Source organism: Oculina patagonica, chromosome 13 (genome assembly GCF_052425735.1).
Source record: "Oculina patagonica isolate OP01 chromosome 13, crgOcupat, whole genome shotgun sequence".
NCBI lineage: Eukaryota > Metazoa > Cnidaria > Anthozoa > Scleractinia > Oculinidae > Oculina > Oculina patagonica.
This window is the reverse complement of record NC_135770.1, coordinates 27,821,992-27,930,388: the sequence shown is the minus strand read 5'-3', so window position 1 is coordinate 27,930,388 and position 108,397 is coordinate 27,821,992. Positions and strand designations below refer to the sequence as shown.

General features: G+C 40.2%; 9 protein-coding genes, 1 long non-coding RNA gene and 3 pseudogenes across 14 annotated transcripts in view; 10 read left to right on the top strand and 3 right to left on the bottom strand.

Moving 5' to 3' along the window:
- The window catches only part of LOC144636624 (uncharacterized), a 121,065-nt gene extending 93,349 nt beyond the window's left edge, over positions 1-27,716 (bottom strand). The window contains exons 1-2 of the long non-coding RNA XR_013567577.1: positions 27,602-27,716; positions 27,337-27,542 (exon numbers count right to left, since the gene is read on the bottom strand). This is a non-coding gene — a long non-coding RNA (uncharacterized LOC144636624). The remainder of the gene's footprint in view (positions 1-27,336; positions 27,543-27,601) is intronic.
- Positions 6,635-9,500, top strand: LOC144636559 (uncharacterized). Its single transcript, XM_078495795.1, has 2 exons — positions 6,635-6,751; positions 8,636-9,500. Exons 1-2 carry the CDS (start codon positions 6,700-6,702, stop codon positions 8,962-8,964), a joined length of 381 nt encoding a protein of 126 aa, XP_078351921.1. The 5' UTR covers positions 6,635-6,699; the 3' UTR covers positions 8,965-9,500.
- On the top strand, positions 12,126-17,432 carry LOC144634862 (monocarboxylate transporter 10-like). The gene is made up of 4 exons (XM_078493907.1): positions 12,126-12,303; positions 15,059-15,672; positions 16,349-16,715; positions 17,263-17,432. The coding sequence occupies exons 1-4, from the start codon at positions 12,126-12,128 to the stop codon at positions 17,430-17,432; spliced, it is 1,329 nt and encodes a 442-aa protein (XP_078350033.1).
- Positions 22,860-31,747, top strand: LOC144636604 (monocarboxylate transporter 10-like). The gene is made up of 4 exons (XM_078495817.1): positions 22,860-23,037; positions 25,906-26,546; positions 28,235-28,604; positions 31,182-31,747. The coding sequence occupies exons 1-4, from the start codon at positions 22,860-22,862 to the stop codon at positions 31,472-31,474; spliced, it is 1,482 nt and encodes a 493-aa protein (XP_078351943.1). The 3' UTR covers positions 31,475-31,747.
- Positions 31,748-32,482: 735 nt separating this feature from the next.
- LOC144635593 (monocarboxylate transporter 3-like) lies at positions 32,483-36,102 on the bottom strand. The gene is made up of 4 exons (XM_078494683.1): positions 35,856-36,102; positions 34,349-34,971; positions 33,610-33,979; positions 32,483-32,812 (listed from the first exon to the last, which is right to left on the bottom strand). The coding sequence occupies exons 1-4, from the start codon at positions 36,052-36,054 to the stop codon at positions 32,616-32,618; spliced, it is 1,389 nt and encodes a 462-aa protein (XP_078350809.1). The 5' UTR covers positions 36,055-36,102; the 3' UTR covers positions 32,483-32,615.
- Positions 36,103-37,315: 1,213 nt separating this feature from the next.
- LOC144635765 (ectoderm-neural cortex protein 1-like) lies at positions 37,316-39,485 on the top strand. 4 transcript variants are annotated; one of them, XR_013567416.1, is made up of 3 exons: positions 37,316-38,165; positions 38,954-38,996; positions 39,028-39,485. XR_013567416.1 is itself a non-coding variant. In XM_078494848.1 (2 exons), the coding sequence occupies exon 1, from the start codon at positions 37,331-37,333 to the stop codon at positions 38,147-38,149; it is 819 nt and encodes a 272-aa protein (XP_078350974.1). In that variant the 5' UTR covers positions 37,316-37,330; the 3' UTR covers positions 38,150-38,165; positions 38,954-39,485. The 4 variants fall into 4 exon arrangements, 2 of the variants coding, with proteins under 2 accessions (XP_078350974.1, XP_078350973.1); XR_013567415.1 differs by having other exon boundaries at positions 37,316-38,181; XM_078494848.1 differs by having other exon boundaries at positions 38,954-39,485.
- Positions 39,486-47,532: 8,047 nt separating this feature from the next.
- LOC144635331 (chondroitin sulfate synthase 1-like) lies at positions 47,533-51,909 on the top strand (annotated as a pseudogene). Its single transcript, XR_013567349.1, has 2 exons — positions 47,533-48,271; positions 50,241-51,909. The product of XR_013567349.1 is annotated as a chondroitin sulfate synthase 1-like (transcript).
- A 4,296-nt stretch (positions 51,910-56,205) lies between these two features.
- LOC144637100 (chondroitin sulfate synthase 1-like) lies at positions 56,206-61,410 on the top strand (annotated as a pseudogene).
- Positions 61,411-66,096: 4,686 nt separating this feature from the next.
- Positions 66,097-74,003, top strand: LOC144637098 (chondroitin sulfate synthase 1-like). Its single transcript, XM_078496256.1, has 2 exons — positions 66,097-66,831; positions 72,552-74,003. Exons 1-2 carry the CDS (start codon positions 66,097-66,099, stop codon positions 74,001-74,003), a joined length of 2,187 nt encoding a protein of 728 aa, XP_078352382.1.
- Positions 74,004-78,422: 4,419 nt separating this feature from the next.
- On the top strand, positions 78,423-82,840 carry LOC144634162 (chondroitin sulfate synthase 1-like; annotated as a pseudogene).
- A 6,712-nt stretch (positions 82,841-89,552) lies between these two features.
- On the bottom strand, positions 89,553-92,121 carry LOC144636010 (uncharacterized). Its single transcript, XM_078495145.1, has 2 exons — positions 91,778-92,121; positions 89,553-90,170 (listed from the first exon to the last, which is right to left on the bottom strand). Exons 1-2 carry the CDS (start codon positions 91,901-91,903, stop codon positions 89,664-89,666), a joined length of 633 nt encoding a protein of 210 aa, XP_078351271.1. The 5' UTR covers positions 91,904-92,121; the 3' UTR covers positions 89,553-89,663.
- Positions 92,122-94,107: 1,986 nt separating this feature from the next.
- On the top strand, positions 94,108-99,301 carry LOC144637097 (chondroitin sulfate synthase 1-like). The gene is made up of 2 exons (XM_078496255.1): positions 94,108-94,842; positions 97,850-99,301. The coding sequence occupies exons 1-2, from the start codon at positions 94,108-94,110 to the stop codon at positions 99,299-99,301; spliced, it is 2,187 nt and encodes a 728-aa protein (XP_078352381.1).
- A 4,294-nt stretch (positions 99,302-103,595) lies between these two features.
- On the top strand, positions 103,596-107,626 carry LOC144637096 (chondroitin sulfate synthase 1-like). Its single transcript, XM_078496254.1, has 2 exons — positions 103,596-104,315; positions 106,172-107,626. The coding sequence occupies exons 1-2, from the start codon at positions 103,596-103,598 to the stop codon at positions 107,624-107,626; spliced, it is 2,175 nt and encodes a 724-aa protein (XP_078352380.1).
- Positions 107,627-108,397: the final 771 nt, after the last annotated feature.

Here is a 108,397-nt window from a genome sequence, read left to right as displayed (position 1 = left end):
GTCTTCTGCTTGCAAACTTAGGCCCAGTTTTAACGTCGCATGTTACACGCGTAGAATCTAATACTAACTTGGGCTGACTAGAATTGAAATACTGAGTTTAACATCTAATTTAATTGTCGAATTTAACCGAATTTATTTTTAGTCGGAATTAACTTCAGTCGAGTATTCGACTGCTTCAGTCGAATACTCGACCAAGTCGCATTTTATACAAATCTGTGGAATTTAATTTTAAAAAAAGTCACATTTTACGTGCAATTAATTTACTAGCAATAAGATTTGGCGCTTGTAAATGTGACGTTTAAACCAGTAAGTTTATTCGGCAGAGTTCAATGGGAGAGTGCCTAAATCCTGGGGGCTTATAACCGGAATATTTTTTTTTAGTTACAGACAGACGGGCCTATAACTGCCGGGGGTATATAAACGGGTGGGGGGGGGGACTTAAAACCGGCTTTTTACAGAACCTAAAGTTTAGGAGAATAATGTCCATGTTGTTGAACGTGGTACACAAGTTTGTAATCATCTTTTTACAAGTTGTACTGCTTTTTTGGTCAGAGTGAGACGTTTTACGCCTCTTCTGGGTTAAAAGAAAAACTATTGTTTCAGTTCGCCGATATATAAACGATTCAAATCGTTAGAGTTTTTTTTTTCAACTACTTTCGGTCCGATCCGCTCTTTTTTGAGTTTCCATTCTGGGCCGTTGTTTAAGGAGGCTCGATGTAGTTTTTTAGCCCTAAAAAGGGTTTTTTAAAAATGGAAATTATCTAGGAAGCCAATCTTCGATGTTTTCCAAAATACACCGTAATGATCAATATGACCAAAGTTTAATTTTTTTACGGGCCACTTAGTCACAAAAGTTACCATAGCAACGATTGTCGTTTTCTTTTGTTTTCAAACAAGCCTGAGTTTCTCGAAATCTAGGTTGACTCTTGGTGTTCATCTTTTGATATGTTAAAGTAGAGTAGATGGACTAGCTGTTGACGAGATTTTAGAAACATCTGTAAGAGCGTTTTCAATTTTCAGTTCGCCTTATTTATCATTACTCAATCGACTGACTGATTTTTCTTTTGTTCCCCTTCAGCTATGGCGTTGATTTGTTACAAATGTGAATCTACAGTGTCGTGGCCCCGATGCAAAACAACAACTTTAACCTGCCATGCCGATCGCAACAGATGCGGCAAGGTGCACTTCAAAAACGGCGACAGCGAAACATTTATTAAAAGATGTTTTCCCGAAGATCAATGCGTTAAGGAAGGCAACTTTTATTGTCAAAGGGCCGATGAATGTGACGTCACGTGCTGTGATACATACGAATGCAATGCTGGCTCAGCCTTTCCCATCAGCGGTGTTCTGTTGATGACATGCGTCCTGGCATCTCTGATGACTCTTGTCAAAGCTTGACATTGAGACTGTTGGTACAACAAGAGCATTGTTGCAAATTGAGTTTTAGAGTGTAGCTAAAAGAAGGATCGGAAGTATGCAGTGAATTTATAATTTGTTTTCAGACATGATTTGCTGATCTTAAAGGAGAAGTTCACTCCAGAATGGCCATTTGTTTTCTTTACGCTAATAAAAAGTTTAAACAAAGATATGTTATTCACCAAAATTTCATCCTCCAACGTTCGCAATAACCCTACGAAATCTTTCCCAAAACTCGACAACTGAACGCCGCCATCTTGGAGCTGGTAATGTATGCGTGACGTCAAAGAGCTCAGCCTAAAGTTTGGCGGGAAAATTTTTATTGTCAAAACTCCTTGTTTTTTGAATTTTTTGGAGTGCTGTTTGAGCAAAATGGAGCAGCACAAACAGGCATTTTGACAGACAAAAGCCACTACGAAGAAACAAGGAGTTTCGAGTATTTAAACTTCCCCGCCAAACTTCAGGCTGAGCTCTTTGACGTCACGCATACATTACCAGCTCCAAGATGGCGGCGTTCAGTTGTCGAGTTTTGGGAAAGATTTCGTAGGGTTAAAACGCACGTTGCAGGCTGCAATTTTGGTGAATAACATATCTTTGTGTAAACTTTTTATTGGCGTAAAGAAAATAAATGGCCATTCTGGAGTGAACTTCTCCTTTAAGGTGGCTCCATAGGGTTTTGAGATATTACGGCGCGCGCACAAGTGATACCCATCAAGAGATCATTTTCGCGTTATTTTTTAAACTAGTCAAATAAAAGCTGCCGAAATATTAAAAACAAGGACTAAAATATGTTGTGCATTATTCTTTTTTAAAATAACGGCCTTTGTTTTTGAGCTACATCTACTCAAAAAGTCCTATTTTTTGGTGTTTTTATGGCTTTAATCTTAAATTTCTTTAATTTTCTTCGGTGAAAATTTTTGAAATTCTCCCAACGGATTGAATCTGATGAGAAATAACTTTTAAAAACAAAAAAAGTAGGGGTTGTCCAGGTCGTTTTTACGTTTTTGGTTATTTTGTGTTTTTTTGACTAAGCAAAAAAACTGGCTTACAAATTTTTTTAAAAGAACGGCAAAAAGGGCAGTTAAAAAGGTATCACATCTATGCCAAATTTTAAGGAATTTCACCGAAGGAAACTCTAGTAAATACAAGGGGAAAATTTCTATTTTCGCCCGAATAACAATTACGTCATCAGAATAGAAATTGTCCAAGATCGCTATTTGAGCATGCGCGAACTTTCGAACCATACGAGTTGATGTGTAAAGACGAGCGTTCCCCGTTGTTGTCGGTTTTTGTGCGAATATCTGTTAACCCCAAGGTTAGTTAGAGACATACCTTAATCCTTTATGTAGCAGAATCTCTGAAATTCTGCTCGAAGTATCTCACAATCGCGGAGACTATTCTTTATTTTCTCTTTTGCTTTCGATCGTACGAACTTCACAAAAGCGGTCAGAAGCACCGCGGACGTTGTAAACACCTTTTTAGGGTGTTGTAAACTCTTTTATCTGCTCAACACAGGAAAGCACGGGTGTTGTTTCATTGGCAGGAAGCAAGTCTCGCGTTTTCTCGCCGAAAATTTCACGCTCGCGTGAAGCCGCCATGTTTGTTTTGATTTGCCGGCATTTCAAGCTCGCCCTTTCGTACCCATTCTTCGCGCGGTCAAGAAACCCTATGGAGCCACCTTAAAGGAGCTTTGCATGGTATCTTGAAGCTTCTTGAGTATTATCCCGGAGGGGGGAGGGGAGGGGGGTACGTTAAAATTTTTATACGGGGAGGCTCTACCCCGAGGTCCAACCCCTTACCCCTTCATATACCAATTTTGACAGAAAAGGTACCCCTTCGATAGAAAATGGCATCCCTTTCATACGGATAGTTACCTACAGAAGGGTTACTACATCAGTCTCTTTTTAACTTCTTACTTAAAAAATCTCTTGAAATACTTTTACATTATAAATGAATCGACTGTTTAGTGGGTCTGTTCTTGGTATTTTTAAATAAAGAGCCTTTGAAAAAAAGGCTCTTTTAAATAACTAAATGACAGTTTCTCTACCCTTTTATATACCTAGAGCCTAAAAAGGTACCCCTTTCGAGCGGAGCCTCCCCGTATAGGTCACTATAGGGAGTTCCCCCCGGCGGGAGGGTGAAGGGGGAATTTTTTTTCTGAAGTGCAAAGTTATCTTCAAATTGAGACAAACGTCTCAATAGGGTGTCGGTAAAACGCCGACTCGAGGTCGGGGCCGGGGTCAGGGTCGGGGTCGGGGTCAATTTTTAAATTTTTTTAAAAAAATTTCACCGATTCAAAAAAAAAAATATTACAAAGTTTATATTAGCGTGTGGGAAATTTCGAGTCGGAAAAAGAATTTCCTTCACAAAATAGACGGGAATTTTGATCCTTATAAGTTCAAAGGCATAAAAGAAGAAATTTGTGGTCTAACAGGCGACAGGTGAAATTCTCTAACAGCTTGGCGGATAGAATTTGCTGCCGACTTCTTTCTGAGCGTTATCTCCTCGCCAACATAGCAGGAACACATGCGTTTGTGTAGCAAGAGAAAATTAATTCAGGTTTATATCGTTAAAATAAAGCCGCCTTTCGTATCCAAAAAATATTTTTAAGGAAGCAGAATTGTATTGTTTAGACAGCGAAGCTCGCATTAACATGTCTCGCAATCTTTAAGTTTCTAAATTGCGTTATTGTTTTAAATATAAGTGGAGGTATCTAGGCATTTTTCCAATTTGCGTGACCGAAATGCGGAAAGACATTTTAATTAAAATTGATCCTAGTACACATCGTTTTCGACGCAAATGGTGAGTTGTAGCCTGCCCACCTTTCGTCGCTCCCGCTTACTACACACACCATAAAATCTTCGCTTACTGTTCAAATTCGATCCAGTTCACAAATGAAGCAATTCACGTCTGTGCAAAATTTTAAAAAGCTGGCTGTATGTTTCGATTGTCGAGGAATTTTCCTGACTGAAACATGTTGCGACAAACTGCCCGACATGCTAGTTCCTCTGTCGAAACAAACCGCTCAAAACTTCTTTTAATATGAAGGGTAGCTTTACTTTTACTGCTCAAAAACATATACAATTCAATTTACACCTGAAACAGTTCATGTCCATCAAATTCTACTACAAAAATCTGCCGCGCATGTTTAAAAGTAAACAGATTTAGAATATTTGCGAGACAACGTCTACGCGAGTTTATACCTAATTTGTTTCAGTGGGACTGAAAACAGAAGAGCCTCTAAAAAAATCTATTTTTTTAAGTTCTTATGAATCACAAGGTGGTTCTTTTTTATTGGTCAGCAAAATGCGAAATGAGCAAAGAACGGCTAAAATTGAGGTTATGCTGACGAGAATTACACCCGCTCTTGGTGTTAGGTGCATAGCGGTTTTTTGAAACAAACAACACGGATCGAAATCCGCCAATCACAGCCCGCCAGAATGACTTTTTGACCTTTTGGGTGAAACCAACAAGGGTATCCATCGGTTTTGATTGGCTCATTTCAAAAAGCACGTCGAAAGATGCTGTCGAAAGATGATGTCAAAAGACGGACGTGGAAAGATATCTATGCACGTAACATTAAAAGCGGGTGTAACTTATTCGATTACAGAGAAGTAGACAACATCTTACCGCTATATTCTATGTAACAGTTAAATTTCACCTCTCGACTGTTAGACCTTAACTGAAATTCTTCTCTTATACTTTTGAACTTATAAGGATCAACATTTGTGGCGAATTGTGAAGGAAATGCCTTTTTTCGACTCGAAATGATCCACACGCTAATATAAACTTTGTAATTATTTTTTTTCAGTGAATTAAAAAAAAGAAAGAAATGACCCCGACCCCGACCCCGACCCCGACCCCGGCCCCGACCCCGAGTCGGCGTTTTACCGACACCCGTCTCAATACTCAAACAGAAACATGAATTGTTAAGAAGGACAAGCTTGAAAAATGTAGGCTAAATTTTTCAAGATGCTCTATCATGACATAACTCCTTTAAAAATTACATGTTATTTCCTAGTGCCAGGCTACAACTCCTCGATATTACTCAGGTAATTGTAAGCTCAGTATTGTAATTAGTTAAGCTCTGAATATGTAATCCATTTGTTCTATATTTGGCTTTAGAGAATTAAAGAGTTGAGTGAAATATGTTCTTCTGTGGGTAAACTTAGTATTATTTTGCAGTAATCTTATTTTACATCAGTCGAGCTTAAATTGCATCTCGTAATTACTAACACCAAATCCTGGCCAATTATCGTAAAATCCGCCCACCTTGGTTTTCCTTGAGTTGATCCTTCTTTAGTATACAATATATGACATTTTAAAAATATTAACTATGCATTAATATTTATGTTTAAAAAGAGCCTTCAAACATTAAGAAGGGCTCGCAAGTTGTTTAAAACAAATGAAAGAGCGATTATGAAAATAAGTAAATCTGTAAATGCTCAGGCCCCTGCGGAGGAGAGAAGGGAAGGGTTTTGAAAGTTTTTAGTTTTTACATGAACATTATTCTCATTCATAATTATAACGCGGAATTCAAGAGTGCGTGGATTGCATAACCCTCCCTGTTTGTTTATAGAAAATTGCGTTATATAATTGTGAATCACCGCATACATTATCTCCTTATTTAAAGATCCCTTTACTTGGATTCGGGACATTTCAAAAGCGTTACGCAAGCCGGGAGGTCCGGGTAAATTTTTGACCCTCCAACCTCCCCTTTGACGACGTAACACACGGCTACATTGCTTTCGCACCCAGCCCCTCATTGCCTCGGCCACAATCTTCTCCCATATCTTATCGACGCTGGACAATAAGCGGCATAATTAATGAGTGAGAATGGTATACTATTCATTAACTACGACCCTCATAAATGACAACTCAGTTAAGAGGCTCCTGCAGACCTTTCTTTACTCCAGATGGTGAGGTGAGATCACTACAATTTTGAATATCCACTGCGGGGAACTCTTTTCTCTACAGTTTTCAAAGCAAATCAATTTTTGGCGTCTTGCAGAGTTTAGAACAATTGTTATGTGCGATATCTAAAATGAATTTCCCTGCATCAAGAACTATTAGAGTTGCCTTTACCTTTATTGCATGTTTATATGGCAATTGGCTACTTTTTGCTTCTGTTCATTGGCTGTTGATTTGAGGAGCTACTTGACATCAGTAAATGACTTCGATCTGCTCGGCCATCTGTTCACCTTGAGTTCATCTCGTGTCAGTATATCACTAACATCGAAGTCGCTCGCTCAGTGATTCTGAATCAGAGCACAGTAAATCAAGATGAATCTGCGACTAGTTGGCGTTTGTCTGCTCTGCTTTTTGTTTCCAGTAGGTAAGTGAACAAATATACCTACGTACAGGCCATTTTCAATAAATAACGGCATCGGTAATTCCTTTGACGATAAAATAGAAAATGTTAAAACCATCTTGGTTGAAAAGTTTTCAACCAAGATGGTTTAAACATTTTCTATTTTATCGCAATGTTTTATAGCCAAATTGTTCAACAAATCTCTTCTTCCTCTGTATGATCTTTGAAAGTCTAAGGTAAGATGGCCCTTAAAGCTCAATATTGACTAAAGTGCATGTTAGAAGATTCCGCTTCAGCACTTCTTTAATCCTGCGTCCAGGATCTTGTCAATATGATAAAACGCTTCTTACGATTCTTAAGATTGCTACCGATCTTTACTACTGCCTTTATTAGTTTTTTTGTAAGTACTTACATCAGGGCAACCTTTTTACATGTAAGTATAGCGTGTTGTTTCTGCCAAATTTCTCAATAAGAGAACCTAAAGTTAAAGCCAGAAAAATAGTCGAAAGATGCTCCATACGAATAGAATAGGACAGGAACTTTTATTTATGTGGCGTTTTTAGGCGAGTGGGCTAATTTGGGACACTGAACAAGAAATCAAATGAACTTACAATATATTTTAAAACGCTAAAAACTAAAAATACTTTAAAAATGGTAAACTTACAATACTTACAATACTTAGAATACTGAACAAGAAATCAAATAAACTTACAATACTTTACAGTGACCCTTAACTAATATTTACTTTTAGTATAATTTCCAGAGGTGAATTCAATTTTGATTGGTTGAGAAGCTCGGACTATCGTCTCGGGGATTATTCAACAATAATCACTTCGCCTTCGGCGAATAATTGTAAATATTTATTTATATTTTAGAATAATCAAACCGGAGGTTTGTTCTCGTTATAATTTTGTTATTTTCCATTCTAAGTTTACTGTTTCCATTAGAGCAGTTTTCAATTGAGTGCCGTAAAACCAATACCAAAGTAATCCATCTAGCCAATGACAAAGGACACAGGCAATCCAGTAAACCAATCAAAACTCGAAGCAAATACACTAGCCGGCACGAAGCGCGGGAAAACGTGCGCGAGCGAGTCACGATTGGTTTTACTTTTTCTTCTGATTGGCTGAGAAAGTGACGCGAGAGTTTTAAACCAATCACTGAGCGTAGTAATGCAAAACCAATGCAAACGCGAATTACTTTCGACACTCAAGTGAAAACCGCTCTATAAGGTTGTATTGTTTTGTTCTAGAAGTATTATCCCACACATACCCGATAGATTTCCCCCTGATACGAAATGCAAACACACGTTAACGTTACCTGTTCCAAACTGATCTAAATGGGTACGGTCCGAAAATAGGCCTTCTGTTTACACAGCACCGTTCTGGAACCGTTTCAGAACGTAACGGATCCAAGCAGTTCCAAATCTGGACCTGCTGTTGCAGGTCCAGTTTTGGATCCGTACTGGACCGGTTCCATAAACAACCAATGAAGTACCAGGTGTTCACATGGAACCAGACCAGATAGGTTCCCGAAACGGTTGCATGTATACAGAAGCCGATCAGGTCCGGTTCGGTTCGGAACAGTTCCGTCCAGTTCCGTGTAAACGTAGCTTAGAGTAAAGGGTTTGCCTTTAATTTTATTTAATTATATTCATTCTCCCTTTCTTTCGATGGTTCTTAGGTCGGCTGCTAATTCATTTATCTATCTGTTCATTCTTTCATTCATTCATTCATTCATTCATTCATTCATTCATTCATTCATTCATTCATTCATTCATTCATTCATTCATTCATTCATTCATTCATTCATTCATTCATTCATTCATTCATTCATTCATTCATTCCTTGGTTCTTTCGTTCGTTCGTTTATTCAGCCGTTCACTCGTTTTTTTGTAATTTACTTCAGTGATGAGTTTGGTGTGCTATACCTGTTCCACCACAATCTCCTGGAATGCCTGCGCAACAACAAGTCAAACATGTCATCCCGCATTTGACAGATGCGGCAAGGTGTACACTAAAGTCGGTGACGTCGAAACGTTTGCCAAGAAATGTCTCCTAAAAAAGCAATGTGTTAAAGAAGCCAACACTACATGCAAAGCTGCCACTAAAACGATGGAGTGTGAGGTCCACTGTTGTGATACAGATGGCTGCAATGATGGCTCAACCTTCCACATCAGCGGTATCCTGTTGCTGACATGCGCACTGGCATATCTGATGATTGTTACCAAGGCGTGACATTCAAGAGTCATTTCGCGACCGTAAACCAAAGTATGGTCGAGCGGTGCTGCAATTAAATTTTAAATAGAGTTGCAATTTTTTACTGTAAACTCAGAATAGTCTAAGGGCCTCAGATTACAGGTCTATACACCTTATTCGATACATTTATAGATAACACGCGTGGAAATTTAATAGTTTCGTAACTTTTTTTCCCAACCCCACATTATCGTTTTGTAACACCATCGAAAAAGGTACAGACTGTATTTCTTATTCCACCACATTTAGTTCCAAAATGGGGTACTTTAGTGTAATGCTATCGTAGCCCATATTTGTTCTCCTGGCCCTGTAGTCAAATGATGCACACACTCTTTTTTTTACAAAACAACCTTTTTAAAAAGTACGTTGAGGCTGAGATTGACCAAACTTTTAGAACTTGCTAAGAACATATTCCTGGGAGGCACGGTGGCTTAATGGTTAGCTCGCCGGACTCCGGATTGAGCGATCTGGGTTCGAGCCCTGGCTAGGGTCGCTGTGTTGTGTTCTTGGGCAAGACACTTTACCCTCAAAGTGCCTCTCTCCACCCAAGTATATAAATGGGTACCGGCGAAAAAATGCTGGGGGGGAGGGGGGTACCCTGCGATGGACTAGCATCCCATCCAGGGGGAGTAGAAATATTCCTAGCCGCTTAAAGTTATCGAATTAAATTCTAATTTAATTCTAATTCTAATTCTTAAAGTTATCGAATGAAGTTCTAATTTTGCTAATATTGAAATGCGCAGGTGAAAATTGTTGATTGATACTTGCGCAATATAAGGTTATTAATTATCGGTTATTATTATCGAAACCGGGATAAGCTCCGGAAGTATGAGCCACTTGGCTCGAGGCTTCCCTTTCTTTCTTTTTAAGAAGAAACCCCATGCTGAGAGTCTGTGGTCTAACAGTCCAATTAACATACCTTAACATTAACAATGTGGTTTTCTTATTTCTCGACACTGTGTAGAACATCTCAGTTTGTAGTCCAACAGGCTCTACTTCTTTATTTTTGTGCAGGACTATCCTCATTGATTTATCGAAACATCTTAAGAACGTTTTCAGCCTCAAATCGCAAAGAAAATTAAAACTCTCAGCCTCGGCCCCAAAATTAGACGTTCTTATATAAAAAAGAGTACAGTGGAAATGTTATGTATTGTCAATTGTATTTACTACGGATTCTTGTAACTTGTAAGTTGATTTATTACTAATAAACGCACTTTGCAATCGATTTGAATCACCAATGAATTTCAGTCTAGACTTTTTTTTTATTTTCCTCACACTTTTTTACAGAACATTAAAGAAAAAACAATTACAAACAAACTGTTCACCGCCGGCCCTGTTTTCAACTAGGCTTTGGTGGATTTTGCTAGCATAATTTTTGGCATAATTGGAGCAAAAAAGCATAATTTGTGAAACGAGCACTGCCACGGCATAATTAGCAATTTTTAGCACTTTTTGGAGCATAAATTCATAAAATTTAGTAAATATGGTGTATTTTCTGCAGAAATAAATTAAATTTAGGCCGTTTGTTCTTACAATGCGTGTTTTAGCTAAACAAGTGTGATTGTTAAGTCGTTGGAGGCATTTTACAAACGGTTCAGAGATGCGAGCAGCTAATTTGGACAGCTGACGGCCGAGACAAACTGCCATAAAACACAACTAAATTTACAACAACAGTTTATTTGAAAAACATCATAACTTGGTGTCGTTATTGTGCGCCTCTATGTACAGAATCCACGTCATTTTGTGAGCATAATTTCGGAAATCAGAAGCATAATTTGGGAATTCTGGCATAATTTTGGCATAATTTGGCAAAATTTTGAGCACTGCTAGTGGCATAATATGCCACTTTTTGGAGCACAATCTACCAAAGCCTATTTTCAACGCGATAGAACGGCGACAGAATGCTCAGAGCGACTAAAGGACTTGTTTAAGGTTTCATATCTTTTTATTTAGAGAGTTTTACTATGTGGCATATTTGTATGCACCAAAAAATTTCAGTCACAGTATCGTCAGTATCCCGTCTAAATAAAAATCAAAAGATTTCCCTGAAAGGGACATGCAATAGTATACCGATGAATTCCGGTTATAAGCCCTGGGCTTATACAACTTCGTAATGGGGTTTTGGGTGGGCTTATAAGCGGAGGGGCTTATATCCGGGAGGGCCTATAAGCGGAATGAAAAAAACGTTTCGAAAAGAGCGACGGGAGTGTTGATCGAAATACGTTTTGAAGTTAAAAACGCATAATAAAGCAACATTTAGCCTTGTTCAGTACTGTCATCTGGCAGAGGGGGGGGGGGGGGCTTATATCCAGGGGGGGCTTATAATCGGATGTATTTTTTTCCAGGTAGATGGGCCTATAACCGGATAACTCGCGCGTCCGGCCAAAACAAAAGTGCAGAAACGAAATACACATTACAAACAATTTCACCATAAAGTGTAATAATAAAGAACGGAAATCAGGAATGGGCTCCTGCGAAAATATATATCAATTATTTTGAGTACTCAGTACTAAAAAACGACAATCCACATTTTCCCAAACATTACCTCACGGGTTGTTTATGGTGAACGCTCTCTAGGTCTCTGTCTTATAAAATTTTTGCATGGCGACCATGTTACATGGCAAAAACAATAAAAATGTTTTACATTAGAATGAACATTTTGTCCCATAGAATTTAAAATATTCTATTGTTCCTGCCATGCAACATGGCCGCCATGCAAAACCTCTATAGAGGTGTCAACCTCGTTCACCTGGGAACGAGGTTATAGAGGTGTCCGTCTTAACGAGAGTTTAGTGTACAAACAAACGTGAAATTTGCCCCCCCCCCTCCACGTGGGGAAAACGAATCCTATCCGGCTTTTCATGATAGAAGTGTCCGTCTTGAGAGAGTTAACTGTATGGTGAAACTTGATTTGAGGGTTTCTCTTTGAGAGTACCGATTACAAAGGAAGCGACAAAAGCGAACTAGTAAAACATTAACAAATTTAAATAACAGATTAACTGGACCAGAACATTCGCCAGGCTATTGTGTTCAATTTACCACGCCACTTGCTTCGAAACCTACACTTTAGATCGCGTTTCTTCAGCTGTGAATGTGTAATATTTTGATACTATAGGAAGAACTGGGCGATATAAGCTAATGAGATGGCAATTCTTCAGCTATTCTCGTCCAGCCAGCCAAGAAAGCGAGATGGTATCTGGTCATGGCTTGTTTGTGCTTGCGCTATGTTGACCTGGGTCGCTTCGTTGGGTTTCCTTTTCAGTTTTGGTATTTTCCTCCCTGTGTTCATGAATTATTTCAACGAATCCAGAGAAACCACAGGTTAGTGAAAAGTAATAGACCACATAGCATATCGGTTGTTTTTTATTCCAAGCGATGGAGATCTTTAAAATACAGGAAGGAAGACATTTGCTTTGTTTGTCTCGTCGGCAGGGTGCCATACGGGGCCCGGCGTATCTATAAATTTGTTTCCACAAGAACGATTTCACTGCAATGGAATCAACTGTAAAAGAACAGTGAGGTGATCCTGCCTTCCGCTCAAACATGTGAATTTGATGACTATCATTTTTATGCCGATTTAAACTTTAGACCCGGTGTATCACATCAATCGAACCCAATCGAACCATATCGAACGATTAAATTCGATGTTGTCCGGTCATCGAACGAAATCGAACTCACAAAAAATAAATGCAAATCGAACCAATTCGAACGTTCGATAAAGTACGATGAGGTTCGATTTAGTTCTATCGCTGAACGATACCTAAGCGAGCTGACCTTGTATCACAATATAATCTGAATCGACAAAATCGAATGGAAATTACGAAATTATGTTGGATGTCTTTCGAATTCATTCGATTGAGTTCGATGACAAATTCGTTTGGTTTTGTTCGATTTGATCCCCCGGGTTTAGAGTGTAGACTATTTAGTAAATAAATAAAAAATTAATTTAACGGGTGCTTACTGGGAGGGCAGTTGACCGTCGTCTGTTGCAAATTATTTAACATATGCGTAAAAATTGATATTTTTAGAAGAAAACCTCCTATTTTCCAGGAAGAAAGGGGCTCTTGATCCAATAATAAGCTCATGATTTTATTTATACTCATCGACTACGGACGGACACCAAGAGGACATGCCAAAGTGTCCGTATTAAGTGGGCTCTCAGACAAAAAGTCACAGACACATGTTTTATCGACACAGAGACGAAGGTAGACATTTTTAATTACGACAACAAAAGATCACAAAACGTTGTTCAATTGTAGTGTAACTGTAACAAGTTTAAACTATGGAAACCTTATGGTAATTTATCATACTCTCTGAATAAAACTAATTTTATAGTAACGTTCTCTAGAAATAAGTTGAAAAGGTCCGTGACTTTTCTTTATTCAAGGAATAAAGCAGACATTATAACAGCAACAAAACGTTGTTTAGTTTCTTCTGTTACTGTAACTGTAACAAGTGCAGGAACGAGGGAAACCTTACGCTCACCTTCTCATACTTTCGGACAAAAATTACTTTCCTGTTCTTGAAACTCGACAGTGGAATCATTTGAAAAGGTTCTCGACTTTACTTTATTATATGAACAAAGCAGGCATTTTAACAGCAACAAAACGTTGTCTAGTGTCTTCTGTAACTGTAACTCTGACAAGTTAAAACTAGGGAACCCTTACGCTCATTCACTTCTGCTCTCGAGCTAAAATTATATGTTCTTGAAACTTGACAACGTGCACAGATAAACAGCGTCCGTAAAGCGGGGTTAACGATGAGTTAACGATGAGTTTGTCACTCGGGACACAGAAAAGTGTCCGTTGTCCGTATTAACGGGTGTCCGTAATAAGCGGGTAAACTTTAGAGAAAATATATGAGCTATTTGTCGGGACAACGAAACTGTCCGTGATATCGGGGTGTCCGTATTAAGCGGGTGTCCGTAAAGCGGGGTTCCACTGTACTGATACGGACGGTTAAAGGAGAAATTACATATTGGTAACTTCTTGGAATAAAATTAAAGGGTTAGGGACGGACCATTATTTTTCTGGAGGTGGGGGGGGGGGGGTATGAAAAAAATTTCCTTTGCAAACTTTTTTTTTAAATTTATGCACCTCTTCAAACACTTTTTCGAAAAAAAACAAACAAACTATTTTTTGATGCATGTCGTGTTTGCAAGAAATTTATGTTGTCTTTTTAGGCCCTGTAAACAATTGTTTCAATATTTTTCACACCCCCCTCCAGAAACATAATGGTCCGTCCCTTAGTATGGGAGATGAGGTACGACGGTTACACGGTGGCCTAATGGTTATCTCACTGAACTACGGCTCGAGAGATCCGGGTTCGAGCCCTGGCCGGGGGGGGGGGGCACTATGCTATGTTCTTGGCTAAGACACTTTTATACCCTTGCATCGTCTCTCTCCACCCAGGAATATCAGTGGGTTCTGGCGAACTATAAGGCAACCTTTAGAGACCTTTAGATTCAAACTGTAGTTTGAGGTTTGGCGTTTGGAGTTAGAGGTTGTGACAGTTTCTGCATTTAGATTGAAGCAAATAAAAACAAAGGAGCCCTGGGGAATATTTTCCACTGTAGATTGAGGTTTGGCGTTTGGAGTTAGAGGTTGTGACAGTGTCTGCATTTAGATTGAAGCAAATAAAAACAAAGGAACCCTGGGGAATATTTTCCAGTACGGCCGTCGCTGAATTTAGAAGACAAAAAATATATAATTATATTATTTTTTTAAATTTTTGTTCTTTAAATTCGACAAACATGAAAGATGCAGGATTGTTTTGTATATCAAAAGCATTCATACGTGGGATAACGCAAATTTTAGCAGTTCTAGCCCATGAAAAGCTGAGGTGAATGACTTACGTAAAAACCTACCTTCTGCTATCGAAAACGTCAACAATTAACCTCAAACGTGACAGCAAACTAGTCACGTGACTGCCAGCGGTTCGCCGTTCGCGGTAAACGTAGATCTCTACGCGCCACCCTGTCGAGCGACTAGGTCCGGAAATTCTTTTACTTTACCATGGGGGGATTCTCTTGAGCGACAGGGTTCTCATAAAAGATTGTGTTTATTTGATTTTTCAGCATGGGTGGGCTCTGTAGCCATCTCGTTGTCCTTCCTCTTTGGTCATCTGTCTACAGCTTTGATCAATCGGTTCGGCTGCCGGATCACCACTCTGATCGGAGGCGTATTCTGTGTGGTGAGCCTGGTAACCAGCTCCTTTGTGGAGAACATGATGGTGCTGTTTTTCACGTACAGCCTTCTGTTCGGCTTAGGATCAAGCTGTACGTTCTCTTCGGGACTTGTTGTTATAAGCCAGTACTTTAAGAAGAGAAAATCACTGGCCACTGGGGTACTAACAGCAGGGCACGGCGGAGGAGTCCTCATTATGGGTCCCACATTAGAGGCCCTTGTGAGAACCACTGGTAGCTGGCAAACCACTTATCGTATTATGGCTGGGGTCGCGTTCGTCTTGTGTTCACTTGCCGTGACCTTTGACCCCAACGTAGAGAGTGATGACGAGGACATCAACAAAGAACAAGATAAAGGTACCAGTGGAGAAGATGGAAAGGATGAAAAGGTTGCCACGAAGAAGCAGCTAATTGATTTTTCTGTGTGGAAAGAGCCACCTGTAATTGCCATTATAGTCGGTGCATGCGTGGTGGAGTTTGGTCATTTTGTCCCGCAGATTCATTTGGTAAGTTAGTCGAGGGCACATAGAGGAAGACCGGGGGTAGGGGGGGGGGTGTTTTCTAAGGGTGCAACAGGCTGGAAATTCAGTGAAATGTCGGTCATAAGCCGCCCTTTCCCGCCTGTAAGCCCGTGATTATCGGCCATCAGTCTGCTAACGAGAAACCGTTCTGGTTATAAGCCCCCACGGATACAAACCCTCCAACGTTTCCAAATTAACGTAATAACATCCTCACATAAATTTATACTCCATATAGAGGTAAACAGTGAATAGATTTTCATTGAAAGCGCAGATCAAAAGGTTTAATCAAAGTGGCTTTTTTTTACAATCCCTCGCTGATCAGAAATTTCATGACTTTTCTTTTCAGCTAATTTCCAAACAGATTCTTTTAAGCCGCTCCGGCTGTAAGCTCCCTAGTTATAAGCCCATCCAAAACCTCTAACGAAGTTGAATAAGCCAAGAACAACAGAACAAGCAACAGGAACAATGTTCCTATCCCCAAAGCAATAGCAACTGCTACACTAAATGACCGGTAGAATTACTAGCTTGTAGGAGCTGCTCCACTACTGAGCTTGAAGCGATCTTGCAGCTTCTTTTTGTAAACCGTAACTTTGCCAATGGTTGTCGGAGTTGCCTGCTGCTTGTCAAAACATGCTAACTTGTGATGTCTCCTTTACTTCAGATTCGCTACTGCGAAGATTTGGGCATTTCGGCTGAGAAAGGTTCCAGGCTGTTTATCTACTACGGGCTGTGTTCCGCCATTGGTCGGCTTCTGGCTGGCATTCTATGTAACAATAAGAAGGTCAACACATTTTACGTTTTCCAGGCTGCAGAATTTGTAGCCGGCCTGAGCATAATTCTGGTGACTCTCACCACCACATACATCCCTCTGGTCATCTTTATTGTAGTTTATGGTGTCGCCGATGGATTCTTCTTCACAAGCTTGTGTGCCATCCTATTGACCGCCAGCCCGTTGAAAACTGCTGCAGTGATTGGCTGGGAGATGACGTTGGTGTCAGTTTTCTTGGCAAGTGGCCCTCCACTAGCAGGTAAGAGCTTGCTTTTGTTTAGACAAACAGAGACATAATGGAGATTTCATATGAAGGGCTTCTGTAAAAACTTTCAAACTTAAAATCGCAGATTTGCGTGAATATTTTATGGAAATAAAGTCAGTGGTGGATTCAGACGTGCTAAGAAAAGCGGGGGGGGGGGAGGGGCTCTTTTGTTGGAAGAAAGTGGGGTGGGGATAGGGGGCACATTTAAGGTGAGCTCTTTTTTGCTTCAATAAGGGGGGGAGATTTTTTCTTCAAGAAAGGGGAGTTGCCCCTATATCTGTCTTAAGTAACTAGTTGTTCGATCAAAAATGAAATGGGGGAAAGGCTGAGAAATCTTTGGTAGATCTTGTTAAATTGTGCTGGATAATCAATCGGTTTGGGAGCAAATATTTGTGTTACCTAGGAACGGTAACCGTGATGAGGACATTTCGACATTCAAGTGAAACCGCTCTAAACAGTTTCGTTTATTGAAAAATTCCCTCCAGAATGTAATGTTATGAGCGGATTTGTTCACAAATATTATTTTTCTTTTCCATTTTAGGTCTCTTAGCAGACAAGTTGGGTTCCTACGTTCTCCCTTTCCAGATTGCTGGTGGAATTACTCTCGCTGGGGCATTTGTTCCTTTTATGCTCCTTTGCACCAATCGGCGGGACCGCACCGAGTCCATTCTAGACGAAACGGAAGGCGAGAATCTTAAAGCAGTCGCTTAATTAAAAATGTTGATATTACTTCTGTGAAACTTTCTTGAATGCATGATATTTTTTTTAATTGATCAATGAGAGAAGGTTGCTATGCTGAATGTAATAAATGAACAGATGACACAAGTCCATTCCAGGCTAGAGGAAGAGACATGCGAGAAACATTACAGAAATATATCTTGTAAATAGTGGCTCGATTTTTTGATATGTCGTGTTCAAAATGTTGACAATATTACTGTGAATGTTTTGTTACTTGTTCGATTAACTACTGAGAGGGGAGGGCTTTCCCTTTTAAATAAGCTAGATAGCTGCAAAATAGAAATCAATATTTAAAATTTGTGTAATATATTTGTTCCACACAAGTTTTTACGCATTTTTCTCTTCATCGTCTGAATGGTTTCTTAGTATTCCCTTTGTAGCTCTGATGGCTTTACTAGATCTCGTTTTAGCTAGACTTGTATATTTTTTAATGTATTAATTGACAGATGGATCTGAGTAAAAAAGGGGGGCTGGGTATTCAGCCTATTTTATTTCGAATGACGAATCAAGTTATTTTTTTCGACAATTTTACGAATCACGTTTATCACCATTAAAAAGCCTAGTAGCAAGACATGTTCTTTTAGGCGGCCCACACTCTGTGAGACAGATCCTAAAACGCATCATTTCGGTTCATTAACGTAAATTGATTTATGACTACGTAATTTATTTTCAGTTTTCACGAACATTTTCAGTCGGAATCGCGAATCACGATCTCCAAAATAACCTGATCACGCCAGGCTAGACCTGTAATTCAGGGATCAATGCTAGATTTGAGCTGTTTTGACATGTCACGCGATAATTTTTGCTCAAATCACGCGTCGCGCCACCACCCAGACCATGATCAGCTGATTTTGCACTGCTATACTAGACTAGACACTAAAAATCCCTACCCTACCCCAGACTTGCATTTTTAGAACTGCATCCCTATCAGTGTTATCAGTTCCTACTCTGACCTTAATTCGTCATACCACTGATCAGTTTCCCGGCAACATCACCCTTTTCTAGACCAAACTCTCTGATTTTTATACCCTATCCCAGACTAAACTGCTCAGTTTAAAACCATAATACCCTTCACATGCAGCGGCACATACCTATATATATGGGGATGCCCCCAAGGCCACTGCACCATCGCCCAAGATTTGCAAAGATCTTGAGATTTTCACTAGCACTGAGGAGACTGAGGCTGAAATAAGTTCTTTTTTCGACTTTTTTTGCTTAAAGAAGTAGAATAGCGTTTACCTGGGCTAAAATCTGAACCGGAAGGGATTGCATTCTTGTTAACTCTCAAGGGACTGTTTTAATTTCTCAAGGGAATACTTTCCGCTGTGGATGATCAAAGCGCGTGACTTGTAAAGTGTCACTCTATAGTTGTGCTTCAGCACTTCCGTTCTTGTAGAAAAAACGTGACTTGTCAAATTTACAAACATTATATAAGAATAAAAAACGTGAGTAGCCCAAATCTTACGTCACATAACCAATTAAGAATGTAAGGGGTTCAGCGCTCGAAGGCAGCGAAGTTTAAAACGATTAAGAACGCAATTTTTACTAGTACAAGTCTTTAGGCGCTAATATTTATTTAACCTAAAATCACATAGCGAAAACAAAGACCGCTTGGACATGTCCAAGCTATGTAAAACTACCACTACGTCAGACCCATGTCACGCGATCTCTCGCTTGTAGCTATAAATAATCATTCACCTATTTTCAGTTTGAATACTCTGATCTGCGCTCTGTTTGTGTGAAATATTTATTGTTGTGTTACTCAAGCGTTTGGCTCGAAGCGAGTACAAGTCGTACAATTTACCCGGAACGTGTTAAATATTGCAAAACAACGACTTATTTTCTGGATATCCCAATTTTTGTTTTGAGTTTACGGTATTTTGAGAATCGAAACGTTATCGAAACGTAAGTTGCAAGCTCAGCAAGAATGTGTCAAAGCACGGGATACACGTCATCGCGCCAGGGGAATTACCAAAAGCTTGTCGGAAGACGCTAAACGGAGAAACACAATGGGATAGCCTTTATAGTCTACTCTTTATTTTGGCGTGATTTGGCTTTCTTTTAAATGAACTGGTTTGGGTTATTTTATTGAACATTCGGAACAAAATAAATATTTGCATGCGTAAGCAGGCATTTTTCCGGCTAGGCATGTGGTTTTAAAAAGCAAAAGATGACGTGGTAAAGGAAATTCATGTCACGTTCACTCCGTGACTAACGCAAACACGACTTGTGTGTTTCTCAAGTGACTGCTTTTCTAAAGATTTTACTGTGCGGCGCCGTGCCTTTAATTTAGCCAAAGCACTGAAAGAGGTCAGGAGGTCAAACATTACCCGCACGAACACACTAAAACGTTGCTAATAGTTAACCAAAGGGAACTCATTTCGTGACAATTGATTATTTCTGCTGAGTTGCACAATTTAGAATTGCAACATCATCTAGCAAAGCGCACTATTACTAAAAATAGATTTCGCCACATGATACCCCCCCCCCCCCCCTGCGTGAGTCGGACAACAATTTTAGTTTTGGCAAAGGCTTTGTATGGAGGGGACGCATACAAGGGCGAGAAAGGCACAATTTGAGGCCGAGATTCTCGAAAGACTCGAAAAATGATAGATTTCAAACATTTTTGCTTTAGTAAGTGAAAAACAGATGGAAGGTATCCAAAAAATGGCCCAAAATTGAATTTATTAGTCGAAGATCCGGTAATGACACCTTGATTTCCACTGCAAAATTATTCAGGCTGCCGAGAAATTTAAGCGGCGGATAGCGAATTACTATCGAATTATATAATTGCGAAGGATAGCACTTGTATGTTTGCTTCATTTAGGCACCGGAAAGATCGTCGGTTGCAAGAAGTTCAGAATTCTTCCCGAATTTGACGGCACTGGTCGCCGGCCATCCGATCTGTTTCGACACATGATAGATAGAGGGCGAAAATATTATGCTATTCAAACGCCTTTCTAATGGAATTGACGGCGGGTTTGATTTAAATAAAGCTATTATTTATCCCCATTACTATTACAGACTGCAGCTACAGTTGCCGAGCTCGAACAGTGTATATTAAATAGTATTTGCCGCGACAATTGTGCCCGGGGGGGGGGGGACTCCCATATGAGAGTGACGGGGATGCTCGTCGTCTCGCTTAGGGGTATAAATGTCGGACTTTGGGTCTCGCTTAGGGTGTTCTGGGGAAAATGCAAGAAAATGACAATATTTTTAGCCGTCAGGGTCTCGTTTAGGGTTACACACGAAGAAATATACCAATATAAGTTTTTTTCTCAGAATTTTGGTATCTTTTAGGGGTTTAAAATAGCTTGAGCCACGCCCAGATTGGTCTCTTTTAGGGGTTCTTTTCAAAATTTCCGACGAGCATCCCTGTCCCTTTAATATGGGAGTCCCCCCCCGGGCAATTGTGTAACGAAATTGACCTCTTTAAATATTCGGGTCAGGCAAGGGGACCGATCGGACGAGCGTTTCTTTGTGTAATTTTGTGGTGGCATAAATCTGAGGTTAGCTCTGTTGTGTTGCAAAATGTGCCACTAAGAACAGTGTAAACGTTTTGCATTTCTCATAAAAATAAATGTTTTCTTTCAGCAAATCCCGGCAGCAAATCGGGCCTTTATAATCCATTCAATAACTGAGAGTAAAACATTTTACACATTTATTGAATAATCGCTCTGTTTGACAAACCTTTTGTTTCAAACCACGGTTTGAGCTTTCTACGTTGCACAGGTAAGGCTTTCCGAAGTCCGAGCCAATCTGGCCATGGTTTTGTGAAACAATCGCTAAATATGCCTCCAAAGTGCACGCCAACCATACATTGCTCTTACAGAGCGGTTTGTTTGTCCGAATTTTGACTCACACCGGGGGTCAAATTCTGTGACGTCATTAGTGCGCTTCGCTAATTGCAACATTATAAGTGTTTTTGTAGCCTGTTGTGAAATTACTTCCGGTGGAAGCAGTAAACGTTAAACGTTTCTTCCGTTCAGAAGTTAATGCATCGCCATAAGAAAAATAAACAGCAACTGTTTTGCTGGAAATGTAGTCGTTAGAAATGGGATGTGTAGCCGTAAGGTAAAGAATAACGAGGAGAAGCGGCTTTTGGTAATATCCAAACGAAAATTTACTTCTCAATGTGGGGTTAAGATTGCGTGACGAGACAAAAGGTAACTCTGTCGTGCGTAACCTAACCTGCGATCAGGCGTTATTTTTCTGCATTAAGCCGAGTAGAAATCTTTCTAACTCGAAAGGAAACAACTATTTCGATTAAACATGTTAAAGGCAAACGTCAAAGTTTACCTTTTTTAACCAAGCCAAAGTATATGAGTCGCAAAGCACCCAGCCGTCGCAACTGACAAGTACAGCATTTACTCCGCGAAAATAAAAAAATGCTTGAACTGAAAGACGTTTGAATTCTTCCATGATATGTTCGAACAACAATGCCCAGGATAAACCTTCTACTCATAGTAACTTTATGCAAAAAAAGTCGATATCTCGAAGAGATCTTTGATTTTCTTGCCGGGTCTGGGTCAAGGAAGGAATATTCACCGAAAAGAGCCCAGTTGAATTGGGAGAACAAGATTCTTTTTTGTTCTCCGCTCTTGAGCTGTTTTTGAGCGATTTTTTTACTGAATGAGAAATACCGGTAAAGAAGAAAGAGTACTCTCGACCGGGGTGATGTTGCCTGGAGGATTTCGCGTTCGCGGCAAAACCTTCCGGGGCCGGCCATCAGAGCCTCCCCCTTTCCATTCCCCCTCCGCAAACTTCAAAACGAGTCGATACTTTTGAAAGACCCTGGGAACGAGTCATTGCGTAATCTCTTGGAGGCAATTTTATAATTTTACCTTCTTTTCAGAATATTTTGAAAAATCTTAATTATGTGCCCATGCCAGCGTGAAGATAACAGCGAGGTAGCTATACACAAGGAATAAGGCAGGTAAATAATCACGAAAGAGGAGGATTTTGTTTTTTATTTTGATTGGAAACAGGTTGCATAATAACGGAGGCCCAGCGAGGTCCAGCTAGACAGGTAAACTGAACAGAACGATAAATTATCAACCGGTGATTAAGTCTTACTATCAACCGATAAATTATCTTCCTTTTTGGGAAATCATACCAAATTGAAAAGAGTGAAAGTCTAGAGTATAGGTGCTGTCAACTCGGGTTGGATCCCAGAGCAATGTAGTCAAATGAACACAAATAACAGTCCTTAACCCGACTCTAGAGTCGCTTTGTCCCCAATCAGAAGATAATGAAACATGTTATATGTGCATAGATTTCCTGCAGGAACCTTTGTTGTATATAATTGTCTTGGAAATAAAACTTTCTGTTGTGTTCTTCTATTTTTCCAAATTTACAATTTCTTTGTGAAATGATATATTGTAGGTTCACATCAAAGATATGTTGAACATATTTCACTGTTGTGTCAGAGCGACACATCAGCAGGACTCGCGATGGTCGTTAGTTGTCTGCATTTGTGGAACTCTTTGCCAAGTGCTGGTCATGGGAATCCTGCGCAGCTTTGGAGTCCTGTTTCCTGTATTAATGGCAGAGTTTGGGACAAGCAGAGAGAGGACAGGCAAGTACAATTGAATCCCGATAACTTGAACCTTCAGGGGAAGTTGAAAAACAATAGAGTTATCCAGCATTAGGACATCAAGACGATGAAAATGTGTAATTCATTACGAATTCAGTTATTAATTCACGCATGCCCAACGAAGCGGTAGATGTCCCAGGGGGACTAAGTGACTTAGCAACCGAATGCAGTTTAATCGATCACAAAAAACCGGTTTGTGACTCCGCGTAGATCAAACGAGTAAACGAACTAGCGAACAAATGCTTTGAACATGAAAACTTCGATAAATTCACTTCAGACAAGCAAACACTCGCTTTAAATATCTGACCTTTAAATATGTGACCTCTTTTTTGGCGTCATTACAAGCCGAGTTTCGTAAACAATTAAAGAACGGCGCTTCAAAAAGCCTGAAAAGCTTCGAAGAACTTTCGATCATCCACAACAGCGTGCTTTGTTTTTCGGTGATTTAAATGGTGAAATGATCTTTATAGGTAGAAACAATGTTCTATGAAAGTTCATATATGATGTGCCGTAAAGATTTTTTTTTTCAAGAAAGTTTCGTACACGCGTTGGCGAGACTTGTTTGCTAATTGATTGTCAATTGTAGCGTCACGGCAAGTAGAGAAAAAATTATATCTCTGGTTCTATTTGGTGTAAATCGGTGATTTAAACGGTGAAATGATCTTAATAAATAGAAACAATGCTCCACGAAAGTTTTTGTGATGCTTCGTTAAAATTTATTAACTTTTGCGGCGAGATAAATTTTCCGTCTTTCGGCACATGCCGGCGAGACTTGTTTGTGGAATGAATAATTGTCGACTCATTATTGTCTGTTGAAGCGTCACGGCAAGTAGCAGAAAGAATGATTGATTTAAACGGTGAAATGATATCAATGAGTAAAATTGATGTTCTATGAAAGTTTATATGATGCGTTGTAGATATTTTTTAAAAGATAAAAGTTTCGGTCTGTCAATCGACCCGCGCCGACGAGACTTGACTAGTCGCAACAATATTATTGACTTGTCGCAAGTGTTTATTCAACAGATCAAACAAACCTTTCGCTCGCAGAAATATCGTAAGCTTGCAACAATTTAATCTAAATCAGGAATGGTTTCTTTTACTTAAGAATTCTTTGCTGTTATAAACACCTTCGTAAGCTTGTTGAAGTGGTGATTTAACTCTTGTGGGACGCGTACGCTCCAAAGGAAAAAAATTATTTGTCGGCGCGTAGGGAATATTCACGTAAAGTGAGACCAAACTCTTTGTAGTATTCACGCACGCTTTAAATATGAGAACCGATCGTATTTTTTTTTCAGATAGGTGAACACACGTTTTGAACATGAAAACTTTGCAAAGTTTTATTGTGACAAGTAAACACACGCCCTCCGAAAGAGCCACTTCAGTCAGGCGAGATCACGCTTTGAAAATCGACAACAACATCGCTTTGAATTCGAAAAGTTTTCTTTTAGACCGGGTGAACCACGCTTTGAACATGCAAACTTCGATGAGTTTTTATTAAGAGAAGTGAACACACGCTTTAATTTGAACATGAAAACTTCAGCAAGTTTCCTTCAAACAAGCGAACGTACACACGCTTTGAACATAAACATTTCGATCAGTTTCCCTTAGATAAGCGAGCACAGGCGTTGAACATGAACCGATAAACATTATACTATCGGAATAATATGCTTTGCTTTCAAAACCGGTTTTGACGTCAGTACAAACTTGGACTCGAACATCGTTTTCATAGCCCGCTTTGAGACTCCCAAGACGACTCCTGATTGGACGTGAGGGTTTCTGAATATTAAGTAACCCGACCTGACTCGGGTACGCTGAATTACACATTTTCATCGCCGTGATGTCCTCATGAGGGTAGGGTTATCCATTTTTGTAACTGATGTTTTTACTGTGTCTAAATAAAGTATATGTGTGTATTAACTTAGTAAGAAAATGACCTGCAGGGTTTGAGTTGAAGCCCCAAGGGGGGGGGGGGGGTACTCAGGTGTGCTGTGGGTATGTGCTGCCTGGGTCTCCAAAAAAGCACCCCGTTTTAAAAAGAATTTACATCGAAAATGATACCCTGTTCTGAAGACAGGTCAATTTTTTAACACCCAGTTTTGACTGCTGATAGTGTGAAACTTTCGTGCATTCGAAATATCATACCACGTTAAAATTGTCTCTAAAATGGATACCCCATTCTAGATCGGAAGCCCAAAATCACGACCTCGTTGGGCGGTTCTTACCTGTATAGGTAATTTGGGAGAGTACCCCCTCCGGGGTTGAAGCTGGCTAGCCTTTCTAATTTACAAACTGTAGAGCTCTGGATTTATTTCACAGGCTAGAACAGGACTCCCCCATGCCTCCCGTATCTCTAACTGTGAAGTGCATTGAGCTTTGTAAATGCACTATACAAGAACCATTACAATAAACAATAGCCTGCTACATAGATGCTCTTTAAAGGGTCATCGAATGGTCCCTTAAAATTTTGCAGTGCTGGCAACGTTGGGCGTCTGCTAATTTTAGTGGGTGTTCGTTTGCTCATGCTTGCATATTTTTTACAAGTGCTCGCGTGCTCAGGTTTAATTTTAGTGGAGGTAGCCTTTTAAAAATTGTCTGTTACTTGAAGGGCTAACTTTTGTAAATGCTTTTGTTTGAAAAGAAAATCGCTGTGCTTAAATGCTTGCAAAGACCATTTGATACCCCTTCTTTAGGCTTGTGCAATCTTGGGGGAACAATTTTAAGATTATGTGGTGAGTCCAAAGAGCAGTTTCCACAGAAGCTGGTAGGCTGGCCATGCCAGCTTTGTGGGCCAGGGGAACAACTTACCGTATATTTCTTTAATAACTAGTTTGTTCAAATTATTTTTTTTAGCTTGGATAGGTTCCCTTGCCATAGCACTCACACTATTTCCAGCACCTTTGGTGGGACGTCTTTCTCAGAAGTTCAACTGTCGCCTTGTATTCATCGTTGGAGGACTTTTGTATGTAGTGGGACTTACAGCAACGTCATTTGTGCATGATATGGAGGTCATGTTCTTTACTTTTAGTGTTCTCACTGGACTAGGATCATGTTGTTGTCGTACTTCATGCTTTCTGATGGTGGCGAAGTACTTCAACAAGAGGCGTTCCTTTGCTACGGGGAGCATAACCATGGGTCCTGCATTAGGGATGTTCATGTGGGGCCCTGTGACCCAAGTTCTCCTGGATTCTGTTGGCTGGAGGAACACATTTAGAGTCATGGCGCTTTCTTGCAGCCTGATCTTCCTTTTCGCCATCACATTTAATCCTAATATAGAGGAGAAAGATAAGATCTTGGAAGAGAACCCTAACCAGCAAAACACTGAGCAAAATAATCAGGATGATGATGATGACAGTGAAAGTACAAAGGTTCAAATTAGGAAAGAAAAGTTGAAGATTCTTGATTTTTCAGTGTGGAGGATTCCACAGTACTGCATACTTGTTGTTTCCTTTACTATGATGTTTATGTGCCGCTTTATTCCCAATGTTCACCTGGTAAGTGAAAACATTACAGGTCGGCTCTCCAATCCTGGCCAAAAGCACTTATAATACATGTAGAAACTCGATCTACACCACGTAGAGGGGTACTCAAGAACTTTTTAAAGGGGGAGGCTCTGCCCCAAGGCCAAAACCCTAACTCCTCCATATAATTTCCTTTGCTACGGGGAGCATAACCATGGGTCCTGCATTAGGGATGTTCATGTGGGGCCCTGTGACCCAAGTTCTCCTGGATTCTGTTGGCTGGAGGAACACATTTAGAGTCATGGCGCTTTCTTGCAGCCTGATCTTCCTTTTCGCCATCACATTTAATCCTAATATAGAGGAGAAAGATAAGATCTCGGAAGAGAACCCTAACCAGCAAAACACTGAGCAAAATAATCAGGATGATGATGATGACAGTGAAAGTACAAAGGTTCAAATTAGGAAAGAAAAGTTGAAGATTCTTGATTTTTCAGTGTGGAGGATTCCACAGTACTGCATACTTGTTGTTTCCTTTACTATGATGTTTATGTGCCGCTTTATTCCCAATGTTCACCTGGTAAGTGAAAACATTACAGGTCGGCTCTCCAATCCTGGCCAAGAGCACTTATAATACATGTAGAAACTCGATCTACACCATGTAGAGGGGTACTCAAGAACTTTTTAAAGGGGGAGGCTCTGCCCCAAGGCCAAAACCCTAACTCCTCCATATAATTTTAATAATTACTTTTGACAGAAAAGGCAACACTTTTGTAAACCTCTGATTGAAAATGGCACCACTTTCATATCCCTACATAAGGGTTACTGCATTTTTTTCTAAATTTTTAATGAATCACTAATTGAGCAAATAACAGTTTTCCTTTCCCTATTGTGTACTTCAACTCTTGAAATCCCTACCCTTTTATATACCTACAGCTTGAAAAAGGTACGTCCTTTTGGGCAGAGCCTCCACTGGCACGTTAAGTCCACTATAGGGAGTATCCCCCCCACAGGGACTCTACTTGTATAAATCTGTGCATGGTTATTAATGGAGGAAAGAAAGCCCTTGGGGACTTGTCAGGAAAGCAGACCAATCTGTGCATGTCTCGAAAAGTTACCAATTTCAAGCTCGATTGGGCTTGACCACCGACACAGCATGACACTGTTTTTCTTTATTTTGTGTGCAACCATAAACAAGACCTTAATTGGTGTTCTGTTATCAACACCTTAAGTTAGATCAAAATCCGTAATTTACACCCCTAAGCAAGGCAAACATCCCTGTTTGTTTCATATGGGAGTTCCCCCCCCCCCCCCAGGGAAAGAAAGCAGTATTATATCATGGGCACTGTGTGCTACTGGACTACCAGGGATGTCGCTAAGGGCCGGCTACTGGCTAATTTCACCAGCTGAAAGAGAACTCAGTAAATCTGGCTGAAATTTCACATGCTGAAAACAAAGACTTAGGTAAACTTCTAAAGCTCTCAAGGCCAGAACAGCCTGCTGGGCTTGTTAATGGGCTGGCTAAGTTTTTTCTTAGATATCCCTGGACTGCTGACTAATAGCCATGTACATGTACCCAGCCCCTCTTCTTTGCAGTGCTCACCTGTGGCCTTCACCTGTGACATACAGTATAAGTAGATTCATTCACATTGACAGTGACAACTACAACGACAACAATATTGAAATTAACAATAACATCTGCTGCTGTTTTCTTTATTGCCCAGGTTAAGTACAGTGAAGAGCTCAACATTTCTGCGGATAGAGCTTCCCACTTTATCATGTTCCTGGGAATCTCATCAGGTGGAGCCAGACTCTTGATTGGTAGACTGTGTGACATGAAAGCAGTCAACATACGCTACATAAATCAGCTGGGAATTGCTGTCGCTGGCCTGGCTACATTGCTTCTACCGTTGGCTAAAAGTTATGTCTCTGTAGCATTTTATACCGCTGTGTTTGGGTTTGCTGACGGAGCTTTTATAACTTCACAAAATGTGATTCTTCTTAGTATCGTCGGGCCTGAAAGACGGGATGCTGCATTTGGCTTTGGATGCATGTTGTGCTCTTTTGCTCTGGCTAGCGGCCCACCCTTAGCAGGTGAGTGTTGAGTGATGCCGGTTTCTTCCCACAAGAAAAAAAAAATCACAGATTACAAGAAATTTAAAGTTCAGGGAGAGAGCCTTAGTAACTCTAGGAGTAAGTCAGATATTTACGACCTTAATTGTTTAGTGCTCTTCACCAGTGTGATAGCAAACATTCTGTGATGGCAAAAATGATACAATCTTCGATGGCAAACATTTCATTTGTAGCTTTGCTACTTATTTTCAATGTGTGAGAAGTACTTGCTACATGTATAAGCAGTAAACGCTATTTAACAGTTAGTCTTAATTAGAGCCTGAGTTTTCTATGAGCGAATAGTCAACAAGGCGCAGCGGAGTTGACTATCACTCATAGAAAATGAGGGCAAGTAGTTTAATTGTTTTAGTAGAAACTCTTAAAGGACTGTAGTTCAAAACCTACAATACTTATAACCCAAAAATGAAGAAAGGTCAATCTTTAAATGAGCAACGAGCGTGTGATCGTGTTCTGATCAGCTTATAGAAAACAATGGTAGAACCAATCAGATTCCCAGATTTCGGCCATTAGAAGATGACTGATCATGAGTTTCTACTACAGTTTACTTGCTATTAGCACAGTAAGTGGCTCTGCCATTTACTGTTAATAGCATCATGACTCAAAGTTACACATAAAAGCAACTTAGATTTCACATTTTATTAGCAAAAAAATATTTAAAAAACATGATCGCATCCTCCTAGATGCAGATGCAGCTAGTCTCGGCAAAATCAGCTGATGAAAGTTTGCAAGAATTTTTTATTGTCTGCCTTGGCTAACTCACCAGTGCTTCTGGGTTTCTGGGCATGCAAAAACCAGTACCACATGACTGTACTGCTCAGTCTCTTAGTGCACCTGTATAGTCAGTACCCTGCAGCTGAGGGCTGTCATCAAGGGCTTAGTTAGCTCAATGTCATGGGTGAAGGTGTTAATTGGCATTATGCTGCACTTGCATATAGAGTGAAATCCTACAGGGTGTCAACGTTAATGTAATGGGTGCTTATTGCGGTTTTCAGTGAAATGCAAACTCTGAAATTCAAAATCCAACTAACGATTGCGTTTTTCACTGCCTCAATTATAATTATTATAATTATTATGGTGACAGCAAATAAACCATGAAAAACAGAAACAAACAAAATGGATCGAAATCTACCGATCACAACTGAGAGATGTGACCTTTTAACCTGGTTGACGACTGAACTTCTGTTTCCTGAGAATTCCGCTAAGTTGATTGACGGCAGCAAAAAGTGTAAACCGTTGGTTGAGGATTGAATGTCAGGGTTCGCATTTCAGCAAAAACCACAATAAAAACTCAAAGACAGCCCTGAGTACACACTAGGATTTTGTCCTCTGAATTCCATGTAATATTTATTAAAATGTAATATAGAGGATATTACACTATGTACATGGCAGCGCGAAGATATGAATTTTATTTTTGAGTGGTTAAAACAGGCGTAGCTTCATATGAATTTTGCGAGTGGTGTATTTATTAAATTTTTGCTGTTAAACATTTGTTGCGGGCCCAAGAGAGGCCCGCAACCCTAATCTTGACAGTGACCAGCGGATTGCGTTTTACGCGTGCGCGCCACGTTAATAATAGGCGAACAGAAACCGGAAGTTGAAAATTTTGTTCTTCCACTAAGAACGATCGGAATGCGAAAAATGTGTCAATCACGATAGTTTGTCGTAATACCGGAAGAGAAAAATCTCTTCTCCAAGAACGATAAGAATGCGAAAAATGAGTCAATCTCTCAACAGTTTGTCACATAAGATCTACGCTTCTGTCACATGGAAGATTGCAAACATTACAATTTGTAGACGTTGTTTTATAGGTGCTGCTTTTGAGAAAATTTGCTGTGATTATATCACAGATAAAACAACGGTAAAGCGAATGATTCCAGCAACGGTTATTCTCGAGGAATTCGTTATAACACTGACAACATAGCGAGTTTATCAACCGAGGAAAATCACATCTCAATTCACACCACGTGCTCGACTACACTTCACCATCAACTGTCAATCAAAAAACAACTCTGACTGGTTCGCGGCCGGTTCGCGGCAGTTATTAAAGCGTGACGCGTTGCTCGGAATAATTGTCTTTAATTTTGTCCAGTGATTTTTCATTAATCGCGCCACGTTAACATAAGGCAAGCACAACATAGCGAGTTTACCGACTGAGAAAAAACACATCTCAGTTCACAACGAGTGCTCGATTACACTTCACACAACTGTGTAATCAACAACATAGATTGGTTCGCTGCAATAGGAAATGATAAAAACATGCATTCCTTGCGTGACGCGTTACTCGGAATACCATTGTCTTTTGTCCATTTTATCATTTATTTATCGACACTGCCATCTAACATTACGCACTCTCGTACCAGTCAGTGCCTTTCAGTTCTAAGTGTGTCAAGGCCCGCACTTTCTAACCTGTGGTTACCACTAGTATCTATATAAATAAAGCATTTAATAAACACTGAGTACCACATAAAAGTACCCCTTAGTCAGTAGCTTTCACTGCAAGATTTTTGATGCAGTAAAATGGTTTTAATTTTTTCCCAGGTCTAATTGCTGACAAACTTGCCTCATATGAGTACGCGTTCTACACAGCTGGCTCCATGATGCTTTTCAGTGGAGCTGTTCAATTTCTTTTAATCTGCTTCAAGTCGACAGCAAATGAAACAAAAAGAGAAGAAATCAATGCACCAATGGTTTTAGATTCAGAGGAAACAAGTGAACAAAGTCACAACAAGGAAAATGATCATAAAGAATATCTTGCAGGACTTTATGTTGAATCTACTTTGAGAAAGAACTGTAAAATGAGTGCTTCTGTTGAAAGTATGCAATTGCTTTAGAAGGCGATTTTTATTGATAAAAGTTTTGTACTGATTATAGACAGATTTATACAGGGTTCGCACGGGTCCTGGAAAACCTGAAAACTTCTGGAATTTTATTGTGCCATTCTCCAGGACTGCTGGAAAGTCCTGGAAAGTTCTGGAAATCTGTTAAACTGAAGTAACAACTGAATTCTCAGAACTAACATTATAAGAAATGTACAGACAGAAAGAAGAAGTAATATATTTGAGATCTTGGGAGTGCAAGGGTTAATGTGAATTTTGGAGTCCTGGAAAAGTACTACAAAATTGTTTTTGAAAAAGTCTACAAACCCTGTAAAATTATATATATATATATATATTTTCTGCTTCATTAATTATGTAAATTTTATAGTATATAAACGACGGTTGAGAATATTCTTGTCATTAAAATCCCCTGAAGAGTGAGCAATCACGAAACAGGCTTGTAGGGATGAAAGAGTAGTTTTTTTCTATTTTCAATGTTTATATATATATATATTTATTTAGACAACAAATACATGTATTATATGGTGTGTGGCATTGCTGTAAATTTTTACATGTTGTACTGTCTTAGGGGTGGACCATTAGATTTTTGATGGGGGGTTGTGCAAATCCCCCCAAAAATATAGAGCATGTGCTTCTGGTTTAAAAAAAAATTGTGCAGAATTGTTAAGAAGCAAAAAAATATCGAGCAAGATTAAAAAAGATCCTGCTAGGCTGGAAGAATAAAAAAATATCTAGCAGCCTAAAAATCCTGCAACCCCCCTATCAAAAATCAAATGGTCCACCCCTTAGGATGGTGTAAGCGTCTTCCAACTGGGGACATAATCTGAAAATTCATGTTCTAAGACAAAAATATATAATTATTATTAATTACATAAACTGTTAACAGAACAAAAAATCAGCCCAGTGACCACATAAATAAAACACAAAGACATTTGATAATTAATAAGCATAATTTTATTCATGAAATTAATAATCTTTTGTATTTATCTGTATTACATTTATTTCAAAAATTCATATATTACAGGTAATAGCAGATTGCTTTTTTCCAAAATTCATACCTATATATTGAAAACAGCCTCTGTATGCTGTCCACAAGCTGGACCCGTCCTTGCATAATTTTAGTATCTTTATTATTCTATACATTTGTTTCCCACGTGCATACTTCCTTAAAGTTGCGATGCTCTAGCTGATCTCCACACACTAAAGCTTCATGATTCTGTGACTGCTTTTTACCACAGAGAAGAATTAGAAGTAGTAATGCTGCTATGTATTCTGTAACTGCAGCCAGGATAAATGATGGAATGTAAGTATGGAGACGATCTGTCATAAAACCTGTGAAGGAAAAAGGGACATTATCAAAAATATCCTATATCTAGGAACTTCACCTGACAGTGTAAGGAGAGGTTTAATATTTTTAAAATTCTTGTGTAATTATTATAGTCCATAAGCCATGTGGTCATTCTTGCTCCCAGAGCCCCTTGTCCCTCTTATCCATAAAAAAACAGCCAAACAAATGAACTGATTTTAAATCCCTTTGTTATACGAGAGTTTAAAACAGATGATTTGATTGGCTAGGTTTAAAACTCCCTTTGTTAACATCCAGCCAATCAAATCATGTGTCTCTCCACTTGTTTCTCATGCACAGGCTCAGCTGGCCAAGAAGGACTAGGCAGGCTAAGGGGGAGGGGGAAGGAAGGGGAAGAAAAAATGGAAGGAGGAGGTGAGGGGAGTGGGGGGGGGGTTGATTTTGATCCATTTGTTTTTTTCTGTTTTTGAAGGTTTGTTGGCTGTCATCAACATGATCGACAGGCAGTGAAAAACAAAATATCATTAGTTGGGTTTTGAACTTAAGTTCAGAGTTCGCATGTTAATGTGTAGTTCCAAAAATTATCCATACCTCGAGCTCCCTCACGGAAGGGATTTTTCCTAAGACCCCCCACCCCTCTGGAAATTCCAATTAAGCTTGATACATTCCCTTAAAGTTTTTGGCCTTAATGAGACCCCTCCCACCCCCAGGAATTTCTAATCCCTTCTGTGGGGGAGTATGGACATTTTCTGGAACTACACAATTGAAAGGCACTGATGCACAACTTTTTTTTTTTTTACTTTTAATAATGACATGTACGTACCAGCTAGAGGAGGCCCAGTGGCAATTGTTGAACCATAGAAAAGGGCAGATAAACCAAATGCCGAAGCCCTCTTACTAGGCCCCACACTGTTAAGCATGGTTATGTGAAAAGTGCCTAGTATGAGACCATCTGCCAAGCCAAAGAGAAAGGAAAATACAATAAGCTGACCATAGGTCTGTAGTTGAGAAAGGAAGATGCTTGCTGAGCCATCAAGAACATAACCAAACATGAGAACATAGATGGGATTTACACAGCGCATGTTACACAGGAATCCACTGAGTAGTCGACCAATGAATGTTGTGATACCAATGTATATGAAAAGCTGCGAGGCTGCATCAGCTGAAACTTGGAGATCTTCTGAGAATCTCACCTACAGGAAGAATATTGCCGCTAATTAGATCTACATATTTACATGTGTATAATAATAATATTGTGTTGTTGCAAAAAATATCCATGAACCCCACCATGGAGTCCAATAAATGTGTAGATATTTTTTGGGTAGGGAGATGGGAGGGGGCATGCCCCCACCCTCTTTTCCATGGATTTGTTACAATCAGGGTTTTATTCTGGGTATGATGTGCAAGGTTGGAAACTAGTAGGTTGTGCTTTTGCAAAATTCCCCCCCCCCCCCATGAATATTCGGTATGTGCCCCTGTAATGCACTTACCACTAGACATTTACAATGGTCACAAATTGACAATAATATTAATATAATAATTGACTTCATACCCAATCTTACCAAGTGTAACCTTGGAGTATTGTGTCCTAGGCTGGCCACTGTCATACATAGTGTCAACACAACAAACACCTTCTCCTTGAATACAGAAAAGTCAAACCACTTTTTCCTCTTGTCTTCTATTATTTCTACATCTTGCTCATCTGACATTTCCAATTCTTCATTGTCCCTACCATCAACACCTCTTTCTCCCCTTTGCTTTGCTACCGTTGGATCAAATGTCAAGCAGAGAACACAAACAATGGAAAAGATGCCAGCAGTTATGCGATAAGTCTTCCTCCAATCAAACAAGTCCAGCAAGGCTTGTAGGATTGGTGCGATGGAAAGAACTCCAAGTCCACTTCCCGATGATGTAATACCAGTTGCTATAGAACGATTTTTGTCAAAGTACAGTGATGTTATCACATAGGATGAAACGTAAAGGCAGCTGCTGCCAAATCCAAACAAAACACTGTAAGTTACATACATAATAAAGATACTTGATGCAAGAGATGAGAGTAGCAGGCCACTGACAGATAGCAATCCACCAATGATGGCAGTTAAGCGGCAGCCAAGTCGATTCACCAATGCACTGGTCAACGGGCCGAGGGCAAATATAAATGCTATTTGCACTGAACCTACCCAAGCTAAAGGACAGAAAAATATGGTGGTTAAATTTGATTTACATATCCCTTGTTACTAACACAGTAGAAGCATAGTGGGGGAGGGGGGTAAACAAGGTTCCTCAAACCAATGGATTTTAGGATAGGAAACAATTAAGGGAACATGGCCATTAACTATTCGGGAACATGCATGAGAACAAAGAGAAAATAAATCTGGGCCGGAAACACGTCAACTAAAGCATATTTTGGGAAACAGGGAACACCAAAATCACAAAAATACTTTTGGGGAACAGTAGCTGTGTACACAGGCTAGGAAACAGTAGCACACAGGCACTGCGGAGGGGGGGAAGGGCTGGTAGGGCTGCGGCCCCACCACTTTTTGCGCTAAAAAGAAAAATAATTAAAAATTAAAATAAAAACAAAGACTTGAAACAAGTTTTTCAATTGTCAGGCCCCCCACTTTTCAACATGCTCCGCGGTCCCTGGCACAAGGAAAATGTGTTGGGAACAAGGGTACATGGAACCCCCTGGGAGGCCCTCCACATTGCCGTGTCTCGGCCTAGGGGGAAGCTGGGGTAAAAACTTGTGAAACATTCCTTTGTTTTGGGGCTATTGTTTTCTTGTTCTATATTGTTCGAGGTTCTTTGTTGTCTTGGTCGTTCTTTGTTTTACGTCACTGGTGAGTTTCACAAAATTTTGCACCGAGGATGAACCGAAACTGTTTCGTAATCAGACCTAATCAGACCCTGGTCAGTCAATTTTATTTTAAAAGTGCACTGCCTCGCTGTTCTGTTGCCCATGATTTCATGCATACTCTAAAATCATTTTCCTCGTGTTCATTTTATTTTTTCAATCGAATCTAGCAAAACTTGTCAAATCGATAGAAGATGAACTGAAATCTGACTTGCCTGTACGTTCCCGTGACTCTTGAAAATAGTCCATCAACACTGGAAACAGAACGCCAAAATTGAGCGAAATACCCATCGTCAGAACGATAATAAAAGTGGCACAAAAACAAACTAGCCACGACCAAGGGCTGTCAAGCTCTTTCCTGTACCTGCATCTTATAATTGTACTTGCAGAGCATAATTTACACCACGCCATCATTGCATGCAAGCGGAAACAAATCTGACGTTGCGTGATGGATGGTGAAAGTCGTCACGCAACGCCAAGCGAACCGTGCACGACCAAGGAGGAGGACGCCTGGGGTCGGTTTACGTTTACTTCGAAAATGGCGGCAAAAATGACTCGAAGAAATTATGGACGAATGTCACGTGGGGGCACTGAACGTGTCTTCTGCAGTCTGGTTGGGAAAGCGTTAGCCTGAAGGCAAATGCGTTTTTCTCTCGAAAGCTAGCAAGCGGAACAAAATTATGAATGTTGTGTGACAGATGGCAAAGGTCGTCACGCAACGTTCGCACAGCCTCTGTCCCAAAAGAGAAATTATTTCGTTTTTCCAATAAATGGGTAGATTTGGCACTATATCCCAGATAATATAGGACAGGAATAGCGAATTTTGCACACGAAATATTAATTTAAAGTAATTGCAGTTCGTGAATTAAAGTTGAGAAGAAAAAGTTAGGAGCATATTGCGACCCAGGGAGGGGGAATCGGGTGGTGCTCGACGGAAAAAAAGAAAATTTCACCCCTATAAATAGGTACCAATTCTAAAACAAATCATCTCTGGTAGGGCTTTCCACAAGTTTCTCGAGATTTCCCAAAAAGTTGCCCGTAATTTCTCAAAAAGTTGCTCAAAAGTTGCTTAAAAAATCCAAAAAAGTTGCTTCTGATAATAAAAGTTGCTCCAAAAAATCCAAAACGCTGCTTCTAATCAAGAGAATTTCTCTAAATATATGCTAATTTCCCTTTGAGGGTAAGATTTCTAATTTGACAGCAAAACAAGTATCTAGATAACATATTAAGGGGCAAATTTGTTAAATTTTAAACAAGGATTTCTTTAACTGAGAAAAATTGTGAAGATATCGATGACGTCATGTTTGCTGACGAGTTTTGTAACGCTTTAATGCATGAGCCGAAAGTTGAAACGTCTTCAGATGTTCCTCGAAAGTCTTCGGCAAACTTCGTAAATCTTCGGAAACGTTCGTATTATCTTTAAACAACACTCGGAACACCTTCGGAGATCTTCGGTCTGAAAATTGCTTGAAATGTAACAAGTTGCTCGAAGGGGAAAAAGTTGCTCGAATCATGAAAAGTTGCCGAAAAGTTGCCGTGGAAAGCCCTAATCTCTGGCGGTGGTTGGTTTACGTTTTAGCACCGTACCCCCGTCATTTTTATATGGGAGTTAGACTAAGTCCCCCCTCGGGGTCGGACTTAGAAACGAACAAGGGCTCTGGGGACGAGTGTTCGACCTGTTTACTTGGAAATGGCGGCAAGACGAAACACCCGAAACATCGTTCCTCCTGCACCGATAAAGTCTTCGACAGATAGTTCGTCTTCTGAGACTGAAACCGATCTCAGTATAACTCCAACAAAGGATAGCACACCAGATTGTATCGAACTGGTTGCTCAGCCAGAGATAAAATTGGATTTCTCCAAACCTTGGAAGATGAGCGACCTCGTGCTGTCGGTACAGGGAAAAAAACTCCACGTGCACCGAGCCATTTTAGCAATTTCTTCTCCTGTCTTTGAGACAATGCTGTCGTCTAACTTCAAAGAGAAGAACGCGAAGGAAATTCCACTTCCAGGCAAGAAAGTGGGAGAGATAGAAAACCTGCTTCAAGCCATTTACCCTTCTTGTAAGAACGCCATTACTCGTCAAAATTGCTGCTCGTTGCTGGAATTGTCTTGCGAATATCAAATGGACGAACTCAAGGATCGCTGCGAGAAATTCGTGCTCGACAATTACAGACCACGGACTTCACGTTCGTCTGCGGTGAAAACGTTACGCGAGGAAGCTTTGCAGTTTGTGTTGATGTCACAGCGACACCAACTGAGCGAGCAAGTCGTTCAGCGTTGCATGGCGACGTTTGTGTCGCAGGGTTCTCGTTGGGAAAGTCTGAAGACAAATGCGTTTTTCTCTCAGCTTGAGCCGCAGAACAGCCAGAGGATAATGGAGGAAAGAATGAAATTCTTGGAGAATCGCTTGGACACGTGCAGATGTGGGGCAAAGTTGTCATGTCCTGCAGTATCGTTGCCACCGGCAATAGAAACAACCACTAACAAGAAGAGAAGGATTCGTTGAGTCACAGGCAGCCAAGGTTCTCTAAGTTACCGGTACATTCTACTATGGCTGGTTGTATATAGCAGTGATAACAAAATTATTTGCATGAAATATGTGGGCCGTTCCATTCTATTTCCACCCCTCCACCCCCCTCTCCCCGATCAAAGTGCCGACATGATTCCCCCTTCAGCTTCTTATTGCGGTTTTCAGTGAAATGCGAACTCTGAAATTCAAAATCCAACTAACGATCGCGTTTTTTGCTGCTGTCAATCATAATTATGGCGACAGCTAACGACCATGAAAAACAGAAACAAACAAAATGGATTGAAATCAACCATACACAATCGAGAGACGTGACCTTTTGACCCAATTGAAGTGAACGTCTGTTTCCTGAGAGGTCCGCTAAGATGATTGACGGCAGCGAAAAGCGTAAATATTTGGTTGAGCATTGAATTTCAGAGTTCGCATTTCACTGAAAACCGAAATATTAACCCAAATATATCAGAAAAAAGAAAATCAAAGAATGGTGATTGGGGCTACCCCCAGAAAAGACTTTCGAAGTACCTTCAGAAATACTTGTCAAAAAGGGAGGAGGAGGAGGAGGGGGGGGGGGGGTGGATACAAAATGGAATGGCCCTGCTCTGAGTGCTACATACAGTTCTAGACTGTGGACAGCCTCCCTATTTCCTTTTATTATATTTTTTATTTTTCCATTTTCTTTTATTTCTATTTCAGCTCAGATAGGCTGAGAACAGCCTCCCTATTTTCTTGTTTTGAATTTTTTATATTTTCTTTTATTCTATTCTTTATCACATTTTCTTGCAGGAGTCATCACACAACACAGTGCAAAAATGATGATGGATACCTAGTAACTTAAATTACTACAAACCATATAGAAGGTTATCCAAGCACTGTTTCTTGACTGAGTGATTGTCAGTTCAATGGCCAAGTCAGATCCAAGCTTTTGTGAACTCTGAGTCCAAATCAATTTCCAAGCCACATTGTTTACTTTTAAGTAAAATAAGTTCATGTTGTTTATCAGTGTTGATCATTGTTGTTTTTATCACTGTTTATCATGTTGTGTTTATAAAATTTGCCACATTGTTCATTATGTTGTTTACCAGACCAACCAAAGGGCTATTAAGTTAGACAGCTATTAACAGTTGCGCTGGTTTTTCTAATCAAAGTGATACTTGGTTCGGATCAATTCCTGTATTTACAAATGCAGTTGCTCATTTCTTATCCACCATCCACCACATTCAAATCATGAGGAGTTTGGATATACCACTGACCAATCGGCAATAACCAAGCATAGTGTCGGATTTGGCTCTAGAACGATTTACTCTTTCTTGGCTCTCTTTAAGGTGGCTCAACTGGATTTTTTAGGGGTAACACCGCTCAAGTTTGAGAATTAACTACGTCGCCATTAACAATGCTATCGAAAAACTATCACCACAGTTGTATTACATAAAGATGAAATTTTTTTATGACCAGTGTTATATTGACATCGGAGTTGCCATAGCGACGAAATGACGTCATTACGTTTTTTACTTTCGCTGGTATTCCTTGGCACCAGGAGATTTTTTCAAAAATCGTTCAAGGGAGCTTGTGCCACACATAGCTGCCTCAATGTTGCCAAAGTTTGAACAAATTCTATGAGAGCGTTTTCGAAATATTTGGGGATGAAGTTTTCCGGGCTATAAATACAGTCAAAAACATACTCTAACGAGAAAATGGGGTAATATCTAAAGAAAACGACGTGCCTGTGAACTGCAATTTCATCTTATAGTAGTTTGATTCCATTTAAAATCGCTGTAAAACAGTGGTGGGGATTGCTTTGGTCGATTGCGAGAAAAAAGAATTTGATGAGCGTGCGTTCCGGTGCTCTTGTTGCCATTTTTGTATATAATTTGGTCTATGCCTGCAAAAGTGATAATAAATTAAAAACCGCTCGATGATTTTTTTTTAAAAATTGTTAAACTCGAGGATTGTCATCAATTGATATAGCTTGCAAGTTTCAAGCTCATTGAAAACATTTAAGACAATAAAATTGGGCCTCCAATAAACTGATTTTTTTGCGCAGATTTCGTGTTTACAAGCCAGTGTCCTCATTATTCACGGGTATTGTTTTCAAGTGTCATATCTACGTGCACCACTCCCGTAAAAAAATTTATTTGCATTAAACAGGACGCTCGATTGCTTTCCAACAATTTTTCCGAAGCTTGCTTATCTGCCTTGGGTTGAGAATAGCAATGACAATATATGCAGAATAATAGCTTTCGTTTTCTGGACAGAGGCCCTTGACATCAAGAGCTCGACAAATGCTGTTACAATTTTTTAAGCAATATAGCCATGTTTCAGAAAATTGTTCGGAAAGCAGTCGAGCATCCTATTTAATGCAAATGAATTTTTTGCTGAAGTCGTGCACGTGGATATGAAACTTGAAAACAATACTCGTGAATAATGAGGACACTCGCTTGTAAACACGAAATCTGCGAGGAAAAAACAGTACATTGGAGGCCCGATTTTATCGCCTTTAATGTTTTCAATGAGCTTGAAACTTGCAAGCTATATCAATTGATGACAATCCTCGAGTTTGTCAAATTTTAAAAAAAAATCATCGAGCGGTTTTAATTTATTATCCCTTTTGCAGGCATAGACCAAATTATAAACAAAAACGGCAACAAGAGCACCGGAACGCACGCTCATCAAATTCTTTTTTCTCGCAATCGACCAAAGCAATCCCCACCACTGTTTTACACACGATTTTATATGGAATCAAACTACTATAAGATGAAATTGCAATTCACAGGCGCGTCGTTTTCTTTAGATATTACCCCATTTTCTCGTTAGTATGTTTTTGACTGTATTTATAGCCCCAAAAATTTCATCTCCAAATATTTCGAAAACGCTCTCATAGAATTTGTTCAAACTTTGACAACATTGAGGCAGCTATGTGTGGTACAAGCTCCTTTGAGCGATTTTCGAAAAAATCTCCTGGTGCCGAGGAATACCAGCGAAAGTAAAAAACGTAATGACGTCATTTCGTCGCTATGGCAACTCCGATGTCAATATAACACTGGTCATAAAAAAATTTCATCTTTATCTAATACAACTGTGGTGATCGTTTTTCGATAGCATTGTTAATGGCGACGTAGTTAATTCTCAAACTTGAGCGGTGTTACCCCTTGAAAATCCAGTTGAGCCACCTTAAAATAGAATTAAATGCAATGGTTAGAAATATTAGAACCAGTAGGCTCATGATAGTAACAAAATAACAAATGGACAAAAATATATGTGGTTAACAATATTTAGGCTTTAATTCTTATCTTTTTGTTCATATTTTTTATTATTTTCTGCCTATTATTACTGATGTGTGATCCAATCCTTACATTTTGTCTTTTTAGTCCCACCTGATTTTTTATCTCATAAATAAACATTGGAAATAAGTATAAACCATAAACAATACAGCTTTACAGAAGTATAGCAAGGCTAAATTAGTGCATGCATCACAAAGATTGTGTTTCCTTTAGGACAGACTCGTACACAGTTGCTATTTACATGTTTTATTGGGGAGAGAGAAAACTGACTATGAGGGTAGATTGAGGCTGGTGGCCGGGGGTGAATTGAGTGGAGCATGTGGGGAGTTGTGGGAAGGGTCGAAGGAAAAATAGCTATCTTTCCTTTCACCCTTCCCATGACACCTTGCACACCTCAATCTACCCTTGTATTGGCCCCAACTGTCCGTCTTAGAGAGGTGTCCGCCTTATAGAGAGTCGAGGTAACGTGACCAGAAATTTTGAGAAGATAAAGCTAAACGGCTATGCACAACGAATACACGTCTGTTTTGAGTCGCTTACTTTAGCAAAACCTATAAAGTGGAACAAAAATAATATCAGAAATTCGACTTGTTTGTTCATTACAAACGGTAATACTGTAAGTAGAAAACTACCTCTTTGGTGCCATATACTTAAGCAGAGAAGAAATACGTTATAGCGGATTGTTTTTGGTAAGTTTGGTATTCTACAGGCGCTGACCTACTATGCTATATGTTGATACCAAGTTTCGAAGTATTCACTAAAAAAATAACTTTTTGTGCGTGGCCGTTGGCGGTTTCAATGTGTCCGTTGTCCGTCTTAGAGAGGTGTCCGTCTTACAGAGAGTTTTGTTACAGTAAAATGACTGAAAAACGGCAGGGACCATCACCAGGTGTCCGTCTTATGGAGGTGTCCGTCTTATAGAGGTGTCCGTTAAGAGAGAGTTGACTGTAAAGCACTCGCATATATTTAAGGCGAGAACGTTTCCTTTTCTTGTTGGCGCGCGCTGATTGGCTACTCAAACATGGGATATCCTTTGCTATTCACCTCCGAGCAACTCGCGTGCGAAAACTGTAATCGTTGACAGGAATAATTCTAAAACTAAAGTTGTCCGACGTTTCGATGTAGCTAACATCATTATCAAGGTAAGATGTTAGCTACATCGAAACGTCGGACAACTTTAGTTTTAATATTTCTATTGAAGTTTTTCAGTAAAAGTAATCCTTTTTGGGTTATATTATCTCACTGTTTTAGTATATACTAAAACAACTATTCACCTCAGTGTCGGTGGCTAGTGGTGCGGGATATTTACCTCGCGTATCGCGGCGGGGTAAATATCCCGCACCACTAGCCACCGACACCGAGGTGAATAGCGGTTAAATGAAGGAGCCACCGCGGGTATGCGCGTAATTTTCTGATCTTTCTTTTCGATTCCCAAAATTCCCCAAACTCTGAAAGTGAATTCCAAATGTTTTTCTTCCAACGAATATAAATATACTTCTTTCCCTAAGTAACATTGTTACTCCTCTTTATTTGCTTTGTAGAATTACGGGACGGTGTAAACAATACCAGATTAAAAGAAGAAAACAAGGAAAACCCTTCCTTTTTTATAATATATTCAGGAGATTTCTGTCAATTCTGATCGGTCTTTCAGACTGTCCGTGGCCATTCAGATTTTCTGATTGGTTTGTTTTAATGTGTTTGCCATAAAATTTACATTTGCATATTGTACCTGTAAAATGGCAGAGAACATATTAAGAATCAAGTGTAGGGTGTGAAACTTGCCTTCAGTACAAAATGCATTGACACATTCTATAAAACTTTACTTTCATCGCCGCCCCTCTTCGAGAATTTATTATACCTATTGCTAGCGGCTACTAATTTTAGCGAGTTGCGCGAAAATCGCTAAATTAAGTACTCGCTAAAATTTGTCTTGGTCAAATTAAATACTCGTTAAATTTAAGTACCTTCCTCTCCCACTCCAAAGGAAAACAAAATTATACTAAGTCGACTTGAAAAATTCTTTAAAAAATGGATGCCGGTAACTTTGTTCTTTCTGGAAATGCAAACTTACATTCAATTTCAAGTGAGTTTGTTCTTTTATTGAACATTTATTTCCATTTTTTTTTAATTTTTGAAAAATCGCTAAATTAAATAGCCGCTAAATCTTGCTCAGAAAAAAATCGCTAAAATTAGTAGCCGCTAATAATGGTAACCTTTAGGTATACGTAAAATAACGGAAAAATTATCAATCGCATAAGATTTAACCAAATTGAAAACCAAAAACTAGATTCCCTTGTGAACGCAGGGCAAATCTGCTAAAGTTTCTACATTCATTTCGATGATCAACGGCATTTGTTGAATTAGAAAAGAAAGAGCATTTTTTGTCCGTGAGATAATTTCTTTAATTTCTTGCAATAAATTATGAAGTATATATAGAGAGATAAGATGCATTACATATATGAGTAACGGACATGAAATCTCAAGAAATGTAACATTGCTTTGTGACGCCAGAAAATTTGAAAGTATCTCGGTGGCGGCTGTGTCAGACATTAGCTAAATAAAAATAGGAAATTGTTCGGATACTTTTTGCCCTTGTTTCAAACTGACGACTCCTAAGGCGAAGCTATTCATATGGAAATAGTAGTTTGTTTTGCATAAAAAATAACGTGTGAGTTCAGTACTTCCAAAGAACATAATAATTACTATTGACAAAGTGAGAGAATACTTTTTCTTTTCCGTTCACAGAAGCTTTTTTTCTTTCTCTTAATCAGATCAATCATGTATGTACATCACATTTTCACTAGAGCAGTATCGTTTGGTCATTTAATTTAGTGAAGACGGTCCTCAACGATTCAGACTTTCTTCAAACTGAAAGTGATTGTTTATCTTCATGTGATTGCAATGAAATTTACCTTCACCTTTAACAATCAAGTCTAGGGTGTGAAACTTGCCTTGAGTACAAATTTATACAGTGACACGTACTACGAAACTTTTCTTTGATCTCCGTCCCCTCTCCGAGATTTTTTTCATTTAAGAGAAAAAAGACTTTACAAATTTGAAAAAAAGGCGTACAAAAAAAAAACTTAACAATTGATAATACAGAGAATAAATTAAGCCATTTCGCTGCATATAAGTACAAAGTTTGTATACAATAGATTATCCGAGATTTACTTTTCACGAAAGGTAACGGAAAAAATGTCAATTAACCGAATGAAAAAAAGGCAACAAGAAAACAACTTAAATTGTTCCTTAGTAAATGCAGGACAAATCTGCTTTAGTTTCGCTTTCATTAAGATGATTAACGGCTTTTAATGTATTTGAATAAGAAAAAAAGCTCTCTGACAGTGTGATAATTTCTCTAAATTCTTGCATTAACTCAAAGGTAACTTAACAACACAATCATCAAAAGAATATTTGATTGTTTACGCGTGAGCTGGATTCAATATAAGAAGCCTGTTTGGGTAAAACATTTGTGAAGACGTTGGTTAGTCCTGAGGGGCGAGACGTGGACGTTGACCGAAAAGTCTTAGAAGGCACTACACAATATAGGTGAGCAAACTGATATGAAATCAGAACTTTATATATTTTCTGACATGTAGCAATACAGATCTTAAAAATTAACATCTTGAACTTGAAGACCAATGCAATTTGGGAGCAGTGATCCTCTGAGCAAGGGACTAAAACATCTATCAGTGGAAAGGTTCGTTTAAGTCTTTTATTTTAGATTGTCCTTGACGATTTAGGTTTGATTCATTCTGAAAATGACGAGTTCTCTTCAAGTGATGATAGTTTCTTAGAACTTCGTTTGTAAAGTTCAAAGCAGATTGTGAAGAAAATGAGAGCAGGTCTAGGAAATTTAACTAGCCTTCAGTTCAAATATAGTGGCCTAAACTAATAGGAAACTCCTCCCTTATTCCCGCCCGTCCGGTAGCGGTAGAAACAAATCTGGCAATACCAAATTGAAAAAAAAAACCGTTCCATATTATTGACTTTTCCAATAGAATTGCATTTTCCGCCAGCTCCAAATATTGGCAAAACAACATAAAAGGATAATTTCGTGCTCGAGTAGAAATAGGCAAGGAACAACTACCCGTTGAGTGTTGAAGAAAATAGTGAATTCATGCAGCATATTTGCTTTTTGCACTGTTTCGTATTGTTGCAAAAATGGCTTTTCATTTGACAGCGAAGGTAACGACGGCGTGGAGCGTATTTTTTGTTTCCGAAAAGACGCATTACATAAAGTCCCCCAATTGAAACTTTAACATCAAATGTGCATGCGGAGCCTTTACTTAATTTTTAATGCTGTGCTTGAGAAAAGTACGTATTAAAGATTAACCCATTACTTTGGAATTAAAAAAAATGAAGCTTTATGAAGTCTGTCGCGGAGTGCCTTTTCAGGTTACAAATATCTGATTTAAAACATCTTGACGTTCATACCAGAATTCGCTATCAGATATATAGGAAAACTAACGAATACTTGTGATTGCTCTGTGTTCTTTTTTCTGATTTGGCAATCAGAATTAAGGATACGAACCGATATTTGAACAAGTTACCAAATATCGAATTCTTTTCCACTTTTATTTTTTGTGGGTGCAAGAAAAGTGCCTGCCACATTAAACTATAAAGAATATAAGGAGAGATAAGATACATTACATGGCTAAATAGCGAAAATGATTTTTTGAAGAAAAATAACATTGTTTGCGAATTAAAGATTATTTAGGCCCGTTACAATTTAGAAATTATTCGTTAGCGGCCGTATCAGAGATTAACTAATTAAAAACAGCAAATTTAATAATAAAATGCTTTTTGCCCATGTTTCAAGCTGACGACCTCTGGTGCGAAGCCATTCATATGAAAAGAGTTTGATTTGCATGAAATGAACTTGTGAGTTCAGTCCTTCCAAGAAACTGCTAATTACTATTATATTGATAAGGCGAGAGAATATTCTTTTTTTTTCGTTCAAAGAAACTTAATTAAGTGAATTGAAAGCAATACTTTTTTAGTCGCAATATAAAATAGATCATCGCGCTTTGCGCTCTTTCTCGTCTCGCGCTTCGCTCTTGAACTCCGCTTCGAACGCCGGCCACGTAGGCTAGTCATAACATGGAAGATGTGATTTTAGAGCTGTATTAATTGGTCTTTCAGTGAAGATCGTCCGTGACGATTCAGCTTTTCTTCAAACTGAAAGTGATTGTTTGTCTTCATGTTTTATGTTTTCGTATTTTTCGATCGATAAGCGCGCGGTGAGAGAACTCGGCTGGACGCCAGCGCCAAACGGGAGGAGGGAGGCGGTGGGGGGCGGGGAGCGAAAAAATAGAGGACCAAAGAGGGCCTCTTTAATTTTCTTTCGGTTGCTTCGCTCGCTTCCCGCCTCCTCATGCTCTTTATGCGTTGAAAAATATAGAGGCTGTGGACAGTCTGATGTGATTGCACTGAACATTCGTGTATAACTATTGTATCAGTGGTTAAATTTTGTCGATTAACCAAATGGAAAGCAAAAACTGAAAGAAAAGAAGTTAAAAGAAACGACAACAACAACTGAAACCGGCCCTTAGTAAATGCAGGAAAAATCTGCTTTAGTTTTGCTTTTTCTCGAAATCTTGTCTTGTTTCAGTACATGTTGATGAATTTGAATTTGAAGGCATATTTTAGTTCTTAGGACCATTCTGGGACGATGAAATGATCTAGTCTTTTTTATATATATTTAAGGTGGATTTCCACTGACGCGTAATTTGTCACGTGCGTTAACGTGCGTGAAAAAAATTAGAGACAATGTATGAACGACTTGCGTAAACGTGCACGCAAGTCGTTCATACGTTGTCTCTAAATTGTTTCACGTACGTAAAAAAATACGCGTCAGTGGAAATCCACCTTAACTGACCGATTTTTTACGTTAAACACATTCTACGACTAACGGCTAAATTTTTTGGCCATTTTAACGGTTAACCCCATTGAAACCCTCATAGCCATGAATGGGGTAAAAAACAACCGATTTAATATGGCAACTTGTTATACACATAACGCTTATCGTTTAATACCTCTATTAATTTCTTTACGCTTTTTCTTTCCCGCCCTTTTAGAGCAAAGACAGCGTTTTCTTCAGATGGAGCAAGTTCTTCAAACATTTCTATTATTTCTGTTCGGATTGATTATAGGCTTCCAGATTACCACGTTTGTCCAGCATAATCGATGTAATTTGATTTATAAAAGCAAATTTGGACCAAGACTGACACGGAACCTTGAAAACCGTCAATTTATCTTTGTTGGTGTGATGACAGCTGAGCAGTTTCTGGAGACTCGAGCTAAAGCAGTGTTTGATACATGGGGCAGGAACGTTTCCGGAAAACTGACGTTTTTTTCAAGCTCCCGCGAAACTTCGTTAAAAGCGGCGCCAGTGATCAGTTTACCCGGCGTAGATGACTCGCAGTATCCACCTCTGAAAAAGTCGCTAATGATGGTCAAATACATGTTCGATCATCACATCGACGGGTATGAATGGTTCATGCGAGCGGACGACGATGTTTACGTTCGAAATGACAAGTTATTACGCTTCCTACGTTCGTTAAACAGTTCCGATGATATCTACCTCGGGCATGCAGGATTCGGCAAGAAGGAAGAAAGAGAAATGCTGAACCTGTCACCCGGAGAGAACTATTGCATGGGGGGACCAGGGATGATACTGAGCCAAAGTGTTTTGAGAAAGGTTGGTCCACATCTTGAACATTGTCTTCAAACAGCACCAAAGGCACACATGCATGAAGACATTGAGCTTGCCAAATGTATACGACGTTATGCTGGAGTTTCCTGCACTTGGTCTTACGAGGTAAGCTTTTAAATAGATTTAGCCAAGCCTAAAAGCGGAGCTCCCCGGTGATTTACTTTGCCCTTTTTGCAAATCCGAATTTACTGACCGTTGAGGGAAAAAATATAAAGAACTTGAGCCCGCGATGAATTGCAAACCATTATTTGGTCAGCGGTAAACTTGAAAAAAACCATTCGACCTGGATGAGTTTTATATCTGAGCCCGCGATATGGTTATGTGATATTAGTCAGCGAATACCTTGTTTTGACAGCAGACAGGCGCACGTGCCCGTGAACCAGGCCGCAAGCCATGATGACCATGAAAAACCAAATGCATGGTTCTGTAAATTTTTTATGGGTATGGGGCTCTGCTCCACGGCCCTTCGGGCCGCTGAGAGCTCCGCTACTAATTATCACAAGGTGAAGGTACCTTCAACGCACTGCCTGAGCTTTATTTGAGTGTCGGTAATATTTGAAAATTTATAAAAACCCGTCTGAACACTGAAACGTTCCATCAATTTCTTATCTGATAAATCTTTATTAAAGTTACGTCGATACGTATATTGGTTAACATATAAATCTACGTGCGTAAATCGTCTGAAAAATATTAACAAATGCAAGTTTGTGGTCTATCACACAATTGTTTACGTCTGTCCACACCAAAACGATTAACAGATATGAGAAACGCACAAATATCTTTCAAACGAGGACGGCTGGGTACAAAACTGTCACTGAGCATGCGTAAATTAATTGATGTGACATCAGCGTTAACAATTGTATTCGTTTATGTCTGTCCACTAGAATATACCAGAATACACAAGAGATAGTGCTTTGTTTCCGAATTTGACCACACCATGTTGGTTAAAGGAGAAGTTCACTCCAGAATGGCCGTTTATTTTCTTTACGCCAATAAAAAGTTTATACAAAGATATGTTATTCACAAATTCCTCCAACGTGCGCATAACCCTACGAAATCTTTCCCAAAACTCGACAACTAACGCCGCCATCTTGGAGCTGGTAATGTATGCGTGCGTCAAGAGCCAGCCTGAAGTTTGGCGGGAAAATATAAACACTCGAAACTCATTGTTTCTTCGTAGTGGCATTTGTTTGTCAAAATGCCTGTTTGTGCAGCTCCATTTTGCTCAAACAGAGCTCCAAAAAATACAAAAAACAAGGAGTTTCGACTATTAAAATTTTCCCGCCAAACTTCAGGCTGAGCTCTTTGACGTCACGCATACATTACCAGCTCCAAGATGGCGGCGTTCAGTTGTCGGTTTTGGGAAAGATTCGTAGGGTTATAGCGAACGTTGGAGGCTGAAATTTTGGTGAATAACATATCTTTGTGTAGACTTTTTATTGGCGTAAAGAAAATAAACGGCCATTCTGGAGTGAACTTCTCCTTTAATGTAAACGAAAAACATGATTACATAATCAAAACATAAACGTTTAACTGCCGTTTTTAATTGTGGACGAAAGGCAAAAAGGTATAAAAAGTATTTGTTTACAGTCGTACCATGGGCACAAGGGGGGGATATATAAGGACGGGGGTGACCGGCGTCTTGCTCGCTAAGGGGAGTTAATTACGGATTCTTGTCTGACTGAAAGTGTTTAGGGCACAAAGCCAAACTTCTTCAAGGTCTTGGTTAGCTTTGCAGGTGAAGAACTGAAAATTAACCGCCGAAAGCTGTGTTGAATATGAATGAAATTACAGTAACATCTTTTAGGAGTCAAAAAGAAGCTTAAGCCATGTCTAGATTGGTCTCCTGGAGGGATTCTGTTCAAATATTTCGACGAGCATTCCGGCCCTTTTCTTATAGGAGTCATTTTATTTCTAGCCTGCGAGCAGGCAACGTGAATCTCAAGATAATACATCAATCAACAGAAAACGGTTTGAACAAAAACTGTCAGTTCTATTTCGAAGTAATGACCTTAAATAGGCTTAAAAGAACAAAAATATTGTGATTAAGTATTTGGCTTGTTATTTCTTTCAGATGAATAATCTTTTCTTTCACCAATACACTGGTAATGGATCAATGTTTAAAGGTGACCTGAACACAAAGACCATTAGTGAAGCCATTACTCTTCACCCTATTAAACAACCTGCCTACATGTACCGCCTTCACTCGCACTTTATGAACGAACGCATTCAAGATCTTCAACATAAAGCAGTAAAGCTCCAACGGGTTTTAAGGAACATGGATCGACTGCTTCAAGCAAATGGCGACGAACTCTCTCTTCAAGAGAAACGAAGCCTTCAGGATGAAAGAGATTTCCATCATCAGTTGGCCATAAATAACATTGAAAAATGGAACATGTTTACGACAAAATCGATTTCCACTGATACTGGTTTAGAACCACCCCACAGAGCATTGAAGAATGAAGTAAACAATTTACTGGAGAAAACAAAGGAACTTGTAGATGAAGAAGCTAGGAAAAATCAAAATATTAAAAAGCTGAAGGTCCAGAAATTAAGTCATGGCTATAGGCGTATTCACCCACTATACGGCTTACAACAAATCGTAGAAGTAACAGTCAACGGAAAGATACAAAGCAATAACCCAAGAGGTGCAACGAAGATTACTTACGTATTCACAAAGAAGACGCTTTTATACCCAACAGTCACTTGGAAACTTGTTATACAAAACTGAATCCCTTGACGACATGCCCCCTTATGTACACTTTATTGTCCCCTTGGCAGAGCGTCTGGAAACGTTTCGCCGCTTCATGAAGAATTTTGAATTGGTCTGCCTTAAAACACTTCAGAAAGTTAAGCTGGTAGTCGCATATTCTTCTTTCGTGTCTTCCCCTCATGAACACAAAGTTATAATGAAGGAATATCAAGATAAATACCCCCAAGCAGAGCTAATATGGCTTGACGTTGCGGGTAACTTTTCCCGCGGGATAGCCCTTTCTCTCGCAGCCGATAAATTTGATCAAACAGCTCTGTTGTTCTTGTGTGATGTTGACTTGATCTTTAACTCGGAGTTTATTGATCGCTGCCGAATGAATACGGCGCTCGGAAAGCGAGTTTACTTTCCAATGGTATTTAGTCAGTTTGATCCTGAGTTAACATACATCAACAAAACCAACCCTTACACGCACTTTACCATTAACAAAGATGCAGGATTTTGGAGGGCATACGCGTACGGAATTGCATGCATTTATCATCAAGATTTGGATGCTGTTGGAGGGTTTGACACAAGTATTAAAGGCTGGGGATTGGAAGACGTGGATCTGTATGAGAGATTTGTAAACCACACAGAGATTGAGGTGTTTCGCGCAGCGGATCCTGGTCTAATACATGTTTATCATCATGTAAACTGTGATCCAAACCTTCCAGCTCGAAAACTGTTTATGTGCCAAGGTTCAAAAGCCTCTGGACGAGCCTCTCAAAAGTCACTTATCAGAGCTATGCCCTCCTTTCAGAATGTAACCCACAACTAAAAAAGAAACCGGCTATTATGACATGATCATAATGGGATTTTATGACAAGGCATCCTTGAAGGCAGTCGCCCCCAGGCTAAGGCGTTTGACGTATAAAGAGTATTGAGTTTCCAACCAATCACGATCAACCGATTTCGGGATGTCACAGTTCTTAAGCGTGCTCTACATTGCACTCGCCTCTTTTAGATGCACACCATCTCACTGGTCGCATCGCTTCGCTGTCAGTGAATTTTTTTAATTTTCCACCTCCTCCCCTTCCGCCTGCCTGTGGATTACTGCCGTAGTTTACCTATATATTTTGTGCTTTAGTGTTTTATTTACATTTTTAGTAGGTGGCGGTTTTCCCCCCACCTTTGCTGAGTAGATATTTGTTTAGTGTATAGAGCAGTTTTCAATTGAGTGTCGTAAAACCAAAACCAAAGTAATTACTCTGGCCAATCACAGACACAGACAATCCAGTAACCAATCAAACTCGAAGCAAACATGTAGCTGGCACGCGCGGGAAAACGTGCGCGGCGGTCATGATTGATTTTGGTTTACTCCTGATTGGCTGGGTGGCGCGGATTTTGCCAATCACTAAGCGTAGTAATGCAAAACCAAAGCAAATGCAATTTACTTTCGACACTCAAGTGAAAACCGCTCTATCGGCAGATCTTGAAAATAAACTTCGTCACCTTAGGTGGCCAAATTTACTCCAACCAAAGCCTCTGTATTTCATTAAGTAGCCCTCAGCAAACGAGTGCGACGCCATGCAGAGCTCTTAATCGCGCATAGTTTATCCTTTTTCCTATATTGTTATAAAATGTCTTGTTATAAAAAGGAATGAAGCTGTATTTTAGTTCAAGCCGCTAAAAGGAGCCAATCGAACATAACCGTTGATGGATAGTTCTAAAATCAAGTAGGTAGCTTTCAGGCCATCTCGGCACAGAAATGACGTTTTTCAGTAAATGTTCTCTTCATGGTTCAATTTCTTAGGTATAGAATTTTCGTACTACAGTGACAAACACCAGGCCGGTACGCATGCGCATTACGCGCCTTGTACCTCTAAGGGAGAGAAAACGACCATTCTCGACCCCAGACTTTCTCTTTCTAGATTGAGCAAGACGCGAGTCAGTCATGCACAAGTGAGGAGTTCTGGGGTGTAGAATGATTAAGCGACCCAAGTTTCAGAAAAATGCAGAAAAATAGCCGTGTGTGTCGCGTCGTTTGATCTACTAAAAGTCAGCGGAAGAAGATTTGTTACTGCTCATTTATATACAAGAACCAGGAATTCTTAAAAGTGCTAGCTTTTGCCAATCCAAGCAAAGGGAAAATGAAAATAAGTCAGTGACGTTTTTGAGTATACAAGGACTAAAATGAGCTTGTAAGGAAAAAGCGAGGAAAGCAATAAATATATTTTGTAATGGTTTAGTTTGTTTACTTCACAAGCAGTATATACAAGCCGGAATGCCCTGTTCTGTGTCAACAAGTATTTTAGGCGTGTATGTATGAAATGCGTGAGATACCCTCAAAGATTAGTGATAGCAGGAACTCATGGTGATAGGAGTTTTTAAGTTGTTCAAGAATCATGGAAAGGTATCTCTTTCTTTTTATTAATGTGTTTTGTGCATATATTTCATAATAATAAAAACGGTACTTAGTTTTTTTTTAGATCTGTAATGCTTTGGTTAAATGGTATCTATGAGTCAAGATTTGTACGTGAGGCAAAATTACCCTGTGGGAGCTGAGGCCAGTGTACATTTGTAAGGCAGAGCACCCTCGACGGTCTCGTTTGTCTCACCTCACCTGCGGGAAAAAGTGTCGTCGCCTTGACAACTATCACCCAATCATAGAGTGAGGCTGCATGGGAAAGGCGAGACTAATAAAAAATGCGTCCACTCTATCGGAGGCAAGGCGTTGGAGAAAGCCAAGAATTTGCAAACCATGGTTATTTTTTCCGTATTCTTAAATTGCAGAGAGGAGCAGTCGGATCAAAAGTTTGGTGTTCTGTAAGTTTGGTCTTCGAACTATGCACATGCGAAGATTTGGAGTAAGATGATCTAATTAAAAACAATTTTGGATTGGTAGTCAAACAGTAGTGTTTATCGAGCGTCGCAAGTGTTCACCCTTGCATTAATTTAGGTAAGAGTAAACTAAAATCATTTTAGTTTACTCTTACCCGTTAAATAGGTTTGAATTAAACATCATGCAGAATCGGCCACGACATACATCCAAGTTACGCCGATTCTTGAGGGGCAGCAGAACAAAAGACTGTTTCTGGGTCTTTACTCTTTCCTCGCCACTACGGGCGCCCTTCCCGGGTACGCATCGCTGTTGCTCCCCGGGGGGCACGAACAATAACGTCAATGCAACTTATTACATTCTGCGTACCTTGCAAAATCCATCATTCTCTGAGAAGACCGCAGAAGGCGATCGAAAATTTAGAGTATCCTTTTATATTTTTAGATCTGTTTAAACCATTTATATTTTATGCTTTATAACAGTCAAGAAACATCACATGGACAACATATGATGTAAAATTTGAACTTTACTAGCTGTTTGTTATATTTTATTTCGATATAAATTTTTGCTATAAAGTTTCATACAAATTTTTATAATTTTTACGCCGCCATTTTGACCAAATTGTCAAAGCGTGATCCTGAGCCCCCCTGGGAGTCTCCTCGCAAAGTAGTCGGCTGACTTCATCGAAAGCAGTAATTTTCGCGGGAATTAAAGGCTTAGCTAAAAATACTTTTACTTGTACGTGAAAACGCCGTTGCACAAATATACGAAAGTTGCACGCTCCGGGTAATTGGCTCCTGGTTACGTACAAAGCTTTATTAGTCAGTGACTGTCTTCAGTGAAGGATTCAATCTCATTCCCAGAGCCTGCGCGTTTTCGGCCAGCGGTGATTGAACGCGCTGGTGCTGACCAAAAGGATCGCAGTCAATTGCATTTGCTTGTGTGTAGCGCGGTTAATACCGAAACAGGTAGACTGTTAAACCGTAAAATTAAAAAATTCCCCGGGGGAAATTTTTTTTTGTCCCATGCTCGAGTCATGTTGAAACTTCATCTTCATTAGGTAGACTGTTTTTTCGGAGACGCGCGTAACAGTTGATTTCGGCGCCAACCGTCAGCGATTTTGATCAAGTGGCTTTGCTTGTCAAACCAAAAAGGTGATCACACGTCATCACAACTTGTTTGGACTGGGACAGATTTTGTCAAAACGGGCAAAACTTCAAAGGAGCCATTGTCTGACCTTGTCCAGCCTGCGTCACGTTTGCAGACGAACTAAACCCCGTCTGTACCGCAGGCTACCATTGTCCTGCCCGAACGCGGGAAAAATATCAGGAAAATCCACAGTTCCATGTCCCTTGAAAAGATGCAACTAGTCCAAAACTTTGCAGCGAGGACCTGCTGCGGCGTGAGAAAATTCGACCATATCACCCCAGCACTCAAGAACTTGCGCTGGATGCCATTCAAGCAACAGCTGTACCTGCGCGGGGCCACATTAACTTTTAAGTGTATGGCGGGCTGTGCCCCGAATATCTTACTAAACTTTTCACAACTTGGGAACAGGCAACAGGGCGATCCACACGCAACTGCCAAAAGCTGCAGATCCCACTATTCAAAACTAGCACAGGGAAAAAATCTTTTGCTTTTCGGGCAATTACCATTTGCAAAGTCTAAAACTATCAATGAATTTTAACGACTTCGAGAGGATAGTAGAATTATAAATAGATTATTCGATTTTTAATTTATTTTTATTTTTATTTATGTTGTACATATCACTGAAAAGCCCCATTGGGGGAGTTTTTTAAAAAGCTATTATTATTATTGTGACTCCCGGAAACAATACGTTATTGATTGGCCATTGTGTGTGTTTTTTTTCTGAGAATTTATGCGCGACCTCAAGTTTCAAGAACAAATTAACGCATTGATGTTTACATCACCTTTTTTTTTTTCTCTTTGCGGAAAATGTTATGAGAAAAAAACTGAATTGTTTTACAGTATTCCGTTGTTTTGCGATCTAAATTGCCACAAGTTAAGCCTTCATAATTCCCAACCCTTCAAATTTATGTGGCTGTGTAATGCTGAGTAAGACAAACAAATTTATCCCAAAAGACAGAATTTGTTAATTTCGCGTTTTTGCTTTGCATAAAGCGACTGAGAAATAAACCAAGATGTCAGTAGCACGTGCAAAGCTATTGTACTAGTCATTTCACCTTTTGTTCCGGCTTCAAGATGTATCTGACAACTTGTTGCAACATTTTTTTTCTCAAAATGCCAGGACATTTCAACACTTGTCCCCGATCAGTGCGAATCGGCTCTTTGAACGAAAATAATTCTCAAGGGTAACATGCGTAGTCTGAATGGGGACAAAAATGAAGCTTAAGGTATCAAGAAAGTATTGAATATGGCATAATCCCGGGGCATAAATGTCCATAACACATATCACTTTTTTATAACACATTTCGCTTTTTACACTATTTGTTCCCCGCCCTTTTAGAGCAAAAACAGCCTTTCCTTCAGATGGAGCGAGTGCTTCGAAAATGCATTTTATTTCTGTCCGGACTGATTGTTGGTTTCCTGATTACGTCGTTTGTGCGGAATAATCGATGTCATTTGATTTATACAAGAATATTTGGACCAAGAACACTGACAAAGCCGCATGAGATTAATCTTGAAAACCGTCAATTTATCTTTGTTGGTGTAATGACAGCTGAGAAATTTCTGGAGACTCGAGCTAAAGCAGTGTTTGATACATGGGGCAGGAACGTTGCGGGTAAATTGAGTTTTTTCCCAAGCTCCGGCGCGACTCCTAAAACGTTTCAAGCGCCAGTGGTCAGTTTACCCGATGTAGATGACTCGTTTCCACCGCTCAAAAAGTCGCTAATGATGGTGAAACACATGTACGATCATCACATCGACGAATACGAATGGTTCATGCGAGCGGACGACGATGTTTACGTTCGAAATGACAAGTTAGTACGCTTCCTACGTTCGTTAAACAGTTCCGATGATATCTACCTGGGGCATGCAGGAATCGGCAAGAAGGAAGAAAGAGAAATGCTTAACCTGTCGCCCGGAGAAAACTATTGCATGGGGGGACTGGGTGTGATATTGAGCAGCAGTGTTTTGAGAAAAGTTGGTCCACATCTTGAACATTGTCTTCAAACAGCACCAAAGGCACACATGCATGAAGATATTGAGCTTGGCAATTGTATACGACGTTATGCTGGAGTTTCCTGCACTCGGGCTTTTGAGGTAAGCTGCTAATTATGACTGAGTTTAAAGGCGCGTTTACACGAGCAATTTTTATATGAAAATTTTTATTTGACAATTTTTATTTTCTCCTGTAGATGAGAAAAATTGGTCGATTTTTATGTGACAAATACATTTGTTGACAAGCTGGCATGTTAGCTTTTATGTCCGGGACCGCGGAGACCATTTTGAAGTGGTAGGGCTAAAAAGCTGGCTAAGACAAACAAGCATTAGGTGTCATTTTCCCGCTATTTATCATGCGAAAATTCATAGCGGGGTTCCCGCGCGCGCCAAAGGCGCGCGCGAGCGGAGCATCCATAAGCAAATGGTTATTCATCGAGCCGAGAAATTTTGGGGGTCGCCGCCACCCCCTTACGTACGCACGGATTAGGAACGAGGAGGTTTCCCGCCCGTGGCTAAAGAAAAGAAAGGAAATTATAAAAAGCAAATAAAGCTCGCAGGGCAAGACAAAATGTGGACAACGGGTAAAATTACTCAGCGACACTACACAGCAAAAGATCTGAGAGGTTTATTATCCAACTGCTCTATTTTGTTTGTCTTTTTTCAAGTGTGAGGGAGTCGAAACCTCGATGCGCCTTTACGCAAAAAAATTGTGGCTCTCGTTCAATCGCTACACGGTTAAATTTTAATTTTATTGGTCTCTGGTCGCATATTTCTTAACCGTACAACGAGTGATTGACGTTATTTTCTATCGACTGGGTGATGTGGACGTTAATATAAATAGCTTTTAATATTTTTTAAATCCTGTAATATATATAGTTTTTATACATTTTTATAAAATTGTAATAATACACGTAATTTAGTCCAAGGACTGTTAAGTGTAATAGTTTTTTAATAAACGATACTTCGCTCTTCGGTTAGGTTAGGTCACAACGAAGTTATGATATGAAAACGCAGGAAAATTTGTTGTACGGTGTTTGTCGTGTAGGCTGAATGAGACCGCGAATAAAAAGAGCGACAGAGAACATTCTTTCTCCCAAGATGTCCTCAAAAGTAATCTATATCAGTCCGTGAAATTGTGGAAAACGAAAATTGTTTACGAGGAGACCGAAATAATTGCGAATGATATTCCTTGTGTAAGTCCAGTTTGCTTGTATCTGTTGTTTGCTGTTGAATCTGCGGCTGTCATCATCGAGAATATAATAACTTTAGCAAATGATTGTGTTAAAACGAAGCCAAGCACTACATAGATCAAGTCCGCTGAAGAAAGATACAGGACCCTGATGCAAGATAACCACCTCCTACTGAATTGCTGGGACTGATTTTATGACAGAAAATTTCATGATGTTTTTATTTTCTGAACGCAGTTTCGATAGATTCCGCATGGGCAAGGTTTAGTTTTTTTCCATTAAGGTCTTTTTTAAATAAATGTGGAGCTCCGCTTTTAGGCTTGCCTATAGCTATATATTACATCATCCTTTTCATGAGCCCTAAAATATCAACCCAACCAATAAAGTGGTAGGGCTATAGCCCTACCAGCCCCTCCCCCTCTCCGCGGTTCCTGTATGTGTATCTCTGCTGTCCAAGGTCACTAATGGCGCACTAAACTTTGAGCTGCTGACAAATAACTGTTGTTTCATCTACACCATCAAATATATTTGTCACATAATAATTGCCCGTGTAAACCCGGGTTCACTTGAGTGCTGGTAAAATGATAGGCGTACCACAGGCTTACCATCCTTGGTTTGTGAGGTCACAGAATGCCCTCCTGAATATTCAAATTTCTTCACTTATTGCTATTGTTAATATTTAAGCTTCCTAAAAATCTGCTTTTTACGGCTGTGTATTTGTAATAAAATGAAGTTGAAATATTTTCGCATTGTTTCAGTTTTTAAATGACGTTTTCTTGGCGATTTGAAGCGTGCGAGAGCAGGTCCATATGCAAAGTTTTCGACTCGTGTACAGAATTCAATTATTTACACAAGGCGTGCAACTTTGACCTCAAAGAAGCGGGTACCGCCTCTGAAATATAGCTGAAAAAACATACTTTCTTGACTCGCTTTCATCGGAGAACTCGTCCCTTGCAAGAACAGCCTTTGCACTATAGTCTGGCCTAATTTGAGTGCAATCAGTTCGCGCTGTTGTTCCTTTTAAACTAGCTGGAATATTAAATAAGATCGTGAATTTGCCGATCTTCTATGATTTGTACCACCAGCTGGGACTATTTATGCAATTTTCACTGAGTCAAAAGTACTGTCTACGCTCTCCACAGAAAGCAATACATGTTCCACTACTGGGAGTCACGATACCTCATAGTGTCGATGCAGTACTGAGATCATTTGTCATATTTCACGTTTTGCTTTCTCCCATTTTTTCGGCTCCCATGAAACTTATAGTGAACAAAAAAATATTTGTAGAAGCTGATATTTTCTGGAATCTGATGGGGTATAAAAAGGGATCCCTGTCCCTTAACGAATACCAGGATCTTCCATTTTTTATTTCAAAATTTAAGTTTGCAAAAAAACTAAACAGCTTTGATACTCATGCTGAAATAAAGTTTTAGTGTTTTTTATTACATTTTAAGGTTACCAACCAATAGACAAAGTTTGAACGAAAATCTATTGTAAATTCCATTTCGATGAAATGACCTTAAAGCAAGAGAATATTCTCTTGTTAAAAGTAAAATAATCGCAAATAAAGGGGCTATGTCACGCAATTTTAGGCAACTTTGGCACTGACCAACTTGTCGAAGAATTGATTGAAATATCACAATAACGGCTTAAAACTGTTGAAGAACTCAAAAGAAACACAGAAAGGCCAAAAAGGGGCATGGGTGGGCAAAATTCGAGAAGATTAAAACGGATTGCGTTCGGGTAAACTTGAAAAACTTCGGCCCGACTTTTTTCAAGTTTATCTCAAATTGTGTGAAAGTGTCATTTAAAATGCACGAAAATCATCCTTGTTTGTTATGTTGCTGTGATTTTGTCAATAAAAAACTTTTGCTCTGCCAATTTGAGGCTTAGAGCTCCTAATTAATTAATTATCTGGCCTATTGCTTCTTTCAGATGAGTACTCTTTTCGTTCACCATAACACTGGTAATGGATCAATGTTTAAAGGTGACCTGAACACAAAGATCATTAATGAAGCCATTACTCTTCACCCTGTTAAACAACCTGCCTACATGTACCGACTCCACTCGCACTTTATGAACGAACGCATTCAAGATCTTCAACACAAAGCAGTTAAGCTCCAACGGGTTTTAAGGAACATGGATCGACTGCTTCAAGCAAATGGCAACGAACTCTCTCTTCAAGAGAAACGAAGCCTTCAGGATGAAAGAGATTTCCATCATCAGTTGGCCATAAATAACATTGAAAAATGGGACATGTTTACGACAAAATCGTTTTCCACTGAAACTAGTTTAAAATCACCCAACAGAGCATTCAAGATTGAAGTAAACAATTTACTGGAGAACACAAAGGAACTTGTAGATGAAGAAGCTAGGAAGAATCAAAATATTAAAAAGCTGAAGGTTCAGAAATTAAATCATGGCTATAGGCGTATTCATCCGCTATACGGCTTACAACAAATCGTAGAAGTAACAGTCAACGGAAAGATACAACTCAATAACCCAATTGGTGGCAGGAGATTTACTTATCCCTCACAAAGAAGACGCTTTTTTACCCAACAGCCGTTTGGAAACTTGGTATACAAAACTGAGCCCGTTGACGACATGCCCTCTTATGTACACTTTATTGTCCCCTTGGCTGAGCGTCTGGAAACGTTTCGACGTTTCATGAAGAATTTTGAATTGGTCTGCCTCAAAATACTTCAGAGAGTTAAGCTGGTAGTCGCATATTCTTCCTTTGTGTCTTCTCCTCATGAACACAAAGTTATAATGAAGGAATATCAAGATAAATACCCCCAAGCAGAGCTTATATGGCTTGATGTTTCGGGTAACTTTTCCCGCGGGACAGCCCTTTCTCTCGCAGCCGATAAATTTGATCAAACAGCTCTGTTATTCTTGTGTGATGTTGACTTGATCTTTAACTCGGAGTTTATTGATCGCTGCCGAATGAACACGGCGCTCGGTAAACGAGTTTACTTTCCAATAATGTTCAGTCAGTTTGATCCTGATTTAACATACAAAAACAAAGCCAGACACGCACTTTACCATTAACAAAGATGCAGGAATTTGGAGGTCGTACTCTTACGGACCCGCATGTATTTACCATCAAGATTTGGATGCTGTTGGAGGGTTTGACACAAGTATTAAAGGCTGGGGATTGGAAGATTTGGATCTGTTTGAGAGATTTGTAAACCACATAGATATTGAGGTGTTTCGTTCAGCGGATCCTGGTCTAATACATGTTTATCATCGCGTAAACTGTGATCCAAACCTTCCTGCTCGACAACTGTTTATGTGCCAAGGTTCAAAAGCTTCTGGACGAGCCTCTCAAAAGTCATTGGTCAAAGCTATGCTTTCTTTTCAGAATGTTACACATGGCTAAAGTGTATAAACTGTTAGCTACTGTTATTTTGTCTAACTTGCTTTAGAGCCAATAGAACACTTTTTCAGTAGACGTTCTATACACTCTCTATAGTTTAATCTGTTCAGATATAGGATCAAAGTTATGTCGGTAGTGCATTCTCGGCTCCAGAGCACTTCTCTTTTGTGCATGACTGTCACTATCAGTCACGTGGAAAAGACAGGAGCCCTGGGGTCGAAAATAAACGTAGTTTTTATCATCAGGATGGCACGCATGCGTATTAAGCACCTGGTAATTCTGAGCCAGTCTCGACTCCAGACATTCGCTTTCTGGACTGAGCAAGACTCGATTGGGTCATCATGGTCATGTGCTAAAGTGGACTGGTGTCCGAAATTAGGCCAAAGCGACCCTTTTTTCGTTTACAGTCCGCTCTCGTTACAACGGACACACTCGGGGCGTCGTTTAGTGTCCGTTATAGCCAGAGTCCGTAATAGCGGAAGCCATTTCCTGTTCAACCTCTTTCGCCGGGGATCTGGATTTTGTCCGCAATAGCGAGTGTCTGCAATAGCAGGGTGTCCGCAAGGTGAGAGTTGACTGTAATGTAGAAAAATATCAATGGGTGCCACGTCCTTTGAATGTACTACAAGTCAGCAGAATCGAGTCAAAAAGATAAAACTAATTTGTTCTTGCGCATTAGAGCAGTTTTCAATTGAGTGTCGTAAAACCAAAACCAAAGTAATTACTCTGGCCAATCACAAAGGACACAGACAATCCAGTAAACCAATCAAAACTCGAAGCAAATACATGTGGCTGGCACAAAGCGCGGGAAAACGTGCGCGAGCGAGTCATGATTGGTTTTGGTTTTACTCCTGATTGGCTGAGAAAGTGGCGCGAGATTTTTAAGCCAATCACTAAGCGTAGTAATGCAAAACCAAAGCAAATGCAATTTACTTTCGACACTCAAGTGAAAACCGCTCTATCGGCAGATCTTGAAAATAAACTTCGTCACCTTAGGTGGCCTAGCCTGCGAGCAGGCTCTCTATTCGGGGGCAACGTGAATATTGAACTCTTCGAGCGCCGAAGGCGCGAGTCGGCGAGCGAAGCGAGCCCGCGATCAATGGCTTGCGTGCAGGCTCTCCCTCTGCGAGCTCGCTTCGCCCACGCACTCGCGCCTTCGGCACTCGCGGGATCGCGCCTTCGGTGCTCGAATAGTTCAATATTCACGTTGCCCCCGAATAGAGAGCCTGCTCGCAGGCTATAGGTGGCCAAATTTACTCCAACCAAAGCCTCTGTATTTCATTAAGTAGCCCTCAGCAAACGAGTGCGACGCCATGCAGAGCTCTTGATCGCGCATAGTTTATCCTTTTTCCTATATTGTTATAAAATGTCTTGTTATAAAAAGGAATGAAGCTGTATTTTAGTTCAAGCCGCTAAAAGGAGCCAATCGAACATAACCGTTGATGGATAGTTCTAAAATCAATTGCAAGTAGGTAGCTTTCAGGCCATCTCGGCACATAAATGACGTTTTTCAGTAAATGTTCTCTTCATGGTTTAATTTCTTAGGTATAGAATTTTCGTACTACAGTGACAAACACCAGGCCGGTACGCATGCGCATTACGCGCCTTGTACCTCTGAGGGAGAGAAAACGACCATTCTCGACCCCAGACTTTCTCTTTCTAGATTGAGCAAGACGCGACTCGCAGTCATGCACAAGTGAGGAGTTCTGGGGTGTAGAATGGTTAAGCGACCCAAGTTTCAGAAAAATGCAGAAAAATAGCCGTGTGTCGCGTCGTGTCAGCGGAAGAAGATTTGTTACTGCTCATTTATATAACAAGAACCAGGAATTCTTAAAAGTGCTAGCTTTTGCCAATCCAAGCAAAGGGAAAATGAAAATAAGTCAGTGACGTTTTTGAGTATACAAGGACTAAAATGAGCTTGTAAGGAAAACGCGAGGAAAGCAATAAATATATTTTGTAATGGTTTAATTTGTTTACTTCACAAGCAGTATATATACAAGCCGGAATGCCCTGTTCTGTGTCAACAAGTATTTTAGGCGTGTATGTATGAAATGCGTGAGATACCCTCAAAGATTAGCGATAGCAGGAGCCCATGGTGATAGGAGTTTTTAAGTTGTTCAAGAATCATGGGAAGGTATCTCTTTCTTTTTATTAATGTGTTTTGTGCATATATTTCATAATAATAAAAACGGTACTTGGTTTTTTTTCAGATCTGTAATGCTTTGGTTAAATGGTATCTATGAGTCTAGATTTGTACGTGAGGCAAAATTACCCTGTGGGAGCTGAGGCCAGTGTACATTTGTAAGGCAGGGCACCCTCGACGGTCTCGTTTGCCTCACGTCACCTGCGGGAGAAAAGTGTCGTCACCTTGACAACTACCACCCAATCATAGCGTGAGGCTGCATGGGAAAGGCGAGACTAATCAAAAATGCGTCCACTCTATCGGAGGCAAGGTGCTGGAGAAAGCCAAGAATTTGCAAACCATGGTTATTTTTTCCGTATTCTTAAATCGCAGAGAGGAGCAGTCGGATCCATAGTTTGGTGTTCTGTAAGTTTGGTCTTCGAACTATGCACATGCGAAGATTTGGAGTAAGATGATCCAATTAAAAACAATTTTGGATTGGTTGTCAAACAGTGGTGTTTATCGAGCGTCGCAAGTGTTTACCCTTGCATTAATTTAGGTAAGAGTAAACTAAAATCATTTTAGTTTACTCTTACCAGTTAAATAGGTTTGAATGCTTTATAACAGTCAAGAAACATCACATGGATAACATATGATGTAAAATGTGAACTTTACTAGCTGTTTGTTATATTTTCTTTCGATATAAATTTTTGCTATAAAGCTTCATACAAATCTTTATAATTTTGACGCCGCCATTTTGACCAAATTGTCAAAGCGTGATCCTGAGCCCCCTGGGAGTCTCCTCGCAAAGTAGTCGGCTGACTTCATGGAAAGCAGTAATTTTCGCGGGGATTAAAGGCTTAGCTAAAAATAACTTTACTTGTACGTGAAAACGCCGTTGCACAAATATACGAAAGTTGCACGCTCCAGGTAATGGGCTCCTGGTTACGTACAAAGCTATATTTGTCAGTGACTGCCTTCAGTGAAGGATTCAATCTCATTCCCAGAGCCTGCGCGTTTTCGGCCAGCGGTGATTGAACGCGCTGGTGCTGACCAAAAGGATCGCAGTCAATTGCATTTGCTTGTGTGTAGCGCGGTTAATACCGAAACAGGTAGACTGTTTTTTCGGAGACGCGCGTAACAGTTGATTTCGGCGCCAACCGTCAGCGATTTTGATCACGTGGCTTTGCTTGTCAAACCAAAAAGGTGATCACACGTCATCACAACTTGTTTGGACTGGGGCAGATTTTGTCAAAACGGGCAAAACTTCAAAGGAGCCATTGTCTGACCTTGTCTAGCCCGTGCGTCACGTTTGCAGACGAACTAAACCCCGTCTGTACCGCAGGCTACCATTGTCCTGCCCGAACGCGGGAAAAATATCAGGAAAATCCGCATTCCCATGTCCCTTGAAAAGATGCTACTAGTCCAAAACTTTGCAGCGAGAACCTGCTGCGGCGTGAGAAAATTCGACCATATCACCCCAGCACTCAAAAACTTGCGCTGGATGCCATTCAAGCAACAGCTGTACCTGCGCGGAGCCACATTAACTTTTAAGTGTATGGCAGGCTGTGCCCCCGAATATCTTACTAAACTTTTCACAACTTGGGAACAGGCAACAGGGCGATCCACACGCAACTGCCAAAAGCTGCAGATCCTACTATTTAAAACTAGCACAGGGAAAAAATCTTTTGCTTTTCGGGCAATTACCATTTGCAAAGTCTAAAACTATCAATGAATTTTAACGATTTCAAGAGGATAGTAGAATTATAAATAGAATTATATATCGATTTTTAATTTATTTTTATTTTTATTCATGTTGTACATATCACTGAAAAGCCCCATTGGGGGAGTTTTAAAAAAAGCTATTATTATTATTGTGACTCCCGGAAACAATACGTTATTGATTGGCCATTGTGTGTTTTTTTTTTCTGAGAATTTATGCGCGACATCAAGTTTCAAGAACAAATTAACGCATTGATGTTTACATCACCGATGTTTTTTTTCTCTTTGCGGAAAATGTTATGAGAAAAAACTGAATTGTTTTACAGTATTCCGTTGTTTTGCGATCTAAATTGCCACAAGTTAAGCCTTCAAAATGCCCAACCCTTCAAATTTATGTGGCTGTGTAATGCTGAGTAAGACAAACAAATTTATCCCAAAAGACAGAACTTGTTAATTTCGCGTTTTTGCTTTGCATAAAGCGACTGAGAAATAAACCAAGATGTCCGCAGCAGGTGCAAAGCTATTGTACTAGTCATTTCACCTTTTGTTCCGGCATCAAGATGTATCTGACAACTTGTTGCACCATTTTTTTTCTCAAAATGCCAGGACATTTCAACACTTGTCCCCGAGTGCGAATCAGCCCTTTGAGCGAGAGTAATCCTCAAGGGTAACATGCGTAGTCTGAATTGGGACAAAAATGAAGCTTAAGGTATCAAGAAAGTATTGAATATGGCATAATCCCGGGGCATAAATGTCCATAACACATATCACTTTTTTATAACACATTTCGCTTTTTACACTATTTGTTCCCCGCCCTTTTAGAGCAAAAACAGCCTTTCCTTCAGATGGAGCGAGTGCTTCGAAAATGCATTTTATTTCTGTCCGGACTGATTGTTGGTTTCCTGATTACGTCGTTTGTGCGGAATAATCGATGTCATTTGATTTATACAAGAATATTTGGACCAAGAACACTGACAAAGCCACAGGAGATTAATCTTGGAAACCGTCAATTTATCTTTGTTGGTGTGATGACAGCTGAGAAATTTCTGGAGACTCGAGCTAAAGCAGTGTTTGATACATGGGGCAGGAACGTTGCCGGTAAATTGAGTTTTTTCCCAAGCTCCGGCGCGACTCCTAAAACGTTTCAAGCGCCAGTGGTCAGTTTACCCGATGTAGATGACTCGTTTCCACCGCTAAAAAAGTCGCTAATGATGGTGAAACACATGTACGATCATCACATCGACGAATACGAATGGTTCATGCGAGCGGACGACGATGTTTACGTTCGAAATGACAAGTTAGTACGCTTCCTACGTTCGTTAAACAGTTCCGATGATATCTACCTCGGGCATGCAGGAATCGGCAAGAAGGAAGAAAGAGAAATGCTTAACCTGTCGCCCGGAGAAAACTATTGCATGGGGGGACTGGGTGTGATATTGAGCCGCAGTGTTTTGAGAAAAGTTGGTCCACATCTTGAACATTGTCTTCAAACAGCACCAAAGGCACACATGCATGAAGATATTGAGCTTGGCAATTGTATACGACGTTATGCTGGAGTTTCCTGCACTCGGGCTTTTGAGGTAAGCTGCTAATTATGACTGAGTTTAAAGGCGCGTTTACACGAGCAATTTTTATATGAAAATTTTTATTTGACAATTTTTATTTTCTCCTGTAGATGAGAAAAATTGGTCGATTTTTATGTGACAAATACATTTGTTGACAAGCTGGCATGTTAGCTTTTATGTTCGGGACCGCGGAGACCATTTTGAAGTGGTAGGGCTAAAAAGCTGGCTAAGACAAGCAAGCATTAGGGGTCACTTTTCCGCTATTTATCATGTGAAAATTCATAGCGGGTTCCCGCCCGTGCCGAAGGCGCGCGCGAGCGGAGCATCCATAAGCAAATGGTTATTCATCGAGCCGAGAAATTTTGGGGGTCGCCGCCACCCCCGTACGTACGCATGGATTAGGAACGAGGAGGTTTCCCGCCCGTGGCTAAATAAAAGAAAGGAAATTATAAAAAGCAAATAAAGCTCGCAGGGCAAGACAAAATGTGGACAACGGGTAAAATTACTCAGCGACACTTCACAGCAAAAGATCTGAGAGGTTTATTATCCAACTGCTCTATTTTATTTGTCTTTTTTCAAGTGTGAGGGAGTCGAAACCTCTATGCGCCTTTACGCAAAAATCGCTACACGGTTAAATTTTAATTTTATTGGTCTCTGGTCGCATATTTCGTCAGGCCCGTAGGAACGAATTTTAGAGTGAGGGGGCCCAAAGGTGAGAAGTTAGGGACGGACCATTAGAAAAGTGATAGGGGGGGTGGGGAATTTTCGGCTTGCACGAATTTTTTTTCTGTCCATTTCTTGTGCAGGAATTTTTTTTTCGGGTGAAACCCTCTGCTCGAATTTTTTTTTTTGACAAATGTTTTTTTCTTCACACAAATGCCATGTTTTGTTACTTTATACCATGTTTTTGGACAAATGTTGCTTTGTTCATTATTTTTTAAATATTTTAAAACTGCTGTTGTTCATTGACTTCATCCTTTAGGGACTGGCAATAGGTACCGAGGGGGGGGGGGGGGGGTCAAAGGGCGGTGCAATTGGAAAAGTGGAAACCCACCCCTTCCTTCTAGCTCAAAACACAAACCCTGGTCGAGGGTTGGAAATTACATGATCCACCCCTTTCTACAAAAAATAGTTAATAAGGAAAAAGCCTTTTTAAGTTCTTACCACAGGAAAATGTAAATACGTATAACTTAAGAAGTCAACGTCATTTTAAAGCATATAAGGCTCGAACCAATCGTTTTAAACATAGTTTTTTTCCCTCCATGGCAAATTTTTAATATAGTTTTAATAGATTTTAATAGTTGTATCATATATATATATATATTTTAATAATTTATCTCTTTGTAAATTTTTACGCAATTCAGTTTTAGACTGTCATGTAAAAATATCAATAAACTATCTATCTATCTATCTATCTATCTATCTATCTATCTATCTATCTATCTATCTATCTATCTATCTATCTATCTATCTATCTATCTATCTATCTATCTATCTATCTATCTATCTATCTATCTATCTATCTATCTATCTATCTTGTCTGTAATGGATTAGAGGTTTCTGAAGTGATATCAGCTTTTAATGTGCGATCCTAACACTGTAATTCTATATGTAGTTTCTTACACACCTTCTTTCGCTTCTTAACACACCAAAGCAGGATGAATTTCTCGATCATTTCGTAAAATAGATTTGTGTTTTTCATATATTTCTGTGTAAAGTCCGTGGGAAAACTAAGGGCGCGTTCGTTTGGGATCAATCCAGAATAAGAATAATTGGAATAATGCGACTTAGTGTTCGTTTGGCTGCTCTTCCTATTCTGGAATACGTGTATTTGCATTTCGGCTATTCTGCTCCTAGGAGCAGAATAGCCGGAACATATTCCGGAATACATTTTTATTCCGGAATATTCCCAAACGAATGCGCCCTTAGACATAAACATATGCAAAACTGAAACAATACGTAATAGAAATTCATAAATAATTACTGCAGAAATCCTATTTGACCGGAATTGACAACAGAAACTAAGACTACTGTAGATCGTACCATTCATGTTTGCAATCTGTTTGAGAAATGAGTTAACTGGTAAGCAATCTACGCAGGCTAGAGAGAGACGAGCAAAAGGAATGTTATGATCACAATCCATCTAGGGGGGTGTGGGGGCATGCTCCCCCAGAAAATTTTAAAATTTCTAGGCTCGGAAATGCTATTTTCAGCGTTCTCCACCATATATTTCGTCGAAAAATAGATCTCAACAAGTGTTAAATGATGACAGGTATTTTCAGGTATTAATAGGACCTTTCCTTCTGCACGAAATTTTTTTTCTTTGCCTTACCCTTTGCACGATTTTTTTTTCTTGCCATTTTGGCTTGCATGAATTTTTTTTTGGTTTTTTCCCCACCCCCCCCCCCATCACTTTTCTAATGGTCCGTCCCTTAGGGGGGTTATTAGGATGGGCCGAAGGCCCATCCTATGTAGGGGGGTCCGGGGGCATTCTCCCCCGTAAAATTTTGAAAATTTAGACACGCTCTAGTGCAATTTGGTGCATTTTGGAACACTTTCAGAGAAGCAGTTTGATGTCACTTTCAAGCCATTTTAAAGCCATTTTTTGATGGCTCCTGCTGAAATTACACATAAAGGCTTCTAACAATCACACAATTTGACCCCAACTCAGCGGAAAACGTAACGCAAGCCTAAAAATTTGCAGTAGATAAAAAATTAGCAAGAAGTGTGGACCCGCCTGACATTTCTGGCTCCCAGAAGGAAAATTAACAGACATTTGAGCTTAAAATGCCTTGACAATACACATTTTCACCTCGGATGCTTATTAATTATAAATTAAATATACTGTTCCCAACTGTTACGAGTCGATTAGGCCTATTCTACTTAATTTTTTCCCAAAAAAGTGGGGGGCACGGGCCCCCCCGGCCCCCCCCTTTTCCTACGGCCCTGTTCGTAACCGTACAACGAGCGATTGACGTTATTTTCTATCGACTGGGTGATGTGGACGTTAATATAAATAGCTTTTAATATTTTTTAAATCCTGTAATATATATAGTTTTTATACATTTTTAATTGTAATAATACACGTAATTTAGTCCAAGGACTGTTAAGTGTAATAGTTTTTTAATAAACGATACTTCCCTCTTCTCAGTTAGGTCACAACGAAGTTATGATATGAAAACGCGGGAAAATTTGTTGTACGGTGTTTGTTGTGTAGGCTGAATGAAACCGCGAATAAAAAGAGCGACAGAGAACATTCTTTCTCCCAAGATGTCCTCAAAAGTAATCTATATCAGTCCGTGAAGTTGTGGAAAACGAAAATTGTTTACGAGGAGACCGAAATAATTGCGAATGATATTCCTTGTGTAAGTCCAGTTTGCTTGTTTCTGTTGTTTGCTGTTGAATCTGCGGCTGTCATCATCGAGAATATAATAACTTTAGCAAATGATTGTGTTAAAACGAAGCCAAGCACTACATAGATCAAGTCCGCTGAAGAAAGATACAGTACCCTGATACAAGCTAACCACCTCCTACTAAATTGCTGGGCCTGATTTTATGACAGAAAATTTCATGATGTTTTTACGCAGTTTCGATAGATTCCGCATGGGCAAGGTTTAGTTTTTTTCCATTAAGGTCTTTTTTAAATAAATGTGGAGCTCCGCTTTTAGGCTTGCCTATAGCTATATATTACATTATCCTTTTCATGAGCCCTAAAATATCAACCCAACCAAAAAAGTGGTAGGGCTATAGCCCTACCAGCCCCTCCCCCTCCGCGGTTCCTATGTGACAAATAAAAGTAGTCAGATACGAAAATTGCCCGCCTAGACGACTCGTCACATGCATGCAAATATTGCGTCAGCATATGTGGTGCCCAATCTCCCACTGGGCCTTGGGAGCGGTTCTCTCTGTGTATCTCTGCTGTCCAAGGTCACTAATGGCGCACTAAACTTTGAGCTGCTGACAAATAATTGTTGTTTCATCTACGCGATCAAATATATTTGTCACATAATAATTGCCCGTCTAAACCCGGGTTCACTTGAGTGCTGGTAAAATGATAGGCGTACCACAGGCTTACCATCCTTTGTTTGTGAGATCACAGAATGCCCTCTTGAATATTCAAATTTCTTCACTTATTGCTATTGTTAATAGATTAAATTTTTAGAGTTAGAGTTAGAGTTAATATTTTAAATTTTTGGAGGCAAGCGTGGCCGAGTGGTTTAGGGCGCTGGTATTGTAATCCGGAGGTCCCCGGTTCAAGACCTGCCCCTGCCACTAGCTGGATTTGTTTCTCGGTTGTCCCGGGTTCAAATCCTCGACCACGCTTTGTATATAGCCAACTGGTCTGCCTCCTGCCAGATGGGATTTTTAACCTTGTTATGTTCATTTAAAATTATTTGTTTCCTCTGTTTCAGTGGCATGCCTGTAAACTAGCTATCTCGTTGAGATATGAAGCTAAGTGCATGACCACTATAAACATATATTTATCATTTATTTATTATTTTATTTTTTTAATATTTAAGCTTCCTAAAAATCTACTTTTTACGGCTGTGTATTTGTAATAAAATGAAGTTGAAATATTTTCGCATTGTTTCAGTTTTTTTTAATGACGTTTTCTTGGCGATTTGAAGCGTGCGAGAGCAGGTCCATATGTTAAGTTTTCGACTCGCGTACAGAATTCAATTATTTACACAAGGCGTACAACTTTGACCTCAAAGAATCGGGTACCGCCTCTGAAATATAGCTGAAAAAACATACTTCCTTGACTCGCTTTCATCGGAGAACTCGGCCCTTGCAAGAACAGCCTTTGCACTATAGTCTGGCCTAATTTGAGTGCAATCAGTTCGCGCCGTTGTTCCTTTTAAACTAGCTGGAATATTAAATAAGATCGTGAATTTGCCGATCTTCTATGATTTGTACCACCAGCTGGGACTATTTATGCAATTTTTACTGAGCCAAAAGTACTGTCTATGCTCTCCACGGAAAGCAATACATGTTCCACTACTGGGAGTCACGAAACCTCATAGTGTCGATGCAGTACTGAGATCATTTGTCATATTTCACGTTTTGCTTTCTCCCATTTTTTCGGCTCCCATGAAACTTATAGTGAACAAAAAAATATTTATAGAAGCTGATATTTTCTGGAATCTGATGGGGTATAAAAAGGGATCCCTGTCCCTTAACGAATACCAGGATCTTCCATTTTTTATTTCAAAATTTAAGTTTGCAAAAAAACTAAACAGCTTTGATACTCATGCTGAAATAAAGTTTTAGTGTTTTTTTATTACATTGTAAGGTTACCAACCAATAGACAAAGTTTGAACGAAAATCTATTGTAAATTCCATTTCGATGAAATGACCTTAAAGCAAGAGAATATTCTCTTGTTAAAAGTAAAATAATCGCAGATAAAGGGGCTATGTCACGCAATTTTAGGCAGCTTTGGCACTGACCAACTTGTCGAAGAATTGATTGAAATATCACAATAACAAAAAGAAACAAATATCAAAAGAAACACAGAAAGGCCAAAAAGGGGCATTGCGTTCGGGTAAACTTGAAAAACTTCGGCCCGACTTTTTTCAAGTTTATCTCAAATTGTATGAAAGTGTCATTTAAAATGCACGAAAATCATCCTTGTTTGTTATGTTGCTGTGATTTTGCCAATAAAAAACTTTTGCTCTGCCAATTTGAGGCTTAGAGCTCCTAATTAATTAATTATCTGGCCTATTGCTTCTTTCAGATGAGTACTCTTTTCGTTCACCATAACACTGGTAATGGATCAATGTTTAAAGGTGACCTGAACACAAAGACCATTAATGAAGCCATTACTCTTCACCCTGTTAAACAACCTGCCTACATGTACCGACTCCACTCGCACTTTATGAACGAACGCATTCAAGATCTTCAACACAAAGCAGTTAAGCTCCAACGGGTTTTAAGGAACATGGATCGACTGCTTCAAGCAAATGGCAACGAACTCTCTCTTCAAGAGAAACGAAGCCTTCAGGATGAAAGAGATTTCCATCATCAGTTGGCCATAAATAACATTGAAAAATGGGACATGTTTACGACAAAATCGTTTTCCACTGAAATTAGTTTAAAATCACCCAACAGAGCATTCAAGATTGAAGTAAAAAATTTACTGGAGAACACAAAGGAACTTGTAGATGAAGAAGCTAGGAAGAATCAAAATATTAAAAAGCTGAAGGTTCAGAAATTAAATCATGGCTATAGGCGTATTCATCCGCTATACGGCTTACAACAAATCGTAGAAGTAACAGTCAACGGAAAGATACAACTCAATAACCCAATTGGTGGCAGGAGATTTACTTACCCCTCACAAAGAAGACGCTTTTTTACTCAACAGCCGTTTGGAAACTTGGTATACAAAACTGAGCCCGTTGACGACATGCCCCCTTATGTACACTTTATTGTCCCCTTGGCAGAGCGTCTGGAAACGTTTCGCCGCTTCATGAAGAATTTTGAATTGGTCTGCCTCAAAACACTTCAAAGAGTTAAGCTGGTAGTCGCATATTCTTCCTTTGTGTCTTTTCCTCATGAACACAAAGTTATAATGAAGGAATATCAATATAAATACCCCGAAGCAGAGCTTATATGGCTTGATGTTTCGGGCAACTTTTCCCGAGGGATAGCCCTTTCTCTCGCAGCCGATAAATTTGATCAAACAGCTCTGTTGTTCTTGTGTGATGTTGACTTGATCTTTAACTCGGAGTTTATTGATCGCTGCCGAATGAACACGGCACTCGGTAAACGAGTTTACTTTCCAATAATGTTTAGTCAGTTTGATCCTGATTTAACATACAAAAACAAAATCAAGCCAGGCACGCACTTTACCATTAACAAAGATGCAGGAATTTGGAGGTCATACTCGTACGGACCCGCGTGTATTTACCATCAAGATTTGGATGCTGTTGGAGGGTTTGACACCAGCATTAAAGGCTGGGGATTGGAAGACGTGGATCTGTATGAGAGATTTGTAAACCACATAGATATTGAGGTGTTTCGCGCAGCGGATCCTGGTCTAATACATGTTTATCATCATGTAAACTGTGATCCAAACCTTCCAGCTCGAAAACTGTTTATGTGCCAAGGTTCAAAAGCCTCTGGACGAGCCTCTCAAGAGTCACTTATCAGAGCTATGCTCTCCTTTCAGAATGTAACACATAATTAAAAAAAGAAGCTGTAATTTAGTTCAAGCAGTTAAATGGAGCCAATCGAACATAACTATAGATTGACAGTTCTAAAATCAAGTAGGTAGCTTTCTCGCAACTCGGCACAGAAATGACGTTTTTGAGTGAATGCTCTACAAACTCTTCATGGTTTAATTTGTTAGGTATAGGATTTAAAGGGACTGTGTCACGGCTGAGTTAAGTTTATTTTGTTAAGTTTTGCCAAATACTTGGTATGAATCTTAATGTCTGCAAAGAAATTACTTCTATGGATCTAAATTACAAAACCAAAACTTTTATTCCAACCAAATGTGTTTCCCTGGCGTTATAATTTAGAGTTACAAGGAAACTTGACCAACTTTGAAAACTGTTCAGCCCAACAATATTTCAAAAACCCATATCGCAATCTGTTTGAATCTTCGTCACTTTTGGCCATCCGTACTTTCTTTTGTGTTTGCTGTGTTATTGAAATGTTCCTTCACTGTTTTAAGAGGTTATTTTTTATTTTTCACCGAATTTGACTGTCCTTCCCTTTGCCTAAATTTGGCTAAAATCCGTGACACAGTCCCTTTAAGTGATTCAGTGACAAACAGCAGACCTGTACGCATGCGCATTACGCGCCTTTGTTCTTCTATTGGAATTGAAAGCGACCATTCTCGACCCCAGATTATCTCTTCTAGAATGAGCAAGACGCGAGTCAGTCACGTACAAGTGAAAAGTTCTGGGGTCTAAAAAGATTAAGCGACTCAAGTTTTAGAAAAACGTAGAAAAGTAGCCATGTGTGTCGCGTCGTTTGATCTAGCACATTTCAGCGAAAGAATTAAGATATGTTATTGCAAATCAGGCAAAGAGAAAATGAAAATAAGTCAGTGATGTTTTTGAGTACAAAGAGAAAATGAGCTTGTTAATGGGAAACCGAGTAAAGCGACAAATATATATTTTGTAGTGGTTTGCTTATTTTACAAGCAGTATGTACAATAATGACCTGTGCTGTAGAGAAATATTGAAGGCGCCGCGTATATATGTAATGCGTGAGATACCGTCTAAGATTAGTTACCGTATTTACTCAAATAAGCGCCGCGGCGCTTATTAAATTTTTCGCGCCTCAAGTGCGGCGCTTATTTGAGGGCGACGCTTATTTAAAATTAGACGCCACAAACAATCTTATCTAGACGAAAGGCCTACAATAACTAAAAGAAGGGCCTTGTGATTGTCAGTATTCGTCTCTTACGGAAAAGAGTTGTTGCGTTTGCTGTCCCGACAAAGGTTAATGTTAACAGAACTACGTATTGTTAGAATTTTGTATAGAAAACTTTAATGGGCGAGCGGTAAAACACAATAACTTTGAACTGCGAAACATGGCTCTTTGATGAAAAGGAATTTCCAAGGCTGTTCTAGAGTTGCTATGTAGTGCTATTTAATTATACGGAATTCCTCGAATAAGTGCTGCATCGGAACTGCGGCGCTTATTCGGGGGCGGCGCTTATTAACTTTTTTTGTCAAAAAAATTTTTAGTTTTTTCTTAACTATATTGTCATGCGCAATTGAAAATTTTTAAATTGATAATTGCGCAATATAAGTAAATTATTTATTATTATTATAAAAATGCGGCGCTTATTCGAGGGCGGCGCTTATTCGGGGGCGGCGCTTATTCGAGTAAATACGGTATACGAGCTTGTAAGTTATCCAGCGCAAGGTATCGCGTCCTACATTTTTAGTTTGTTTTGTGTGTATATTTCATAATGATAAATACGGTACCCAGGTTTTTTAGATCTGTAATCTGTGTAATGTATTCGTTAAATGTTCGCATACACCTAATTGTAATAACGTTGTCATAGGAAAAAGCAAAAAAGAAGAAAAGTAAATAGGAATAAATTGGCGTAGTTTCATAACTGGTAGCATTACAGAAAACTCACCAGTTTTATCTGCACACTTTGAGTCCACTTTTTTTATGCTGTAACAAGATTGATTTATTCGTAGTTTGGAGGCATTTTAAGGCCATCTTTTCGAATAAATTTCATGCATGCGCTTAATTAATTCCCATTTGGCTATTTTTTATTGGACTTTTTCACTTTTTTCTACGACAACCTTATTGCAATTAGGCGTATACTTGAATTAAAAATTTTCCAATCAAAATGGAGTCGCTTCTTGCATCTGGGGATGTTGAAGGAATCAGAAAGTTGGAAACTGAATAGACTTAATAACCCGGTAGAAAATGAGTGATTTAATTAATTATGTCGATTAAACATGCGTTTAAGTACAGTGGTTCATGCGAACGAACGACGATGTTTACGTCCATAACAAAACTTGAGCACACCTAGCTAGCAGGGTTTTAGAGTTGTTTTCAATAATGACAGTGGTAATGCATTTATTGAGCACATTTTTCATGCCTGATATGTTCAAATGCGCATTACAATTCAAATCTTGGGAGAAATCGGGAGTTAGCGTGTAACTGTACGCTCAATTACCAGCCGCGCTCCTCCAAAGACCGGACTCGAGAGAGCGGCGGAAATATCCTATGACAGACGCTATCTCGCCCCACCCACCCACCCAGGGACTACGTACCTAACTCTGCCCAATAACGTGATCATCTTAACTAAGACGAGTTTCATATAGGAAATAGTTTAAGTCATGTTTCTTAACGAACGGCCTGCATGATCGTACTAGTTGGTGGTCAGGAGACACCTCTTCATACGTCAGTCGGACGACCCGGGTTCGACGCCACCACGCTGCACTTTATATTTAACATTTTCGTTTGTACTCTTTGATAAAATTCGAAAAAAACGACAACAAAGCACGGACCGGCTTCGTCTCTGCCTCTTAAACCGAAGTGTAAGGACAAAAACCCCCAGACAGTTCTTTGAAGTGCAACTGGATTGGAGTCGCCAAATTCTCCCGCTTCAAAAAGAGCATCTTCGTCGTCTTGATTAATCGCCTGAGCGGATTGCAGGTTGTTGTTTCCTTCGCCGTACTAGCACTTCGCAGCTAGTACTTTTGGATCTCGATTTTTTAAACTCATTGTCGTTGAGTACGTTGAATGGATATTTCTTCTCAGGTATCGCTGAATGCTGCGCTGAAAATTGGAAATTGCCGCTGGCCTGTTACTCTTCTCCATTTTTTGCTGCGTGTGCTTATAAAAAATTCGCTGCGTGAAAAATTTGGATGGAAAGTTGGTCAAGCTCAGAACCAGGTAGGCTTTCAATTCTTTCATTTGTCATACCATTACCTTCCATGTAGCGGAGAAGAGCATCCATATCAGTAGCCGTCTTCTTATTTGTGTTTATACTTTTCTGTTCGTTTATAAATGGTCCATGGCCTCTGGCTTTCGGTGATGCGTGTTTCAATTTCTACAACAGAACTTTCATGATTTTTTGCATAATGCGTTAAAAATACGCTTGGTGAATATACGTTTTCTTCGTCCATGTTGTAAGCTCTGTAAAATATCAATCTGTTAGGTAGTTTTTTTGCGAAGAATGAGAGTGTGTACACGTTTTCTTTGTGCAGGTTTAGTTGCAAATTATGAATTTGCCGGATTTCGAAAAAAGATACACGACTTGGATCGTTTTCATGGAAACGGTCCGTATGGCAAAATCCCGACGAATTCGAAGAAAGAACCAATCACAGAACGCTCGGATTTACCTAGGACTGGCTTTGCCATATAATAATCATTGTTGTTATGTGATCATTTTTGTGAAGTTTAGCAAAACTCTACTAACATTGTCTACCAAACGAATTTTTACTTTCAAAACCCTCACCCTCAGGCTAAAAAACTACATCGAGCCTCCTTATATGTTACAAGCGTGATGTAGTCAAATATAGCAAAGACTGCTTGCAGTCTGTATTTCTATCAAAATCACTAAGTCCACTAAGGGAGTGAGGGGCCAGGGTTTTAAATGCGAGAAGGGATTGGGGCGAGACAAGTGTACGTGAGGTTTTTTCTCGTCTCGTCTCGCCCCAAGCCCCTTCTAGTCCATACTGCCTTTTAGCGTGCTCGCTCCCGATTTGAAACCGCGCGCTCGTCGGGTCGGGCACTAAGAGAAAAGACCGACTACAAGTAGTCTAAATATAGCAAAGCATTATTCTCAATGTCTAAATCACTCGCCAAAGCTTGAATCATCTTGCATGTTTTTATCCACAGAAAGTATGTAAATTATTGTTTTTTTCAGACCGTTTGATGTTCTCAAGAGAATTGTTCCTTTATCTATCTGAAATTAATTGTCTTGTTTGCATGTTGATGTATTTGAATTTGAAAGACATAATTCTCAAGGGTAATATAAATATTCCGAATTAGGTAAAAAACGACGCTATTCAATGTGGCATAAACGTGTTTAACACATATCGCTTGTCGTTTGGTACCTCTATAAATTCTTTCACACTATTTGTTTCCCGCCTTTTTAGAGCAAAGACAGCCTTTTCTTCAGATGGAGCAAGTGCTTCGAACATTTCTATTATTTCTGTCCGGATTGATTATTGGCTTCCAGATTACGACGTTTGTGCAGCACAATCGATGCCATTTGATTTATAAAAGCAAATTAATATTTGGACCAAGAACACCGATTCTTGAAAACCGTCAATTTATCTTTGTTGGTGTGATGACAGCTGAGCAATTTCTGGAGACCCGAGCTAAAGCAGTGTTTGATACATGGGGCAGGAACGTTTCCGGAAAACTGATGTTTTTTTCAAGCTCGGGTGAAACTACGTTAGAAGCGCCAGTGATCAGTTTACCCGGCGTAGATGACTCGCAGTATCCACCACTGAAAAAGTCGCTAATGATGGTCAAATACATGTACGATCATCACATCGACGGGTATGAATGGTTCATGCGAGCGGACGACGATGTTTACGTTCGAAATGACAAGTTAGTACGCTTCCTACGGTCGTTAAACAGTTCCGATGATATCCACCTGGGGCATGCAGGAATCGGCAAGAAGGAAGAAAGAGAAATGCTGAAACTTTCGCCCGGAGAGAATTATTGCATGGGGGGGTCCGGGTGTGATATTGAGTCAAAGTGTTTTGAGAAAGGTTGGTCCACATCTTGAACACTGTCTTCAAACAGCACCAAAGGAACACATGCATGAAGATATTGAGCTTGGCAAATGTATACGACGTTATGCTGGAGTTTCCTGCACTTGGTCTCATGAGGTAAGCTGCTAATTATCACAAGTTTAAGGTACTTTGAACGCACTGCCTGAGCTTTATATGAGTGTCGGTAATATTTGTAAATCCCCGTCCGAACACTAAAAACTCGTTCAATTTCTCATGTGATAAATCTTTTTAAGTTATGTCGATACGTATATCGGTTAAAGTATAAGTTTACGTGCGTAAAACGTCTGAAAATCATTAAGTTTGTTTTCGTTCACACAAGTTCAGAGATAGTTTACGTATCGTTTACGCCTGTCCTCACGAAAACGATAAACCGATATGAAAAACGCTCAATAGAGAGGTTAAGGATGACGTTTATTTTTCCCGCAAACGGCAAAAATTCAACTTCTGTCGTCTGCTGTTTGGCGTTTTTAGGCGAAAATGAGTAGTTTTCTGTTTGTTGTGAATGTGGAATTTTTTCCCTATTTTTATGAGGGATTTATTTTAGAATTCGATAAAAAGGTAGCAAAATGAAAGGCAAGCTCGCGTTTGCCGTTTGCTGTATAACGTCAAGCGTAATCTCTCTAATATCTTTCCAACAAGGACGGCTGGGTACAAGACTGTCATTAAGCATGCGTAAATTAATTGATGTGAAGTCAGCGTTAACAAATGTATTCGTTTATGTCTGTCCACCCAAGAGTATGCATGAGATTTTGCTCCGTTTCCAAACTTGTTTACAAAAACTTTAATGTCGTTTAAGTGCGGACAAAAGGCGAAAATGTATAAAAAGTATTCGTTTACAGTCGTACCATGTGCACGAGGGGGGGGGGGGACTCCCATATAAAAGAGACGGGGAAGACCGCCGTTTCGCTAATGGGGGAAAAATAAAGTATTTTGCATGGTCTCACTAAGCTAAGAGTGTTCAGGGCAAAAAGCCAACACTTCTTCTAGCCGTTAAGGTCTTGGTTGGCTTTGCAGGTGAAGAACTGAAAACCGCCGTTAGCTGTGTTGGATATGCATGGAATTAAGATGGTTTCCGCCCAACATTCGAGCAATACAGGCAAAAATAAAGTTACTAAAGAGACCTCTTAGCATGGTAACAGTTTAAGTACAGCTTACAAAAACCTGCCAAAACTTTAGCACTCAAGCTGACCCCGCGAGAGAAAAATGGATTTGAAATTATCTATATTTCAGTTAAAACGGACGTTTCACGCCAGTTCAAATCAAAATGGCGGGCGTTTTAAACATTTGTACGACTGAATGCTTTGGAATTTAATTACAGGGTTACTAAGACAAACGAATTTCAGTAAGATCTTTTAAATGGTATACAAAATTTTGCGGTGCTATGAGCAGATTTTTGGTACTTAATTTTTGTACTCATTGTTTGAACTTTCAGCAGAATCCGTCTAAAATCTTTTTATCATCATCAATACTCGTCGCGCCAGTAGGCGCCTAAGGCCGTCACTGTCCACGTTTCTGGTTTCTGTAACACTTCTGTTTTTTTTTTTTATGGGGTAGGGCTCCTGGGTAGGGTTGTTAACCCTACGCCCAACCCCCAACCTGGAGGACCAGGGGGGGGGGGGTAACTCTTTGTCTGGTCTCTACCCTTCGACCTGTTCGGCATGGGTGGCCCTACCAGGAGTACAAGACTCCAGCCGACATAGCTCTAGGGGTCATTGAGACACGCAAACCGCTCCACCACGATAAGGTGGAGACCCCATTCGAAATCTTTTAGGAGTCACAATTAAGCTTAAATTAAGCCATGCCCAGATTGGTCTCCTTTAGAGGTTTAGTTCAAATATTTCGCCGAGCATCCCCGTCCTTTTTTATGGGAGTCATTTTATTTTAAAAAAATCAACCAACAGGAAAAGTTTGAACAAAAACTGTCAGATTGTGATTAAGTATTTGGCTTATTATTTCTTTCAGATGAATACACTTTTCTTTCATCAATACACTGGTAATGGATCAATGTTTAGAGGTGACCTGAACACAAAGACCATTAATGAAGCCATTACTCTTCACCCAATTAAACAACCTGCCTACATGTACCGCCTTCACTCGCACTTTATGAGCGAACGCATTCAAGATCTTCAACATAAAGCAGTAAAGCTCCAACGGGTTTTAAGGAACATGGATCGACTGCTTCAAGCAAATAGCAACGAACTCTCTCTTCAAGAGAAACGAAGCCTTCAGGATGAACGAAATCTCTATAATCCGTTGGCATTAAATAACACTGAAAAATGGGACATGTTTACCGGTTCTAAATCGATTTCCACTGATACTGGTTTAGAACCACCCCACAGAGCAGTGAAGAATGAAATCAACATTTTACTGGAGAAAACAAAGGAGCTTGTAAATGAAGAAGCTAGGAAAAATCAAAATATTAAAAAGCTGAAGGTCCAGAAATTAAAACATGGCTATAGACGTATTCACCCTCTATATGGCGTACAACAAATCGTAGAAGTATTAGTCAACGGAAAGATACAACGCAATAACCCATATGGTGAAACGAAAATTTATTACACTTCACAAAGAAGACGCCTGTATACCCAACAGCCATTTGGAAACTTGGTATACAAAACTGAGCCCGTTGACAGCATGCCCCCTTATGTACACTTTATTGTCCCCTTGGCAGAGCGTCTGGAAACGTTTCGACGTTTCATGAAGAATTTTGAATTGGTCTGCCTTAAAACACTTCAGAGAGTTAAGCTGGTAGTCGCATATTCTTCCCATGTGTCTTCTTCCCATGAACACAAAGTTATAATGAAGGAATATCAAGATAAATACCCCGAAGCAGTGCTTATATGGCTTGACGTTGCGGGTAACTTTTCCCGCGGGATAGCCCTTTCTCTCGCAGCCGATAAATTTGATCAAACAGCTCTGTTATTCTTGTGTGATGTTGACTTGATCTTTAACTCGGAGTTTATTGATCGCTGCCGAATGAACACGGCGCTCGGTAAACGAGTTTACTTTCCAATAATGTTCAGTCAGTTTGATCCTGATTTAACATACAAAAACAAAATCAAGCCAGACACGCACTTTACCATTAACAAAGATGCAGGAATTTGGAGGTGGTACTCGTACGGACCCGCGTGTATTTACCATCAAGATTTGGATGCTGTTGGAGGGTTTGACACCAGCATCAAAGGCTGGGGATGGGAAGATGTGGATCTGTTTGAAAGATTTGTAAACCACACAGAGATTGAGGTGTTTCGTGCAGCGGATCCTGGTCTAATACATGTTTATCATCATGTAAACTGTGATCCAAACCTTCCTGCTCGTCAACTGTTTATGTGCCAAGGTTCAAAATTCTCTGGACGAGCCTCTCAAAAGTCACTTATCAGAGCTATGCCCTCCTTTCAGAATGTAACCCACAACTAAAAAAGAAACCGGCTATTATGACATGATCATAATGGGATTTTATGGCAAGGCATTCTTGAAGGCAGTCGCCCCCAGGCTAAGGCGTTTGACGTATAAAGAGTATTGAGTTTCCAACCAATCACGATCAACCGATTTCGGGATGTCACAGTTCTTAAGCGTGCTCTACATTGCACTCGCCTCTTTTAGATGCACACCATCTCACTGGTCGCATCGCTTCGCTGTCAGTGAATTTTTTAATTTTCCACCTCCTCCCCTTCCGCCTGCCTGTGGATTACTGCCGTAGTTTACCTATATATTTTGTGCTTTAGTGTTTTATTTACATTTTTAGTAGGTGGCGGTTTTCCCCCCCACCTTTGCTGAGTAGATATTTGTTTAGTGTATAGAGCAGTTTTCAATTGAGTGTCGTAAAACCAAAACCAAAGTAATTACTCTGGCCAATCACAAAGGACACAGACAATCCAGTAAACCAATCAAAACTCGAAGCAAATACATGTAGCTGGCACAAAGCGCGGGAACTGAACGTGCGCGAGCGAGTCATGATTGGTTTTGGTTTTACTCCTGATTGGCTGAGAAAGTGGCGCGAGATTTTTAAGCCAATCACTAAGCGTAGTAATGCAAAACCAAAGCAAATGCAATTTACTTTCGACACTCAAGTGAAAACCGCTCTATCGGCAGATCTTGAAAATAAACTTCGTCACCTTAGGTGGCCAAATTTACTCCAACCAAAGCCTCTGTATTTCATTAAGTAGCCCTCAGCAAACGAGTGCGACGCCATGCAGAGCTCTTGATCGCGCATAGTTTATCCTTTTTCCTATATTGTTATAAAATGTCTTGTTATAAAAAGGAATGAAGCTGTATTTTAGTTCAAGCCGCTAAAAGGAGCCAATCGAACATAACCGTTGATGGATAGTTCTAAAATCAAGTACGTAGCTTTCAGGCCATCTCGGCACATAAATGACGTTTTTCAGTAAATGTTCTCTTCATGGTTTAATTTCTTAGGTATAGAATTTTCGTACTACAGTGACAAACACCAGGCCGGTACGCATGCGCATTACGCGCCTTGTACCTCTGAGGGAGAGAAAACGACCATTCTCGACCCCAGACTTTCTCTTTCTAGATTTAGCAAGACGCGACTCGCAGTCATGCACAAGTGAGGAGTTCTGGGGTGTAGAATGGTTAAGCGACCCAAGTTTCAGAAAAATGCAGAAAAATACCCGTGTGTGTCGCGTCGTGTCAGCGGAAGAAGATTTGTTACTGCTCATTTATATAACAAGAACCAGGAATTCTTAAAAGTGCTAGCTTTTGCCAATCCAAGCAACGGGAAAATGAAAATAAGTCAGTGACGTAGTTTGAGTATACAAGGACTAAAATGAGCTTGTAAGGAAAACGCGAGGAAAGCAATAAATATATTTTGTAATGGTTTAATTTGTTTACTTCACAAGCAGTATATATACAAGCCGGAATGCCCTGTTCTGTGTCAACAAGTATTTTAGGCGTGTATGTATGAAATGCGTGGGATACCCTCAAAGATTAGTGATAGCAGGAACTCATGGTGATAGGAGTTTTTAAGTTGTTCAAGAATCATGGGAAGGTATCTCTTTCTTTTTATTAAAGTGCCACTATGATCAAATTTTTGATTTCCAATTTTTTACATTTTCGTGTACAATAAGACTTTTTTACTCATCCTGCCAATTTTTAATTCATTACGAACATCAGAAGTCGTTTTATTTTAACGTTTATTTCCGATAATTTAGGGCCGCCATTAAATAACCTTGTTCCAAGGCTTGGTTGCGAATAGGGAGAAAATGACGTCAAAGGCTGCAAAATTCCTAACGGGTTGAAATTATAATAACAACATGTATTGAAAATCACGCGAAAAGCAACAAAAACTTTTGACTTGTTTTTCGTGCAATTTTCTATCCTGATTGTTATTCTAATTTCAACACGTGAGGTATTTTGGAGCCTTTGACGTCATTTTCTCCCTATTCGCAACCAAGCCTTGGAACAAGGTTGTTTAATGGCGGCCGTAAATTCTCTGGAATAAATGTTTTAATAAAACGACTTCTGATGTTCGTAATAGATTGAAATTTGGCAAGGTGAGTAAGAAAGTCTAATTGTTCACGACAATGTAAAAAAATGAAAATCAAAAATTTGATCATAGTGGCACTTTAATGTGTTTTGTGCATATATTTCATAATAATAAAAACGGTACTTAGTTTTTTTTTTTCAGATCTGTAATGCTTTGGTTAAATGGTATCTATGAGACTAGATTTGTACGTGAGACAAAATTACCCTGTGGGAGCTGAGGCCAGTGTACATTTGTAAGGCAGAGCACCCTCGACGGTCTCGTTTGTCTCACCTCACATGCGGGAAAAAGTGTCGTCGCCTTGACAACTACCACCCAATCATAGCGTGAGGCTGCATGGGAAAGGCGAGACTAATCAAAAATGCGTCCACTCTATCGGAGGCAAGGTGCTGGAGAAAGCCAAGAATTTGCAAACCATGTTTTTTTTCCGTATTCTTAATATAAATTGCAGAGAGGAGCAGTCGGATCAAAAGTTTGGTGTTCTGTAAGTTTGGTCTTCGAACTATGCACATGCGAAGATTTGGAGTAAGATGATCTAATTAAAAACAATTTTGGATTGGTTGTCAAACAGTAGTGTTTATCGAGCGTCGCAAGTGTTCACCAATGCATTAATTTAGGTAAGAGTAAACTAAAATCATTTTAGTTTACTCTTACCAGTTAAATAGTATTATATCCTCACTGTCTACTACTTAACACATCATGAAACTAAGTTATGGGAGAGAGATCCGCGGATTGTTGTGTAAAGAGGTAGACAGCGAGGATGGCCATAGGGACGTGAAGAGTTGTCAACCAACACCAGGGGAGGAGGGTGGGGCGAACCTTGATCCGACGTCTAGCTCGGCGGTCGCTGTGACACAGTGAAATCAAAGCCACGCGGTCTATTCTACTTATACGGGGAGCCCGCAATGCAGCAATGCATCCCTAGGGACCGCGGAGTATTTAAATAGTTGTTTCATGATGCGTTAATTAATTATTCAGTGAGAATAGTATTATATCCTCACTGTCTACTACTTAACACATCATGAAACTAAGTTATGGGAGAGAGATCCGCTCCTTGTAATTCCCTGAGGCAGTCTGCTATAACCCAGGCCTCCGGCTTCCCTGAAACGTACATCGACTTCATAACCTTCAATACCCAAACACTAAAACACCCAATACTCAATACTCAACACCCAACACTCCAAAACTTAAAGATTTATTAACTAACAATGAATGAAACAAAACAGAAAATAACAAAATAAAGCGCACTGGCGAGAAAAAACTCTAAGTCAAGGAATGCTACAGTTTAACCTTACAAAATTCTTTGCAAATTTCCCTGGTCAGAGAGGTCCGGAGCAGGCTGAGAGCCCTTTGAAGTAAGGTTAAATGTTACCCGTTCTAGCAACTGCAACGAAGTGGAAACATTAGAATGGCGCGTGTAATACAGGGCCATTTCTGTGCTTCGCCAACCCACGTACTGGGCAATCTGCTCTGGAGTACAACCCAAGCCTTTGAGGGTGTAAGAAATCCCTACCCGGAAGCTGTGAGGGGTCTCACCGTCATCGATGCCCGCGGCCTTAAGATACTTGTGAAGTCGTGCAGATACAGCTGACCCTCCAAACGGGCGATGTGATATAAATTTCTTATGTTCCGAAGATCTAAAGAAATACTCACCGAGAAGAGGGACACCCAACGACCCACAAGCTGCGATATAATAGTTAAGCCAAAAAACCGGGCAGGCGGGTACATTTGGAATACGTAACAAAGCAAAAGGGCGTAGTTGACCCGCGCGCCTCGTTTTGCTGAATGTAAAGTTAAGAAGAAACCCCTCCCTGTCCTTAAGGCGGAAAAGCTGATCTGCCTTTAAACGCCCCAGATCGGATGCTCTATCGCCCGTGTAAAAGTAAACGACAAAGAAAGTTACATCTCTGACCAAAAGGTATTTATTGAGAGGAGAAAGCCCAGAACCTTCAACAATAAGCCCACGGAGATAGGTAATCAAGCGGGTGAATTTGTCATAGAACAAAGGAACAGCTTGGCGAGGTTGCAAAGGTTGCTGGGCTTGCTCCTTTCTTACAAACTTGAGATATTCTTTTACACAAGGATGTGCCAGCGGGTTAGAAAACCCTGTACGGCCTAACTTATTGAAAATCGCTCGAAGCTTCCCTATATATGAATCGACAGTTCCAGCGGCCAGACGCTTAGGGCAATCACAGGTCTTCCTGGAGCATGAGCGTACATGGATTTTTTGTTTTCCCGCAGTATCCTTGCTAACCAAAAACTTTACGATATCTTCAGCGGACGCAGCAGAGACCTTCTTTGGAAGTACCAAAGAGCGTAAGAAACTTGATAGCTGAATTTCCAAAGAATCCTTCTGTCGTTCATAAGGTCTGTTTCTAAACGACTCTCGGAATTCTGCGAAACGCTTGTTAATCAGAGGCATGTCCACATTAGGACGGGCTCCTTGTGTTGGTTCACGCGACGTGGGATTACCACAGGCTTGGCAAAAATTAGCATCACTGTCGTTCGGGTAACGGCAGGCGGAACATCTGAAAGCAGGTTTCCATAAGCGTTCGATCTATATAGACAAGCACAAATACACAGCTTACCAGGAGCAGATGCAACGAAAAACCCACAGATCCCATGGTAAGGGCCTAGCAATGAATTCTGGGGAGGAGCGAGAAGGGAAAAGCAATATAGCCGGATCACCTTTCCTTCCAAGAAGAAAGGAATCCACTGCTATGGCCTGGAGTAAAGCCCACCAATAACGATGCGGGTGTAGACGAGGGACAATAATGGTAAAAGCGAAACGCTGATGTTGATCAAAAAGGTATCGCAACAACGGTCCCACGAGGACGAAAGGAGGAAAAACATATACATTATGTTCCACTGGTACCGGTTGAGCGAAAACGTTAACTCCTGAAGAAAACGGGGTTGGCCAAGGCGAGTATTGAGGCAACAAACTTCCATCCCTCTCTCTGCGACAATTACTGTCTAAAGACATCAAATCAAACGTGTGTGGCCCAAACATCGCTTGAACTCGGGCCCACGCCTTCTCAGACAGAGAACAATCAATATCAGACAGAGAACGGGAGGGCGCGTCAGCAATGTTTTCACTCGATGGGATATACTTCAAATGTAGAGCAAAATTTCCAGCTCGAGACATTTCTTCTATCTTGTTTATCTCCTGGTTGACCAGGGAACTTTACAACCGCCATTTTCCCAAGCCGCTCGGAGCGTCATGTTATCCGTCCATACGTCGATCCTTGTGTTTTTGATAGAAGGGAAAAGGGAGCTTAAAGCGTTGCATAAAGCCCTAGCTTCAAGGATATTGATATCGTCTTCAAGGTCGGTCCAGTAATCTCGTATTTGCTGACTCAGACCATCTTTTACTAATACTGCCCCCCAGGCCCTCTGAGAGGCGTCGCTGAACATTGTGACAGAGAGATGATGCTCCGATCGCCAAGGCAAGTGTCCCGACCAGTTATCCAGAAAAGTCCATTCTTGGAGTTCCTGTCGCAAAGGTCCCTGAATCGGGACAGAAATCTTAGAATTCTTGGCAACGACGGCAATTGCTTTGAACACTTCTCGTACATACAGCTTGCAAGCCGGAATTGCAAGACTAAAGGATAGTGCTTTCCCTGCGAAGCGTTGCAAGCTCTTTACGGGCGCACAAGAGGATCCCAAGAGTTCTTCGCGCAACGCTCTAAATTTCTCCTTTTTATCGGGCGGGATAAAAAAGGCTTGCACTATAGAATCGGAGATAAAACCCAGGAATCTAACAAAAGTGGACGGTTCTGGGGAACTCTTAGCAAGGTTAACAAAATATCCTGCTGAAATGAGAAGGAACAACAGGATAAAGGCTGCTGCTTGGGCGAGTTGGCGACTAGGCTGGCAATCCACTAGGCCGGAAAGGAACAACTGGCCGACATGTCTGTCATCAATGTACTGCGATAGGGGAACGCCCAAAGATCGAGCGGCACTAGTGACGACAAGGCCTGTGTTATGGTATAAAAAGGCACTTGCTTTCCATCCGAACGGCAAGGTACAGAAAGAAAAATAATAGCCCCTCCAGGAAAAACTGAAAAATTCCTGGGAGTCCGGGTGAATCTTAAGGTGCTGGTATCCATTCTTATCATCAAAGGTTGTCTGGAAATGCCCTGGGAAGACATAACGAGGCAGATCCGGGAGGTGATCTAATTTGAATGGAAGATCCCGAACCCATAAATTTAGAAAACGTTCGTCGTGGCAAAGACGTGGTTTTGATGGTTCGACTGTCAAAGGAAGGACTAAATGCGGGGGAGAGCATACGCCAACCTTGCCGTAGACTTTGATGACACCCTGAGACACCCAAGCCAAAACTGTTGTATCAATGAAATCGGTATGCTGATGGCAACAAGAAGAGTTCAGAAAACTGGAAATTGGCGGGACAGCAGAGTCATAATGTCTACCTTTAAAATTCCCCTTGAAATGACGGAAGAAATCATGAACCCTCACTCCCTCTCGGATTATCTGCAACAAATTAACTTGAGGACAAACGTAACCAGTTGAAGAGATGAGGTGTTCCCAGAAATCAACATGATCATGCAAACTGCCAGCCTGAAAATAATCTGGATGTCTGAAACGTAAGTGCGCCAAGTTTGCAAGGGATGGGTCTTTGCTGACAAGCTCTGCTGATACAGTGGGGCCAACGAAGGATAAGGGTTCCCCGTTTATATCACACCATACGATGCCAGGCTTCGGGCGGGAAAGGACTTCCTGCAGGGAAACCGCGAAGTCCTGGAAAAAACACGTCGAACGAAAAACAAAAATAAGAAACTCGAAAACAAAAAACAGGGGAAACCCCTTATCCTTCGTTGACCCCAGCTCTGATCATAGACCAGAATAAAGGCACTGAGAAGGCCCCCCAGGGTCAACGAAGAAATGAGGTAAAAAAACCCAAAAGGATTGAAACGCAAATAAACTAGAGAACATTCTTTATTAACCAAAAAGAAAAATACAAGTGATCGATAAAGGCAAAAGTTTTGACTCCTTACGCAAGGAAAAAACGAGCTAAACCATAAATAAATATGACATAGAAATCAGAAGCACAGGAAAGGTACAAAAATCGTACTCCACGCCCTGACAATAGTCGCTAACGCCTTGAGTTTCCGCGTCCTCGTCCGCGGCCACACTCCCTGGCAAAATGCCCGGGTTGGCCACATCTATAGCAGTTCCCTGGACTATAGATGTAAGGGCGTTGGCGCCTGAAGTGGCGGGTGCTGTTACGACTCTGGAACCCAGGCTCTTCTCGTTGGATTGACTTTAAAAGCGCCGAAGACTCTTTCGCTACCTTGGCCCTAACAGGGTCGCCTAAAAGCCCCAAAAGTAGCTTTCTATGAGCGGAGGGTGAGAGGACACTGGATCTCCCCTTCAATTCATCCAATATGGCTGCGAAGTGGTCTGCCTTCTCGTGGGCGGACGACCTGGCCGCTCGTACTAGGGCCTCAACGAGAGATGACGCCTCCCAAGGATCGTAAATTGATTCTGGTTTCAGAAGAGCGTTACGGACTGACGCAAGAGCGGTGGTAACTACGTCAACGCCTTGCCTGTCCTCCAGAGCCTTCAACTTGTCCTCAAGCAACTTAATACGATCGTCCGCCTAGGGGTTGACGGAAAAAGGGAAGCATTACATTGAAACTCTTTATCTCCTCTTTAGCCCCAGTACTGACCGATCGCAAAAGAAAACACGATAAAATATGTTCGTACCAGACAAGACTATCTACCGAATAAGTACCAGACCGTATCCCAAAGAAACTTCGCTCCAAAGCAGGAAATCCGGCTCCCGGAGCCAGAAAGTTTCCGGATTGTATGCCCAATATCCCGTACGTACCCTGAAACCAAAAACCGCCGGGCTCCCAGAGCCGAAACGGACCCGAACCGTATACACAAATAATTATTTGTTTAAAAACAAAACTGACTCACAATAAACAACCCCGGCTGCCAGAGCCAAACAACGGTCCCGGACCGTTTACACAATAAATATCTTGTTCAAAAACGACACCGGCTTCCGGAGCCTAACGGTCCCGGACCGTTTACACAATAAATAACTCGTTAAAAACGACACCGGCTTCCGGAGCCGAAACGGTCCCGGACCGTTTACACAATAAATATTTCGTTCAAATATCACCGGCTCCCGGAGCCAAACAACGGTCCCGGACCGTTTACAAGTGACTATTTCGTTCAAAACAAACACCGGCTCCCGGAGCCGAACGGTCCCAGACCGTTTACACAAAATAAAATATCTCGTTAAAACAACAGCGGCTCCCGGAGCCGAACGGTCCCGGACCGTTTACACAATAAATATTTCGTTCAAAACATCACCGGCTCCCGGAGCCAAACAACGGTCCCGGACCGTTTACAAGTGACTATTTCGTTCAAAACAAACACCGGCTCCCGGAGCCGAACGGTCCCGGACCGTTTACACAAATAAATATCTCGTTAAAACAACACCGGTTCCCGGAGCCGAACGGTCCCGGACCGTTTACACAATAAATATTTCGTTCAAAACATCACCGGCTCCTGGAGCCAAACAACGGTCCCGGACCGTTACAAGTGACTACTTCGTTAAAACAAACACCGGCTCCCGGAGCCGAACGGCCCCGGACCGTTTACACAATAAACATCCCGTTAAAAAACAACACCGGCTCCCGGAGCCGAACGGTCCCGGACCGATTACACAATAAATATTTCGTACAAAACATCACCGGCTCCCGGAGCCAAACAACGGTCCCGGACCGTTTACAAGTGACTACTTCGTTCAAAACAAACGCCGGCTCCCGGAGCCAAACACAATAAATATATCGTTAAAAAACAACACCGGCTCCCGGAGCCGAACGGTCCCGGACCGTTTATACAAAAGTATTTGTTAAAGACAAAAACAAGACCAAGGACGCTATAAAAAATCCCTATAAAACGAAACAAGAGGTCCCGGAGCAGAACCGGCAACTATAGAGTAGATAACAAGAAAGAGACGAACCAAAACGCCTGGGAAACAAGCTGGAACGAACCGAGTAAGCAAAATACTAAAAAAACGCCGACAAAAGCCCCAGGGACACGTGCAACATGAAAACATGCTAAGCAAAGTGCTAGCGAAACTAGGAAAACAAACAACCCAAAAAATGCTGTAGAAACGATATGAAAACGCGTCCTACAAACGAGTAGCCAAAGCCATAGACGAAAGAAACGCACTAAAAAACTGAATGTTACCTGATTAGGCGCCGCCGGTTGAGCAACCGGTTCAAGAACAGGCTCTGCCACAGGTTCTGCTGCCGGTTCAGGAATTGCGGGTGGTTCTGCCGCCAAAGGAGGTAGTTCTCCCGCCGGTTCCGCCATTGAAAGGAACGAAAGACGAGCTGGTGTTGGTTGACAAACTAAAAAGACAAGCGAACCTTGATCCGTCGTCTAGCTCGGCGGTCGCTGTGACACAGTGAAATCAAAGCCACGCGGTCTATTCTACTTATACGGGGAGCCCGCAATGCAGCAATGCATCCCTAGGGACCGCGGAGTATTTAAATAGTTGTTTCATGATGCGTTAATTAATTATTCAGTGAGAATAGGTTTGAATGCTTTATAACAGTCAAGAAACATCACATGGACAACATATGATGTAAAATGTGAACTTTACTAGCTGTTTGTTATATTTTCTTTCGATATAAATTTTTGCTATAAAGTTTCATACAAATCTTTATAATTTTGACGCCGCCATTTTGACCAAATTGTCAAAGCGTGATCCTGAACCCCCTGGGAGTCTCCTCGCAAAGTAGTCGGCTGACTTCATCGAAAGCAGTAATTTTCGCGGGAATTAAAGGCTTAGCTAAAAATAACTTTACTTATACGTGAAAACGCCGTTGCACAAATATACGAAAGTTGCACGCTCCAGGTAATGGGCTCCTGGTTACGTACAAAGCTATATTTGTCAGTGACTGTCTTCAGTGCAAAGTGAAGGATTCAATCTCATTCCCAGAGCCTGCGCGTTTTCGGACAGCGGTGATTGAACGCGCTGGTGCTGACCAAAAGGATCGCAGTCAATTGCATTTGCTTGTGTGTAGCGCGGTTAATACCGAAACAGGTAGACTGTTTTTTTTCGGAGACGCGTGTAACAGTTGATTTCGGCGCCAACCGTCAGCGATTTTGATCACGTGGCTTTGCTTGTCAAACCAAAAAGGTGATCGCACGTCATCACGACTTGTTTGGACTGGGACAGATTTTGTCAAAACGGGAAAAACTTCAAAGGAGCCATTGTCTGACCTTGTCTAGCCCGTGCGTCACGTTTGCAGACGAACTAAACCCCGTCTGTACCGCAGGCTACCATTGTCCTGCCCGAAGGCGGGAAAAATGTCAGGAAAATCCGCATTCCCATGTCCCTTGAAAAGATGCAACTAGTCCAAAACTTTGCAGCGAGAACCTGCTGCGGCGTGAGAATATTCGACCATATCACCCCAGCACTCAAGAACTTGCGCTGGATGCCATTTAAGCAACAGCTGTACCTGCGCGGAGCCACATTAACTTTTAAGTGTATGGCGGGCTGTGCCCCCGAATATCTTACTAAACTTTTCACAACTTGGGAACAGGCAACAGGGCGATCCACACGCAACTGCCAAAAGCTGCAGATCCCACTATTCAAAACTAGTACAGGGAAAAAATCTTTTGCTTTTCGGGCAATTACCAGTCTAATAGTCTAAAACTATCAATGAATTTTAACGACTTCAAGAGGATAGTAGAATTATAAATAGAATTATATATCGATTTTTAATTTATTTTTATTTTTATTCATGTTGTACATATCACTGAAAAGCCCCATTGGGGGAGTTTTTTAAAAAACCTATTATTATTATTATTATTGTGACTCCCGGAAACAATACGTTATTGATTGGCCATTGTGTGTGGTTTTTTTTTCTGAGAATTTATGCGCGACCTCAAGTTTCAAGAACAAATTAACGCATTGATGTTTACATCACCGATGTTTTTTTTTCTCTTTGCGGAAAATGTTATGAGAAAAAAACTGAATTGTTTTACAGTATTCCGTTGTTTTGCGATCTAAATTGCCACAAGTGAAGCCTTCATAATGCCCAACCCTTCAAATTTATGTGGCTGTGTAATGCTGAGTAAGACAAACAAATTTATCCCAAAAGACAGAATTTGTTAATTTCGCGTTTTTGCTTTGCATAAAGCGACTGAGAAATAAACCAAGATGTCCGGAGCAGGTGCAAAGCTATTGTACTAGTCATTTCACCTTTTGTTCCGGCTTCAAGATGTATCTGACAACTTGTTGCAACATTTTTTTTCTCAAAATGCCAGGACATTTCAACACTTGTCCCCGAGTGCGAATCGGCTCTTTGAACGAAAATAATTCTCAAGAGTAACATGCGTAGTCTGAATGGGGACAAAAATGAAGCTAAAGGTATCAAGAAAGTATTAAATATGGCATAATCCCGGGGCATAAATGTCCATAACACAATCGCTTTTTTATAACACATTTCGCTTTTTTACACTATTTGTTCCCCGCCCTTTTAGAGCAAAAACAGCCTTTCCTTCAGATGGAGCGAGCGCTTCGAAAATGCATTTTATTTCTGTCCGGACTGATTGTTGGTTTCCTGATTACGTCGTTTGTGCGGAATAATCGATGTCATTTGATTTATACAAGAATATTTGGACCAAGAACACTGACAAAGCCGCATGAGATTAATCTTGGAAACCGTCAATTTATCTTTGTTGGTGTGATGACAGCTGAGAAATTTTTGGAGACTCGAGCTAAAGCAGTGTTTGATACATGGGGCAGGAACGTTGTGGGTAAATTGAGTTTTTTCCCAAGTTCCGGCGCGACTCCTAAAACGTTTCAAGCGCCAGTGGTCAGTTTACCCGATGTAGATGACTCGTTTCCACCGCTAAAAAAGTCGCTAATGATGGTGAAACACATGTACGATCATCACATCGACGAATACGAATGGTTCATGCGAGCGGACGACGATGTTTACGTTCGAAATGACAAGTTAGAACGCTTCCTACGCTCGTTAAACAGTTCCGATGATATCTACCTGGGGCATGCAGGAATCGGCAAGAAAGAAGAAAGAGGAATGCTTAACTTGTCACCCGGAGAGAACTATTGCATGGGGGGACTGGGTGTGATATTGAGCCAAAGTGTGTTGAGAAAAGTTGGTCCACATCTTGAACATTGTCTTCAAACAGCACCAAAGGCACACATGCATGAAGATATTGAGCTTGGCAATTGTATACGACGTTATGCTGGAGTTTCCTGCACTCAGGCTTTTGAGGTAAGCTGCTAATTATGACTGAGTTTAAAGGCGCGTTTACACGAGCAATTTTTATATGAAAATTTTTATTTGACAATTTTTATTTTCTCCTGTAGATGAGAAAAATTGGTCGATTTTTATGTGACAAATACATTTGTTGACAAGCTGGCATGTTAGCTTTTATGTCCGGGACCGCGGAGACCATTTTGAAGTGGTAGGGCTAAAAAGCTGGCTAAGACAAACAAGCATTAGGTGTCATTTTCCCGCTATTTATCATGCGAAAATTCATAGCGGGGTTCCCGCGCGCGCCGAAGGCGCGCGCGAGCGGAGCATCCATAAGCAAATGGTTATTCATCGAGCCGAGAAATTTTGGGGGTCGCCGCCACCCCCTTACGTACGCACGGATTAGGAACGAGGAGGTTTCCCGCCCGTGGCTAAAGAAAAGAAAGGAAATTATAAAAAGCAAATAAAGCTCGCAGGGCAAGACAAAATGTGGACAACGGGTAAAATTACTCAGCGACACTACACAGCAAAAGATCTGAGAGGTTTATTATCCAACTGCTCTATTTTGTTTGTCTTTTTTCAAGTGTGAGGGAGTCGAAACCTCGATGCGCCTTTACGCAAAAAAATTGTGGCTCTCGTTCAATCGCTACACGGTTAAATTTTAATTTTATTGGTCTCTGGTCGCATATTTCTTAACCGTACAACGAGTGATTGACGTTATTTTCTATCGACTGGGTGATGTGGACGTTAATATAAATAGCTTTTAATATTTTTTAAATCCTGTAATATATATAGTTTTTATACATTTTTATAAAATTGTAATAATACACGTAATTTAGTCCAAGGACTGTTAAGTGTAATAGTTTTTTAATAAACGATACTTCGCTCTTCGGTTAGGTTAGGTCACAACGAAGTTATGATATGAAAACGCAGGAAAATTTGTTGTACGGTGTTTGTCGTGTAGGCTGAATGAGACCGCGAATAAAAAGAGCGACAGAGAACATTCTTTCTCCCAAGATGTCCTCAAAAGTAATCTATATCAGTCCGTGAAATTGTGGAAAACGAAAATTGTTTACGAGGAGACCGAAATAATTGCGAATGATATTCCTTGTGTAAGTCCAGTTTGCTTGTATCTGTTGTTTGCTGTTGAATCTGCGGCTGTCATCATCGAGAATATAATAACTTTAGCAAATGATTGTGTTAAAACGAAGCCAAGCACTACATAGATCAAGTCCGCTGAAGAAAGATACAGGACCCTGATGCAAGATAACCACCTCCTACTGAATTGCTGGGACTGATTTTATGACAGAAAATTTCATGATGTTTTTATTTTCTGAACGCAGTTTCGATAGATTCCGCATGGGCAAGGTTTAGTTTTTTTCCATTAAGGTCTTTTTTAAATAAATGTGGAGCTCCGCTTTTAGGCTTGCCTATAGCTATATATTACATCATCCTTTTCATGAGCCCTAAAATATCAACCCAACCAATAAAGTGGTAGGGCTATAGCCCTACCAGCCCTTCCTGTATGTGTATCTCTGCTGTCCAAGGTCACTAATGGCGCACTAAACTTTGAGCTGCTGACAAATAACTGTTGTTTCATCTACACCATCAAATATATTTGTCACATAATAATTGCCCGTGTAAACCCGGGTTCACTTGAGTGCTGGTAAAATGATAGGCGTACCACAGGCTTACCATCCTTGGTTTGTGAGGTCACAGAATGCCCTCTTGAATATTCAAATTTCTTCACTTATTGCTATTGTTAATATTTAAGCTTCCTAAAAATCTGCTTTTTACGGCTGTGTATTTGTAATAAAATGAAGTTGAAATATTTTCGCATTGTTTCAGTTTTTAAATGACGTTTTCTTGGCGATTTGAAGCGTGCGAGAGCAGGTCCATATGCAAAGTTTTCGACTCGTGTACAGAATTCAATTATTTACACAAGGCGTGCAACTTTGACCTCAAAGAAGCGGGTACCGCCTCTGAAATATAGCTGAAAAAACATACTTTCTTGACTCGCTTTCATCGGAGAACTCGTCCCTTGCAAGAACAGCCTTTGCACTATAGTCTGGCCTAATTTGAGTGCAATCAGTTCGCGCTGTTGTTCCTTTTAAACTAGCTGGAATATTAAATAAGATCGTGAATTTGCCGATCTTCTATGATTTGTACCACCAGCTGGGACTATTTATGCAATTTTCACTGAGTCAAAAGTACTGTCTACGCTCTCCACAGAAAGCAATACATGTTCCACTACTGGGAGTCACGATACCTCATAGTGTCGATGCAGTACTGAGATCATTTGTCATATTTCACGTTTTGCTTTCTCCCATTTTTTCGGCTCCCATGAAACTTATAGTGAACAAAAAAATATTTGTAGAAGCTGATATTTTCTGGAATCTGATGGGGTATAAAAAGGGATCCCTGTCCCTTAACGAATACCAGGATCTTCCATTTTTTATTTCAAAATTTAAGTTTGCAAAAAAACTAAACAGCTTTGATACTCATGCTGAAATAAAGTTTTAGTGTTTTTTATTACATTTTAAGGTTACCAACCAATAGACAAAGTTTGAACGAAAATCTATTGTAAATTCCATTTCGATGAAATGACCTTAAAGCAAGAGAATATTCTCTTGTTAAAAGTAAAATAATCGCAAATAAAGGGGCTATGTCACGCAATTTTAGGCAACTTTGGCACTGACCAACTTGTCGAAGAATTGATTGAAATATCACAATAACGGCTTAAAACTGTTGAAGAACTCAAAAGAAACACAGAAAGGCCAAAAAGGGGCATGGGTGGGCAAAATTCGAGAAGATTAAAACGGATTGCGTTCGGGTAAACTTGAAAAACTTCGGCCCGACTTTTTTCAAGTTTATCTCAAATTGTGTGAAAGTGTCATTTAAAATGCACGAAAATCATCCTTGTTTGTTATGTTGCTGTGATTTTGTCAATAAAAAACTTTTGCTCTGCCAATTTGAGGCTTAGAGCTCCTAATTAATTAATTATCTGGCCTATTGCTTCTTTCAGATGAGTACTATTTTCGTTCACCATAACACTGGTAATGGATCAATGTTTAAAGGTGACCTGAACACAAAGATCATTAATGAAGCCATTACTCTTCACCCTGTTAAACAACCTGCCTACATGTACCGACTCCACTCGCACTTTATGAACGAACGCATTCAAGATCTTCAACACAAAGCAGTTAAGCTCCAACGGGTTTTAAGGAACATGGATCGACTGCTTCAAGCAAATGGCAACGAACTCTCTCTTCAAGAGAAACGAAGCCTTCAGGATGAAAGAGATTTCCATCATCAGTTGGCCATAAATAACATTGAAAAATGGGACATGTTTACGACAAAATCGTTTTCCACTGAAACTAGTTTAAAATCACCCAACAGAGCATTCAAGATTGAAGTAAACAATTTACTGGAGAACACAAAGGAACTTGTAGATGAAGAAGCTAGGAAGAATCAAAATATTAAAAAGCTGAAGGTTCAGAAATTAAATCATGGCTATAGGCGTATTCATCCGCTATACGGCTTACAACAAATCGTAGAAGTAACAGTCAACGGAAAGATACAACTCAATAACCCAATTGGTGGCAGGAGATTTACTTATCCCTCACAAAGAAGACGCTTTTTTACCCAACAGCCGTTTGGAAACTTGGTATACAAAACTGAGCCCGTTGACGACATGCCCCCTTATGTACACTTTATTGTCCCCTTGGCTGAGCGTCTGGAAACGTTTCGACGTTTCATGAAGAATTTTGAATTGGTCTGCCTCAAAATACTTCAGAGAGTTAAGCTGGTAGTCGCATATTCTTCCTTTGTGTCTTCTCCTCATGAACACAAAGTTATAATGAAGGAATATCAAGATAAATACCCCCAAGCAGAGCTTATATGGCTTGATGTTTCGGGTAACTTTTCCCGCGGGACAGCCCTTTCTCTCGCAGCCGATAAATTTGATCAAACAGCTCTGTTATTCTTGTGTGATGTTGACTTGATCTTTAACTCGGAGTTTATTGATCGCTGCCGAATGAACACGGCGCTCGGTAAACGAGTTTACTTTCCAATAATGTTTAGTCAGTTTGATCCTGATTTAACATACAAAAACAAAATCAAGCCAGGCACGCACTTTACCATTAACAAAGATGCAGGAATTTGGAGGTCATACTCGTACGGACCCGCGTGTATTTACCATCAAGATTTGGATGCTGTTGGAGGGTTTGACACCAGCATTAAAGGCTGGGGATTGGAAGACGTGGATCTGTATGAGAGATTTGTAAACCACATAGATATTGAGGTGTTTCGCGCAGCGGATCCTGGTCTAATACATGTTTATCATCGCGTAAACTGTGATCCAAACCTTCCAGCTCGAAAACTGTTTATGTGCCAAGGTTCAAAAGCCTCTGGACGAGCCTCTCAAGAGTCACTTATCAGAGCTATGCTCTCCTTTCAGAATGTAATACATAATTAAAAAAAGAAGCTGTAATTTAGTTCAAGCAGTTAAATGGAGCCAATCGAACATAACCTGACTATAGATTGACAGTTCTAAAATCAAGTAGGTAGCTTTCTCGGAACTCGGCACAGAAATGACGTTTTTGAGTGAATGCTCTACAAACTCTTCATGGTTTAATTTGTAAGGCAATAATAATAATTATAATAAGTGATTTAGTGACAAACAGCAGACCTGTACGCATGCGCATTACGCGCCTTGTACTTCTATTGGAATTGAAAGCGACCATTCTCGACCCTAGACTTTCTCTTATAGAATGGGCGAGTCAGTCACGTACAAGTGAAAAGTTCTGGGATCTAAAAAAATTAAGCGACTCAAGTTTAGAAAAACGTAGAAAAATAGCCATGTGTGTCGCGTCGTTTGATCTAGCCCATTTCAGCGAAAGAAGATATGTTATTGCAAATCAGGCAAAGAGAAAATGAAAATAAGTCAGTGATGTTTTTGAGTACAAAGAGAAAATGAGCTTGTTAATGGAAAACCGAGTAAAGCGACAAATATATATTTTGTAGTGGTTTGCTTATTTTACAAGCAGTATGTACAATAATGACCTGTGCTGTAAAACAGGAGGACAAAACGGAGCTGTTCCACAGAAAAGCTGTTCTTCATGCACTTCCCAGCTGGCCGAGAAAACGCACGATTTCTAACGAACCAGTCATTAGATTTTTATGAAATTTTACATGGTTATACTTTAGAAAGCAAGAAAACTGCTGATTACAAAAAACACGGCCAGCCAGATGGGTTGAATTTTTTTTCTCAGCCAGCTGGAAAGTGCATGAAGAACAGCTTTTCTGTGGAAAGAAATATTGAAGGCGCCGCGTATATATGTAATGCGTGAGATACCGTCTAAGATTAGTTATACGAGCTTGTACGTTATTCAGCGCAAGGTATCGCGTCCTACATTTTTAGTTTGTTTTGTGGGTATAGAGCAGTTTTCAGTTGAGTGTCGTAAAACCAAAACCAAAGTTATCACTCTGCCCAATCACAAATTAAGGACGCAAACTATCCAGTAAACCAATCAAAACTCGAAGCAAATACATGTAGCTGACGCGAAGCGCGGGAAAACGTGCGCGAGCGAGTCACGATTGGTTTTGGTTTTAGTTCTGATTGGACGAGAAAGTGGCGCGAGATTTTTAAACCAATCACTGAGCGTAGCAATGCAAAACCAAAGCAAACGCAAATTACTTTCGACACTCAAGTGAAAACCCCTCTATTTCATAATAATAAATACGGTACCCAGGTTTTTTTAGATGTGTAATCTGTGTAATGTATTCGTTAAATGTTCGCATACACCTAATTGTAATAACGTTGTCATAGGAAAAAGCAAAAAAGAAGAAAAGTAAATAGGAATAAATTGGCGTAGTTTCATAACTGGTAGCATTACAGAAAACTCACCAGTATTATCTGCACACTTTGAGTCCACTCTTTTTATGCTGCAACAAAATAAATTGATATATTCGTAGTTTGGAGGCATTTTAAGGCCATCTTTTCGAATAAATTTCATGCATGCGCATTATTAATTCCCATTTGACTATTTTGTATTGGACTTTTTCACTTTTTTCTACGACAACCCTATTGCAATTAGGTGTATACTTGAATTAAAAATTTTCCAATCAAAATGGAGTCACTTCTTGCATCTGGGGATGTTGAAGGAATCAGAAAGTTGGAAACTGAATAGACTTAATAACCCGGTAGAAAATGAGTGATTTAATTAATTATGTCGCTTAAACATGCGTTTAAGTACAATGGTTCATGCGAACGAACGACGATGTTTATGTCCATAACAAAACATGAGCACACCTAGCTAGCAGGGTTTTAGAGTGGTTTTCAATAATGACAGTGGTAATGCATTTATTGAGCACATTTTTCATGCCTGATATGTTCAAATACGCTTTACAATTCAAATCTTGGGAGAAATTGGCCGGGGGGGGGGGGGGAGGCTCGCATATGAAAGTGACGGGGATGCTCGTCGTCTCGCTTAGAGGTGTAAATTTCGGATTCTTGGTCTCACTTAGTGTGTTCCGGGCAAAACACCAATATTTTTAGCCATAATGGTCTCATTAAGGTTTACACACGAATAAATATTCAAATATAAATTATATTCTTAGTTTTTTGGTATCTTTTAGGGATCAAGAAAAGCTTGAGTCACACCCAGATTGATCTCTTTTAGGGGTACTTTTCAAAATTTCCGACGAGCATCCCCGTCCGTTTCATATAGGATTCCCCCCCCCCCCCCGGGAGACATCGGGAGTTAGCGTGTAAAGTACGCTCAATTACCAGCCGCTGTTCGGGGAATGAGCCTGCGCTCCTCCAAAGACCGGACTCGAGAGAGCAGCGGAAATCTCCTATGACGGCCGCTATCTCGCCCCACCCACCCACCCACCCACCCACCCAGGGACTACGTACCTAATTCTGCCCAATAACGTGATCATCTTAACTAAGACGAGTTTCATATAGGAAATAGTTTGAGTCATGTTTCTTAACGAACGGCCTGCATGATCGTACAAGTTGGTGGTCAGGAGACACCTCTTCATACGTCAGTCGGACGACCAGGGTTCGACGCCACCACGCTGCACTTTATATTTAACATTTTCGTTTGTACTCTTTGATAAAATTCGAAAAAAACAACAACAAAGCACGGACCGGCTTCGTCTCTGCCTCTTAAACCGAAGTGTAAGGACAAAAACCCCCAGACAGTTCTTTGAAGTGCAACTGGATTGGAGTCGCCAAATTCTCCCGCTTCAAAAAGAGCATCTTCGTCGTCTTGATCAATCGCCTGAGCGGATTGCAGGTTGTTGTTTCCTTCGCCGTACTAGCACTTCGCAGCTAGTACTTTTGGATCTCGATTTTTCAAACTCATTGTCGTTGAGTATGTTGAATGGATATTTCCTCTCAGGTATCGCTGAATGCTGCGCTGAAAATTGGAAATTGGCGCTGGCCTGTTACTCTTCTCCATTTTTTGCTGCGTGTGCTTATAAAAAATTCGCTGCGTGAAAAATTTGGATGGAAAGTTGGTCAAGCTCAGAACCAGGTAGGCTTTCAATTCTTTCATTTGTCGTACCATTACCTTCCATGTAGCGGAGAAGAGTGTTCATATTAGTAGCCGTCTTCTTATTTGTGTTTATACTTTTCTGTTCGTTTATAAAATAGTCTATGGCCTCTGGCTTTCGGTGATGCGTGTTTCAATTTCTACAACACAAGTTTCATGATTTTTTGCATAATGCGTTAAAAATTCGCTTGGTGAATATACGTTTTCTTCGTCCATGTTGTAAGCTCTGTAAAATATCAATCTGTTAGGTAGTTTTTTTTGCGAAGAATGAGAGTGTGTACACGTTTTCTTTGTGCAGGTTTAGTTGCAAATTATGAATTTGCCGGATTTCGAAAAAAGATACACGACTTGGATCGTTTTCATGGAAACGGTCCGTATGGCAAAATCCCGACGAAGAAAGAACCAATCACAGAACGCTCTGATTTACCTAGGACTGGGATTGCCATATAATAATCATTGTTGTCATGTGATCATTTTTGTGAAGTTTAGCAAAACTCTACTAACATTGTCTACCAAACGAATTTTTACTTTCAAAACCCTCACCCTCAGGCTAAAAAACTACATCGAGCCTCCTTATGTGTTACAAGCGAGATGTAGTCAAATATAGCAAAGACTTCTTGCAGTCTGTATTTCTATCAAAATCACTAAGTCCACTAAGGGAGTGAGGGGCCAGGGTTTTAAATGCGAGAAGGGATTGGGGCAAGACAAGTGTACGTGAGGTTTTTTCTCGTCTCGTCTCGCCCCAAGCCCCTTCTAGTCCATGCTGCCTTTTAGCGTGCTCGCTCCCGATTTGAAACCGCGCGCTCGTCGGGTCGGGCACTACGAGAAAAGACCGACTACAAGTAGTCTAAATATAGCAAAGCATTATTCTCAATGTCTAAATCACTCGCCAAAGCTTGAATCATCTTGCATGTTTTTATCCACAGAAAGTATGTAAATTATTGTTTTTTTCAGACCGTTTGATGTTCTCAAGAGAATTGTTCCTTTATCTATCTGAAATTAATTGTCTTGTTTGCATGTTGATGTATTTGAATTTGAAAGAAATAATTCTCAAGGGTAATATGAATATTCCGAATTAGGTAAAAAACGACACTATTCAATGTGGCATAAACGTGTTTAACACATATCGCTTGTCGTTTGGTACCTCTATAAATTCTTTTACACTATTTGTTTCCCGCCTTTTTAGAGCAAAGACAGCCTTTTCTTCAGATGGAGCAAGTGCTTCGAACATTTCTATTATTTCTGTCCGGATTGATTATTGGCTTCCAGATTACGACGTTTGTGCAGCACAATCGATGCCATTTGATTTATAAAAGCAAATTAATATTTGGACCAAGAACACCGATTCTTGAAAACCGTCAATTTATCTTTGTTGGTGTGATGACAGCTGAGCAATTTCTAGAGACTCGAGCTAAAGCAGTGTTTGATACATGGGGCAGGAACGTTTCCGGAAAACTGATGTTTTTTTCAAGCTCGGGTGAAACTACGTTAGAAGCGCCAGTGGTCAGTTTACCCGGCGTAGATGACTCGCAGTATCCACCACTGAAAAAGTCGCTAATGATGGTTAAATACATGTACGATCATCACATCGACGGGTATGAATGGTTCATGCGAGCGGACGACGATGTTTACGTCCGAAATGACAAGTTATTACGCTTCCTACGTTCGTTAAACAGTTCCGATGATATCCACCTGGGACATGCAGGAATCGGCAAGAAGGAAGAAAGAGAAATGCTTAACTTGTCGCCCGGAGAGAATTATTGCATGGGGGGTCCGGGTGTGATATTGAGTCAAAGTGTTTTGAGAAAGGTTGGTCCACATCTTGAACATTGTCTTCAAACAGCACCAAAATTACACATGCATGAAGATATTGAGCTTGGCAAATGTATACGACGTTATGCTGGAGTTTCCTGCACTTGGTCTCATGAGGTAAGCTGCTAATTATAACAAGTTTAAGGTACTTTGAACGCACTGCCTGAGCTTTATATGAGTGTCGGTAATATTTGTAAAACCCCGTCCGAACACTAAAAACTCGTTCAATTTCTCATGTGATAAATCTTTTAAGTTATGTCGATACGTATATCGGTTAAAGTATAAGTTTACGTGCGCAAAACGTCTGAAAATCATTAAGTTTGTTTTTTGTTCACACAAGTTCAGAGATGGTTTACGTATCGTTTACGCCTGTCCTCACGAAAACGATAAACGGATATGAAAAACACTCAATAGAGAGGTTAAGGATGACGTTTATTTTTCCTGCAAACGGCAAAAATTCAACTTCTGTCGTCTGCTGTTTGGCGTTTGTAGGCGGAAATGAGTAGTTTTCTGTTTGTTGTGAATGTGGAATTTTTTCCCTATTTTTATGAGGGATTTATTTTAGAATTCGATAAAAAGGTAGCAAAATGAAAGGCAAGCTCGCGTTTGCCGTTTGCTGTATAACGTCAAGCTTAATCTCTCTATTATCTTTCCAACAAGGACGGCTGGGTACAAGACTGTCATTGAGCATGCGTAAATTAATTGATGTGAAGTCAGCGTTAACAAATGCATTCGTTTATGTCTGTCCACCCAAGAGTATGCATGAGATTTTGCTCCGTTTCCAAACTTGTTTACAAAAACTTTAATGTCGTTTAAGTGCGGACAAAAGGCGAAAATGTATAAAAAGTATTCGTTTACAGTCGTACCATGTGCACAAGGCGGGGGGGGGGGGGACTCCCATATAAAAGAGACGGGGAAGACCGACGTTTCGCTAATGGGGGAAAAATGAAGTATTTTGCATGGTCTCACTAAGCTAAAAGTGTTCAGGGCAAAAAGCGAACACTTCTTCTAGCCGTTAAGGTCTTGGTTGGCTTTGCAGGTGAAGAACTGAAAACCGCCGTTAGCTGTGTTGGATATGCATGGAATTAAGATGGTTTCCGCCCAACATTCGAGCAATACAGGCAAAAATAAAGTTACTAAAGAGACCTCTTAGCATGGTAACAGTTTAAGTACAGCTTGCAAAAACCTGCCAAAACTTTAGCACTCAAGTTGACCCCGCGAGAGAAAAATGGATTTGAAATTATCTATATTTCAGTTAAAACGGACGTTTCACGCCAGTTCAAATCAAAATGGCGGGCGTTTTAAACATTTGTACGAATGAATGCTTTGGAATTTAATTACACGGTTACTAAGACAAACGAATTTCAGTAAGATCTTTTAAATGGTATACAAAATTTTGCGGTGCTATGAGCAGATTTTTGGTACTTAATTTTTGTACTCATTGTTCGAACTTTCAGCAGAATCCGTCTAAAATCTTTTTATCATCATCAATACTCGTCGCGCCAGTAGGCGCATAAGGCCGTCATTGTCCACGTTTCTGGTTTCTGTAACACTTCTGTTTTTTTTTTTATGGGGTAGGGTTGTTAACCCTACGCCCAACCCCCAACCTGGAGGACCAGGGGGGGGGGGGTAACTCTTTGTCTGGTCTCTACCCTTCGACCTGTTCGGCATGGGTGGCCCTACCAGGAGTACAAGACTCCAGCCGACATAGCTCTAGGGGTCATTGAGACACGCAAACCGCTCCACCACGATAAGGTGGAGACCCCATTCGAAATTTTTTAGGAGTCACAATTAAGCTTAAATTAAGCCATGCCCAGATTGGTCTCCTTTAGAGGTTTAGTTCAAATATTTCGCCGAGCATCCCCGTCCTTTTTTATGGGAGTCATTTTATTTTAAAAAAATCAACCAACAGGAAAAGTTTGAACAAAAACTGTCAGATTGTGATTAAGTATTTGGCTTATTATTTCTTTCAGATGAATACACTTTTCTTTCATCAATACACTGGTAATGGATCAATGTTTAGAGGTGACCTGAACACAAAGACCATTAATGAAGCCATTACTCTTCACCCAATTAAACAACCTGCCTACATGTACCGCCTTCACTCGCACTTTATGAGCGAACGCATTCAAGATCTTCAACATAAAGCAGTAAAGCTCCAACGGGTTTTAAGGAACATGGATCGACTGCTTCAAGCAAATAGCAACGAACTCTCTCTTCAAGAGAAACGAAGCCTTCAGGATGAACGAAATCTCTATAATCCGTTGGCATTAAATAACACTGAAAAATGGGACATGTTTACCGGTTCTAAATCGATTTCCACTGATACTGGTTTAGAACCACCCCACAGAGCAGTGAAGAATGAAATCAACATTTTACTGGAGAAAACAAAGGAGCTTGTAAATGAAGAAGCTAGGAAAAATCAAAATATTAAAAAGCTGAAGGTCCAGAAATTAAAACATGGCTATAGACGTATTCACCCTCTATATGGCGTACAACAAATCGTAGAAGTATTAGTCAACGGAAAGATACAACGCAATAACCCATATGGTGAAACGAAAATTTATTACACTTCACAAAGAAGACGCCTGTATACCCAACAGCCATTTGGAAACTTGGTATACAAAACTGAGCCCGTTGACAGCATGCCCCCTTATGTACACTTTATTGTCCCCTTGGCAGAGCGTCTGGAAACGTTTCGACGTTTCATGAAGAATTTTGAATTGGTCTGCCTTAAAACACTTCAGAGAGTTAAGCTGGTAGTCGCATATTCTTCCCATGTGTCTTCTTCCCATGAACACAAAGTTATAATGAAGGAATATCAAGATAAATACCCCGAAGCAGTGCTTATATGGCTTGACGTTGCGGGTAACTTTTCCCGCGGGATAGCCCTTTCTCTCGCAGCCGATAAATTTGATCAAACAGCTCTGTTATTCTTGTGTGATGTTGACTTGATCTTTAACTCGGAGTTTATTGATCGCTGCCGAATGAACACGGCGCTCGGTAAACGAGTTTACTTTCCAATAATGTTCAGTCAGTTTGATCCTGATTTAACATACAAAAACAAAATCAAGCCAGACACGCACTTTACCATTAACAAAGATGCAGGAATTTGGAGGTGGTACTCTTACGGACCCGCGTGTATTTACCATCAAGATTTGGATTCTGTTGGAGGGTTTGACACAAGCATTAAAGGCTGGGGATTGGAAGATGTGGATCTGTATGAGAAATTTGCAAACCACATAGATATTGAGGTGTTTCGCGCAGCGGATCCTGGTCTAATACATATTTATCATCGCGTAAACTGTGATCCAAACCTTCCAGCTCGACAACTGTTTATGTGCCAAGGTTCAAAAGCCTCTGGACGAGCCTCTCAAAAGTCGATAGTCAAAGCTATGCTTTCTTTTCAGAATGTTACACACGGCTAAAGTGTATAAACTGTTAGCTACTGTTATTTTGTCCAACTTGCTTGAGAGTCAATCGAACATTTTTTCAGTGGACGTTCTATACACTCTCTGTAGTTTAATTTGTTCGGATATAGGATCAAAGTTATGTCGGTAGATTTCAATGTCGGTAGATCGGTGCATTGTTGGCTCTCGAACACTTCTCTTTTGCGCATGACTGTGGCCATCATTCACGTGGAAAAGACAAGAACTCAGGGGTCGAAAATAAACGTAGTGTTTATCATTAGGATGGCACGCATGCATATTAAGCACCTGGTAATTCTGAGCCATTCTCGACCCCAGACATTCGCTTTCAAGACTAAGCAAGACTCGATTTGGTCATCATGGTCATGTGCTAAAATTGTCTGGGGTCTGAAATTAGGCCAAAGCTACCCTTTTGTCGTTTACAGTCAACTCTCGTTATAGCGGACACACTCGGGGCGTCGTTTAGTGTCCGTTATAGCGAGAGTCCGTAATAGCGGGAGCCATTTCCAGTTCAACCTCTTTTGCCGGGGATCTGGATTTTGTCCGTAATAGCAAGTGTCTGCAATAGTGGGGTGTCCGCAAGGTGAGAGTTGACTGTAAAGTAGAAAAATATCAATGGGTGCCACGTCCTTTGAATGTACTTCAAGTCAGCAGAATCGAGTCAAAAAGGTAAAACTATTTTTTTTATTGCGCATTAACTTGAAACAAGTACCTGGAATTCGTTAGAAGGTGCAAGTGTTTGTCAGTCCAGGCACGACGTGAGTGCACAAT

Excerpts from the sequence above, each read along its gene's own strand:
- LOC144636559 (XM_078495795.1), top strand. The coding sequence starts at position 6,700 with ATGAATCTGCGACTAGTTGGCGTTTGTCTGCTCTGCTTTTTGTTTCCA. Across the intron at positions 6,752-8,635 it reads CTGCTTTTTGTTTCCAGTAG|TGATGAGTTTGGTGTGCTAT; the intron begins GTAAGTGAACAA and ends AATTTACTTCAG.
- LOC144634862 (XM_078493907.1), top strand. The coding sequence starts at position 12,126 with ATGGCAATTCTTCAGCTATTCTCGTCCAGCCAGCCAAGAAAGCGAGAT. Across the intron at positions 12,304-15,058 it reads CGAATCCAGAGAAACCACAG|CATGGGTGGGCTCTGTAGCC; the intron begins GTTAGTGAAAAG and ends TTGATTTTTCAG. Across the intron at positions 15,673-16,348 it reads TTGTCCCGCAGATTCATTTG|ATTCGCTACTGCGAAGATTT; the intron begins GTAAGTTAGTCG and ends CCTTTACTTCAG.
- LOC144636604 (XM_078495817.1), top strand. The coding sequence starts at position 22,860 with ATGTTGAACATATTTCACTGTTGTGTCAGAGCGACACATCAGCAGGAC. Across the intron at positions 23,038-25,905 it reads GACAAGCAGAGAGAGGACAG|CTTGGATAGGTTCCCTTGCC; the intron begins GCAAGTACAATT and ends TATTTTTTTTAG. Across the intron at positions 28,605-31,181 it reads TAGCGGCCCACCCTTAGCAG|GTCTAATTGCTGACAAACTT; the intron begins GTGAGTGTTGAG and ends ATTTTTTCCCAG.
- LOC144635593 (XM_078494683.1), bottom strand. The coding sequence starts at position 36,054 with ATGATGGCGTGGTGTAAATTATGCTCTGCAAGTACAATTATAAGATGC. Across the intron at positions 34,972-35,855 it reads AGAGTCACGGGAACGTACAG|CTTGGGTAGGTTCAGTGCAA; the intron begins GCAAGTCAGATT and ends TCTGTCCTTTAG. Across the intron at positions 33,980-34,348 it reads ATACTCCAAGGTTACACTTG|GTGAGATTCTCAGAAGATCT; the intron begins GTAAGATTGGGT and ends TTCTTCCTGTAG.
- LOC144635765 (XM_078494848.1), top strand. The coding sequence starts at position 37,331 with ATGGCGGCAAGACGAAACACCCGAAACATCGTTCCTCCTGCACCGATA.
- LOC144637098 (XM_078496256.1), top strand. The coding sequence starts at position 66,097 with ATGGAGCGAGTGCTTCGAAAATGCATTTTATTTCTGTCCGGACTGATT. Across the intron at positions 66,832-72,551 it reads CCTGCACTCGGGCTTTTGAG|ATGAGTACTCTTTTCGTTCA; the intron begins GTAAGCTGCTAA and ends TGCTTCTTTCAG.
- LOC144636010 (XM_078495145.1), bottom strand. The coding sequence starts at position 91,903 with ATGGCGGAACCGGCGGGAGAACTACCTCCTTTGGCGGCAGAACCACCC. Across the intron at positions 90,171-91,777 it reads AACCGGCGGCGCCTAATCAG|GCGGACGATCGTATTAAGTT; the intron begins GTAACATTCAGT and ends GTCAACCCCTAG.
- LOC144637097 (XM_078496255.1), top strand. The coding sequence starts at position 94,108 with ATGGAGCGAGCGCTTCGAAAATGCATTTTATTTCTGTCCGGACTGATT. Across the intron at positions 94,843-97,849 it reads CCTGCACTCAGGCTTTTGAG|ATGAGTACTATTTTCGTTCA; the intron begins GTAAGCTGCTAA and ends TGCTTCTTTCAG.
- LOC144637096 (XM_078496254.1), top strand. The coding sequence starts at position 103,596 with ATGGAGCAAGTGCTTCGAACATTTCTATTATTTCTGTCCGGATTGATT. Across the intron at positions 104,316-106,171 it reads CCTGCACTTGGTCTCATGAG|ATGAATACACTTTTCTTTCA; the intron begins GTAAGCTGCTAA and ends TATTTCTTTCAG.